Source organism: Pecten maximus, chromosome 7 (genome assembly GCF_902652985.1).
Source record: "Pecten maximus chromosome 7, xPecMax1.1, whole genome shotgun sequence".
Taxonomy (NCBI): Eukaryota; Metazoa; Mollusca; class Bivalvia; order Pectinida; family Pectinidae; genus Pecten; species Pecten maximus.
The window spans coordinates 1,478,784-1,585,363 of NC_047021.1; the positions used below are offsets into that span (position 1 = coordinate 1,478,784).

Consider the following 106,580-nt stretch of genomic DNA (forward strand, 5'->3'; position numbering starts at 1 on the left):
TATTATACTGGTATACTGCCTACCCGTCTCCAGCGGTGTTTTGTTATACTGGTACACCGCCTACCCGTCTCCAGTGGTGTTGTGTTATACTGGTTTACCACTTACCCGTCTCCAGTGGTGTTTTGTTATACTGGTATACCGCCTACCCGTCTCCAGTGGTGTTTTATTATACTGGTTTACCACCTACCCGTCTCCAGCGGTGTTTATTATACTGGTATACCGCCTACCCGTCTCCAGCTGTGTTTTGTTATACTGGTATACCGCCTACCCGTCTCCAGTGGTGTTTTATTATACTGGTATACCGCCTACCCGTCTCCAGCTGTGTTTTTTTATACTGGTATACCGCCTACCCATCTCCAGTGGTGTTTTGTTATACTGGTATACCGCCTACCCGTCTCCAGTGGTGTTTTATTATACTGGTATACCGCCTACCCGTCTCCAGTGGTGTTTTGTTGTATTGGTATACCACCTACCCATCTCCAGCGGTGTTTTGTTATACTGGTATACCCCCTACCCGTCTCCAGCGGTGTTTTATTATACTGGTATACCACCTAACCGTCTCCAGCGGGGTTTTATTATACTGGTGTACCACCTACCCCTCTCTAGCGGTGTTTTATTATACTGGTTTACCGCCTACCCCTCTCCAGCGGTGTTTTGTTATACTGGTAAACCGCCTACCCCTCTCCAGCGGTGTTTTGTTATACTGGTATACCGCCTACCCGTCTCCAGCGGTGTTTACCTAAACTGGTATACCGCCTACCCGTCTCCAGCGGTGTTTTATTATAGTTATACCACCTACCCGTCTCCAGCGGTGTTTTATTATACTGGTATACCACCTACCCGTCTCCAGCGGTGTTTTATTATACCGGTATATACCGCCTACCCATCTCCAGGGGTGTTTTATTATACTGGTATACCGCCTACCCGTCTCCAGCGGTGTTTTATTATACTGGTATACCGCCTACCCGTCTCCAGCGGTGTTTTGTTATACTGGTACACCGCCTACCCGTCTCCAGTGGTGTTTTATTATAATGGTATACCGCCTACCCGTCTCCAGTGGTGTTTTATTATACTGGTTTATCGCCTACCCGTCTCCAGCGGTGTTTTATTATACTGGTATACCGCCTACCCGTCTCCAGCGGTGTTTTGTTATACTGGTACACCGCCTACCCGTCTCCAGTGGTGTTTTATTATACTGGTTTATCGCCTACCCGTCTCCAGTGGTGTTTTATTATACTGGTTTATCGCCTACCCGTCTCCAGTGGTGTTTTTTTTATGCTGGTTTATCGCCTACCCGAATCGAGCAAACTTAGTTACTGGTTTGCCATATACCTGACTCCAGTGTAAAATTTAGAGAAGGGAATGGGAAAAATATCTTACCAATGGCGTAATACAGTGTAATAACACGTCTGTGTCCAATTAGAGACAGCTGACCAACCAATAGAACAACTGTTAACTACGGGAAAACTGCCGATCAAACCAACTAAACGATATACATGTTAACTAGGTGATTTTGCGCTGCAGGATATGGAACTGACAATTGACAGGATATTTAGCGGCATGACAAGAAGCTGGTCAATACAATGTCTGACAGGACATAGAACTGACAATAGAGGGGACATTGTCCGACAGGACATAGAACTGACAATAGAGGGGACATTGTCTGACAGGACATAGAACTGACAATAGAGGGGACATTGTCTGACAGGACATAGAACTGACAATAGAGGGGACATTGTCCGACAGGACATAGAACTGACAATAGGGGGACATTGTCTGACAGGACATAGAACTGACAATAGAAGGGTCATTGTCTGACAGGACATAGAACTGACAATAGAGGGGTCATTGTCTGACAGGACATAGAACTGACAATAGAGGGGACATTGTCTGACAGGACATAGAACTGACAATAGAGGGGTCATTGTCTGACAGGACATAGAACTGACAATATAGGGGACATTGTCTGACAGGATATAGAACTGACAATAGAGGGGATATTTTCTGACAGGACATAGAACTGACAATAGAGGGGACATTGTCTGACAGGACATAGAACTGACAATAGAGGGGATATTTTCTGACAGGACATAGAACTGACAATAGAGGGGACATTGTCTGACAGGACATAGAACTGACAATAGAGGGGACATTGTCTGACAGGACATAGAACTGACAATAGAGGGGGCATTGTCTGACAGGACATAGAACTGACAATAGAGGGGACATTGTCTGACAGGACATAGAACTGACAATAGAGGGGACATTGTCTGACAGGACATAGAACTGACAATAGAGGGGACATTGTCTGACAGGATATAGAACTGACAATAGAGGGGACATTGTCTGACAGGACATAGAACTGACAATAGAGGGGACATTGACCGACAGGACATAGAACTGACAATAGAGGGGACATTGTCTGACATGACATAGAACTGACAATAGAGGGGACATTGACCGACAGGACATAGAACTGACAATAGAGGGACATTGTCTGACAGGACATAGAACTGACAATAGAGGGGACATTGTCTCACAGGACATAGAACTGACAATATAGGGGACATTGTCTCACAGGACATAGAACTGACAATAGAGCGGACATTGTCTGACAGGATATAGAACTGACAATAGAGGGGACATTGTCTGACAGGATATAGAACTGACAATACAGGGGACATTGTCTGACAGGACATAGAACTGACAATAGAGGGGGCATTGTCTGACAGGACATGGAACTGACAATAGAGAGGACATTGTCTGACAGGACATAGAACTGACAATAGAGGGGACATTGTCTGACAGGACATAGAACTGACAATAGAGGGGACATTGTCCGACAGGACATAGAACTGACAATAGAGGGGACATTGTCTGACAGGACATAGAACTGACAATAGAGGGGACATTGTCTGACAGGACATAGAACTGACAATATAGGGGACATTGTCGGACAGGACATAGAACTGACAATAGAGGGGACATTGTCTGACAGGACACAGAACTGACAATAGAGGGGTCATTGTCTGACAGGACATAGAACTGACAATAGAGGGGACATTGTCCGACAGGACATAGAACTGACAATAGAGGGGACATTGTCTGACAGGACATAGAACTGACAATAGAGGGGACATTGTCTGACAGGACATAGAACTGACAATATAGGGGACATTGTCGGACAGGACATAGAACTGACAATAGAGGGGACATTGTCTGACAGGATATAGAACTGAAAATAGAGGGACATTGTCTGACAGGACATATAACTGACAATAGAGGGGACATTGTCTGACAGGACATATAACTGACAATATAGGGACATTGTCTGACAGGACATATAACTGACAATAGAGGGACATTGACCGACAGGACATAGAACTGACAATAGAGGGGACATTGTCTGACAGGACATAGAACTGACAATAGAGGGGACATTGTCTGACAGGACATAGAACTGACAATAGAGGGGACATTGTCTGACAGGACATAGAACTGACAATAGAATGAAATGTGATCGTGATACGATATTTACTACTGGACAGACCCGGTCTTTCTCTCTGTTTGTGACCGATTATATAGTATTTGCTATATAACAAACACCGGGGATAAAATCAATTCTGTATTAGACTATACAGAAGAAGTGCTGGATAATTTAGACGTATATTGGAGCTCTTTATCACCGGCGCAATTACGTTAGACAACCAGCCAGCATATCGTTATAGTAGACAAAACATACGTCAACAGAAACGGGAAGATATTATCACCGGGGAATTGGCAAAGATAACAAACAAAACATTGTCATAAGGACATGTCGATCTCCACCAGAATCAGACGTGATGAAAACCAATACCGTTGTTTTGTCTGAAGTCCTTCAGAACTATGTATTAGATATACGTGTAAGTAATACTCGTGTACAAGTGGCAACGATCAGAAACAAAATCTAACAAAAATATACTCTAAAACCAACAAACACCGGCAACAAACATCCGTAGACTGATACTACAGAATATCGATTTTCAAATAAACCCCTAGAAACTCAAATCCTAGGGAACGAAATAAGAACGAGCGATACATTTACAACGAATACTTTGAAAAAAACTTCGTATGAAAAGATGATAACTTGTACCGAACTGTAAGTTCTGTTTTCTTCATCGGTGACCTTCAGCGTGAAAAGTCTAGGTTAAACCAGGTAATTTAATGTTCTCAAAATGAAATCTTAATTTCCAAAAGAAAGTTTTCAAATTTTCGAAAGAAATCACGCATACAACCATAAATATATCGAAACACAGTTTCACGGACATCTTATTGTGGAAACAAGTACTTTTGTATGGAATCAACCGTGGCATGTAAACACTGTAGGCTGGGGAAACTTGGATGTTACTGTCTAGAATGGAAAATTAACATTAAATTTGAGTCACTATCATGCTTATCACACAAATTGGACGGAAGTTGTCTCTATTGTTTAAGTCGGAATTCAAGATCGTAATAAGTGGTAGGTAGGCATTTCATTTGACCTATCACTAAACCTGACTTTGATAAAAAAAAACTTAAAAACCATTTAAAGACTTGATTTAGGTAAAGTTACTGTTATACAACTGACTTATATAAGCATATTCCAATGTTCCCTACACTTCTGAATCCACCAGAAGCAAAACAAATCTTCAAATAATTTGTTTTTAATTTGCTATTTTCAGGGGATAAAAAGACACTAGGTTTTAGTTACCCTATCTCCGTTTTTTTGGTTTTTGTTTTGTTTTTTTGTTTTATAGCATCTCCTGTATTTCTGTTTCGCCAATGTGCTACTTTATCCCTTTAGTGGCGAGTCCGGGGAATCTCAACCCAAGGGAGAGGATTCTTAATTTTCTAAACAGGAGGCTTAATCGCTTGTTCTGTTTACTCTAGCTCTTACGGATCTGATATCGACGTTACATCAATGTAATGTTGACTTGATTGACGTGATTACCTTGTCGACATGATGTCATTGTATCGTCATCATGGCGTCATACAATTGTTGAGAACGTGTGGCTTTACTCGGCCTAGGATCGATGAGATAAGATTAGGATCCCTGTCCAGGATAACAGAAATTGATATGCCTTTCCTTTGACCTCTTGTCCGCAAAACGTTCCTAGTGTCACCCTTGGTAACGTCCGGTTGGCTACATTATTCTTAGACCGTATCATTGTTCTCATCATTCTTGACCTCAAAACTTCACAATCGGATGTTCTTCGTTTGTGTATTCTGTCGCAACAAAAGGCCAATGGGGCTTAAACGCCATCTGGCTAAAAAGACGTGAATGTTTTCACAAAAAATAACAAAACACATGGTCAGATCTATCTTGGGATAATTCCTATTAGTTTTATCTAAATCTAATCAAATGGCCATCGTACTATATTCATGTTGTCCATCAAAACCTAAACTGAATTGGCACAACTTGGTATCAAGGGAAACTTAAACATGAAGTTTGATGAATATCTCTCAAACGTCTATCTTGAACTGGCATAACTAAGGACCAAAGGGAACCTACAAATGAAGTTTGAGCAATATCCCTCCAGGATTTTCCAAGAAATAGTGATAACAAACTCAAATTCTTAAAATCCAAGATGGCCACTTGTCTGCCATTTTGTTTTTCTGGTCATTTTTTTTTATTTAATTGGCACAACTAGGGACCTAGGGGAACCTGCAGGTGAAATTTGATTAATATCCCTCAAGCGTTTTTCAAGACATAGCGATAACAAACTTCAATTATCAAATTCCAAAATGGCCGCCTGTTGGCCATTTGGTTTTTCCATTCAAAAATCTAAACTGAATTTGTACATCAAGGGCCCAAGTGGAACCTACTCATAAGTTTGAGAAATATCCCTCCAGAACATTCAAGAAATAGCAATAACAAGGATAGATAATGGAGGGACGACAGACGGATGACAGATGAACAATGGACCACAAATTCAGGGCGATTTGAATAGTCCACCATCTGATGATGGTGGGCTAATAAAACCATCTGGTGACAGTGGGCTAATGAAACTTGGGCATGACTATCTCGGGGTCATTTCAGGCAAGTTTGAGGTGAATCGAAAACATTGAACTTTTGGATGGTTTAGATTTTCTTGATTAATAATTACAATTGCATGAACCACGACTTAAACTTGAATGCTTATGGAAATCTAGAAAACATCTATAGAAAACGATATCAGGGCTCATATCTATACATCAGACTTATCTATACATCAGAGCTTGTACGCAATGTATCTATACATCAGAGCTTGTACGTAATGTATCAATACATCAGAGCGTGTATGTAATTTATCTATACATCAGAGCGTGTATGTAATGTATCTATACATCGGGGCTTGTATATAATGTATCTATACATCAGAGCGTGTATGTAATGTATTTATACATCAGAGCTTGTACGTAATGTATCTATACATCGGAGCTTGTATGTAATGTATCAATACATCAGAGCGTGTATGTAACGTATCTATACATCAGAGCGTGTATGTAATGTATCTATACATCGGGGCTTGTATATAATGTATCTATACATCAGAACTTGCATGTAATGTATTTATACATCAGAGCTTGTACGTAATGTATCTATACATCGGAGCTTGTATGTAATGTATCTATACATCAGAGCTTGTATGTAATGTATCTATACATCAGAGCTTGTATGTAATGTATCTATACATCAGAGCTTGTACGTAATGTATCTATACATCAGAGCTTGTATGTAATGTATCTATACATCAGGGCTTGTATGTAATGTATCTATACATCAGAGCTTGTATGTAATGTATCTATACATCAGGGCTCATATCTATACATCAGAGCTTGTACGTAATGTATATATACATCAGAGCTTGTATGTAATGTATCTATACATCAGAGCTTGTACGTAATGTATCTATACATCAGGGCTCATATCTATACATCAGAGCTTGTACGTAATTTATCTATACATCAGAGCTTGTATGTAATGTATCTATACATCAGGGCTACTACATGTATCTATATATCAGGACTAATAAGGGTTCATATCTGTACATCAGGGCTTGTACGTAATGTATCTATACATCAGGGCTTGTACGTAATGTATCTATACATCAGGGCTCATATCTATACATCAGAGCTTGTACGTAATTTATCTATACATCAGAGCTTGTATGTAATGTATCTATACATCGGGGCTCATATCTGTACATCGGAGCTTGTATATAATGTATCTATACATCAGAGCTTGTACATAATGTATCTACATCAGGGCTACTACATGTATCTATATATCAGGACTAATAAGGGTTCATATCTGTACAAAAGGACTAATATTTACATTTTATACATGTACATCAGGCTCATATATGAAAACCAGAGTAAACTGGTTCTACTCCTATAATAATATGAGGGGCAGTGGTCAGCCTGAACTATCATCCTAAACTAACAGTAACTGGTTCTACTCCTATACAATATGAGGGGCAGTGGTCAGTCTGGACTATCATCCTACATTATCGTGCTGATGGTACCAGGTATATTCCCCTGCCATGTCAACTGTATAATCACCTAAACAGATACAGACAATGTAACTGTTCAAATGCAGGTACCATTTTATTAAAAACATATTCACACAAAAATATCATGTAAAAGGTCTTCTTATATTCACTCGACTTCGTTGATTAAGATCATAAAGAGAAGGTCCAGATTTTTCTATTCGAGCGCTGCCTATACACTCTTCACCTACGTAAAACACAAAGAATTGACCCGGGGTGAATGCCCGGAAGGGTTCAGATGTTGTCAATGTGAGAGTCTTGTTCACATTTAATGTCAGTTTACATTCGGAGAGAGGATGCACATGCTGATGCTTGAACATTACATCAACTGTTTGATTTTCATAAAGTCCCTCAGGTGGGTCACCAATCCAATAAGGGCGCTGAGTGATAGCTGAGTTACAGTACAAGGCAGGATGATCAGTGCCAAAAACCTACAAAGTAAAACAGTCAAATTTTACATCACTGTATAGTTCTACGAGTGTTGAATGGTATGTTGTGAGCTTCTTATTGAAGGAGGTACTCAAGGATGTTCTTTTGAAGTCCTACTATCATCTGACTATATAGGGCCGTGTACCCAAGGACCGGTCTCTTTTGGTTAGTTTATATCGACGAGGTAGCACTCTAAAGTAAATATCATTCCAATACTTCTCAAGAAATAGCGATGGATGGACCACGGACCTGCGGACATAGATGATTTGAACAGCCCACACCATCTGATTATGGTGGGCTAAAAAGGATAGAACCTCCCTTTTACCACATCTCCAGGGAGGGATTAAAATTTGGCAAACTTGACAGGGTTGGTATGTGTGAAGTATCATCAAAAATGAAAGAAATATGAAAGTATGAGATAAGGACCAAAATAATTTGATTGGAATAACAGAATAAACTTACCACCATAATGTTATTTGATGCCAAGTCCTTTGAAGCCACGAAGGCTTTCTCTCCTGCCTCAAGTCGAGCTCTCTGTCCTATAGTCCACTTGTGGATACCTGGAAAAGACCTCGGCTTTATCAGCAAAACTGTTATCCATCAATGACCCTGTTCAGCCAAACTAGGCCTTGTCATATGGCCATATATCCTCCAAAATTATCAAGAAGCATTTTGCCCATTTCACCGAGGCTAACATTTATCATAAAGAACTTTCAATAAGAAAACACTGTATAAATTTTGTGTTTGATTGGCCCACAGGAAACTCATGTTATTGCAAGGAAATTGATTTTCTATTCATAGTAACAGTGACCTTGATCTTTGACCTTTGAAACAGTAAATCTCTTCTAAGTAAATACTTTAAGTATGAAAGAACTGAAATTAGTTTGATTTAGATTGGCCAAAATAATCTCCAGATTTTGCATGGAAGGTGATTCGTTTATCTATATTTAGTAACAATGGCCATGATCGGACCAAACGAAACTCATGTTATTGCAAGGAAACTGATTTTCTATTTATAGTAACTGTAACCTTGACCTTTGATGCTAACACAGTATGATGAGCACACTGAAAAGCGCAAAGTAATAACTTAAACATAAAGAATATGAACTAGTATAACACCCACCAACAGATCTAAGACTTAGAGCTTCACACAGGTATATTTACATTTGCTCCACATTTCCCCATTGACACAATGCTAAGAGACAGTTGCCACCATACGCCTATAACAGCCAGTGCCTCAGGCTATAACCTAGTGGGTCATGTGACATTAAAAAAGGCAGAATTTTTTTGTTGTTGGTTTAGTTTTTTCAAAGTTGACGGAAATGGTAAGACAATGTAAATGTTAGTATTGAACAGTGGTTTTAATGTTGTTATAGTCGATATGGCAGCAAGATGTATGGTGGGCAAATGTAGCATGGAAACACTAATGGGTTCCCATGCCATTTGCCCACCATACATCTTGCTGCCATATCGACAATAACAACATTAAAACCGCTGTTCATTGCTTAATGTGTAAATAGAGGCATCATTTTACAATTACTTGTCCTTGTGATTTTAATCCTAGTCTCTCTCTGAAATATTTTCCGGTACTTGTATTATAATGTTTTGTATGGCACTTCAAATCAATTCTATTTCAATAGTTTAGTGTCTAACCATGATATTGACTGTCCAGAGTGATACCTTTACTAACATTGGCATATACTATTAACAAGTATTTCAAATTTAAAACAGTTGACAGGTCCATTATAATTTAGCACAACCACACAATATGTGTGCATGTGACAGTGACACGAGTATTGTCATCCTCATCAAACTATAAAATATGTGTGACATTAATATTGTCATCCTCATCAAAATATAAAATATGTGTGACACTAACACTGTCATCCTCATCAAACTATAAAATATGTGTGACACTAACACTGTCATCCTCATCAAACTATAAAATATGTGTGACATTAATATTGTCATCCTCATCAAACTGGTGTGACACTAACAAACCAAATGCAGTGTGAGCACCAACATTTCAAGAAAGATAATCCAATGTTTATCATCTCAACAATGAAACTATTTAATATTCATAATATGTCTATGTCAATTAGTATACTTAACAAAGGCTGACTCTAGACTAATTACAAATATATGGTACTTGTAATATAAAAATGCATTTACTAAATTTAATACTTGAACATTTTAAAAGTTACATCTTACATATATGTACCAAATCGGGCATTAATTATTTGGCTTATAGGTGAGACTACACCTCAGAAAATAATAATCACTTTGCATTAATGAAAGGGCTCCACATAATTTAATATTTAACCTGTCCAGGTTAGCATGACCTAACAACATAATTATAGTCAATGACATTACCATCGTGGATGCCTATTCTCTCATTTGTCTCCAGATCCACATAATATCCTGCATCTGGTTCAAGGTACTGAAAATAATTGCAAGTTTAATGCACCGGATACATAATATTTATAGATTATAAACTATATAACAGAGACCAATTACTATGCAATATTGCTGGTCAATTATACAAGAGTTGTCAAAGAAAGTGTAGGTAGCTAAGTAGGTTAATTGTGATTTAGAATTAAATTTTTAACAGAAGGTCAAAGGTCATGGTCAAGATCAGACAGTTTTCAAATGTAAAGCTGATGGATAGATCTTGTGACAAGGCACGCATCGAAAAGGAAAACCATATCTCCAATATAGTTAACACCTATCTCGTATGGTTAACATACTGTATCCGTTAGGTTACCTATCTCGTATGGTTAACACACTGTATCCGTTAGGTTACCTATCTCGTATGGTTAACACACTGTTAGGTTACCTATCTCGTATGGTTAACATACTGTATCCGTTCGGTTACCTATCTCGTATGGTTAACACACTGTATCCGTTAGGTTACCTATCTCGTATGGTTAACACACTGTATCCGTTAGGTTACCTATCTCGTATGGTTAACACACTGTATCCGTTAGGTTACCTATCTCGTATGGTTAACACACTGTATCCGTTAGGTTACCTATCTCGTATGGTTAACACACTGTATCCGTTAGGTTACCTATCTCGTATGGTTAACATACTGTATCCGTTAGGTTACCTATCTCGTATGGTTAACACACTGTATCCGTTAGGTTACCTATCTCGTATGGTTAACATACTGTATCCGTTAGGTTACCTATCTTGTATGGTTAACATACTGTATCTGTTAGGTTACCTATCTCGTATGGTTAACATACTGAATCCGTTAGGTTACCTATCTCGTATGGTTAACATACTGTATCTGTTAGGTTACCTATCTCGTATGGTTAACATACTGTATCCATTAGGTTACCTATCTCGTATGGTTAACATACTGTATCTGTTAGGTTACCTATCTCGTATGGTTAACATACTATATCTGTTAGGTTACCTATCTCGTATGGTTAACATACTGTATCCGTTAGGTTACCTATCTCGTATGGTTAACATAATGTATCCGTTAGGTTACCTATCTCGTATGGTTAACATACTGTATCCGTTAGGTTACCTATCTCGTATGGTTAACATACTGTATATGTTAGGTTACCTATCTCGTATGGTTAACATACTGTATCCATTAGGTTACCTATCTCGTATGGTTAACATACTGTATCAGTTAGGTTACCTATCTCGTATGGTTAACATACTGTATCTGTTAGGTTACCTATCTCCTATGGTTAACATACTGTATCTGTTAGGTTACCTATCTCGTATGGTTAACATACTGTATCTGTTATGTTACCTATCTCGTATGGTTAACATACTGTATCCGTTAGGTTACCTATCTCGTATGGTTAACATACTGTATCCGTTAGGTTACCTATCTCGTATGGTTAACATACTGTATCCGTTAGGTTACCTGTCTCGTATGGTTAACATATTGTATCCGTTAGGTTACCTATCTCGTACGGTTAACATTCTGTATCTGTTAGGTTACCTATCTCGTACGGTTAACATACTGTATCTGTTAGGTTACCTATCTCGTACGGTTAACACACTGTATCCGTTAGGTTACCTATCTCGTATGGTTAACATACTGTATCCGTTAGGTTACCTATCTCGTATGGTTAACATACTGTATCTGTTAGGTTACCTATCTCGTATGGTTAACATACTGTATCTGTTAGGTTACCTATCTCGTATGGTTAACATACTATATCTGTTAGGTTACCTATCTCGTATGGTTAACATACTATATCCGTTAGGTTACCTATCTCGTATGGTTAACATACTATATCCGTTAGGTTACCTATCTCGTATGGTTAACATACTATATCTGTTAGGTTACCTATCTCGTATGGTTAACATACTATATCCGTTAGGTTACCTATCTCGTATGGTTAACATACTATATCTGTTAGGTTACCTATCTCGTATGGTTAACATACTGTATCTGTTAGCTTACTTAAATGCCTGGGGCATGATTATGTGGTGAACCGGACTGTCCGTCTTTGTTTATTAGTCTTGATGTCAGGTAGACGTTTGTAAGTAATATACATCTAGGAGGTTTAGAAGCTTTCTTAAGATCCTGATTTTATAATAGGTGGCGCTAGCTTCCACTTTCCCGAGAGTATAAAAGGCGGCGGTCGAAGCTAGATAGGGTTCACTTCTTCGTCAGACACGGACGCGTTAAGGCCGTATAAAAAGGTAATAGTAAAGATATAGACGTGCCTGAACAAGGCTTCCCTATATCAAAGTACTGTATTGTGTATTTAATAACTTACGGTAGAGTACGGAGGAGGGTAGATGTGCCTGAGTAAGGCGTCCCTTCTCCGTGGGGACTCTAGTTAGTCTATGTGATCGGTACATCACATAAGTTGTAAGTTTATCAATATCAATAGCCTTGGGTCTGCTCGTGGTTTATAAGAAAGTGTCTGAGAGCACAGAGTTGTACGTACATGCCTAACGTTAAATATATCCTAGGGAGTGCTCAGTAAGAAGTGAGTACTCAGTGAGTGCTCGGTATTTTGAGTGCTCGGTAGCAGTGAGTACTCGGTGAAGTGAGCGCTCGGTAAAAGTGAGCACTCAGTAGCAGTGAGTGCTCACTCGGTCAATGAGTGTTGAAACTCTCTTACCCTTATAGTAGTTATAGTTGTATAATGTGATATTACCCTGAATAAATCCCAGATAGGGAAGATTTATTTTGGTCAGGGAGCACTCATTATTTCATGTAGGATATTATTCTGTTGTGTTAATATAAATAGCTCTCTGTTTAGGTATATTTGTAGTTATACTGTAGGATTACTCAGAGGAACTGAGCAATCATTGTGTTATATTTCAACTGTATAGCTAGTTGGTACTTGATATATATTACATAAACACAGTCAGGTCAGCTGTATATTTCTGTATATTTTTGCACTGAGGACTCGAGTAAAACTAATTATATGTTAGACAATATGGATCATCAGTAGTGACTGATACGGACCCTGTAAACGTCACAATTATTTAAAGATAAAAGAGCCTTCGATTTGGTCTATATTCAGTGTTGTGCTAACCTGATAAAATCTAAGATACTGACCTCATACTTTGCCTTCTGTTAATAATTTAATTCCAATAGGTAGTTATAACACCATAATGACCTCATGAAAGGTCCATAATTGACAAGTAGAATTTTCACTGTGGACACTAACAGATTGTGTAGAGTAGGACAATTACCTGGTAGTGTAACAATTAAGAAATATTAAAAGAACATTAAATTTAAATCAACCATTACAACTTTAGTCCTCAATAGTGACAAATAAGATTTGATTTTGTATACTCACATTTTCAAGGAATACTTGAAAATTAGTTTTCCCTATATGACATATACCCATACTCTGGAAAAAAAATAGGTCAATATTAAGAATATATTCAACGTTGAAGTTCATTGTACACAAAATCACAATTTGAACTTAATTCTGATATATTTTGTATATTCATCTATGATAAAATGTTACCATAAAAAGGCTAATATACTTCTCTCTTTTTCGCTATTCTTCCTAATCCTGCTTCATCTGCAATCTTCTTCACATCTGCTTTCATCATATTCCCTAAAGGAAATATCGTTCTTTGTAGTGCCTTCTGGGACACTTGTGAGAGGAAGAATGTCTGATCTTTTACAGGGTCCAGCCCTCGTAATAACTTGACACCTACAAAAGTATTTTAAATAATATGTTTTAATTAACAGGTATTTTATCATTATGTCAATTTTTCAGTGTACACGATACATTGTTTACCATTAACTTGTAAGATGTCTAAAATATTGTTCAAATAGTTTCATCACAGGGGCTTGACACGATTTTCCAAATGATGGTCCATATATATACATGTATGTATTATTATAAATATAATAGTGTCCTTGACACTACATGTATAATACTGTATACCTGATAATTTTCGCCCCAGGTTATTTTCGCCCTTGAGCAACACAAAACATATTGGCCCAGTTTTAAATTTGCCCTTAATGATTTCTCAAGAAATATCTTTTGTAAAATTGAAAAATTCCGTTCGGAATTATCAATACAGTTGCACTTGGAACACTCGGGACTTATTGAGTTCCCCAATTGTCTTAACAGTATGAGATGTGAAATGTAATCAGGTGTGAAATAACGTTCACCTGTGCTCAGATTGTGGTATCGGGTATACGTATGCATCGGTAATGTTAAGCAAACACGATCAATTGTAAGTGCACTGCACCATGACTAATGACTGACCAGTGTTTTCTCTTGTTCATATGTACGTAAATTTACATGAATGGAAGCCACAATTAAGCGACGGTGAACTCATAAAATTTGTCTTTTCCAGGGCAGGAATTTGATGCCACTCTGTATTTCATTTTTATCATGACTGGACTAATAATTTCAAAAATGACAGATTTTTTTTTAAAACAACCTAGTATGTATTGTTTTCTTAAATTGAAAATGCTAAGCCTAGTACGTGATTTTATAGTTGAAAAGTAAGAGCGCCTGTTTGTGATACTACACTTGGCCCATGTACTATGGTTTATAAATCCTTCAATTCAGCTTGAAATTTTCACCTTCATCTTAAATTCTCCCTATCTTCAAAGGGCAAAAATGGTGAAAATTAAACGGTGGTGAAAATTACCAGGTATACAGTACATATATATGGACCATCATTTGGAAAATCGTGCCAAGCCCCTGTGAGTTTCATCATGCAAACTATGCAGTCTTGAGACACTCTTACTAGTCTTTTTTACACTTTCACTTTACCAGTAATAAACATGTGCATAGCTTAAACATGTACAGCTATAATTATAGTTTTCATTTCTTCGCCCTGAAACATGATGCCATGGATATTTCACTAAATATATATTAGATGAATTATGATAATTACTGATATTACACTGAAGGGGGTAATTTAATTTATGTTGGCAAATATGTGCAGTATACTACCGAGGAAATAAAGAAAGGCAAATCTGGGTATTACATAGCTAACGATTCTATATATCACTACATAATTCAGCAGAACAAAGAGACTACCTACTTTTGGATAAGTCTGCATTCTCCAGGTCATGTTGTATACTTGTCCTGGCGTAGTGTCCAGTAGCTAGAACATCAGCCTTCAATTCATTCCTCGCCATATCAAATAATGCACCAAACTTGATGTAACGGTTACAGTAGATGTCAGGAACTGCACTCCAACCAAACTGGTGATCTGCCAGAAACTGACTGCAAACAGCATGTATTATCTTTATCAAAATTTACTGATTTCTAAAAACTCATTACAATAATCTGTAAATTAAAAAAGGAACAAATTTTGGAAGGAATACATTTATACTTTAAGATTGACTGACCCTCTCAGAATACAAGAAATTAATAGCTTCTTTTATTTCTTTGTATATTTCCACTATATGTCAAATCACTAGCATCAATCATTTTTAAACAAGCCATCAGCACGCTATATATAAATTATGTATATTCTTATCAAGCCAACAATGAAATAAACTACTGTACCAGAATACTTCATTCCAATATTCCTTGACAAAGTTGACCTTGTGAAGCGGCATATCTAGATGGTTACAAACATATTTAGCATCCTCAAAATCCTTGTCTGCCTGGCATTCACCGAGCTCATCTAATTTGTCCCAATTCACCATAAAAACTCCAATTACTTCATATCCTAGAATACAAGGAAATGCAATAGTCAATGGACAGTATGTAGTACGAAAAAGTTTCTCTCTGTTTCTGTAATACAGTATGGTTCATTAGTAAAAAATTACATTCAGACATTAAACATCACTAAATTGGGTCTAATTCACAATATGCTTTAGCACTTGAAGAAAACCAACTGGCAATTAACAGCAGAGAATAATGTACAAGCTATAAAGTTGCAGTTGAATTGAAAATATTGAACATTACAGTGATACTATCACTTTCTAGCTTAGCTAGCTGAGGGAATTGCCTTTAGCTCAGTCTGTAGAGTAGCAGACAGGCTGAAGTATTAACCCCAAGGGTCATGGGTTTGCATGATCCCCAGTACAGACACACTACTTGCTTTCTTGTTACTAATTGTTGTTATGACAGATTGGTTGCCTTCTACCTGTAGCTATATTGCTTTGTGCTACCAGAATTTCCCTTTAGCTCAGTCGGTAGGGCAGAAGAACAACAAGTCCAGAGTTGCAGTTAGATCCTAAGGTGCTTTCCTGTTACAAAGTTGTATATTGTTATATAGCATATGGTATATAATATGGCACTAAAATGATACAGAAACAGGCAAAACTGCATTTAGTCTGTGGACAAAATATTATAAGTGTAAAAGTTGAGGAAATGTTTAAGCTTTAATGAGAAGATTATGTGGTGACTATCTGCTTACCAATATATGTACCTTTAATTATTGTTCAATTCACCAGCAGTTTATACTATTCAAAACTCCATAGTCATCTAACAGCAAAAGTGTTTCGAGTACAGGTAATTTTGCATGAATATTGCATGTGCGGATCACCGTGGCTGTCTATTTAAGCGGGGCCGCGGTGGCCGAGTGGTTAAGGTGTCTCGACATTTTATCACTATCCCTCCACCTCTGGGTTGCGAGTTCGAAACCTACGTGGGGCAGTTGCCAGTAACTGACCGTAGGCCGGTGGTTTTTCTCCGGGTACTCCGGCTTTCCTCCACTTCCAAAACCTGGCACGTCCTTAAATGACCCTGGCTGTTAATAGGACGTTAAACAAAAACAAACAAACAAAGTTTATGTGCGGATCACCGTGGCTGTCTATTTAAGCCAGTAGTTCGCCAGTCAGATGGAAAGTCCGGACAGGACTGCCTGGCTCAGCTTTCGCTTCCCGACTCCTGTGGTCAGAATGAAAGTCTTTACAAGACTGGTTTGGTTTAACACTCATGATCACAGTCAGTAGGTATACTTGGGCCATGTAGCTGCTCAAGTTTACTAAACTACATGTACTGTCATGTTGTCATGTTGTCATATAGTATGTGTGTTGGAGTGAGTTGTATAATTTGTCCCAATGTCTCTATATTTTACATAGTAACTTAATAAATCTACAAGAACTTTGAGTTTATTTGTCAGACTTTCTTACAAATTATGACTCAGAATGTAAGACCCTAGATCAGTGAACATAGCATGGATATAAATATTGTACAGTGTTTGTTTGTGTGAAAATGCCACTCCTTTTACACAGGCGTAATAAAGTTATTTCTTGTATAATTCTTAAAAACGGACTTTGGGAGAAAATACGTATATAGATCAACGTGTATTTGTAATTCTTATATAACAGTATGAGTTTCCAACAACCAACCCCCCCCCCCCCCCCCCCCCCCCCAACAGAAGAAAACTAATCTACTTCAGTTAACTAAAGGTATATGGTTATTTTTTTATCAGACGCCAGAACACATGGGCATGCGTCAAGTCTTATATACCTATTTAAAGAAAAATAGCCAGAAATACTGGACATGCCCCTGAGGTTAGAGTAGAACAATTATAAAACATGGATTCAGTCAAACCGAAAGTAAAATTATGTCAAAAATAAACCTTTCTTCTTTAGGAGAATAGCTGAGACAGCACTGTCAACTCCACCAGACATGCCACAGACAACACGTCTGATATTTCGGAACATATTGATCCGCAATTAGTCCACTACCACTTTATGTTCTCTCGTTTCGTCTGCTTCTCATCGGAGGGCTGCCATGCTAAGGATTGTCTGATCGAGTTCTGTTACAATAACAATGATTGGATCTTTATGAAAATTCTGACCAATCGAAAATGGCGTGACAAATGACATAAATTTCATTTCGGGTCTCCTTTGGACCTACTCTTAGAATGGTGATAAAACACGAGAGACCTTTAAACATGGATGCCGTACTCAAATAATTTCCGTATTGAAAAGAAGTTTTCTGTTTTCTTAGAAAGACTCGGAGTGATCTTGCCAGAATGAATGAAGCAACAGAGGAAACAGAAACGATAAAACCAGAAGATATACATTCTTTGTTGGAACACTGTAATAAGACCACGCACAAAGTGAAAGATGGCGACATACAGGTTGTTTGTTGATCAAATTAAACGATTGCGGATTGGGTGATAAAAGCGAAACTATCCCCTTTCGAATATATCATATATATGTAAATTACACTCTTCGAACAATCTAGCATACACTTTTAACGAAATATGGGCGATTATTTAAACGGAATACGTTAATTCTAATATGTTACAATAAAAATTTTAAAAAAACCCAAACAAAACAAAACAACAACAGTAATCGGTAAAAGCTAAGTATATATCTACATTACATGCAAGTAGCCCTATCCTGAGCGTAGGTATATTACTTAACTATATCATCATGGCAGGGCTTAGGTGTCATTAGTTTTGTAAGACTGGATTGGAAGATGGATGGAAAATATTTGAAATGTTACTTCAATGAGAGTATTTTGCCATTATTACTAAAATATCCATGTGAGTGATGCAAGCCCTCTGGGCCTCTTGTTTCCTACATGGATTCAAATCCTAACACATTTGTACATACAATATTCGAAACATTATGTTCACCAGTCTATTGGTGAACATTTCAGTTCCAACTACTCTATGATATTATATGTACTGCAGCACTGCTGAGACTAATACATGTCAACATACATAATTCATGTACTGCTTTAATATATATATTAGAGATAAAATAAAGAAAAAAAAAAACAACATTTGTCTGCAATGTGACTGTACAAATTAAGTTAATAATTATATCCTTGCATTTTTCAGGGTGAATTTATCATGGAAAGATGTCTTATGCTTTTGGCAAGGGATTACAGATATTCTGTAAGTACAATGCAGTTCAAAACAACCATGCCAATGTGTTTGTTACACGTAAATTAAATTAATTGCAATGAGTATTTCAATTTTCTATGCTTTCTTCTGACAGAAATTTCATTAATGAAGTCTCATTTATATGCACTCGTGGAGCCATATGAACGTAGAGGATTTAATCCAATCAGTCATGCTAGTTAGAAGTTAATAATTTCCGCTTTAAGTTTTATTTATTTAGAATGATGTCCATATTTGTTTCAATTAAAACTCTTTACAATATCCAGGTGATAACAAATTTTAATGGAGAACTATGTAGCCACTATCCCAGTAAATTGGTGATGCTGGAATACCAGCTGACAGACGCAGAGAAACAGACAAGGAAACAGGAGGAGTAAGTTTATTTAGTCACCTTCAAAACCAAAGTGTTGAATTACCTCTTCACAGTGATAAGATTGTATACGTACTGTCAATGATTTACAGTAATGCATTGTAACTCCTTTATTGATAAGTAGTAGAATAGGATACGTCGTACATTATAATTTATATGACCACTAGCTGTATATAGCTACATGTATATATCTACCAATAATTAGCCAATATATGTTGATAAGCCACCCATGTCTATTGCAGCTCAATAAAATATCAACAAATACTATTCCACTGTCCTATATATAAGCCCTAAACATTAAGTTGATGTTTATATGTTAGCTTTCTCTGCATATAACTGGTTAGATATGGTATAAAGTTTTAATTACACCACACTGTGACTTGTACAGTTGAGTGTAGACTAAAGGTTACACAAAGTGCACTCCGAGTGCACTCCGTTTGGACTTGGAGTGCACTCCGTTTGGACTCCAGGTAAACTTGGAGTGCACTCGGAGTGCACTCCAAGTTTACCTGGAGTCCTATCAGGCCCCAATCCTACCTGGGTCCACATGTATCACATGTACCTGTAACCAAGTACATATATACATAATGTTTATAGATAGATGTATACTCTTATACATTTAGACTCCTTAAACATGTAACAATAAGATATGTGTTACTGTTTTATCTTTGTATATATATCATCTTATTATTTTGTTGGTTCATTTTTCGTTGGTTAACTAACAGCATCTTATATAATTGATTTTTTCTATTAGTTAACCCTATATAAAATGAATAGATCTGGCACTTCGTTGAAAAATGTATGATAGCATTCCTTTGATTTGAAGAGTTTTAACAAGCCACGTCAATATTAGTAGAAAATTGGCAGTTTGTGGTCTCTCAAAATGTAGAGTTTGATTGTGTACTGGACATAACTTGTACTCGAAGTACTAAGTACTGTTTTATATATATTTCAAATACTTTTCTTCCAACAGTTTATATTTATCTTAACATACAATAAAAAAGAAAGTTGTTGGGTTTTTTTATCACCTTGATAGCATATTCCGGATCTAATGTCTAATTTTGATTTTCAGTTTAACATCAGATTGACTTACATTTCTATTTGGTAAACCAACTTTTTTTTGTTTTGATTATACCAGCCTCATTAAATCCAGGTCATACATGGAGTTCTTTCAACAGTTATATAAGATATATACAATCCCCCCTAAGTTGTTTGTGGTCATTAAAATGTAGAGTCTGAATGTGTACTGGAACTACCTTGTACTCAAAGTACTACTGTTTTTAATATATCAAATACTTTACTTCCAACAGTTTATATTTTTATCACCTTGATAGCATATTCCGGATCCAATGTCTAATATTGATTAACAGTTTAACATCAGACTTAAATTTCCATTTGGTAAACCAACTTTGTTTTGTTATACCTGCCTCATAAATCCTGGTCATAAATGGAGTTTTTTTAACAGTTATATAAGATACAATCCTCCCCCCCCCCCCCCCCCCCCCCAACTTCCAGGTAAATATTTACCTGTATATCAAGCATGATTACAGGGGTGTGGAGAAAAGACAGACTTACACTGACCCCAATAATGACCCCTTCCTCCAAGTTTACCTCATAAGGTGTGAAGATCTGGACAGGTGTACACACGGTCATCTAACTAGATAAAGACCCCCTTAATTGTTAGATGGAAACTGGTCATCACACCTTACCTTTACCTAGCCCGAGTTTCCAAGGTCATATAGAATATAGGTACAGACTTGTGACGGTCGATATCTGACACTTTTGAAATAATATGATTGTCCATTCCTATTACAGTATTATTTAAACAGTTATAAGTCATTATTATAAAAAAAAATGTTTGAAAAAAAAAAAATTCAAACTGGTATTTACTTTATGTCTTTGATATTATAATGGAAGTATGTATAGAGTATAAGAGGTCAATATGTAAATCAACATAGATTAATATAATTTTCATGTTTGAGTTAAGTAAATACTTATCAAACATTCCATACACCAACTGCAGCTGGCCTTATGTCATTTTTTTTTTAAGTTTGAACATTTAACTTTATGATTTTATAATTGCTTGAACAACCGTTGTACATTCATGAACTGTATCTGTTACATATAATGAATGAGTTACAGTCAATATCATGATAGATATTGACTGAATGGGAATAGAAAACGATGTAGTTCCAACAGGTCAGTTTTACAGGTAAATGGTACATAAGTTGCCGTGTCCAACTACCCTTAGGCAAATTTTACCTCAGCCTCTATAATCCTATTTCCTGCATGAGAACAATGTGTACTAATTACGGGTATAAGTCTATAGGTTGGTTTGGGAAAAGGTGAATTTACATTCATTATACCATTTGGAATTACACTGAAATTATTATTTTTTTACTTTAATCTCTTTCTTTACAATTAATTTTTTTAAAGCAATGTCTTTATATTTTTGAATATAACAAGATAAGAACTGCATCATTTCTTAATTTGATTTGCATTAATTTTTTTTTGAACTTATATCATTCAACATTGTACCTCTACATACCGGACACCTGCATAAACCAGCCAATACGTTTGGTCTCAATGACTTACGGTTTAGACAGATTACAATGTAATAAATATAAGAAACAGCTTATTTTTACTTTCTAATTTCAGTATAGAATGACTTCATTTCAATAGAGTTGGTCTTCTTAAACCTGTTAACCAATTTGTTAATGGTTTTACTACTTATCTTGACATTTCCACCTTAATTACACTGGTATTTCGTTTATACATGTAATTTTGGTCTGATTAAGGCCTCTCAAATGGAGAGCTACAATCCTTTCCTTCAAGTCAGGAGATAATCTTACTGTTCTGTTAATTGGCCTGAGGTTATAACACTGTGACCCTGCTTTGCACAGCTTCATCATTTGAAGCCATACAGTGACAAAATTGACACAGGTATTTCTGTGAACCCAGGACAGTACCTGTAGCTGGCTCCTAAAACTCACCTGGCACAGTTATCAGGGGTGTCAGGCCAGAGTCAGTCATGCATGACCAATACTAATAGCAATTAAACAGATACTGTCATTCATTATGGGTAGTCCAGAACTACATACTTGTGTGAACGTTATGTCAGAACATTAATTTAACTAGGTAATGCTCGTAAATATGTACAGTTGTAAATGTATATTTTTCTAATGAAACTAAAATGATTGTTTATTTTATAATTACTTGCCGGAATTGAGTACATGTATGTAGAGAATGTCTTATTAAAAAACACATAATTCATTAAATACTGTAAACTTTCAATAACATAATATATATATATTATCTAAACTTCCTTTACAGTCATGATATATGTACAGTAATAAATATTCTAATTGAAATAATTTTCAATTCCTTAATAAAATGAAATACAATTTACTTACATCTTAATGAAATATGAAATAATAAGCAATTAACTTTCATAGAAACCTGATTATAGCATAAATTGTATAACTGTCTTTGGATCTTAATAAATATAAATTTAACATGAAGGCATTATTACCATGTATTAACAATAAAAGAAATATTCCTAGTAGACTAAACAAATGTTAATAGTAATATTGACAGAACAAAAGTAATTTGTAAAAATCTATTTATTTATATGTAAATTATATTAAAAGCATCAAAGTATTAATATATATATATATAGTCTGATCATAGAACTGGGGTAGGCATGGTGTCTTATAGGACTCCAGGTAGACTCGGAGCCCACTTGGAGTGCACTCCAAGTTTACCTGGAGTCCAAACGGAGTGCACTCGGAGTGCACTTGGGTGTAACCTTTAGTCTACACTCAACTGTATCTACCACTGTGACTTGTACCTACCACTGCGACTTGTATCTACCACTGTGACTTGTACCTACCACTGTGACTTGTATCTACCACTGTGACTTGTGCCTACCACTGTGACTTGTATCTACCACTACGACTTGTACCTACCACTGCGACTTGTACCTACCACTACGACTTGTATCTACCACTGTGACTTGTACCTACCACTGTGACTTGTATCTACCACTACGACTTGTATCTACCACTGTGACTTGTACCTACCACTGCGACTTGTACTTACCACTGTGACTTGTACCTACCACTACGACTTGTATCTACCACTGTGACTTGTACCTACCACTGTGACTTGTACCTACCACTGTGACTTGTACCTACCACTGTGACTTGTACCTACCACTGTGACTTGTACCTACCACTGTGACTTGTATCTACCACTGTGACTTGTACCTACCACTGTGACTTGTATCTACCACTGCTAATACCGGAATCTATTAATTATGCATAATGCTCCAGGAAATCGCAAAATGCTTCAAAATGTTGCCAAATGCTGGCTGTGAGATCTGTTAGATTAAGATACTTTTATAATTACAGTGTGCAGAGCATCTATGACATAGAAAAACTTAGAGACCTTGTGAAACAGGCACGGTATGCTAGATGTCGGTCAAGATTTGCAGTGCCAGTCATTCTTTGCGAAGGAAAGGTATACTTTATTATTTTACTTTTATCATACATGTTGGAAAACAAAATTCCTACAGTGATGAGTTCCTGGTCAACAGGAATTAAAGATGATTGTATGTAGGTCACCAGACCAGATAGGTCTGCCATATGCCATACACCTTGCGTAACTTTTTCACATTTCAAACTTCTTCTCAAGTTCCACCTGTGGAACTTAGCTGTAGCTTACCTGAAATGATCCTGAGATGGTTAAGGATGTTAAGGAAGAGAAGTGTTGTTATTTTTCACTCTCATAAACTTTGACATTGCAACCACAGTGGCCATTTTGTAACTTGATTGTGCAATCATGGTTTTCCTGAACAACTCTGATCTTAGCTTAAACTTCTTCTTAAGTTCCAACAGTGGCATTCATCTCTAACTTTCCTGAAATGATCCTCAGATGGTCCTGACCAAGTGTTGTTATTTTTCTGGTTGGTCTAAAATTAAAGATTGTCACCAACTTGAAAAATGCATTTTAAACTTCTTCACTAGTTCCACTGGTTCCACTGAACAGAAAATCTGTGTGGATAAGGAAAGGAAGCCAACTGAGTGGTGTTATTTTTCCAGTTGGTTAAAACTTTGACACTGCAGCTACAGCAACTGTTTTTTCACAGTGGAACTTGCAATCTCGGTTTTCCTGAATAACACTTATTTAAAATTTCCATCAGTGAGATTCAGCTCAAACATTCTTGAAATGATTCTACCATGGTCCTGACCAAATGGTATTATTTTTCGGTTCGGTCTGAAAATCAAAGATGACCACGTACGATCTTGAAAAACACATTTTAAACAGCTTCTCCAGTTCCACAGGTGGTATTGAGATGGAAATTTGTGGAGGTGTTAATGAAGGGAAGCTGCCAATATGTATTCTTTTGGCTTGTTTAAGATCTTTCGACTTGTTTGAGATCTTTCGGCTTGTTTGAGATCTTTCAGCTTGTTTAAGATTTTGACACTTCAGATACAGCTGCCATTTGTAACATGATTGCGTAATTATATGGTTTTCCTGAGCGACACCTGTACCTATTTTGAACTTTTTAAGTTCCACTTGTGGGATTCAGCTCTGACTTTCCTGAATTGACCCTGAGATGATCTTAGCCAGGTGTTGTTATTTTTCAGTTTGGACTAAAATCCAATTTATGCCTGCAATTAACGTCATTTCGAAAAAGAAAACAAAACCCACATATTTCAAACTTCTTCTTAAACTCCACCAGTTGGATTCCAAACTTGCCTAAATTGATGCTAAGATGGTTCTGACCAGGTGTTTTTTTTTCTGGTTGCTCAGTAATCCCAAGCTGGCCCCCATGGCCATCATACAGTATTGCACAATTCCAGTTGTTGTCAGTACAACTATACTGCCACTTAGTATGTATGTTACAATATTGTACTTAGGTCAGACAACATAGCACTTAAAAAGGGCCTGTTGAAGTCAGATGACAGTTCAGGCCCTTGGGCCTCTTGTTGTTGGTGTGCTGGAGGTCTCCATAGTAATTATAAATACTACTCTCTGCCTGCGGTTTATGTTATATGGACTCCAGAATCATGTATATTTAATAATGATACACTAGGCAAATGATGGAAGGCCTTATCGTAATGTAATCTATCATTGATTATAAATATTCCATTATTAACTTGTATTAATATTATTGTGAGAGATGTATCTAAGCAATCTATACCTGTCAACTGATGCACTTCCAGATTTGGAATGATTCACATTTACCACTTGGAGGAATATAGATTTTGAGAAAAGTATCAAATTAAAATATTCTTTTCACAATTCATGTATGTCTGTTTTGAAAAGTGAATATGCCCACTCCCATATATATATATATTGATGTCATCTGTCATCTGTGTATCAACTTATACTAAGATCACTGTATGATGTGTTTCAGCATGTATGTAGGTCAGCCACCCTGTCCAGTGGAGCGGAGATGTATGGTCGACAGGGGCTGGACTTTCTGTTTTCTGGTCCTCCAGGTAATACCATACTGTTACTGTGTAGTTACCTTTCTTTATTGTGTCGTTTTGTCTTCCCTTTCTAACCCAGATAAGTACCTTGAGTCGTAGTACGTACTACAACACTGCTGATTACTTTATTATTTTATAAATTGACAAAGAATACAAGATTATTGATGTGTGATCTGACAATGAAAACAAACAACGAAACACATCTTGTATCATTATTTTCTTCTTTGGTAATATTTAACCTGTAAATAAAAATAATCAATTCATTATATTTGTATAATATTTGTTTAAAACATTATTGCAAAAATTGAGATCAACTTAAAAAAAAAAAATTTGTCTGAAGTACCGATTTCATACCCTTCTCGGAGACGTCTCTGGCGTCCTGGACATCAGATTTAAAAAAAAATGTGGTTGCGCAAAAATATACTGGTAGAAGTATTATTCAGCATTTTTACCGAAAAAAGTATCTGCGTAAATTATACTGGTGCACAATTTACACAAGTTTTTACGGTACTTAATGTAACAGTCCCACATATACAATCGATCCCATACATATATAAATAAAATGGGGGCAGATATGTTAATGAACATAATTGATTAGCTAAAAATGTGTACTTTTAATTTGTTAGTGGTGGATGATGGTAAATGATACCTTAACATTGACCCTGACATTGACCCTGACATTGACCTTGACATTGACTAGGAGCTCGAGGTTCCCTATACCGCCGTGACATTGACTGGGAGTTCGAGGTTCCCTATACTGCTGTGACATTGACTAGGAGCTCGAGGTTCCCTATACCGCTGTGACATTGACTAGGAGCTCGAGGTTCCCTATACCGCTGTGACATTGACTAGGAGCTCGATGTTTCCTATACCGCCGTGACATTGACTAGGAGCTCGAGGTTTCCTATACCGCCGTGACATTGACTAGGAGCTCGAGGTTTCCTATACTGCTGTGACATTGACTAGGAGCTCGAGGTTCCCTATACCGCTGTGACATTGACTAGGAGCTCGAGGTTCCCTATACCGCCGTGACATTGACTAGGAGCTCGAGGTTTCCTATACCGCCGTGACATTAACTAGGAGCTCGAAGTTCCCTATACCGCCGTGACATTGACTAGGAGCTTGAGGTTTCCTATACTGCTGTGACATTGACTAGGAGCTCGAGGTTTCCTATACTGCTGTGACATTGACTAGGAGCTCGAGGTTCCCTATACTGCCGTGACATTGACTAGGAGCTCGAGGTTTCCTATACTGCTGTGACATTGACTAGGAGCTGGAGGTTCCCTATACCACCGTGACATTGACTAGGAGCTTGAGGTTTCCTATACTGCTGTGACATTGACTAGGAGCTCGAGGTTTCCTATACTGCTGTGACATTGACTAGGAGCTCGAGGTTCCCTATACTGCCGTGACATTGACTAGGAGCTCGAGGTTTCCTATACTGCTGTGACATTGACTAGGAGCTCGAGGTTCCCTATACCACCGTGACATTGACTAGGAGCTCGAGGTTTCCTATACTGCTGTGACATTGACTAGGAGCTCGAGGTTCCCTATACTGCTGTGACATTGACTAGGAGCTCGAGGTTCCCTATACTGCTGTGACATTGACTAGGAGCTCGAGGTTCCCTATACTGCTGTGACATTGACTAGGAGCTCGAGGTTCCCTATACTGCTGTGACATTGGCTAGGAGCTCGAGGTTCCCTACACCGCTGTGACATTGACTAGGAGCTCGAGGTTCCCTATACCGCTGTGACATTGGCTAGGAGCTCGAGGTTCCCTATACTGCTGTGACATTGACTAGGAGCTCGAGGTTCCCTATACTGCTGTGACATTGACTAGGAGCTCGAGGTTTCCTATACCGCCGTGACATTGACTAGGAGCTCGAGGTTCCCTATACCGCTGTGACATTGACTAGGAGCTCGAGGTTTCCTATACTGCTGTGACATTGACTAGGAGCTCGAGGTTTCCTATACCGCCGTGACATTGACTAGGAGCTCGAGGTTTCCTATACTGCTGTGACATTGACTAGGAGCTCGAGGTTCCCTATACCGCCGTGACATTGACTAGGAGCTCGAGGTTCCCTATACCGCCGTGACATTGACTAGGAGCTCGAGGTTCCCTATACCGCCGTGACATTGATTAGGAGCTCGAGGTTCCCTATACTGCTGTGACATTGACTAGGAGCTCGAGGTTCCCTATACCGCCGTGACATTGACTAGGAGCTCGAGGTTTCCTATACTGCTGTGACATTGACTAGGAGCTCGAGGTTCCCTATACTGCTGTGACATTGACTAGGAGCTCGAGGTTCCCTATACCGCCGTAACATTGACTAGGAGCTCGAGGTTTCCTATACCGCTGTGACATTGACTAGGAGCTCGAGGTTTCCTATACCGCCGTGACATTGACTAGGAGCTCGAGGTTTCCTATACCGCCGTGACATTGACTAGGAGCTCGAGGTTCCCTATACCGCCGTGACATTGACTAGGAGCTCAAGGTTCCCTATACTACTGTGACATTGACTAGGAGCTCGAGGTTCCCTATACCGCCGTGACATTGACTAGGAGCTCAAGGTTCCCTATACCGCCGTGACATTGACTAGGAGCTCGAGGTTCCCTATACCGCCGTGACATTGACTAGGAGCTCGAGGTTCCCTATACCGCCGTGACATTGACTAGGAGCTCGAGGTTCCCTATACTGCTGTGACATTGACTAGGAGCTCGAGGTTCCCTATACCGCTGTGACATTGACTAGGAGCTCGAGGTTTACTATACTGCTGTGACATTGACTAGGAGCTCGAGGTTCCCTATACTGCTGTGACATTGACTAGGAGCTCGAGGTTTCCTATACTGTGACTAGGAGCTCGAGGTTCCCTATACCGCTGAATAATTCTCTCTTTACTGTAACAGGAAGTGAGGCCTCACCCAACATGCCGACTCCGGGGCCCACGCCCAGCTCGGGTGAGATGCAGATGATTGACCGCTATAGAGGACAGGACATCAAACTTCTCAAAGAGTTCTCAGTCGGCTACATATGTGACCTCATGGTTGAGAAGAAAAAAGTCAAATTTGGTTTAAAGTGAGACCTTTTTTTCAATTTGGTTTATGCATGTACTTTTGTCACAAATATATAATTAAGAAATTATTTTGATTATAGGTATTTTCAACAGATTTGCTGAAAACAAGTTAATTTGGCCTTAAATTCATATTCTACAATTATAGCAATTGATTATTATGATAATCTTAATGCCATATAAAAATGTGTTGTTTTAGTTGTAAGGAAGGGAGGGCTGTTTCATAATTATTTGTGTGGGAGAATTGGGAGGCCCTACCAACAATCAAATAATAAAACGTACACTTGGTAATATTTTAGGAAATCTAAAAAATGGTGATTTACCCTGCCCTCCCACACCCCTCCTACGCAGATAATTATGGAATAGCCCACGCATTGTTTACATAATTCATCAGGACTAATTTAATTTATTTACAGCATCACATCTTCTGAAAAAGTAGATAAAGAAAACAGATATGCAGATTTTTGTATATTGTCAATTCCATATCCAGGTTTGTATCTGTTACATTTAATCTTATACTCAGTTATATAATAGGGTGTCTGAGTAGACACCTACCTGAGTAGATACCTACCTGAGTAGACGCCTACCCAAGTAGACACCTACCCAAGTAGACACCTACCCAAGTAGACACCTACCCGAGTAGTCACTCACCTGAGTAAACACCTACCCAAGTAGACACCTACCAAAGTAGACACCTAACAAGTAGACACCTACCTGAGTAGACACCTACCCAAGTAGACACCTACATGAGTAGACACCTGCCTGAGTAGACACCTGCCTAAGTAGACACCTACCTGAGTAAACACCTACCCAAGTAGACACCTACCTGAGTAGACACCTACCCGAGTAGACACCTACATGAGTAGACACCTGCCTGAGTAGACACCTACCTGAGTAGACACCTACCTGAGTAGACACCTACCCAAGTAGACACCTACCCAAGTAGTCACCTAACAAGTAGACACCTACCCGAGTAGACACCTACCTGAGTAGACACCTGCCTGAGTAGACACCTACCTGAGTAGACACCTACCCAAGTAGAGACCTACCCAAGTAGATACCTACCCAAGTAGACACCTACCCAAGTAGACACCTACCCGAGTAGACACCTACCCGAGTAGACACCTGCCTGAGTAGACACCTACCTGAGTAGACACCTACCCAAGTAGACACCTAACCAAGTAGACACCTACCCAAGTAGACACCTAACCAAGTAGTCACCTAACAAGTAGACACCTGCCTGAGTAGACACCTACTCAAGAAAACACCTACCCAAGTAGACACCTACCTGAGAAGACACCTACCCAAGTAAACACCTACCAGAGTAGACACCTACTCAAGTAGACACCTAACAAGTAGACACCTAACAAGTAGACACCTACCCAAGTAGACACCTACCCAAGTAGACACCTAACAAGTAAACACCTACCCGAATAGACACCTACCTGAGTAGACACCTGCCTGAGTAGACACCTACCTGAGTAAACACCTACCCAAGTAGACACCTACTCAAGTAGACACCTACTCAAGTAGACACCTACTAATGTAGACACCTACTCAAGTAGACACCTACCCAAGTAGACACCTACTAATGTAGACACCTACTCAAGTAGACACATACCCAAGTAGACACCTACCCGAATAGACACCTGCCTGAGTAGACACCTACCTGAGTAAACACCTACCCAAGTAGACACCTACTCAAGTAGACACCTACTCAAGTAGACACCTACCCGAATAGACACCTGCCTGAGTAGACACCTACCTGAGTAAACACCTACCCAAGTAGACACCTACCCAAGTAGACACCTACTCAAGTAGACACCTACTAATGTAGACACCTACTCAAGTAGACACCTACTCAAGTAGACACCTACTAATGTAGACACCTACTCAAGTAGACACCTACTCAAGTAGACACCTACCCAAGTAGACACCTGCCCGAGTAGACACCTACCTGAATAGATACCTACAAGATAGATATCATGCATGTTGTTGGAAGAACTAGCTATTATTATTTATTGTTATTTTTTGATAAAATATGCAAAATGGTTTTAAGTACTGTAATTACACTAATGTCATTCATATACACATGCTGGTTATCAATTCAACTATACAAATGTCAGGTTTAGTGTCAAAAGTTTAATTAAAAAACCCCATAAAACTGAAAAATATAATTAACTCATACTATCTTGTTACTGGGAAATACTTAATATCTTATAGGTTGTGAATTCTTCAAGGAATGGAAAGATAACTCTTACCTGGGAGAGACAATGACATTCGACTGGAGTCAGGTATGGCAGTTAATAGGTAGAGTTGGGAGTCATTGACGTCACTTGATCAATTAGAATTTTTATTAATTAGTAGAAAACTATTATTTAGTATAAAGATAGGAAAGTTTAGATGGCAGTTGTAGAGATCACTAAATATAAACTATTGTTTGATAAATTATAATCTATTCACTTCAACTAGATATTTTTGTTGTTCTTATTTGTTGAATTTGATATTTTCTTTTTCATTCTTTTTTTTATACAATAACTGACTGTACTTAGAATATAATTCAGTCAGAGGTCATATTTATATTCAGTCATAGGTCATATTTGATAGCTTGCCTCTATCTAATTTACATCCATTTAAATAATGAGAATAACAAAATTGAGATGATAAATAGATAACCTGTTCTATAATGTTGGTGTTGACAGAACTATGTGGACGCCGTGCTGGACATCCCTGATGACCCTCTGTTATCACAGGTGGGGATAGACTGGAGAAAGTACCGGGTAGGTCACCAATACAATACCATCACCTCATTACAGTTTGTATCTACAGGGTAGGTCACCAATACAATACCATCACCTCATTACAGTTTGTATCTACAGGGTAGGTCACCAATACAATACCATCACCTCATTACAGTTTGTATCTACAGGGTAGGTCACCAATACAATACCATCACCTCATTACAGTTTGTATCTACAGTGTTACAATACCATCACCTCATTACAGTTTGTATCTACAGGGTAGGTCACCAATACAATACCATCACCTCATTACAGTTTGTATCTACAGGGTAGGTCACCAATACAATACCATCACCTCATTACAGTTTGTATCTACAGGGTAGGTCACCAATACAATACCATCACCTCATTACAGTTTGTACGTACAGGGTAGGTCACCAATACAATACCATCACCTCATTACAGTTTGTATCTACAGGGTAGGTCACCAATACAATACCATCACCTCATTACAGTTTGTATCTACAGGGTAGGTCACCAATACAATACCATCACCTCATTACAGTTTGTACGTACAGGGTAGGTCACCAATACAATACCATCACCTCATTACAGTTTGTATCTACAGGGTAGGCCACCAATACAATACCATCACCTCATTACAGTTTGTATCTACAGGGTAGGTCACCAATACAATACCATCACCTCATTACAGTTTGTATCTACAGGGTAGGTCACCAATACAATACCATCACCTCATTAGGGCCCCGCATCGAGAGATGCGGGTGCCCTATAGTAATCAGGTTGTCTGTCTGTCCGTCTGTCCGTCCGTCCGTCTGTCTGTCCGTCCGTCTGTCCGTTTTTTTTCTTATGCACAAAAATGATTGAAGGAGATGAAGGATTTGTATCAAATTGGAACTGATGATTCCTCATGCATCCTAGATCAGATGTGTAGTATTTCATGCAAATCGGATTCAAAATGGCTGTTAGGCGGCCATATTGGATTTTAACATTAACATGAAAATACTGGATCTTTGTTGTTTTTAACTGTTCACTATTCGATTATGCAAAGTTGTCAAGAAATAAACCAAGAGTTAACTGACAGAATGATCAAACTCATAGTTCAAGGTCACAAGTTCAAAGGTCAACGGTCAAGGTCATCCTGGGTCGGCTTCAAAATGCCAGGTAATCGACCCTTTTGGATTTTAGCAGTCAAAACAATTTTGACATTTTCTTATCAATGAATGATCTTGTTCTCAATTGGAAACTTTGATTGCTTCAACAATTTAAATTCGTTTGAAGGATTTAAAAGGTCTAAAATTGTCATTTACTTTTTTTTTTAGAAAAGGAATGTAATCCTATCATTATTCAAAAGGCTTTATTCAGCACAAATCATCTAATAATATGAAATGTTTGTGCTTACTTAGTTTTCCGACGTGATATCACCATCAACTGCTCCTATACTAATAACCTAAGTTGAATATAATATTATATAACTTATTGTAGTTTGTACTAATAACCTGGTTAATTATATAAATTTCCCATTGAAGTTTGTACTTATAACCTGGTTAATCTTATAACCTGATTGATTTTAATTTGTAGCAATAACCAGGTTAACTGTAATTTTGTTTAATAAATAACCTGGTTTATTAGGGCCCCGCATCGAAGATGTGGTGCCCTATAGTAATCAGGTTGTCTGTCTGTCTGTCCGTCCGTCTGTCCGTTTTTTTCTTTTGCGTCAAATTATTGACAAGAGTTGAAGGATTTCGGTGAAAATTGGTACCACTTACAAAACCGTCTGTTGCCATGGTAACAAATGGAGGTTTCTGATTGGTTGAAATTTCTATATTGTTCGATTTCGGTGAAAATTGGTACATAGTGGTTTTAGGGAAGCCAAACACAATGGTACCACTTATGAAACCATCTGTTGCCATGGTAACAAATGGAGGTTTCTGATTGGTTGAAATTATTGGGAATTTTCGAGTTGATTTTGGGAAAAAATCAGGCTAAAACGCATTGAGAATGGGGTCGTTTGGCGCACCCATTTATATAGGCAGGCAAAACACTGACAATAATTATTACATTTACCCTGAAGGGTCAGACACATAGCGGGGCCCTTTCTGACGTGTCAGTGTTCTAGTTACAGTTTGTATCTACAGGGTAGGTCACCAATACAATACCATCACTTCATTACAGTTTGTATCTACAGGGTATAGGTCACCAATACAATACCATCACCTCATTACAGTTTGTATCTACAGTGTTACAATACCATCACCTCCTTACAGTTTGTATCTACAGGGTAGGTCACCAATACAATACCATCACCTCATTACAGTTTGTATATACAGGGTAGGTCACCAATACAATACCATCACCTCCTTACAGTTTGTATCTACAGTGTTACCATACCATGACCTCATTACAGTTTGTATCTACAGGGTAGGTCACCAATACAATACCATGACCTCATTACAGTTTGTATCTACAGGGTAGGTCACCAATACAATACTGTCACCTCATTACAGTTTGTATCTACAGGGTAGGTCACCAATACAATACCATCACCTCATTACAGTTTGTATCTACAGGGTAGGTCACCAATACAATACCATCACCTCATTACAGTTTGTATCTACAGTGTAGGTCACCAATACAATACCGTCACCTCATTACAGTTTGTATCTACAGGGTAGGTCACCAATACAATACCATCACCTCATTACAGTTTGTATGGCCAGGAGGGACACCCATGGGAGACAACTCTATTTCTACCACAACATACTGTGTTATTCTGCTCTAGGTCTTTGATTGGCTGTGATTTATGTCCTCAGGAATCACATCAATGTCATCAATACCGTTGTGTTCAGATCATGGCTTACATAAACAAAATGCAACTGAAACTGAATCTGTCATGATGTCCGAAACTGCTTTGTTCTCCCCAACTGTTCTGAGACTTATTGAAACAATATATGTTACACAGAATACATTTCTGTTACTATAAACAATATGTGTTACACGGAATACATTTCTGTTACTATAAACAATACCTGTTACACAGAATACATTTCTGTTACTATAAACAATACCTGTTACACAGAATACATTTCTGTTACTATAAACAATATCTGTTACACAGAATACATTTCTGTTGCTATAAACAATATCTGTTACACATAATACATTTCTGACTATAAACAATATATGTTACTATAAACAATATCTGTTACTATAAACAATATCTGTTACACAGAATACATTTCTGTTACTATAAACAATATCTGTTACACAGAATACATTTCTGTTACTATAAACAATACCTGTTACTATAAACAATACCTGTTACACATAATACATTTCTGACTATAAACAATATCTGTTACACAGAATACATTTCTGTTACTATAAACAATATCTGTTACACAGAATACATTTCTGTTACTATAAACAATACCTGTTACTATAAACAATACCTGTTACACAGAATACAATTCTGTTGCTATAAACAATATCTGTTATACAGAATACAATTCTGTTACTATAAACAATATCTGTTACACAGAATACATTTCTGACTATAAACAATATCTGTTACTATAAACAATATCTGTTACACAGAATACAATTCTGTTACTATAAACAATATCTGTTACACATAATACATTTCTGACTATAAACAATATCTGTTACACAGAATACATTTCTGACTATAAACAATATCTGTTACACAGAATACATTTCTGTTACTATAAACAATATCTGTTACACAGAATACATTTCTGTTACTATAAACAATACCTGTTACTATAAACAATACCTGTTACACAGAATACATTTCTGTTGCTATAAACAATATCTGTTACTATAAACAATATCTGTTACTATAAACAATATCTGTTACTATAAACAATATCTGTTACTATAAACAATATCTGTTACACAGAATACATTTCTGTTGCTATAAACAATATCTGTTACTATAAACAATATCTGTTACTATAAACAATATCTGTTACTATAAACAATATCTGTTACACAGAATACATTTCTGTTACTATAAACAATATCTGTTTCACAGAATACATTTTTGTTACTATAAACAATATATGTTACACAGAATACAATTCTGTTACTATAAACAATATCTGTTACACAGAATACAATTCTGTTACTATAAACAATATCTGTTACACAGAATACAATTCTGTTACTATAAACAATATCTGTTACACAGAATACAATTCTGTTACTATAAACAATATCTGTTACTATAAACAATATCTGTTACACAGAATACATTTCTGTTACTATAACTAATATCTGTTACACAGAATACAATTCTGTTACTATAAACAATATCTGTTACACAGAATACATTTCTGTTACTATAAACAATACCTGTTACACAGAATACAATTCTGTTACTATAAACAATATCTGTTACACAGAATACAATTCTGTTACTATAAACAATATCTGTTACACAGAATACATTTCTGTTACTATAAACAATACCTGTTACACAGAATACATTTCTGTTGCTATAAACAATATCTGTTACACAGAATACAATATCTGTTACTATAAACAATATCTGTTACTATAAACAATATCTGTTACACAGAATACATTTCTTTTACTATAAACAATATCTGTTACACATAATACATTTCTGTTACTATAAACAATATCTGTTACACAGAATACAATTCTGTTACTATAAACAATACCTGTTACACAGTATACAATTCTGTTACTATAAACAATATCTGTTACACAGAATACAATTCTGTTACTATAAACAATACCTGTTACACAGAATACAATTCTGTTACTATAAACAATACCTGTTACACAGAATACAATTCTATTACTATAAACAATATCTGTTACACAGAATACAATTCTGTTACTATAAATAATATCTGTGACACAGAATACAATTCTGTTACTATAAACAATATCTGTTACACAGAATACATTTCTGTTACTATAAACAATATCTGTTACACAGAATACAATTCTGTTACTATAAACAATATCTGTTACACAGAATACATTTCTGTTACTATAAACAATACCTGTTACTATAAACAATATATGTTACACAGAATACATTTCTGACTATAAACAATATCTGTTACACAGAATGCATTTCTGTTACTATAAACAAGATGTGTTACACAGAATACATTTCTGTTACTATAAACAAGATGTGTTACACAGAATACATTTCTGTTACTATAAACAATATCTGTTACACAGAATACATTTCTGTTACTATAAACAATATCTGTTACACAGAATACATTTCTGTTACTATAAACAATATCTGTTACACAGAATACATTTCTGTTACTATAAACAAGATGTGTTACACAGAATACATTTTTTTATTATTTAGAAGTCCCCTTAACAGTGACACATTTAACATAACACTGATAACAGGCCAGCCTCACAGAAACATCCCAGACCTTGGGTCTTGATCTCTGACAGTGACAATGATTATAGGTGACTTTTTTGGAGGAAAGCAGATGGCACTGAGCCACTTAGACACATTATAGTATATGACTTTTATTTGATGGATGAGGTAATTAAAATTTCAACAATATATAATTATATTTACCACAAGTTTTCCATATACCACATGCTGTTCCTGACTAAATATATTTTAAAATGATATGAAAATATTTATTAAAACCTAACTTTTGACTATAAGTTAGTATTAGTTTTACATGTAATATCACTGCTATAATAAAATTCTTAGTTATTTGAATATGTCTTCAAGCATGTGTATTGAAATCATGTTAATCTCACTGTTTGTGACACATATAAATTAAAATTATTATTGAATTGAGAATTGTCCAATTTAGGTAAATATCTTTACCTAGCATCAAAAAGGCGTAATTGAAAACTATTGATCATATACGTATTATATATATATAGATATTATCTTGGTTATTATCCTCTATATCTTGATAAGCATGATATATAAAACCATTTTGAAAGATACATGTATATTTTTTTTTTTCGAATTATCGTTTCATGTAAAATGTAAAATGAATTTATGAAATTACATGTCATTGCACCATAATATGATATTATGTTGGTCACTCTCCTTTTTACTTGTATAATTTATTAATTGATATGTTATCACATGTTGTCATTTTCACCTATGGGCCGAAAGGCCTACGGAATAAAATGAACTGAACTGAACTGAACTATTGTGGTAAAACAAGTCATACTACTCGTGTTTGTTGGATATAGCATGAACTTGTCAATTAATTTTCAGAAATTTCAAACTTGTGATAAAACACTCACTGAAATTTAGGTCTTTTGTAGCTAAAATTAATTTAACGAACTTGAGTTGTGTAACCATTCATCATTATATGGTCCATAGACTGTAGGTGGAGGGATCTCCAGCTTTAGAACTACTTAAAACTTTGTACTTAATTGTCTTGTAAAATTCTAACTTCAAAGTAAAATCAATTTGTTTAAATTTAAAAGTGTGCAACAATTTTTAATTATGCCTTAATGAAAGATAAAAATGAAATATTTCAAAGTTACATGTCCATTTTATAACAATGTTGTTTTGAGATGTAATTTTGTGTTTCAGAGTTGGGACTTAGTCCGTCTTACACAGAACTACCTAAAACTGCTGCTTCATATCTTGATTGAAGGTAACTACCTAATATGTAATTACATTAACTACCAAGTATGTACTAATTACATAGCTAGCACTTCATTGTATTTAATCAGAAGTAAGAACTGATTTATCAGGTCATGTCACACGATGTAGAATACTTTTTACTGGTGAGTTTGCACGAACATTCAGTGTTGGAATGAAAGTATTTGTAACAACCCACCGACTTTTAGGTTTGGATAAGTGTACTTGTCTGTAAGTGTGACAAGCACGTTCTCACCTATCCAGCTGTTTATTTGTACATAAGTTATACAGTTCATAATGTTACAATACCTGTTTACTTCCGTGTTTTGCTACAACCTTGGTTTCAATAATAAGCTTGCAGCATGGCGTGATTAGCGCGCATACCATTCAAACATTGTAGAGACAGAGATATGGTATCGGGAAGTTCCGGCGGGAACATAGACAGTGCTGCCTTCGGTTTTCAGAGGGTATATATATATATACGTATAAAGGCATCTGCTAGCATGTCAGTTGGACCAGATTTTGACTACTGACCAGGCAACAGCGTAGGTTATGTACGGTATATACTACGAAATGAAGTGAATGAGCAGACTGTAGACGTAGCTGACATAGTGCTTTCCCTCAATCAGGCTCTCCTCAGTATAGAGATATACAGGCCCTGCTGTAGTGAGCAGACGCTGTTACTTTCTAGCTGGTGCTTTTCTAGCTGTTGTGCGTGTGTTGGCCGATGTTGTGCGAGTTATGTCCCTTTGAGCGGGCAGGCGTACATGCATAGTAGTCCGGTGTTGAGTACTCAGAGTACTGGGTCCCAAAGAAAGCTGGACATTATATGCTCCTATATACTTTATATATTGATAGTTAATATTTAGTGTTGCTTAATAAATAAGTAGTGAGTAGATTTAGGTAGAGACGTTTTGTCCTTTCTCTACACTAGTTTTTATCTGTAATCATTGTTAGTCAGTTCTGCTCAGTAAGGGTGTGTGTATATATTTAGTACGACCATTCCTAGGCAAGGCATGCTCAAGTTACTCGACGCGACACGTTATATAAGCTGAGTGCAAACTGAAATGTCATGATCAGCCCATCCTTAGATACGATGACCATAACATGCAGTCATCATAAGGGAGGTTTCCTTTACTGTTAGAATGTAATAATTCTCTGAGATCAGTAATATCAAAGGAATGTCAATCAGTATATCAATGTATTGTGTATGTTACAGGGGACACAGGGGTACTGGTACACTGTATATCAGGCTGGGACCGAACGCCTATGTTTATCTCCCTTCTACGGATCTCCCTCTGGGCGGACGGTGTTGCTCACGCCTCTCTCAACCCCACAGAGATACTCTACCTCACTCTGGCCTATGATTGGTACCTCTTCGGGTAAATTAACTTTCTTTCTTATTAAATCTCTGTTTTTATTGTTTGGGTTTAGTATATAGGGACCTCTTTACCTAGCTTTTTCTTTTCATCTTCTTTGAAAAACATTTCACCCTTACTAGTGAACATTAATAACATCACTAATGTTGTGTAGAATATATTGTGGTTTATTGAATATCAAGCAGATTTTAATGTATTAAATTATATGCAGGAACAAATTTGAAAACAAATATTTGAGACAAAAAATGAAATGTTACACAACAGAATTGAATAAATGGATATATCATGATATTTTTGGTACTATTTTCAGTGATTATATGTTACACAGTAACAGTTAAAAATTTGATGTCGGATTGTCATTCAATAGACATATAACTATGAATTTTGATTTTTTCAGTCATAGCTTACAAGATAGAGTGAACAAAGGAGAGGAGGTAAACTGATAATTTCATGAATATTCTTAATAACAGGTGTCCTTACTCTGAAAATTACTCTTAAGGCTAATCTTACAATGTAATTACAGTAATAAACTTGTCAATGATATAAATCTATATTTTGTGAAAATTTCCATCATGGTAAACTATGTAAGATCATGTATACTGTTGAAAAAGTTAAGAAATTAGCAGACAGATCAGATTCAACAAACTGACAAACACATTTATAAAATTTCTTCTTCAGATTTTATTCTTCTGCTTTAACTTCCTGACTAATATATCATCAGAAGAATTCTCCGTTTCCAACAAAAGGTAAATGCTACATTTACAAAATTCATGACATATAACTCTATATTCTTCTTTCCTGTAACACAAAATTTATACTGTTACGAAGAAAAAAATCCTCACAAATAATTTGTTTAAAAAAGGATAAATGATTGAACTTTTAAATAAGAATTAAGTGATGGATATAATCAATATGTTGAATTAGATATTCTAATCTGAATTTCCTTGAATGAGCTTTGAGTTTAAAGTGGATTGAAATATTTCAGAGATCTAATTGCAATGTACCAGACTGAGTATATTAATTTAAATCTGATAGAAAAGAGACTAGTGCAGAGAAATATATTTTGACATCTGATTAGAGTATACAGACCTCTTTCCAATGAGAGATTAGCTAATATGATTGATATAATGCTATTATAATAATACTAGTCTAAGAGAAAACATCTTACATACCAGGCTAAAAGTGATCTTTATCTTTCCATTAATTAAAAGTATATTGTACTTGGTCATATTATTTATTGACAAAGTAAAATGTTATAAATGTTCACCTAATCTGTAATATCTGTGTTATCTGTTCCTGTAGTAACATTAGGAAGCCAAGCAGAACAGACTCCGAGTGCAATATGGAGGGTGTTTTACTAGGTAGGTCAGATCACCAGTACTAACAGGTACTCTCTAGCCTGTATCAAATAGGCAGAGAAAAATCTGAATTGAAGCGATGGTAGTGAAAAATGATTATAGAACTGTATTCGAAAATAATCATAGAACTGTATTGGAAAATAATTATAGAACTGTAGTGGAATATGGTCATAAAATTGTAGTGGAAAATAGCCATAGAACAGTACAAACCTTTTCCAGGTAAAAATGTCATCCATTTTTTTCTGGTACTGGTCAGATATGTTACCTTTGGCTGGATAAGTACACATTTATGACCATAGTGATGATGGCTTTAAACTGGGTCACTCATCTGTAAAATTTCTACCTGCAGGTTGCTTCCATTGTCTTGTATCTTTTTAAAAAGGAAAATTATCAGATGATGATTATTATCAGTAATTGGAAGTCAAAGTCATTTTCACCATTTTCAGAAAACTATTATTATATTATTACAGAAACTGACCCTCGTCGCCATAGTTACCGTGGCAGCAACACCAGTATTAGTAGTGTAGGCAGTTCTAGTCAGGACCATGCACTGGCGACCTTTAACCTTAACCCTGAGGAGGACACGTTTACACCGGGCATGGCGTAAGTAGTACAGTTATATATATAGCTAGGTAATGTTCCACTAAGTATCAAGTGTTCCCAAGTTAAGATTGACATGATGGAAATTAACAGGAATTTAACCAGAGTGTAAACAAAGATATTTCACAGTATTGGTAGTATGATATATAAATCTTCAGAGTGTTAAGGAAATTTAAACTCATTATAACTAGTTCTTAAATGTAGAATAAAATTAATATATAGAATAAATCAAATTGTAACATCTCTGACTAAGATATCAGATAAGTTGTATCTTCTAATATACTACAAAGGTATTAGATCTAAATAAATTTGACATCCCTAGTTGTCTGCCCTTGTTTGACAGGAGTCCGACTGTAGTGATGCCTCCACACCACAGATCGGCACCCTTAAGGTCCGGTGTAGAGGGGGCCGTCCACTTCCACGTGTCACACCCCTCTGGTTCCTCGTCTAGTCCCGTGGCCGTCCCTAGTAGTGTCCGGAATCTGACCGACTCTGGTAGAGCCAGCTCTCCGGCGTGTGGCAGGTCTGTGTTTTTAGTTTGATAAAGATTTAAACATTCTTTTTCCCCTTAATGCTCGTAATATTTATATAGATTGTGAAATCTTAAAAAAAAAAAAGAAATTACAAAGTTCATTCTACTTTTGAAATGAGAAATCATTTTTTCTTTGGTTTTGTTTAAGAAATGCCTTAATAGATTATCATAGATTTTTTTTAATATTCATGAATCATATTCTGATTCTGAGTTCAGCGTCATCATGTAACAGCTGATATTAATTATAAGTGAGAGATGTGTAGTGGTGAGATTATTTTCCTCTCCATCAGTTGGCAGGTGATCTCCAGTACAGGAAGTCTGAGAGGCTATGCCACCTCCAGTGACTCTCCTCACTCCTTCGGTTCACTCACAGATAGTTCTGCTTCCAGTAGTAGACTAAGCTCGTAAGTACTTTCCTCAGACTTAGGAACAATATGATGTGTTCTTAAATGGTTTGTCACTGACATTAAAGAAAGTCAACCATAAAGAAGGCGGAAGCTTTTTCTCATGATGACTGAAAAAGAAATTCTAAAATATTCAGACTTTAGGGCAGGTCTTAGCTTAATGACACGTGACACAAGACTTTCTCTTCATAACAGAGTTAATAAATCTTGTGATCAACGTTTTAAAAGTCCCTACAACGAACAAATAGCTACTTTGATATTATACACAAGACTGAAACAGATGCATCCAACTAATTACTCTAAACAATACCAGTGTGTACCCAACTAATTACTATATATATACAACACCAGTGTGTACCCAACTAATTACTATATATATACAACACCAGTGTGTACCCAACTAATTACTGTATACAACACCAGTGTGTACCCAACTAATTACTATATACAACACCAGTGTGTACCCAACTAATTACTTTATACAACACCAGTGTGTACCCAACTAATTACTATATACAACACCAGTGTGTATCCAACTAATTACTATATACAACACCAGTGTGTACCCAACTAATTACTATATACAACACCAGTGTGTACCCAACTAATTACTGTATACAACACCAGTGTGTACCCAACTAATTACTATATACAACACCAGTGTGTACCCAACTAATTACTGTATACAACACCAGTGTGTACCCAACTAATAACTATAAACAACACAATTGTGTACCCAACTATTTACTATATACAACACCAGTGTGTATCCAAATAATTACTATATACAACACCAGTGTGTACCCAACTAATTACTATATACAACACCAGTGTTTACCAAACTAATTACTATATACAACACCAGTGTGTACCCAACTAATTACTATATACAACACCAGTGTGTACTGCACTAATTACTATATACAACACCAGTGTGTACTGCACTAATTACTATATACAAATGTACAACACCAGTGTGTACCCAACTAATTACACTATACAACACCAGTGTGTACCCAACTAATTACTATATACAACACCAGTGTGTACTCAACTAATTACTATATACAACACCAGTGTGTACCCAACTAATTACTATATACAACACAAGTGTGTACCCAACTAATTACTATACACAACACCAGTGTGTACCCAACTAATTACACTATACAACACCAGTGTGTACCCAACTAATTACACTATACAACACCAGTGTGTACCCAACTAATTTCTATATACAACACCAGCGTGTACTCAACTAATTACTATATACAACACCAGTGTGTACCCAACTAATTACTATATACAACACAAGTGTGTACCCAACTAATTACTATATACAACACAAGTGTGTACCCAACTAATTTCTATATACAACACCAGTGTGTACCCAACTAATTACTATATACAACACCAGTGTGTACCCAACTAATTACTATATACAACACAAGTGTGTACCCAACTAATTACTATACACAACACCAGTGTGTACCCAACTAATTACACTATACAACACCAGTGTGTACCCAACTAATTACACTATACAACACCAGTGTGTACCCAACTAATTTCTATATACAACACCAGTGTGTACCCAACTAATTACACTATACAACACCAGTGTGTACCCAACTAATTACTATATACAACACCAGTGTGTACCCAACTAATTACTATATACAACACCAGTGTGTACCCAACTAATTACTATATACAACACCAGTGTGTACCCAACTAATTACTATATACAACACCAGTGTGTACCCAACTAATTACTATATACAACACCAGTGTGTACCCAACTAATTACTATATACAACACCAGTGTGTACCCAACTAATTACACTATACAACACCAGTGTGTACCCAACTAATTACTATATACAACACCAGTGTGTACCCAACTAATTACTATATACAACACCAGTGTGTTTGGTATTAAATATCTGTTGGCAAGATGTCATAATTTGGTAAATGTTTGGTATTTAATATATGTTGGTAAGATGTCATTCTTTGGTAAATGTTTGGTATTTAATATATGTTGGCAAGATGTCATTCTTTGGTAAATGTTTGGTATTTAATATATGTTGGCAAGATGTCATAATTTGGTAAATGTTTGGTATTTAATATCTGTTGTGTCCTACATTTATACTAATATTACTTTCTGACTGTAGATGCTGTGAAGCAACAGAACTCCAGGAAACCACCCGATGGAAAAAGTTGGACTCTGTTAGAAAAATATTCCATAATGCATATGCTAACAAAATCGTGTGTAAGCATGGTCGTGATGCTGGTGGAATAGGGATGCTGCTGGATCAATTTGCTGAAAAAGTCGGTATCCGTGGGAACAGAAATACTTTTGTTTAAAGTGTTTAAAAAAGTGCTATTTGTGATATTAACTTTGATAGACTTTGTTTTTAATGCATATGTCTGGGGAACAGTGTTTTTGGATAGGATATCTTCGTGTTGGTGTACGAGGGACATCCTTGTGTTGGTGTATGAGGGACATCCTTGTGTTGGTGTATGAGGGGACGTCCTTGTGTTGGTGTATGAGGTACATCCTTGTGTTGGTGTATAAGGGACATCCTTGTGTTGGAGTATGAGGGGACATCCTTGTGTTGGTGTATAAGGGACGTCCTTGTGTTAGTGTATGAGGGGACATCCTTCTGTTGGTGTATGAGGGGACGTCCTTGTGTTGGTATATGAGGGGACATCCTTGTGTTGGTGTATAAGGGACGTCCTTTTGTTGGTGTATAAGGGGACATCCTTGTGTTGGTGTATGAGGGGACGTCCTTGTGTTGGTGTATAAGGGACGTCCTTGTGTTGGAGTATGAGGGACATCCTTGTGTTGGTGTATAAGGGACATCCTTGTGTTGGTGTACGAGGGACATCCTTGTGTTGGTGTATAAGGGACGTCCTTGTGTTGGTGTACAAGGGATATCCTTGTGTTGGTGTATAAGGGACATCCTTGTGTTGGTGTATAAGGGACGTCCTTGTGTTGGTGTATGAGGGACATTCTTGTGTTGGTGTATAAGGGACATCCTTGTGTTGGAGTATGAGGGACATCCTTGTGTTGGAGTATGAGGGACATCCTTGTGTTGGTGTATAAGGGACGTCCTTGTGTTGGAGTATGAGGGACATTCTTGTGTTGGTGTATGAGGGACATCCTTGTGTTGGAGTATGAGGGACATCCTTGTGTTGGTGTATGAGGGACATTCTTGTGTTGGTGTATAAGGGACGTCCTTGTGTTGGTGTATAAGGGACGTCCTTGTGTTGGTATATGAGGGACATCCTTGTGTTGGTGTATGAGGGACATCCTTGTGTTGGTGTACGAGGGACATCCTCGTGTTGGTGTATAAGGGACGTCCTTGTGTTGGTGTATGAGGGACATCCTTGTGTTGGTGTATAAGGGACATCCTTGTGTTGGTGTATGAGGGACATCCTTGTGTTGGTGTATAAGGGACATCCTTGTGTTGGTGTATGAGGGACATCCTTGTGTTGGTGTATAAGGGACATCCTTGTGTTGGTGTATGAGGGACGTCCTTGTGTTGGTGTATAAGGGACATCCTTGTGTTGGTGTATGAGGGGACATCCTTGTGTTGGTGTATGAGGGACATCCTTGTGTTGGTGTATAAGGGACATCCTTGTGTTGGTGTATAAGGGACATCCTTGTGTAAGTGTATGAGGGACATCCTTGTGTTGGTGTATGAGGGGACATCCTTGTGTTGGTGTATAAGGGACATCCTTGTGTTGGTGTATGAGGGACGTCCTTGTGTTGGAGTATGAGGGACATCCTTGTGTTGGTGTATGAGGGACATCCTTGTGTTGGTGTATAAGGGACGTCCTTGTGTTGGAGTATGAGGGACATCCTTGTGTTGGTGTATGAGGGGACATCCTTGTGTTGGTGTATGAGGGACATCCTTGTGTTGGTGTATAAGGGACGTCCTTGTGTTGGAGTATGAGGGACATCCTTGTGTTGGTGTATGAGGGGACATCCTTGTGTTGGTGTATGAGGGACATCCTTGTGTTGGTGTATAAGGGACGTCCTTGTGTTGGAGTATGAGGGACGTCCTTGTGTTGGTGTATGAGGGACATCCTTGTGTTGGTGTATAAGGGACGTCCTTGTGTTGGTGTATGAGTGACATCCTTGTGTTGGTGTATAAGGGACGTCCTTGTGTTGGTGTACGAGGGACGTCCTTGTGTTGGTGTATGAGGGACATCCTTGTGTTGGTGTATGAGGGGACGTCCTTGTGTTGGTGTATAAGGGACATCCTTGTGTTGGAGTATGAGGGACATCCTTGTGTTGGAGTATAAGGGACATCCTTGTGTTGGTGTATAAGGGACATCCTTGTGTTGGAGTATGAGGGACATCCTTGTGTTGGAGTATGAGGGACATCCTTGTGTTAGTGTATAAGGGACATCCTTGTGTTGGTGTATAAGGGACATCCTTGTGTTGGAGTATGAGGGACATCCTTGTGTTGGAGTATGAGGGGACATCCTTGTGTTGGTGTATGAGGGACATCCTTGTGTTGGTGTATGAGGGACGTCCTTGTGTTGGAGTATGAGGGGACATCCTTGTGTTGGTGTATAAGGGACATCCTTGTGTTGGTGTATAAGGGACGTCCTTGTGTTGCTGTATGAGGGACGTCCTTTTGTTGGTATATGAGCATGAGGGACATCTTGTTTTGGTGAATGAGGGGACATCCTTGTGTTGGTGTATGAGTGAATGCCAGTACATATTTATGCTGTGTCGCTGTAATTAATTCATTTATTAGTGCACTGTCTGTGAACTGTCGTACTGACATTTTGGTTAGAATATTCCTGTCTGATAAATTGAGGAATATGTTGTTATTTTTAGCCCATGACCATCTTTTCAAATCACCCTTTGTCCGTGATTCCTCATGCCCGTCTGTCTCTTCGTCCATCCGTAAACAATCATAGTTACATAAGAGAGTAGATCATTATGTTGTGAGCCTCGTATTGAAGGAGGTACTCAAGGATGTTCTTTCTAAGTCCTGCTATTCTCTGACTAAATAGGGCCGTGTACCAAGGACTGGTCTCATTCATAATAAGTTGGTTTAAGACTGCTCCAAACTGATCAGATGTATCTTGTCCAGACTGCTCCAAACTGATGAGACGTACAGTACATTGTACATTGTTTCTTGTCAAGACTAAATATGTATTATATATCATGTGGTATTGGCTAGTCATTGGCATTCATTCTTTTTCTCAAACTTGTCATGTGTCTTTCTCAGATTTTATATGAAGTTCCCTTTTTGATCCCTACACGTGCATGCTCAATTTTGATTGAGAATAATCAGGGGAAAAGGGAAAAAAAACAATGGCCGACATGCAGCCATCTTGGATTTTAACAGTTGAAATTTGATGATTTATTATGTAAATGCTATTTCTCAGAAAGTTCTTAAAACTTTCTTAGATTTCTTTCATAGATTCCCAGCCATCCGGCAGCAACTTTTCCTTTATACAACTTCTTCTCAATATCAACGAGGCACAAAGAGCTGATATTGGTCCTGTAGCATGCTGGGGTGAAGGGCTACCAAGTTTGTTCAAATGAGTGATACATTCATGGTCACAGGGGTCAAAAAGCCTAAAATGTTTCAACCACTTCTTCTCAATAACCAAAATGCCCAGGGACTTGATATTGGGCCTGTAGTATGCTGGGATAAGGTCACAAGGGTCAAACAGCCTAAAATGTTTCATTGGCTTCTTCTCAATAACCAAGAGGCCCAGGGTCTTGATATTTGGCCTATAGCATGCTGAGGTGAAGGGCTACAAGTTTGTTCAAATGAAAGACATTGACCTACAATCAAGGTCACAGTGGTCAAATAGGCTAATATCTTCAAATGACTTCTTCTCAATAACCAAGAAGCTCAGGGACTTGATATTGGGCCTGTGGCATGCTGGGGTGAAGGGCTACAAAGTTTGTTCAAATGAAAGACCTGGACCTACATTCAAGGTCACATGGGTCAAATAGGCTTCAATCTTTAAACTGATTTTTCCATAGCCAAGATCCCTGATATTGGGCAAATACCATGCTGGAATGACAGACTAAAAAATGCATTGACATGAATAAACCTAGCCTAACTGATATTTGAATAAAGTAGTAATCAGCATAGTTTCTGCAAAAATGACCTAGATCAACTTCAAAATTGCTGTAGAACCAGGTGAACGGTACAGGCCCATTAGGCCTCTTATTGAATGATAAAAGGACAGGGAAAGAAAAGAAAGTAGAGAGAAGATCAATCTGACATAGAACCAATAAAGATCATTCAATGGTAGGCGCCAAGATCCCTTTGGGATCTCTTGTTGGTATTAGGTATTCTTCACTGTATATATTTAGGTCAAATACTGGTATGTTTTGAACTGAGGATAAATAGCAGTTTGGGATCAACAACAACAAAAAAATTGTAGATTTCTGTTACACAGTGCACACATGTCAAATATATGGTTGGTTTTACAGATCTCCATAAGAAACTTGTGTACGATTTTAATACAAATGTCTTTTCATAAGAGCCCTCTAAACATATAACTCATCATTCTAAATCATCATTGAAAAGGCAGTTAAAACCATATAGGTTTGATTAGGTAGAACACTGACTGTACATGAAGAGTGACGTCAATGTTTTATCATAGAGAGGTTTGTATGTTACGGGATCAATTTGTGTGTGCACTTTTTAAGATATATGCATGACTCTTGACAAAGTCCTTTTAACAAAATTTTAGCTTTATTACATTTGTTTGTATCTGTGATCAAAGTGTTGCATTTTAAAATGATAAACATCTTATAGTGAGAATATATTATTGTGAAGACTGAGTTTGTTTGATATGTGTTAAAAGTTCTGAAAGTCATAAACAAAACCATTTGACAGATATTCTTTATTCTAAAAAGATCTCTGTATTTTCTTTGTATCTTGTTAAAATTCTGACTGATGTGTCTAAATTCATGCTTTGGACACTACATCAATATGTGTATGCTACATTTACAGTACTCCTATACGTATACGAGGTCTAATTCCACCTGATTACATGCCTGTCAAAAGTTTCCTGTCGTGTTAACATAATTATTGGAATACATTTATAGGAATATCACTACACATATAATGTACATTTACCAATAAAATGACTGATCGTACCTTAATCCAGCCTGTATGTAGAGGGTGACCCCTAACCTTCAGGTCATTGCTTGTCCCCATTCTCGGCCCCAATCGGCCGTCAAGCTATACCACTACTGCCTGAACCAAGGGAAGTAACTCTGATCAGAATGGTTTGTTTCCAGACCCGGAATTGACCAATGAACAGCTGTAACAGCAACTGTAAACAGAACAAACCAATACCCCTGTCTATAGCAGTCTTTCCTAAATTGTTTGTTTCTGTTATATGGTTTAATGGTTGTAAGAATGAAGGTTGTAGAAACAATGTAACAAATGGTCAAGGACCACTTAACAAATGTATTAATATTTTGTTGAAAAGTGTGTGCATTGCAAGAGCAACATATATCTTGACTTTTTCCATTTTAATGTTCAAAACATGTGCCAAATATTTGTGTACTGGAGGAAGAAAGCAGATTGAAAGTAGGTTTTCCAATTGATTTTCTTATCAATGCTAAACAAACTTCTACCTTATTTCTCAGTTGTTTAAGTATTTCCAGTTGTTACTTGTATACCTGTAAAACTCCTTTGACAGTGCATTGGTTTCAATGTGAAATATAACGCCTATAAAACAATAACAACAAAATTAATCACCCTTAACTTGTTTGGTCTTTCAAAAAAATTTTGAAGAGCGAGATAAAAATGGAATCGAGATTAAATTTGTTGACCGTTTTTGTCAGTTTTGCTGGTGTATTTTTTTCTGAAATAAAAATTATGATGTATAGCTCTTACTAGATCATTTAAATGAGTCAATGTGGAATTGCGAAAATCAGTTGCATATTTCTTTCACACAATTGTCATGCACATAGATTTTATGTAAGAAATGCTTTGACAAATTAATTTAAATGGTCACAATATCTTATTACATGTATATGTAAAAAAACATATCTCCAGCTTTTCAAACTTTTTAACAATTTGTCTGTGTTCTGTCAAGTGTCCGAGAATTTTGTACATGTATGTAAGATAAATAAACATATGTACCATACATGGCTTAATGTTTGGGTTTAAACTGCTTTTATAATTTCAGTTTCATCATGACATATCATTTTCATCCTTGATTTTCATGTTAGTATTTGAAATATTTGATAATTTATTCATATGTACCATTGATATATAATATATTTATTTTTCCTCATCTTATGATTATTCCTGATTAAGTCTCACAGAATTTGTATAGTTTCAAATGTTGTCTGTGATGTATTGGAAGCTTTACTTAGGAGAAATTTTAGAGGACACCAGTCATCTACCAGATGACAGATGACTTACTGTTCTTGAATGGCCACAATATATCGTGGAATTTAGAAAAATGTCCTGGTATTTCCAAAATTAACTTAATTGATGTGCAATCACAGATAAAGATTTTTTTTCTTTTCTGTTTATTTTTTCTTTCTGCGAGATATATATATAACCTTAACCAAATTATCCTGTAGTGTTTTGTGAAAATGGATATGAAAATTATATAATGTCCTTATATTTGACACAAAATAGCTGATGGATGATAGGAGTCACATTTTCCTTTTGAATTGACACCCCTGGGGATCAAGGTATGATTGTTTATTTTTGATCAAAACTGTAACATCATTGAATTTTACCTTATTACAATATTCTGACAATTTCTCAGCGCTACATGAATTATAATATAATTGTATTCCTACAGAAATTATTAAACATCATCAGTTTCTAAAGAGCAAAACCTCCTGTCATTTGGATACAGGTAGTCAGTGTACTTTTCACTGACATTATTTTGGAGTGCTACTCTGTAAGTCAGATTGAATACTGGATCAGTTTGAGCTCTAACCGTGCTACTCCATAATAGATTGACATCTGGTACAATTTTTAGCTCTAACTGTTGAAGTACTTCTCCATCAAAATCTACATCTTGATGAATATTGAGCTATAACTTTTGAAAGTACTTCTCTAAAAAATTGACATCAGATCAATTTTGAGCTATAACTTTTGAGAGTACTACTTGTACTGTTATAATTAAGAGCGCTACGCTGTAACAAATTGAGATCACATCAATTTTGAGTTATAACTTTGAAGTCCTGAGTACTACTCTGAAACAGATTGATGTCAGATCTATTTTGATCTGTTGTATCATTTAAATGACAAATTACATTAAGGAATCATGTTGAAGTTCCTGGTTGAAAATAGCTTAAAACAGAGTGAAGAAGAATAATTATAAAGATGAAATGTTTCAACTACCCCAGGGACCTCTTGAGATATCCATACTTGAAGATTAAGAAAAAAATTTATGTAGTAGACATTTAATAAGTATAAAAAATGTACCATTGTCTACTAAACACGTTATGGAATTTATAAAAACAAAAAGGTCGCAGTTATTAATTAAATAATTGAAAAACATTTAAATTGAAGTCACCTGGGGTGTCAAGTTAAAGTGAAATACTGAGGAATATAACTGTTGTTATTAGATACATGTATATAATACATATTATGTACATATTTCAGAAATATTAAATATCATTATCGACGACTTATAAAAGTGTATTGTTTTATGTCCTTGAACAAGAGGCCCTTGTTGGGCCTTATCAATCACCCAAGTTCTGATGTATAGTGATTTAGACTAAGATTTAACCTAAGTGAACTTAGATTCTGTTTCTTTGAACATTAACACCAATTAGACACAGAGACAGCCCAGTAGCACTTCATATCAACTTCCAATCACACTTCAAACTGGACCCGATCAGAATACTACTGTAGACACACCAACTCTTTACCATGACACCACTAGGGAGCAATGTCCAAGGGTAACTGTTGTATCCTACTAGATACACCAACTCTTTACCATGACACCACTAGGGAGTAATGTCCAAGGGTAACTGTTGTATCCTACTAGTTACACCAACTCTTTACCATGACACCACTAGGGAGCAATGTCCAAGGGTAATTGTTGTATCCTACCAGATACACCAACTCTTTACCATGACACCACTAGGGAGCAATGTCCAAGGGTAATTGTTGTATCCTACCAGATACACCAACTCTTTACCATGACACCACTAGGGAGCAATGTCCAAGGGTAATTGTTGTATCCTACCAGACACACCAACTCTTTACCATGACACCACTAGGGAGCAATGTCCAAGGGTAACTGTTGTATCCTACTAGATACACCAACTCTTTACCATGACACCACTAGGGAGTAATGTCCAAGGGTAACTGTTGTATCCTACTAGTTACACCAACTCTTTACCATGACACCACTAGGGAGCAATGTCCAAGGGTAATTGTTGTATCCTACCAGATACACCAACTCTTTACCATGACACCACTAGGGAGTAATGTCCAAGGGTAACTGTTGTATCCTACTAGTTACACCAACTCTTTACCATGACACCACTAGGGAGCAATGTCCAAGGGTAATTGTTGTATCCTACCAGATACACCAACTCTTTACCATGACACCACTAGGGAGTAATGTCCAAGGGTAATTGTTGTATCCTACTAGATACACCAACTCTTTACCATGTCACCACTTAGGGAGTAATGTCCAAGGGTAACTGTTGTATCCTACTAGATACACCAACTCTTTACCATGACACCACTAGGGAGTAATGTCCAAGGGTAACTGTTGTATCCTACTAGATACACCAACTCTTTACCATGACACCACTAGGGAGCAATGTCCAAGGGTAACTGTTGTATCCTACTAGATACACCAACTCTTTACCATGACACCACTAGGGAGTAATGTCCAAGGGTAATTGTTGTATCCTACTAGATACACCAACTCTTTACCATGTCACCACTTAGGGAGTAATGTCCAAGGGTAACTGTTGCATCCTCAGTCAGTCATATTAAGATTTAACCTATTTGACCCCTGTGACCTTGAAAGTATTCCAGGGTAATTAATTAGAACCCAGCATGCTACTTGCCCAATATCATGATCCTAGACCTACAAGTAAACTGCAAAGGGCCATAACTATTACAATCAGATTTGTCCCAATGAGGAAATCATTCTAGATCTTAATTGATATAAGGCTCACAGCATTCCAAATTTCATCAAAATCTATTCATATTTATCCTGAAGTTATTGCTCACAGGTTCAATGATAATAAAACTGCAAATAGCCAATGTTAGTTGCACCAAATCAGTCCCAGTGTCAAACTCATCCAAGATTTTATTGATGTATATATAAGACTGCAAGTTTATGAAAATCTGTTCATATTTACTAAACTGATCATGTTCACAAGGTCCAATGGCAATACAACTACAAAGGACCATGTAACTGGGAATTTATAAGATCCAGTACTCGTCTAGAAAGAATATTTACAAGGAAATTAATCTAACATCACTTCTATAAATAACAATTAAATAGAAACTATACTTTTATCCAAGAGATATACATGTATGTACTGCATACACAACTTGATGATTAGTGACACTTAAAATAATGTCAGTAACCTTGTATATGTATATCTGTGAGATACTCCACCGTAAGACGTCCTTACATGCAAGTTTTTTGCCATTAATGACATCTAGTCCTAAAACAAAGCAATACACTTGATCGGTTTGCAAACCTAGAATTCCCTTGCATTTGTAGCGGGACTGGACTGGGTCGATCATCGGTGACCAGGTAGCTCAATTGGTAGAGCATCCGGCTAGTGTTCGGAGGTCCCGGGTTCAAACCGCGGTCTGGCCGCTAAATTTTCTCCTCTCCTGTTACACATTTATATTAAATAAGGAGTTCAAATTATTTTCTTTTGGCACAGTTTATTGAATGATGTCTGCATCTTTTATACACAGTAATTAACAAATTATTTGACTTAAATGGCTAGAATATAAAGTAACAAATACATAAAAAGTCCATTGTAATAAACAACATGTAGCACAACATCTGAGCCTATATCTCCTTGTACAGATGGATCCACAATACTAATTACTGATATACTATATACAAAATCATATTTCCTGTATACATTGTATGTAAAAATATGTCAAACTGATAGAAAAAAGCTGAAATTGCAATTTTATACAGGAGCAGACAAAAACATGTATGGCACAATTACAGAAATATACAATATTATAAATAATTATATTAATAAGACGATTTTATTATTATATTCTGAAAAAACTAAATGCACAAAACAATTAATATTATATAAATAATTTTACTAAATAATGTTAATGAGGTCATAATTATCGGAACAATTTAGTAGGAAACAGCTCATTACATAAAATTACAGAACAGCTAGATAACAGTTAAATTATTGAAGAAAATATACAAGTTAATATGAGTATTCTTGTGATTATAAACTGAAGGATTGTCTGTTATCCCCTCGTGAATGAGTTCTCATTAAGGAGTCGACGAGAGGATATAGGGGTCAACATGCACGTACAGAATCTGATGTAGATACCAAACAATGTCCTGGCTCTACCAACATCACTAATTATCATACTGTGCTGAAACTTCGAACACTCACAACCATCCTCTCCTGTACGAAGTCATGTTTCAACCAACTAGGGTAAAACTTGAGGTCATTGTTACTATAAATAGATTTTCTGCCAACATCATTAATTATCATACTGTGCTGAAACTTCAAACACTCACAACCATCCTCTCCTGTACGAAGTCATGTTTCAACCAACTAGGGTAAAAGTTGAGGTCATTGTTACTATAAATAGATTTTCTGCCAACACCATTAATTATCATACTGTGCTAAAACTTAAAACACTCACAACCATCGATCCTCTCCTGTACGAAGTCATGTTTCAACCACCTAGGTTAAAAACATGAGGTCACTGTTACTATAAATAGATTTTCGACATCTTTGCTACACCCGTATCAGTATTGTAACATATTGTCCCGAAATTTCAAACACTCACAACCATCATCTCTTGTACGGATTAATTCCCACTTCAGCAATCTTGGGTCTGAAGTTGTCCTGTCTACTTCCTCTGTACTTATATCTATACATGTTTATCTGGAACATATTCTGAATTTTCTGTATTACACTATAAATTGGATTTTGTTGATTATTGTAAAATGTTAATGTTTTGGGTTTAGCTGGGGTTGGAGTAGATAACAAGTATGATCATGCCTCATGTTTATAACAGTGCCTGTGATTAGCTAAAACGTATCGTGTGGAGGGGAAATAAAAAATCATATCTCCCGGAAGCGCGTGCCTCCAGCAACCCTCATATTCTCAGCTCTCATATTTCCCTCGGGAAATATGATACATTTGGGTAAACAAAGCTTCATATTACCCTGCATCCAGGGCCATAACTGCATACTACATGTATTAATTGGGATTGGAGTTATAATAATAAGTACAGAATATCATAGATTATGATGTCGTAATTAATACTTGTATCTGTGCATTAATTAGTTTTTCTCTTTTTTAAATCTTGTTCCATACAAAATACATAGAAAATATGGAAAAGGATTTAAAATATGAAAGATCTCAAGAACATTGTTAATACTGTTGTCAAGGAAACTTGATTTACAGGGAAAAAATTATCTGATCTAGCCACTCTATAAATACATAAAAATTATAGAACACACAAAAAACATCTATTCATAAGATAATTGTGCTCTTAAAAACTAACATCAAATAACTGTGTAGATCTTAAAGCCACATACTCCCAAACAACCTAAAATTCTAGTTGAACACATGTACATGTATTAATGGCAATCCAAGATGCTCATTCACGCTCTCCTCACCGCTCCTAACATTAAAATGACCACTGGCCAGGACGCTTGACCGGGGGAGTCCTTGAGACATCCCTTCAGTGTATAAAAATATCTCGCCGCATTTATATTTATCGCGAGATTTGCCACGGAGCCGAGAACGAGGCTATAACAGGGTGCACTGCACATAAACTACACAAATGGCCGTTGTTTACATATCAAGCATACATGAACTTTGCCTAATAATGCTTTCATTTAAACATATTAACAGAATATTCGCATAATACCCAGGTAAAGTAACTAAACAAAATAAACAAACATAGTTTACATTTGAATACTTAAATTTAAAATGTAGCAATATACAACAAAACATTGATAAAATTTTAGATCAGTGAAGTTGACAATGTTCAAAAGCTAACCAGCAATCCAATAGACGTCAGGCAAAATCGGAATTCGAGTTTATTCCCTTTTTTTCTCTTGCTAAGTTCCAACGAATCATATCCATTTCTAAGGAAATACTTTGGTTTTGCCGATTCCACTCACGTTTGCGTCTTTTTTTTGGCAGAATCTAATTTTCAGAGAAACTTGGTCCGGCAGCCACAGTTATTATTTTTGGGAATTCTCCGTATACTGTCATAAATACACATTTTCTTTCAGTTTCTGATTCACGATAATCTGTTAGGTATGTATCAAATCCGAAAACTGTAAAAAGCTCAAAATGTAAACATTGATATATGTAAACATTGATATATGTTTCTTCGGGAGTGTGTGGCTTTAAAGCTATAAGCATATCATTTTCAAAAATCAAAACAACCTGAATCAAAAAGTCAACAAATTTATAATTGTAAAAGCAATCACCAGATAAAGTACGATGATTAATGATTTATAACACCTATCACGGTTAACGTTTCCTTTTTTAATTATTTCCTTTTTGGAGAGGATAAACAATATTTGTGACAGTACTAAACCAATAAAAATCATCTTTCTAATTAGGGCCATTTAATAACAATTAAAGTCTTAAACAAGACCAACACATAAAATCAACACTCAACATTAACTAAAAACATTACACAAGTTATGTATGTAAAAAAATAATAATAATAAATTCTTTGGTTTTTAATTTTATGACTATATTTATCATGATTTGCATTGATATAAGAAAGACAACACCTGTCCAGTACATACATGTATCCTCCCTCATTTGTTTCATTTTTGAAAATCATTTTGTTCTGATGATATAATTTTAAAATCACTGACAATACATAGTATTACATATTAATTGTAATTGTAAAATTGTAAAAGATTAAATGAATAATCACTAACATTTCATAATAAACTAACAATCATCGATATAAAATTTAGGAATGTTCTACATGTGTCTCATCAGGGACACATGATATTTATGACGATTTTTTGTATCATTTAATCACTGGTTTATACACTAACTAATAAAGGGAGCTTCCTTGGTTTAACCTTGGTAACCTGTTTGATATCATTCAAACTACGTTATTTGATTAGTTTCCTTGGCTTTGCAAAAACTTTGATGCCATTGGCAGAACGCATCACGATGCCAATCTTCTTCGACACTTCATGTTCAGGGTCTAACTCCAGGGTGAACCTGATGGGAGAAATATATCAACAAATTAAAAATCACATCACACAAAAAGAAACTTACTATTAAAGAAATAACCTAGGAGATATTATAACCCAGACTTATAGTTTTATAATTATATACCAGGAGATATTATAACACAGACTTATAGTTTTATAATTATATACCAGGAGATATTATAACACAGACTTATAGTTTTATAATTATATATCGGGAGATATTATAACCCAGACTTATAGTTTTATAATTATATACCAGGAGATATTATAACACAGACTTATAGTTTTATAATTATATACCAGTGTATATTATAACCCAGACTTATAGTTTTATAATTATATACCAGGAGATATTATAACACAGACTTATAGTTTTATAATTATATATTAGAGATATTATAACAGACTTATAGTTTTATAATTATATACCAGGAGATATTATAACACAGACTTATAGTTTTATAATTATATATCAGGAGATATTATAACACAGACTTATAGTTTTATAATTATATATCAGGAGATATTATAACACAGACTTATAGTTTTATAATTATATAACAGGAGATATTATAACACAGACTTATAGTTTTATAATTATATACCAGGAGATATTATAACACAGACTTATAGTTTTATAATTATATACCAGGAGATATTATAACACAGACTTATAGTTTTATAATAATTATATACCAGGAGATATTATAACACAGACTTATAGTTTTATAATTATATACCAGGAGATATTATAACACAGACTTATAGTTTTATAATTACATAACAGGAGATATTATAACACAGACTTATAGTTTTATAATTATATACCAGCAGATATTATAACACAGACTTATAGTTTTATAATTATATATCGGGAGATATTATAACACAGACTTATAGTTTTATAATTATATACCAGGAGATATTATAACACAGACTTATAGTTTTATAATTATATTCCAGGAGATATTATAACACAGACTTATAGTTTTATAATTATATTCCAGGAGATATTATAACACAGACTTATAGTTTTATAATTATATACCAGGAGATATTATAACACAGACTTATAGTTTTATAATTATATATTGGGATATATTATAACACAAACTTATAGTTTTATAATTATATATTGGGATATATTATATTAACACAGACTTATAGTTTTATAATTATATATCAGGAGATATTATAACACAGACTTATAGTTTTATAATTATATATCAGGAGATATTATAACACAGACTTATAGTTTTATAATTATATACCAGGAGATATTACAACACAGACTTATAGTTTTATAATTATATACCAGGAGATATTATAACACAGACTTATAGTTTGATAATTATATATTGGGAGATATTATAACACAAACTTATAGTTTTATAATTATATACCAGGAGATATTATAACCCAGACTTATAGTTTTATAATTATATATCAGGAGATATTATAACACAGACTTATAGTTTTATAATTATATACCAGGAGATATTATAACACAGACTTATAGTTTTATAATTATATACCAGGAGATATTATAACACAGACTTATAGTTTTATAATTATATATCAGAGACATTATAACACAGACTTATAGTTTTATAATTATATATCAGGAGACATTATAACACAGACTTATAGTTTTATAATTATATACCAGGAGATATTATAACACAGACTTATAGTTTTATAATTATATACCAGGAGATATTATAACACAGACTTATAGTTTTATAATTATATATCAGAGACATTATAACACAGACTTATAGTTTTATAATTATATATCAGGAGACATTATAACACAGACTTATAGTTTTATAATTATATACCAGGAGATATTATAACACAGACTTATAGTTTTATAATTATATACCAGGAGATGTTATAACACAGACTTATAGTTTTATAATTATATATCAGAGACATTATAACACAGACTTATAGTTTTATAATTATATATTGGGAGATATTATAACACAGACTTATAGTTTTATAATTATATACCAGGAGATATTATAACACAGACTTATAGTTTTATAATTATGTATTGGGAGATATTATAACACAGACTTATAGTTTTATAATTATATACCAGGAGATATTATAATAACATAGACTTATAGTTTTATAATTATATACCAGGAGATATTATAACACAGACTTATAGTTTTATAATTATATATTGGGATATATTATAACACAGACTTATAGTTTTATAATTATATACCAGGAGATATTATAGCACAGACTAATAGTTTTATAAGTTGTATGACTACATTGTATAATCTAAATTTTGGAAATCAATGTAAATCTCCTCCATTAGAAGCCTCTCTGACCGGTGAAGACTTTAGATGGAGGCTATCAGAAATGTACACAGACATCATAATTAGTCTCAAAAATTTACTGATCGTTTCAAAAACAAGTTACAGTATTTAATCCGTTTCAGATCAAAACATGTTTATATCAACACCAACACAATCAAATACATTATGTAGGTATAATTTACTTACCAAACACAGAAAGAAATTTAATGCTTTATGGTGCAACACTATATATATTTGAATGACGGGCCTCCATATTTTGAAATGTCATATAATTGGGAACTTAAGATCTCTGGTCATTGGTGTATATAACAAGATTGATGACCAGGTGTATATAACAATAACAAGATTGTAACAGTAAGGAGAACGTGTTATTATAATATATAAATATCAAAATTTGTGAATGTATAACAAGATTGAGCAATCAAAATACAGGTGGTTCCTTTGGGGTTTCCTTTCCTAAATTTTCAAATTTCACCATGCTTATTGCCTGGACAATTTTTTTTTATAAAAATAACAATTTTATGTTACCTTCTCAGAAGCCGAGCAAGTGTGACCTTTTGTTCATTCATGGCAAAATGTTGACCTATGCAGTTTCTGAAATAAAATTAACATTCTATTAAAAGATCAAGGTAATTAACTTGCAGTGAGCTGATTGGGTCAGTAAGAACCAGCTGGTATTTTTCAAGGTTACAGGGCAGAAACTTAATTCTACTGATTAAGAAATCCTGTGTTGAACACCAAACATCAGATGTCCTTTGAAGAAATAAAACTCTGGACAAGTGGATATGACACTTTACAGGGGTACAAATGAAGGAAACATTCTATAGACGAGATTTGAATATTTGGTATATTAACAAAACAAAAATCTACCTAGGCCCAGCTGAGAATGGAACAAACGCATAAGAATCGCGACCGACTGAGTTTTCTGGAAGGAAGCGTTCCGGTCGGAATTCCATGGGATCCTCCCACACATCTGGGTTATGATGTAGGTTGTAGATCTGAATAGCTACTGAGGTCCCCACAGGTATATGGTATCCCTCGACCACAAATGGCTGTGTGGTGTTTCGTTGTATAAAAGATACAGGTGAATGTAGTCTCAGACCTTCCTTTATACACAACGTCAGATTTTCCAACTTTCCTAAGTCGCTCCTGAAAATATACATTCAAATTCAATTGATTTCTTTCTTTGCAATTACTGTAAAGACCAAAATTGAACAGCTGATTCCCCCTCACCGCCAACTACAACCTACCATTCTATATAGTCCCAGTCCCTCCCCTCCAACTACAACCTACCATTCTATATAGTCCCAGTCCCACCCCTCCAGCTACAACCTACCATTCTATATAGTCCCAGTCCCACCCCTCCAGCTACAACCTACCATTCTATATAGTCCCAGTCCCACCCCTCCAACTACAACCTACCATTCTATATAGTCCCAGTCCCACCCCTCCAGCTACAACCTACCATTCTATATAGTCCCAGTCCCTCCCCTCCAACTACAACCTACCATTCTATATAGTCCCAGTCCCACCCCTCCAACTACAACCTACCATTCTATATAGTCAGAGTCCCACCCCTCCAACTACAACCTACCATTCTATATAGTCCCAGTCCCACCCCTCCAGCTACAACCTACCATTCTATATAGTCAGAGTCCCTCCCCTCCAGCTACAACCTATCATTCTATATAGTCCCAGTCCCACCCCTCCAACTACAACCTATCATTCTATATAGTCCCAGTCCCACCCCTCCAGCTACAACCTATCATTCTATATGGTCCCAGTCCCTCCCCTCCAGCTACAAACTAACATTCTATATAGTCAGAGTCCCACCCCTCCAACTACAACCTACCATTCTATATAGTCCCAGTCCCACCCCTCCAACTACAACCTACCATTCTATATAGTCAGAGTCCCTCCCCTCCAACTACAACCTACCATTCTATATAGTCCCAGTCCCACCCCTCCAGCTACAACCTACCATTCTATATAGTCCCAGTCCCGCCCCTCCAACTACAACCTACCATTCTATATAGTCCCAGTCCAACCCCTCCAACTACAACCTACCATTCTATATAGTCCCAGTCCCACCCCTCCAACTACAACCTACCATTCTATATAGTCCCAGTCCCACCCCTCCAACTACAACCTATCATTCTATATAGTCAGAGTCCCACCCCTCCAGCTACAACCTACCATTCTATATAGTCAGAGTCCCACCCCTCCAACTACAACCTACCATTCTATATAGTCCCAGTCCCACCCCTCCAACTACAACCTACCATTCTATATAGTCCCAGTCCCACCCCTCCAACTACAACCTACCATTCTATATAGTCCCAGTCCCACCCCTCAAGTTACAACCTACCATTCTATATAGTCCCAGTCCCACCCCTCCAACTACAACCTACCATTCTATATAGTCCCAGTCCCACCCCTCCAACTACAACCTACCATTCTATATAGTCAGAGTCCCTCCCCTCAAGGATACTGTCCACCTCAGCCTGGATCTTTTGCTGCCACTCCGGGTGCTGGGCTAGCGAGTACAGCGTCCAGCACATGGCACTTGTTGTAGTATCATGGCCTACAAAGACACAAGTTTATCATTTCCAATCCATCATTAACACAGGGCATAAATAAAGTATTTTGCCAAACTTAACATGAATATTTCATGAAAGAACAGGAAAACACATTCCTGCCAAGCTTCCCAACTGAAACAACAGCAGAAGAAGCATGCTCCACCAGCTGCGTTAAGACATCACATTTAGCACTATGACCACTATGGACACTATGTACACTATGTACACAATGTACACTATGTACACCATTGACACTATGTACACAATGTACACTATGTACACTATGTACACCATGGACACTATGTACACCATGGACACTATGTACACTATGTACACCATGGACACTATGTACACTATGGACACTTATATGTACACTATGTACACCATTGACACTATGTACACAATGTACACTATGTACACCATGGACACTATGTACACCATGGACACTATGTACACTATGTACACCATGGACACTTATATGTACACTATGTACACTTATATGTACACTATGTACACCATTGACACTATGTACACAATGTACACTATGTACACCATGGACACTATGTACACTATGGACACTATGTATACTATGGACACTATGTACACTATGGACACTATGTACACCATGGACACTATGTATACTATGTACACCATGGACACTATGTACACTATGGACACTATGTATACTATGTACACTATGTATACTATGGACACTATGTACACTATGTACACCATGGACACTATGTACACTATGGACACTATGTACACTATGTGCACCATGGACACTATGTACACTATGTACACTATGGACACTATGGACACTATGGACACTATGTACACCATGGACACTATGGACACTATGTACACTATGTACACCATGGACACTATGTACACTATGGACACTATGGACACTATGTACACTATGTACACCATGGACACTATGTACACTATGGACACTATGTATACTATGGACACTATGGACACTATGTACACCATGGACACTATGTACACTATGTACACCATGGACACCATGGGCACTATGGACACTATGGGCACTATGGACACCATGGACACCATGTACACTATGTACACTATGAACACTATGGACACTATGGACACTATGGACACTATGGACACTATGCCAGGCCAAGTCACTGGTCCTCTTTTGTTATTTAGATTTGGAAAATTCTCTCAATAACATGCACCACTGTGAGATTTTGTTGGGCAAGGATGTGGAAAAACAGCAAAAACATTCCTGTAGAGTGCCGCGACAAGAATTTGAATTCAGCTCTACTGTCAGCTAAATCATTGTATACACAAGCTACACTGACTATCACCTTGTACAATACAAAGTACCCATAACCTAGGTCGAGATTAATGGACCAATGTAATTCATTGGGCTTCCTGTCATACCATGACCATAGAATCTATAGTTTTTATCAAATAAGATGTTTATAAATAAAGAAGAACAAAGGAAAAGAAACAAAACAGTGAGTTGTGCTCAAACACAATTTTTCACCAGGTAGGCTAAAACAAAGAGACAGCGACAATCATGTAACAAAAACATTAAATTTTACCTTCGAAAAGAAAAGTGTCCACTTCGTTACGAATTTCTAATGGTGTCATTCCTACGTTGTTTTCATCTTTTGCTGTTAACAATATATCAAGGAAGTCGAGATATCGTGATTTACGTCCATTTGTTTGAGTTGGTAGACCTTCATTTTCCTGTAAGTAGGAACAATTTGTATAACACCACACCTGGTAAATATAGCAATGGTGATTATTATTGTGTACATACTACACAGCTGCTGTTGAAAGCAAGTTTTGTAAAACAAAAATATGATGCCACATACCCTAATTAACATCTTAGGGAATGATCACCACAAAACAACATTTCATAGGTACATTGTGTACTGGCTGTAACTTCATTACAACAAGAGGCCCATGGGCCTTAACGGTCACCTGAGATTTGAAATATTTCAGTAAATTTAATTGACACTTTTTGGCCTGACCCAATATAATATATCAGTCTAAGGGATCACACAGTCAGGGCCAACATGTGCATACCATTAAGCAGTCATCCCATGCTGATAATTATATATATATATAATGTTAACAAATTAAGAATGAATTTAAAAAAAAAACAAAAAAAACAAATGATAGTCAAAAATGTGATTTCCATATAACTATAGTAAAGTTTATCCCCTCCCATGGGGGCAAACATGAGACTGCAAGGCTAGGAAATTCACAATTATAGTAAAGCACCTTAAGACCCTTCCATCTATTAATTAATTTAATTCTGCCTTTTTTGGGTTGTGAGAAGAAGATTTTTTAAATTTCAGTTAATTTGACCCTTTTTGGCCCCACCCATCAGCCCCTGGGGGTCAGTCAGTTCCAACATGTACATACCATCAAACTGTCATCCCAAGCTGATAATTTAAACCAAGTTAGAATGAATTCCAATAGAAATCCAACAAACAATAGTCAAAAATGTGATTTCCCAATATAAACTATAGTAAAGTTTACCCCCTCCCCAGGGGCAAACGTGAGACCCCAGCTGGGTCATGAAATTCAAAATTTTGGTAAAACGCCTAAAGACCCTTCCATCTATGAAGAGTGTTTGATTCCAACTTATCTGAGAGTAGAGAAGAAGATTTTTGAAGTTTTAATCAATTTGACCCTTTTTGGCCCCAGGACCCACACCCACATGACATGTCATGATGTACACAGGACACACACCCACACAACATGTCATGATGTACACAGGTCACACACCCACACAACATGTCATGATGTACACAGGTCACACACCCACACGACATGTCATGATGAGACTTTGTCTCAGGTGACCTAAAAATTGAATGAAGCTGAATCAAAGTTCCAGAATCAAACTGAGAATTAGAAACCATCAACATGTCATGATGTACACAGGACACACACCCACACGACATGTCATGATGTACACAGGACACACACACACATGACATGTCATGATGTATACAGGACCCACACCCTGACGACATGTCATGATGTACACAGGTCACACACACACATGACATGTCATGATGTATACAGGACCCACACCCACATGACATGTCATAATGTACACAGGTCACACACCCACACGACATGTCATGATGTATACAGGACCCACACCCACATGACATGTCATGATGTACACAGGACACACACCCACACGACATGTCATGATGTACACAGGACACACACCCACACAACATGTCATGATGTATACAGGACCCACACCCACACGACATGTCATAATGTACACAGGTCACACACCCTGACGACATGTCATGATGTACACAGGTCACACACCCACAGGACATGTCATAATGTACACAGGACACACACCCACACGACATGTCATGATGTACACAGGTCACACACCCACACGACATGTCATGATGTACACAGGACACACACCCACACGACACATCAGGATGTACACAGGACACACACCCACACGACATGTCATGATGTACACAGGACACACACCCACACGACATGTCATGATGTACACAGGTCACACACCCACACGACATGTCATGATGTACACAGGACACACACCCACACAACATGTCATGATGTACACAGGACACACACCCACACAACATGTCATGATGTACACAGGTCACACACCCACACGACATGTCATGATGTACACAGGACACACACCCACACGACACATCAGGATGTACACAGGACACACACCCACACGACATGTCATAATGTACACAGGACACACACCCACACGACACGTCAGGATGTACACAGGACACACACCCACACGACATGTCATGATGTACACAGGACACACACCCACACGACATGTCATGATGTACACAGGTCACACAACCACACAACATGTTGTTTAGTTACTTACAAGTGTCTGCTGTCTTTTCTGGATAATGTCCTCCGCTACAGAATGAACATAATCAGTGTACTTTTTGAATTGACGGCCGCTTCCAGACAGGAAATAGATAAAGTCGAAGAAGTGAAATATATTCCTGTGAATATAATAAATGATCGTACTCAAAATTTATATTATTGCATAATTTTTCATGAATGACTAAAAATTAAACAATTTGAATAACTTGTGTATTCTAAATGAAATAGGTTGTATAAAATGTAAGACGAAATTGTAAACAATTTGTTACAGTAATATCATAATACTCACTACACTGTAAACACGTTTATTTTCGCGGGGGATTAATTTCGCGATTTCGATATGTAAACTATATGCGTTGGGGTAATTTTTGCGATCAATCCACATTTATTTGCATTTCGAGATTTCGCAAATTGATATCAAAGTAATACGCAATCAAAAGGACTCAGTGTAATTAGCGTAAGTTTCCCCCTCACGTAAATTTCCACATTTACAGTACGTATATTGTAGATAATAAATTCCTATTTCTTGCATATAATATGCGATTAATTAAGTCTGAACTTATACAAAAACAGGACAAATGGTAAAGACAGAAATTGACATCAGTTGATGGTTCACATAATGTACATGCTATAATATAACATGCTATATAAACAATGTACATACCATAGAAAACAATGATAAATGTGATCCGAGACTATTAATTTTAAAAGTCACATACAAATGATTGAAAGTTTATACATATTTACACTGTATGAGATTTGAAATTGTCAATCCAACTTTTTACATTATCTTAAAATCATTACTTATTTAATCCAACATAAAATTGATTATCAATCATTTTTTTATTGTTTAATTGAATAAACAGTATATGTCTACTTACAGTGACCTTGAGACCCAGAGGTCACTGAGTTCATTTACGGCCTTTACATAAGGATGGCTGTCTCTGTTGATGTAAGGAAATTAAATCACTGTTGGTCTGTAATGATTATTAACAGTTAATTCATGAAGCAAAGTTAGGTTGAGGTCAGCAATTACAAGTCTACATATTAATGGGTCTATCTTTTTTTATATTGATTCCAATGGCACTCATAAATATTTAATGTGAACTAATTAATTAATTAAATATTTTACTGACTGAGGTTTAAATATAAACGCTGTAACACTGCCTTTAAAAAATCAATTTCAAATGCAAAGCATTTTCATATAGAAACTGTCTACAATGTCTATTTCAGAGAGTTAAATTGTCCACAATATCATTTATAAAGAGGTAAACTGTCTACAATATCATTTTCAAAGAGGTAGACCAACTACAATGTTTTCTGTACTTACCCTAAAACCTGACACCAGTATTACTTACCCTAGAACCTGACACCAGTATTACTTACCCTAAAACCTGACACCAGTATTACTTACCCTAAAACCTGACACCAGTATTACTTACCCTAGAACCTGACACCAGTATTACTTACCCTAAAACCTGACACCAGTATTACTTACCCTAAAACCTGACACCAGTATTACTTACCCTAAAACCTGACACCAGTATTACTTACCCTAGAACCTGACACCAGTATTACTTACCCTAAAACCTGACACCAGTATTACTTACCCTAAAACCTGACACCAGTATTACTTACCCTAAAACCTGACACCAGTATTACTTACCCTAAAACCTGACACCAGTATTACTTACCCTAAAACCTGACACCAGTATTACTTACCCTAGAACCTGACAATCACTTTTGTAAGAAAATGCACATCTAAGGATATTGTCCAGGGAAGCCATACCAATATTGTTAAACAGTTCAAAAGACTGGCCTTTCTTACAGCAGTCCTCCACTTTTCTCTACAAACAAAAACATTCTTAACATGATGGAGAAATTCATACAGGACATGCAATTATTGACTCAGACTTAGAACTAATATCATACAAAATGTACTTTGAATTAATCATTAATCAGTATTTTGACCATGGATATCTTCACACAAATGTCTACTTCAATGTTTGAGACCTCATTGTAGACAGTCCTATACCATTTGTTAACCTATATCTTACCTAGATGTTTTACTCACCTGTAAAGTGTCCGAGACCTCGTTATGGACAGTCCTATACCATTTGTTAATTAACCTATATCTTACCTAGATGTTTACTCACCTGTAAAGTGTCCGAGACCTCGTTGTAGACAGTCCTATACCATTTGTTAACCTATATCTTACCTAGATGTTTACTCACCTGTAAAGTGTCTGAGACCTCGTTATAGACAATCCTATACCATCTGTTAACCTATATCTTACCTAGATGTTTTACTCACCTGTAAAGTGTCCGAGACCTCATTGTAGACAGACATGTAAGGTTGTAAAATATCAAAATGGAAAGCTGGAGTCAGTAGTCGTCTATTTCTAGCCCATCTTTTACCGTTTGCCAGAAGTAGGCCATTCCCCAGCCATCTTTTACCCAACACATAGGATGTACCAGGCTCAGTAGGTTTGGGTTCTGTACCAACAAAGCCATCTTATAATGCAGCTTAAACTGTATTTCATCATTAACCAAACAGCTGTGTATCTACAAAGTAAAACTATTGATTCATTGGTGATTAGAGCCTACCTTGCTACGTTCTGTCCTACAGGTAGGATTGGAGCCTACCTTACTACTTTCTGTCCTTAATTTAAGATTGGAGCCTACCTTGTTACTTTCTGTCCTAAAGGTAGGATTGGAGCCTACCTTGCTACTTTCTGTCCTTAATTTAAGATTGGAGCCTACCTTGTTACTTTCTGTCCTAAAGGTAGGATTGGAGCCTACTTTGCTACTTTCTGTCCTTAAGGTAGGATTGGAGCCTAATTTGCTACTTTCTGTCCTAAAGGTAGGATTGGAGCCTACCTTGCTACTTTCTGTCCTTAATTTAGGATTGGAGCCAACCTTGTTACTTTCTGTCCTAAATGTAGGATTGGAGCCTACCTTGCTACTTTCTGTCCTAAAGGTAGGATTGGAGCCTACCTTGCTACTTTCTGTCCTTAATTTAGGATAGGAACCTACCTTGTTACTTTCTGTCCTAAAGGTAGGATTGGAGCCTACCTTGCTACTTTCTGTCCTAAAGGTAGGATTGGATCCTACCTTGCTACTTTCTGTCCTACAGGGAGGATTGGATCCTACCTTGCTACTTTCTGTCCTTAATTTAGGATTGGAGCCTAACTTGCTACTCTCTGTCCTACAGGTAGGATTGGAGCCTACCTTGCTACTTTCTGTCCTACAGGTAGGATTGGAGCCTACCTTGCTACTATCTGGCCTACAGGTAGGATTGGAGCCTACCTTACTACTCTCTGTCCTACATGTAGGATTGGAGCCTACCTTGCTACTTTCTGTCCTTAATTTAGGATTGGAGCCTAACTTGCTACTTTCTGTCCTACAGGTAGGATTGGAGCATACCTTGCTACTTTCTGTCCTAAATGTAGGATTGGAGCCTACCTTACTACTCTCTGTCCTACAGGTAGGATTGGAGCCTACCTTACTACTTTCTGTCCTACAGGTAGTATTGGAGCCTACCTTGCTACTTTCTGTCCTACAGGTAGGATTGGAGTCTACCTTAATTACTACTCTCTGTCCTACAGGTAGGATTGGAGCCTACCTTACTACTTTCTGTCCTACAGGTAGTATTGGAGCCTACCTTGCTACTTTCTGTCCTACAGGTAGGATTGGAGTCTACCTTAATTACTACTCTCTGTCCTACAGGTAGGATTGGAGCCTACCTTGCTACTTTCTGTCCTACAGGTAGGATTTGAGCCTACCTTACTACTATCTGTTCTACAGGTAGGATTGGAGCCTACCTTGCTACTTTCTGTCCTACAGGTAGGAGTAGAGCCTACCTTGCTACTTTATGTCATACAGGTAGGATTGGAGCCTACCTTGCTACTTTCTGTCCTAAAGGTAGGATTGTAGCCTACCTTGCTACTTTCTGTCCTACAGGTAGGATTGGAGCCTACCTTACTACTATCTGTCCTACAGGTAGGATTGGAGCCTACCTTGCTACTTTCTGTCCTACAGGTAGGAGTAGAGCCTACCTTGCTACTTTATGTCATACAGGTAGGATTGAAGCCTACCTTGCTACTTTCTGTCCTACAGGTAGGATTGGAGCCTACCTTGCTACTTTCCATCCTACAGGTAGGATTGGAGCCTACCTTGCTACTTTCTGTCCTTAAGTTAGGATTGGAGCCTACCTTGTTGACTCTCTGTCCTATAGGTAGGATTGGAGCCTTACTTGCTACTTTCTGTCCTACAGGTAGGATTAGAGCCTACCTTGCTACTCTCTGTCCTACAGGTAGGGTTGGAGCCTACCTTGCTACTTTCTGTCCTACAGGTAGGATTGGAGCCTACCATGCTACTCTCTGTCCTACAGGTAGGATTGGGACTTACCATGCTACTCTCTGTCCTACAGGTAGGATTGGGACTTACCATGCTACTCTCTGTCGTACAGGTAGGATTGGGACTTACCATGCTACTCTCTGTCCTACAGGTAGGATTGGGACTTACCATGCTACTCTCTGTCCTACAGGTAGGATTGGGACTTACCATGCTACTGTCTGTCCTACAGGTAGGATTGGGACTTACCATGCTACTCTCTGTCCTACAGGTAGGATTGGGACTTACCATGCTACTCTCTGTCGTACAGGTAGGATTGGGACTTACCATGCTACTCTCTGTCCTACAGGTAGGATTGGGACTTACCATGCTACTCTCTGTCCTACAGGTACAATGTAGGACATAAGAATTGCTCCCGCTGTACATGTCCCCATTGTATGAGCATATGAGGTGACTAAATTTGGGATCTTATCTTGTCTCTTCTTTCTGGCAACTTTTATACTTCCTAATTTCTCCCTTAATAACTGCATCATTTTTGGCCTTTAGTTGAGCGTTCGCCCCTGTGAGGAAGGCTTTGGGTTCTGTTCCCCTTGCAGAGACATACCAGAGTCTATCAAAATGGTTGTTGCTGTTCCTGCTTAGCACTCAGCATTTTAGGGGCGAGACGACTGGTTTGCCCATTGTCAGTATAATGTGACCAAGTGAGGTGTCCTGCTGGGTGTCTTCTGCAGTAGGCTTCAGTGAGGTAGCACTGAAGCCAGCACTAAAAAGTTGGTATCATTTCCAAGCCAGGAGACGAACACAAACATATTGCAGCCTCCCAAAACATATTCACCACATATGATTGCATTTTGCAAAAAAGGGGACAATGTCTTTAAATTAATTTAGCTGTTAATATGATCTTAAACAATACTAAACCAAACCTTAAAGATGTTTATATATATCACATTTATACCTGAAGTCTTCAGTATAACCTTCACAGATTTTGGATGGTGGCAGATTAATACACAACGAAAGAAGCTGATCCAAATCCGATGGAAGAGTGGAAACTGACGTGTACGCAATCTTTGGAATGCCAACCCCTTTTCATTTGGTCCAGGATACTGTCCAAACATAAAATATCATATTGAATTTAATGTCTTTTTGGTTTGAATTCCTGGAGGATAATTACAACTGATAACAAAATCTAGACAATTCTGTGTATGTTTAAACACATCTCAGATTAATTATTCAAAAGGTAAACAAAGTTTTCTTTCAATTAAACAGATCAAAGTCAAATGATTGGATTGAATTCTGATTGTTAATGAAGTCCTAAGTAATTACTGAATGTTGTCAAGAGTTTTGGATTATTAACATGCAGTTTGAATATAATAATCTTTAAGAGAAACCTGGGGTAACCTGTATTTTTAATTATTGCAAGATCAAATAAACACCATCTACTATCTACTAACGATAAAGTAAAACTGTCAGGTTTAATAAACAAAAAGAAATTTTGATGTTTCCTCTGACCCCAACATCAGGTACAGTCTAACAGATGTATGGAGGTATGTTCAAAATGTCTGGTGTTGGGGCCAGAGAAAACTTGGGCTATTTAGTATTACTGTTGTATTTTCAGTATATTACTGTTGTATTTTTAGTATTACTGTTGTATTTTCAGTATTACTGTTGTATTTTCAGTATTACTGCTGTATTTTCAGTATTACTGTTGTATACTGTTGTATTACTGTTGTATTTTCAGTATTACTGTTGTATACTGTTGTATTACTGTTGTATTTTCAGTATTACTGTTGTATTTTCAGTATTACTGTTGTATACTGTTGTATTACTGTTGTATTTTCAGTATTACTGTTGTATTTTCAGTATTACTGTTGTATTACTGTTGTATTTTCAGTATTACTGTTGTATTTTCAGTATTACTGTTGTATTTTCACTATTATTGTTGTATTTTCAGTAATACTGTTGTATTTTCAGTATTACTGTTGTATTACTGTTGTATTTTCAGTATTACTGTTGTATTTTCAGTATGTACTGAATTGATATCTGTTAAGGATATCTCACAGCAATGATTCCTGAAGTGAGAGATAAGGCTTGAATTTGTATAGTATTTTTATAACTGATTACTGCATGTAACACATAACCACAATGTGTGCTTAATCCCATGGCAAATAATGAAATATTTTGTTGTGTTGTGATTGCATTCATGATATCAGATCAGGTAAAGTTCTGTAAGGCCTAATAATTACCAAGTGCATGTGACCCCAGAACCAGTGTGTTTCCCGACTTCCAGGAAGGAGATCATACTCCTTTACCCAGCGAGTATACCGGAGGTAGCTGTGGACCAGCTTACCCACAAGGACTACACTCAAGGACACCAACACAACTACATTGAAATCTGGGACACTGGACAGCAGATCCATGATATACTGAAATGATAAACACAAAGACGTTAACAAGAAGCAAATTCATGAGATTTTATATTCCCTGGCTTTTCTGACATGTCACAAATAAACATTTTGGAGATAATGATAACAGATCATGAGTAGACATGGCATTACATATAGCTCAATTGAATGAATTATGGCTAACTTGTACCCTTTCCAGCCAGTATCCAAACAAACTTGTACCAAAAATTGGCAAACTCGTACCCAACGATGTCGAAGTCGTACCTAAAAGTGGCAGACTCGTACCCAAAGAAATTGGCGAACTCATATGCATCTTACAAAAATAATTGAAATGAAATAGACGTCCTTGTAATGAAAAATTATATATGGGTGTACCTAATGAGTGACCAGGGAGTGTCCAGGGACATTTTGCACGCCCAGGAATTAATTAATATTTTTTGATAATTTGTTTTGTAACATACATGTACTTATGACACCTTTATCTGACCATGCAAAATTTCACTTCGATCGAATGATTGTATAATACCGAAATGCACCACTGAAGTCCCACAAATGTAACACATTGAAACCCGAAATAAAATACAAATAACAACTTATTATTTCATCAGTTACGATTACTTCTTAGAACTTGAGATAATATCGGAAACTTTGTATTCTAAAATGAATATGAAAATTATATGTATTCCAAAATAAATAGAGGATATTGAATGGGTTCTCGTTTAATAAAACATATATTTCACGAATATGACAGAATATTGATATTGATACTCGGAGCACGAGTGAAAAATAACGAAATATTCTGTCATACAAGTACATTTAATTGGAAACCATTCAATTATCTTTTTATTGCATTTCAAAAAGTGCGGGAATCAGTAATGACGTCATCTCTTTGTGACGTTACTCCACGTCAACTTGACGGTGCCATTTTGAAAGGACTGATCAATGCAATTTAAGAGTTTTCTGCTGTTATCGGAGAATATGTGCATGAATAGCTAACGTCAAGTGAGTATTTTGTCAAAAACTAGTCAGAATATTTCAGAAATACAGCAAACTAACCACTTTATCTATCTCCGCTTCGACTGGAAAAATCAGCAAATTTCAACGAGGTGAATACAAAGGTTAGCTCTGATTGGTTAAAAACGGAAAACTTATATTTTCACTGCAAAACTTTTTTTTTGATAGAATTTTGGCCGTATTATTCCTAAAAAATTACATGACGCAAAAACATGTAACAATACATGTTGTCCCACACTGAACAACATTACAATAAATCATTGTACAATCTAAACATTATACCAAATAATTGTAGGTGAGGTGCAAAAAAACCGCCACCGCAGGTTATAATAGAATATCAATAGAAGTTATATAACTACTATTTCCTCTCTCAAGCCAACTTAATAGGCGGAGTCGAGGGGATGGTGGAGGGTTTAAAAAATGAATAGGGCTTCTTACCTTTGACCTGATCTCTTTGTAAAAGTAGTAGTGACGCTTTCGCTGGTCACGTGATATGTATTCTTACTTAAAAGGAGTAATCTGGCTCGTTGTCTATACAATGTATACCAAAAGTAAGAAGCCCTCCACCTCAAAATAAAGTGCTTAAAAACTTACTGAATCCTCATCATAAATGTAATTAAATTGACTTTGTATTTAATTATAATTTTTTCACACTGCAAAATCTTATATTTCCACTGCAAAATGTTATATTTTCACTGCTCATAGCTGCAGTGAAAATATAAGTGTCATTATTTTGATAAATTTCTATATTTGAGTGGCAAAAATGCAATAAATAGTTTTAATGAGTGACCAGGGGAGCCCTTAGAACAGAGAACTGCATATAATATGCTGTTTTATGTACTCTAGTACAATTATCAATCAATTATTATTACGGGTTCGCCACACTTGAGTACCAGTTTGCCTGTTTTGCAGGTACGACTTCGCCAAAATTTTGGTATGTGTTTGTGGGTATGACTTTGAATGGGTACAAGTTAACTTTGAATCTCCCAATTGAATGATAAAATTTTCGTTCATCAAGGGTCAATAATTGTCATAAGCGGCTGAGCTCTTAAGACATCAAGTTTGAAGAAAATCTGTTCACAACTGTTGTTTCACAGAAATGGCAGAAAACAATGTTTTTAGTTAATTGGCCATAACTCCCTTGAACAATATCAGGCAAAACTGACAATTGGACTCTGCCAACCCCTTAAGGCATTTAACCTTGTTATCAAGTTTGAAGAAAATCTGTTGACATTTGTTGGAGTAACTGCACAAAAACGAAGCCAATAAGAGACACACACTTTATTTGGTTATAAAATAAACCTTCCAAGTTTGCAATATATACGTGTAGATGTACATATATAAATGTGGATCTAACGTTATAGTTGTATTGGGGGATGTTATCGTATATGTATTGACAGGTTAAGCTGACAGGGTTAAGCTTAACGATAACTATATATCATGTCTATATGTTGTGTCTGTACTACATTTGTATTTGTACCTGTGTCACCTTGACCTTTGCTAGTCCTCTGTTCACGTGTGCTGTCTCTGGTCGCTGTTTTTGTCGTGCATTGTTCGTAGTCGCTTGCTTTTTCGTCAGTGTCTGTCGTGCCTGTGTATCCTCTGTTGTGATTGGTCCTTATAGTTTTGTATTGTTAAAAGTGGGATACATTCAGGGTGGTGTATCGTATACTGGGCAGTCTGATGGATTAGTTTCCTGTGTACTGTTACGTCTTCCTTGCCAGTACTAATGTTGTGTTCGCGTGGATATGCAGGGTCTTGGGTGGGTAGTATTAGTCGGGATGTTGGGTTTAGTGAGGTCGTACAGGTATGGGGGTTGGTTTTAGGTTAGGATGTTAGATATAGCTAGGCCTATGCTGTTGTCTGTTTCCATGTAATTTCATGTTGTAAATGTTTATGTCATCATTAATAAATGGTTAATTGTAGTTCAAGACGTTTGTTCTCACTCTATACGACAGATACAAGTTACCCATCGAACCTGGGTTGTTGGTCCACAAGGGCGAGTCGGGTGCAGTTTGATGTACGCAAACTGGACCCGACATGCTCCTGTTACAAAGTGAACACAGACAATAAGACACTTCAAATAATTCTTTGAAAAACACAAGCTGGGTTTCCGCGCATAAGATTAAAATTAAAATGAGAGGATGTTCCACGTCTATTTGACAATCTTAGAGGATTAAACGGTGATAAACTTACCAAACAGTACTTATTTATACATGTATGGTAGTATAGAAAAATACATAGGTAAAATTTCAATTTTATTGCCGGTGTAACGTTGAAAATGGACCCCCCGTGGAAAATGGAACCCGGTTCCATTTTCAATGTTGAAAATGGAAACAGGATGCCGTGGAAAACTGACCCTCCTGTTGAAAATGGACCCCATCAGGTCTCTCTTTTCCACGTGTAGCCTGTTGAAAACGGAACCCGTTGAAAAGTGAGCCACATGTACATGTTTCTCTGAATAATAGCATTGTTATAAGATACAAGTCTGTGTATACAATTAAACAAGCATACAATTTTGATCGATATTGATTAACAATTTGATCTTTGGTGACCCATATAATGACCTTTGATATATCTTCAAACTGTAGTATAATATGCATATAAAATGTATACAATATTGATCAACATTGGTAAAACATTTGACTTTTGACCTTTGGTGACCCATATTATGACCTTTCGTATAACTTATCACCATGAAAAATTATTCATCTAACATGCACACGATATTGATCGACACAGATTGAAAACTTGACCTGTGACCTTTGGTGACCAATATAATGACCTTTGGTATAACTTATCACTGTTATCAGATATGCATATGACATGTACACGATATTGATCGACATTGGTTGATAATTTGACCTTTGACCTTTGGTGACCCATATAATGACCTTTGGTATATCTTCAAACTGTAGTATAATATGCATATAAAATGTATACAATATTGATCAATATTGGTAAAACATTTGACCTTTGACCTTTGGTGACCATATTATGACCTTTGGTATAAGTTATCACTATGATAAGATATTCATCTAACACGTACACGATATTGCTCGACACTGATTGACAATTTGACCTGTGAACTTTGGTGACCCATATAATGACCTTTGGTATTACTTATCACTGTTATCAGATATGCATATGACATGTACACCATAATGATTGACATTGGTTGATAATTTGACCTTTGACCTTTGTCGACCCATATAATGGCCTTTGGTATATCTTTAAACTGTAGTATATAATATGCATATAAAATGTATACAATATTGATCAACATTGATAAACAATTTGACCTTCGACCTTTGGTGACCCATATACTGACTTTGGTATATCTTTAAACTGTAGTATAAGATGCATATAAAATATATACGATATTGATCAACAATGGTAAACAATTCGATCTTTGACCTTTGGTGACCCATATTATGACCTTTGGTATAACTTATCGCTGTTATCAGATATGCATATGACATGTACACGATATTGATCGACATTGATTGACAATTAGACTGTTACCTTCGGTGATCCATATAATGACCTTTGGTATGACTTATCACTGTTATCAGATATGCATATGACATGTAAACGATATTGATCGACATTGGTTGATTATTTGACCTTTGGTGACCCATATAATGACCTTTGGTATATCTAAAACGTATGATATGATCGACACGGATAAACAATTTGTCGTATTAAACGTTCTGTTATTTATTCGTAAACTGAGATCCGCTGTTACATTTAAATATGGAACCGGTGTAATTTTAAACATATAATATGGAAATGGGTCAGTATGTTGTGGGGTCCATTTTCAACGTTGAATATGGAACTGTGTCATTTTAAACATATATGGAAATGGATCAGTATATTGTCGGTTCCATATTCAACGTTGAAAATGGACCCCATGACATACTGACCCATTTCCATATTATTTACTGAAAATGACCCCAGGTCCATATTCAATGTTGAAAATGGACCCCACAATATACTGACCCATTTCCATATCATTAGTTTAAAATGACCCCGGTTCCACTGACCAACTTCCATATTATTTGCTGAACATTACCCCGGTTATTAGATTTTCAAAGTGACACCAGTTCCATATTCAAACGTTACAGTGGATCTTGGTTAATGAATAAATTACCGAAAACATAATTGGACAAATCTATGTCGATCAATATCGTATACATGTTTTATGTAGCTTATGATAGTTAATATTTATACAATATGTCATTATATGTGTCACCAAACTTCAAAGGTCAATGTCGATTAACATCGTATGTACGTAAGAGTATGTATATCAAATAACAGTTTGAAGTTTATACCAAAGGTCATTAAAATTGACACCAAAGATCACAAGTCAGGTTCTTCAAAAGTATGGACCAATGTCGTGAACATGCCATATGGGTATATAGTTGAAAAGTTACACAAAAGGTCATTATATGGGTCACCAAAGATCATAGGTCAAAATGTTTATCAATGTTGATCTATATCGTTTTCATGCTATGTGATTATATAGCAGTACTAAGTTATACCAAAGTTTATTAAATGGCTTACCGAAGGTCAAAGGTCAAATTGTGTTTCAATGTTGATCAATATCATATACATTTCATATGCATAACCTATTACAGATTGAATATATACCAAAGGTCATTATCTGGGTCACCAAAGGTCAAAGGTTAAATTGCTTATCAATGTCGATCAATATCGTGTACATGCCATATGAATATCTAATAACAGTGATAAGTTTTACCAAAGGTCATTATATGGGTCACCAAAGGTCACAGGTCAAATTGTTAATCAATGTCGATCAATGTCGTATACATTTTATATGCATATTTTAAAACAGTGTAAAGTTATACGAAAGGTCATTATCAGGTTCAATTAAGGTCACGGGTCAAAATATCAATAAATGTGTTGAGTTAAAGTGTTAATCAATGTACATAATTATTATATACATTTTATATACACTTTTCATAACAGCCTAATGTGATATCAAAGGTCACCTAAGGTCATGGGCCATTTTATTTTACCATTGTCCTTCAATATCGTTTATACATTGTAGCATGTAAGCATATCTTATTGCAACGTCTATGCACAGGCGCCTGACTCGTTTTATAAAATAATAACATATAGGAGTACATATAAATCTCATTTATATGTACTCCTACATGTTATTATTTTATAAAACGAATCAGGCACCTGTGGTCTATGACAATATAAACAGGTACCGAGATCCAATACTTTTATGTGGTTCAATATTCAACAGGGTCCATTTTCAACGAGTAAGCTTATGTAAAGAAAATTTAATATTTGGTTCCATTTTCCACGGGGTCCATTTTCAACGTTACACCGGTATTGTAACAACCAAGCACATGGATCATGCACCTACAAACCATAACTCTCGCTTTTTATCAGGTATGCCTTTTCTGGCAGAAATGCTTCAATTTGCTAATGTTTATATAGCTCTTATAGATTATAACGTTAGTAATCAAAGACTTCTCCCGACCTGTACTGTAATTTGTATAATCATAATGATCGTGACCCCCAAAACACGAGTTCAGTCAGTTCACTGTGTGTGTCACTCTACGTTGTAAGTGTCACGGAGATGAATATAGATAAAGTGTTTAATACTCTTAAAATGACCGCACAAAATCAGTTATTAAAGCGTGTATAATACCTGCAGCTTTGACAGCCTGGCGGTTCCTTCGCCCCAATGCCTTGATCTAGTTGGAGTTATCGTTCCTTCCATACACACTTCCTGTCACTTTCAAGATCGCCTCCACCGGTACCGTTTTTGTGTAACCCGTCCATACCTCCAGTGTAAGCCTTTCATGTGGTAAGTCATGGTTTAATCAATGAAAATACATGGGGAACATCTTATACAAAGCCTATTGAACATTTGAAGAGGACCAGAGGGAGAGTATAAAACTTCGCAGAACTTAGAGGGATCATGACACTTAAAAAAGTTAATAGTAGCTTGTAGGTCTACTCCTATACAGCATAGATAGTCAATGTCATCAAATATAATAACGGAATGCTGAAAGGGTATAAAATTATCATATTTATGTCGCCCAGTTGATATCAATAAATGTCTGGTGTTGATCAGTAATTGGCCAAAAACTGTTGTATGAAACTTTGAGAAAAGTTGACAATGCTAATGCAAAAAAAAACCACTTGCTTCTAAAACAGTCACTCCTACGCTAATGTACATTTGTATGCTCATTTTTTTTTGTAAAAGAGACATTTCCTATACACTCATCATCCCCTACGTATACACTCATCAATCTGCATACTTCAGTGAAGGAGGTTTCAGTTTTGATATTTGTTTGGCTGAGGACCTACAGTTGAGTGTAAGCTAATTTTCACACCCTAGTGCACTACGTTTAAACTAGTAGTGCACTATATTTAAGCTACAGGTAAACTAGTGCACTACGTCCAGTCAGGTGTGACCACAAATCCCTGTATACAGGTAGCCTAATGGACAGTGCCACTGGACACCTGTGTTAGATACCTGTAGTTATTACATATACAGACCTGTGTAGATTGACAGCCTTATATCTGTCATCCTGACTTTACCAGGTATACATGTATTTAAATGTTGATAAAATTTTATCATATATTAACTCAAAATAAAATTGGCTGCGGTTCATATATGATATATTGCACAAGAGGAATTAAAACTCTATCAATTAGATTTGTAGTGGTATTTTTATCATTTTTTTTTAAAATTCATTATAGTGTAAAATTAAGGTTTATCTTCCTGATTTCAAAATTTTGATGCTTTTCATTTATTTTTTTTAGATGTAATTAACATACAATTTATATTAATGATTAATTTTACCTTAGGCCTTGATGATTGTAGATTTTTTTTCTCAAGTACACTGTATTTTATTTTATCAGTCGTGAGACAAAAATATTTTTAAATTCAATTAATGTATTGTTACTTATATAATAACTAATAAATGTTCATTCAACAACAAAATCATTTCATAGTACATAAATCAAGAATCAGAAGTTTTGTATATTCTCATTTATGTTCTGTACAACAAGTTATATTCCTGTACCTGTATGTATAATTGGTACTCTCAGGACATGTCTGTTGTCATGGCCACCTGGGCCCCATGGCCCAAACCCCACCTTACCATCACCTTATGGACCTCCATAACACCTTACCTATATACATATGTATCAGATTAGGATCAGTCTTAATTAAGGTTTTAACACCTGGCTATAGTTTTGTCAAGTCCCCAATTTCCCCCCAGGGGTCCATTTATAGCATGCTGTGCCAGGCTCCTCTGTCATCATCTCTCTTACCTACCAGTAATTAGCATCTAACACTACCCATATACAAATGTATAATATCTACCTGTGGATGTTTTCCAAAAATTTATTGGTTTTTCTGTTACGCATCATCAAAACAATTTTTTTTTTATATATATATTTTTCTTCACAATAAAGATGTTCAATAAATATAGTTTATATAGTTATTATATGCTAATCAAAATGTATCCCAAAATTTTGTTTTTAAACAATATTGCAAAAACATGTAAGTGTGAACTGTAAAAAAAAAACTTATAAGGTCCACATGCATGATCCACATGTGTATATAATATATTTGTTAGCAGGAAACTTTATAGAAGAAAATAATGACATTACAAATACATAGTAAAGTAAAGTATTAGATACCTACACACAGGTAAAAATGTACATGTACAGAAATTTCAAATATTTTAGTAAAGGAAGATGGAAGGTGTACAAGTAACTTATACCTTTTATAAACTTAAAATTTTGAAATATAGAACTGTTATGATCACTTAATTACCAGTACATTCAAGGAATCTCTTTCTTTACATGTTAAATCAAGGTTTAATTAATTTCTTTATGTGTTCAGGTTTCTGACTATAAGTATTGGATGTATACACATAGAATGTACAACATACATGTATTTTATGGGCTGAATTAGGTTTTGATAAGCATAATATCACATCAAAAATTAAATTATGAATATGCTGCTTAATTTAATCTGAAATTAAACTATAATATCAATTAAATGTATCAAATTGAAAATGTTCAAGTAACGGTAATTGTTTTCAAATGTTTTATTATATACTTTCATGTAATGAAAACAAAATTACTGGATTGAACATGTGAAATATATAACTGATTAATCAATACAAAATATAAAGTTTAGTATATAGGTCTCTGGCTTGAACAATTAAACTTAGTTAAAGGATTTATAAAGTAAATATGTCTTAACTTAGTTACACTGTATAATTAACAAGATTAGAAAGGTTGAAATATAACATCAAACTGAACTTCCAAAACTTTTTTAATAACTTTGAATATACTGTCATATAACTGCTAGATAGATACAAATGTATACACAGTACAGGTAAAAATCACAGGTAGCCGTGGGTAATGCCCAGTACCTGTATGGGGGTTTTGCTGTTCATCACCTCTAAGGGTGTAGTGCCCTTCTAGTTTACCTGTAGTTTAAATGTAGTGCCCTTCTAGTTTACCTGTAGTTTAAATGTAGCGCACTACTAGTTTACCAGTAGTTTAAATGTAGTGCACTACTAGTTTACCAGTAGTTTAAATGTAGTGCACTACTAGGTTAAACGGGGCCGCGGTGGCCGAGTGGTTAAGGTGTCCCGACACTTTACCACTAGCCCTCCACCTCTGGGTTGCGAGTTCGAAACCTACGTGGGGCAGTTGCCAGGTACTGACTGTAGGCCGGTGGTTTTTCTCCGGGTACTCCGGCTTTCCTCCACCTCCAAAACCTGGCACGTCCTTAAATGACCCTGGCTGTTAATAGGACGTTAAACAAAAACAAACCAAACCAAACTAGGTTAAACGCAGTGCACTACTAGTGCACTAGGTGTAAAGGTTAGCTTACACTCAACTGTATAACCATGGAAACAGATGGCCACATCATACAGGTATCTCCAGAATGGTTTTAAAACTTCATCAAACTGTATACACACCAGTTGATTGAACTGTGCACTCAAAGTGTTGATTAGACATTGGTCACCATGTTCTGTCCCATCCTTCATAACCACTTAACATCTGATTGAATATATCAGCATATCATGCCTGTAACTGGGCTCCCAGGTGATTGAACTATTCCTTTTATTCTAATAAACACCGGGTACCTGTACTATACAGTGTTGATTATAGAAATTACCTTCTAATTTTTTGTAGGAGCAGGCCTGGTTAATAACCTAACAGATAACTGTATAGAGTAATCTTGATGGCCAAAGAGGAGTCATCACTGCTGGTCGGCGGGTGATCTGACATATACTGGCAAACACCTTGGAGTACATATAGGTGGGTTATCCAAGCATCTTATTGTTTTGATTCCAACCTGTCTTTGCAGAATTATCTTTAGTAGCCATCCTGGCAAAAGTTCTATTTGTTCTATTTGTGATTGGAGATTCAAAATTTCCACCCTTAAGCTTTATGCATGAAGATTTCAACCAATCAAAATGAGCATTGCCGGATGTACTTCATCAGTGATGTTAACAAACACATGGAGACTTTTGTCATTTTGATGAAATATGTGATTAATAACTTCTATCAATTGATCGAGCACTGTGAATGTTTCCGTAAATATTGTACGTCTCTGTTATAATTTAGATAAAATGCCATGACATAGTTGACAAGGTAGTTCTGTTCAGGCCGGGCGCCACAATTTTTGTTAACTGCAAAACCAAGTCTGAATGTAAAATGTGATTTGATTGGATGGTTTGAACATGACTATATCTGCCAAGGATTCGTGGAGTGTAACACGATTAGAATCCTTAATTGTCTAGTGAAGGTCGAATGCATGCTATGCAGTTCATAATCGTGTTCACTCACAGATACATTCATGCAGATTCATTTTGTATTGCACTATAAAAACATCAACCGTGCATGGACACTGTCTCAAAATGACCTATATATAAATATATATGTAGTTGCGAAAGTACTAGGGAGACAGCAGATCTGTGTTTGGTTTTTTAGCTCCCCAGAGCCAAAGGCTCATGTGAGCTTTTGCTAGGGGTATTGTCCGGCGTCTGTCGTGCGGTGTGTGGCGTGCGTCGTCCATAAACTTTTTTTTAACCGAGTGTTAGAATTCGCATTGAATGATTAGTCAGAAGGTCCTGACTAGATATTTGTATTTATTAAGTGAAAATAAAATTCAAGATGGCTGCCATGATCGCCATCTTTGAAATTATGTTTTTCCTTATTACTCCAATATTATTTGCTCCGTAGTAAGAAGACTTTCTAGGAATGCTCTAGTGACATTTCTGAACAAGAGGTGTTGTTTCAAAAATTCATTGAATTTACAAGATGGCCACCACAGTAATTATCACCAGATGAGCTATGTAAAAGTACTTAAGTTTTTGTTTGTGGACAAGATAACTAATGACTGGTTCATTGTTTAGAGTTGATTTTCAATAACAAGGTCCAGATAGTGATGATAAAGAGGCAAGTTTAATTTGGGGTACCTATAATGAGTGGCTGATTTTTAATTGATTTAATTGTATGGTTTGTACCTGTCTGTATACATCTTCAGTGTGAACATTGCTGGTAGGGGTCCCAAATGGGGGAACGGGCAGCTGACTAGCTTGGCTGTTACAATCGCATAAAGTGTAGTACACAATCAAGGTGATGAGACATTCTGGAATTTTGATTTTAAAGAAAAGGACCAGGATAAGGTTCAATATATAAATCAGTTTATTGAAGATTTTGAGCAAAAGTAATCTTTATTGTTTTGATTTTGTATAAAACTATGTATCCTTCTTGATAATGGATAACTATACAATGTATACATGTATATACGCATCAATTATACCAGGTGTTGCCTCAATGCTGTGCAGTAATAGGTGTCTTTACTTGAATGATATAGTACTCAGTTCTGTAGAACATTTTGTTGTGTAAGATAACCATGCTTTTGGATTATCCACTATCTGTTACCAGTTAGTTTTGATGTCAAAACCTGTAAGCTTAATCTCTGGATGAAACCATGGTATTGCTGGTTTAGGGTCACACAGAAAAACAATAAAATTAATTAGATAAGGGGCAGCAGAGGTCTGGGAATGGAGCCCTATCTCCAGAGCTATTACTTAGTAATGAAATCTGTCCCGTTACCCAGTGTTCAGCTTTAAATCACTGATAAAAAGCTGTTGACAAATGTGTTTTGGGTATTAAGTGTACCTTGTGTAAATACAGTAAATTTAAATCAAATTTGTAGAGAGTCTATAGGTTTCTTATTGATTAGTCATATTCATATATATATTATGTAGTGATAATGTGCAAGTGGAAAGCATGTCACATTGATACTATTGATGACCAATTCAACCTGTGACCTTTGGTGACTTATATATCACTCTTCCCATTGTTCTATGTTGTGACTTGTGAAAAGTAAGACAACATCTAGGATGAATACCATATGCTCATCCTCGATTTTGCAAATTAGGTCATTGACCTACTTTTTAAATACTAATAATAGAACAATATCCATTGACATCATCCTGAATTTTTCAACGTTAGGTCAGTGACCTACTTTTTCAATAATTATATTAGGGCAACAGAAATGGACATCTAGGATGAGAAAGGCATGCCGATAACAAATATCGCAAAATTAGGTCACTGTGACCTACTTTTCAATAATTATATTAAGGCAACAGAAATAGACATCTAGGATGAGAAAGGCATGCCAATAACAAATATTGCAAAATTAGGTCACTGTGACCTACTTTTTCAATAATTATATTAGGGCAACAGAAATGGACATCTAGGATGAGAAATATGGGGCTATAATTACATCAGGTGAGCATTTAGGCCTATAGACCTCTTGTTATTTCATTATTATTTACCGTCACATGGACATTTTAACTTTATTCTATAGATGCAGCTTTTATGAGGATGTAAAAGTACCCTATACGACAGTATATTAAGGCTCATGGTGATCCATCATGCATCAACTTTTCTTGTGGACACAATAACCTGATTAGATATAAATAGACTTTTGGGGAAATTTGATATATATATATTCATAAAAACATGACTGAGTTTGACAAAGGGATTGATTCAATTTTTAACTTCAGTAAGAGGTATTGCCCTTTGTAATTTTATCACTATTTGACCTTGTGAACATAACTTGATTAAATACAAGTACATTATAAATGAATGAATTTTAATGAAACTTGGTATGCAAATATCAATAAGATCTCAGAATAACAATGAAGTGGCTGCAGTGGTCGAGTGGTTTAGGTGTCCAGACACATTATCACTAGCCCTCCACTGCCTGGTTGCATGTGGCAGTTGCCTGGTACCATAGATCAGCATTTTGTTCTCCAGGTACTCTGGCTTTCCTCCACCTCCAAATTCAGGCACGTCCTTAAATGACCCTGGGTGTTAATTATAGGACATTAAACAAAATAAAATAAAATTCTGTGGGGTTTTTGTTTTTTTATTTGGGGGTTTTTTTTATTTTTTTGTTCTTGTTGTTTTTAAAAATGGGTTTTTTTTTTGTTGTTTTTTTGTTTTTCCCCTTTTTTTTTAAGCATTCAAAAATAAATACAGATGGGAAATTTTTATTTTTAATTATAATATTTTGGCCCTCCCCTTTTGGGGGGGGACCTCATTAAGGGCCGAGGAAAACGGGCGGAAAAACCCTGAAATAAAGGTTTTATTTTGGGGGGTTTGCTTTTTTCCAGTTTAAAATAGGGGTGCATGTTGGTTTGTCCTTTTTAAGGGGCCCCCAGTACCTCGTAACTCCTGGGGGAAAGGAAACCTTTTCCCGGGGCCCCGGAAAAACCCGGTTTTGGGGGATTTCCCGGTAAAAAATTGTTTTTAAAAATTTAAAAATTGTTTGATGTTTTAGGGGAAAAAAAGGAAAAATTAGGGTGTAAGTGTGTGATTGCCTTTTTCGGTACAGAATACCAATGAAGAACATTTCCTTAGTTAAAAAAAAATTTTTGGACTGATTAGTTTTTTTTTTTGAAGAACCATTTCATTAAATCGATTTTCCCGTTCAGAATAAAGTTCAAAAAGGAAATTTTAATACTATGTTTAAAAAATAATTCACATTTTTAAACCCCCCAACCATTTTTTGGGGGTTCCAGGTACTACAGCGTGCTCGGTACTCCGGCTTTCCTCCACCTCCAAAACCTTGCACGTCCTTTAAATGACCCTGGCTGTTAATAGGACGTTAAGCAAAAACAAAAACAAACTTTGTAAATAGGTGTCTACTTTGTAAATAGGTGTCTACTTTGTAAATAGGTGTCTACTATGTGAATAGAAAATACAAACACTGATAGCCTAAAAAAAATACAGTTAATTCAACATTCAAGATAAATACACAATTACTCTAAAAAAATTTTTTTTCTTTTAATCATTATAATTGATAATAATTACTTAAATTGCAGTCACTTATCAATTATGAATTACAATTACACAGTATAGTTGGATGTTCATTAAAATATCAGTGTTCCTTTAATTGTATTATAAATTATATTACTTCCTTCATGAAATATGGATTGTGTAACTCTTCATATTGAAGCATCCATACATCAAAGTTGAAGCTACAGCAAACCAAAGAAAAAATTCCTTTCTTAAGATATTTGCCTGGAATCCCATCTGTAATTTTTATGTCATGATCATTCACCATCATAATCAAAGTGTTATGTGAATAGATACATTGTAATATAATATACAGGTGGATATTATTGAGATTTTATTGGTACAGAACCCAAACCTACTGAGCCTGGGACAGTCTACGTGTTGGGTAAAAGATGGCTGGGGAATGGTCTCCTTTTGGCAAACGGTAAAAGATGGGCTAGAAACAGACGACTACTGACACCAGCTTTCCATTTTGATATTTTACAACCTTACATGACTGTCTACAACGAGGTCTCGGACACTTTACAGGTAAGTAAAAATCTAGGTAAGATACAGGTTAACAAATGGTATAGGACTGTCTACAACGAGGTCTCGGACACTTTACAGGTGAGTAAAACATCTAGGTAAGATACAGGTTAACAAATGATATGGGACTGTCTATAACGAGGTCTCGGACACTTTACAGGTGAGTAAAACATCTAGGTAAGATACAGGTTAACAAATGATATGGGACTGTCTATAACGAGGTCTCGGACACTTTACAGGTGAGTAAAACATCTAGGTAAGATACAGGTTAACAAATGATATAGGACTGTCTATAACGAGGTCTCGGACACTTTACAGGTGTGTAAAACTTCTAGGTAAGATATAGGTTAACAAATGGTATAGGACTGTCTATAACGAGGTCTCGGACACTTTACAGGTGTGTAAAACTTCTAGGTAAGATATAGGTTAACAAATGATATAGGACTGTCTATAACGAGGTCTCGGACACTTTACAGGTGAGTAAAACATCTAGGTAAGATATAGGTTAACATATGGTATAGGACTGTCTACAATGAGGTCTCGGACACTTTACAGGTGAGTAAAACATCTAGGTAAGATATAGGTTAACAGATGGTATAGGACTGTCTATAACGAGGTCTCGGACACTTTACAGGTGAGTAAACATCTAGGTAAGATATAGGTTAACATATGGTATAGGACTGTCTCTAACGAGGTCTCGGACACTTTACAGGTGAGTAAAACATCTAGGTAAGATATAGGTTAACATATGGTATAGGACTGTCTATAACGAGGTCTCGGACACTTTACAGGTGAGTAAAACATCTAGGTAAGATATAGGTTAACAGATGGTATAGGACTGTCTACAACGAGGTCTCGGACACTTTACAGGTGAGTAAAACATCTAGGTAAGATATAGGTTAACATATGGTATAGGACTGTCTACAACGAGGTCTCGGACACTTTACAGGTGAGTAAAACATCTAGGTAAGATATAGGTTAACAAATGGTATAGGACTGTCTACAACGAGGTCTCAAACATTGAAGTAGACATTTGTGTGAAGATATCCATGGTCAAAATACTGATTAATGATTAATTCAAAGTACATTTTGTATGATATTAGTTCTAAGTCTGAGTCAATAATTGCATGTCCTGTATGAATTTCTCCATCATGTTAAGAATGTTTTTGTTTGTAGGGAAAAGTGGAGGACTGCTGTAAGAAAGGCCAGTCTTTTGAACTGTTTAACATTATTGGTATGGCTTCCCTGGATAATATCCTTAGATGTGCATTTTCTTACAAAAGTGATTGTCAGGTTCTAGGGTAAGTAATACTGGTGTCAGGTTCTAGGGTAAGTAATACTGGTGTCAGGTTCTAGGGTAAGTAATACTGGTGTCAGGTTCTAGGGTAAGTAATACTGGTGTCAGGTTCTAGGGTAAGTAATACTGGTGTCAGGTTCTAGGGTAAGTAATACTGGTGTCAGGTTCTAGGGTAAGTAATACTGGTGTCAGGTTCTAGGGTAAGTAATACTGATGTTGTGTGTAGTCTGAGGATGTTTTATTTTTACAATTTTTCTAGATCTGTTATTGAGATACAATTTACATAATATATAAAATCAAGACCTCTATCAATTGACAATGTTCCCACTTTTTAATTAAAAGATAATATATTTCAGACACACTTTACTTCAGATTTCAGTCATAGCATTAATAGCTCATTATGTGATAAGGTTATGTCATTTTATTAACACATCACTATGATGTTCATGACTCTAGAATGTAACTCTGTGATGATATGTGATACTAGTAGTGGTGATAGACTAAAGAGTCCAGTGTAGTGGTGATAGACTAAAGAGTCCAATGTAGACTGAGGTGACTGTAAAACACATACACGAGATAGACTAATACACGAGATAGACTAATACACACGATATAGACTAATACACGAGATAGACTAATACACACGATATAGACTAATACACGAGATAGACTAATACACGAGATAGACTAATACACGAGATAGACTAATACACACGATATAGACTAATACACAAGATAGACTATAATACACAAGATATAGACTAATACACACGATATAGACTAATACACGATATAGACTAATACACAAGATAGACTAATACACAAGATAGACTAATACACGAGATAGACTAATTAAATACACAAGATAGACTAATACACAAGATAGACTAATACACAAGATAGACTAATACACGAGATAGACTAATACACAAGACAGACTAATACACGAGATAGACTAATACACGAGATAGACTAATACACAAGATAGACTAATACACGAGATAGACTAATACACAAGACAGACTAATACATGAGATAGACTAATACACACGATAGACTAATACACAAGATATAGACTAATACACACGATATAGACTAATACACGAGATAGACTAATACACACGATAGACTAATACACGAGATAGACTAATATACACGATAGACTAATACACATGCTATAGACTAATAAACACGATATAGACTAATACACACGATATAGACTAATAAACAAGATAGACTAATACACAATATAGACTAATACACAAAATATAGACGAATACACACGAGATCAACTTGAAGATATAGCCTGGATATAGTCTTATATCTTAACTGTATACAGCCTGTATTTATAGCTATAGCCAGGACATAGCTATATAGATATAACCTGTATTTAAAGCCTGGATAAAGTCTGTATATAGTCTGTATGGAGCCTTAAATAGTCTGTATATAGTCTGTATATAGTCTGTATGGAGCCTGTATAGTCTGTATGGGGCCTTATATAGTCTGTATATAGTCTGTATATGGTCTGTATGTAGCCTGTATATACCGGTAGTCTGTATGGAGCCTGCATGTATAGAGTAAGTATGGAGCCTGTTTATAGTCTGTATGGAGCCTGTATATAGTCTGTATGGAGCCTGTATATAGTCTGTATGGAGTCTGTATATAGTCTGTATGGAGTCTGTATGGAGCCTGTATAGTCTGTATGGAGTCTGTATATAGTCTGTATGGAGTCTGTATATTGTCTGTATGCAGTCTATATATAGTCTGTATATAGTCTGTATGGAGCCTGTATATAGTCTGTATATAGTCTGTATGGAGCCTGTATATAGTCTGTATGGAGCCTGTATATAGTCTGTATATAGTCTGTATGGAGTCTGTATATAGTCTGTATGGAGCCTGTATATAGTCTGTATGGAGCCTGTATATAGTCTGTATGGAGCCTGTATATAGTCTGTATGGAGTCTGTATATAGTCTGTATGGAGCCTGTATATAGTCTGTATGGAGCCTGTATAGAGCCTGTATATAGTCTGTATGGAGCCTGTATATAGTCTGTATGGAGCCTGTATATAGTCTGTATGGAGCCTGTATATAGTCTGTATGGAGCCTGTATATAGTCTGTATGGAGCCTGTATATATAACCTGTATGGAGCCTGTATATAGTCTGTATGGAGCCTGTGTAAATAGTCTGTATGGAGCCCTTGTAAATAGTCTGTATGGAGCCTGTATATAGTCTGTATATATAACCTGTATGGAGCCTGTATATAGTCTGTATATATAACCTGTATGGAGCCTGTATATAGTCTGTATGTAGCCTGTGTATAGTCTGTATGGAGCCCGTGTAAATAGTCTGTATGGAGCCTGTATATAGTCTGTATATATAACCTGTATGGAGCCTGTATATAGTCTGTATGGAGCCTGTGTATAGTCTGTATGGAGCCCGTGTAAATAGTCTATATGGAGCCTGTATAAAGTCTGTATGGAGCCTGTATATAGTCTGTATATAGTCTGTATGGAGTCTGTATATAGTCTGTAGGGAGTCTGTATATAGTCTGTATGGAGCCTATATATAGTCTGTATGGAGCCTGTATATAGTCTGTAGGGAGTCTGTATATAGTCTGTATGGAGCCTGTATATAGTCTGTATATAGTCTGTATGGAGCCTGTATATAGTCTTTAGGGAGTCTGTATATAGTCTGTATGGAGCCTGTGTATAGTCTGTATGGAGCCTGTATATAGTCTGTGTATAGTCTGTATATAGTCTGTATATAGTCTGTATGGAGCCCGTGTAAATAGTCTATATGGAGCCTGTATATAGTCTGTATATAGTTTGTATATAGTCTGTATATAGCCTGTCGTCAGATGTCACTCACATTTATTGGAACCATATAATAATGATTATCATCTTTGAATAAAATCACATTTGTACTGCATCATGTGATAATGCATATAATTGTATAGATATAAAACATTAGTGTAGATTTTCTTAATAGTACACCTGTAATATGATAGTTTCTGAATTAGGACAAGAATACCATCACATACTTGGAGTTTACTACATGTATGTACAATGTTACTCTGTGTGTGAGGTGTTTTACCATTTTCTGTTACAGAGACAGCCATCCTTACGTGAAGGCAGTCGATGAACTCAGTGACCTCTGGGTCACAAGGTCACTGTAAGTTTATTAAAAATTATGTAAGTTGTCATCTTTTTGATGATATGTTAGATGCTATTTTGATACCTGAATATGTACAAATTAGACCATTTCTTTTTGTGGGAACCTTTCCCTCACTTGTGAAAGTTCCCCATATCAAGAATGTAGGTGTATCACAATGTCAGTTCATGGTGTTCAGATTAAAATCAAACTGGTTTCAACTGATTCTGGGGTCTGCTAACTGTATGTCCCTTTTTCGCTTCTTTAAATTTTTGTTCAAATTATTTCTGAGGCAGAAGTTGAATGTGACTGAGATTGAGTATCATATATCATGATTTTGGAATCTCTCTTTACCATCAGTTTAATTGAAATAGTAAGTAGAGAAGAATTTCTCGTACATATTTTTAGCCCACCATCATCAGATGGTGGGCTATTCAAATCGCCCTGCGTCCGTGGTCCGTGGTCCGTCCGTCCGTAAACAATTCTTGTTATCGCTAATCCTCAGAAAGTACTGAAGGGATCTTTCTCAAATTTCATATGTGGGTTCCCCTTGGTGCCTAGTTATGCATATTGCATTTTGAGACCAATCGGAAAACAACATGACCGACAGGCAGCCATCTTGGATTTTGATAATTGAAGTTTGTTATCGCTATTTCTGAGAAAGTACTGAAGGGATCTTTCTCAAATTTCATATGTAGGCTCCTCTTGGTGCCTAGTTATGCATATTGCATTTTGAGACCAATCGGAAAACAACATGGCCGGTCAGCCATCTTGGATTTTGACAATTGAAGTTTGTTATCGCTATTTCTGAGAAAGTACTGAAGGGATCTTTCTCAAATTTCATATGTAGAATCCCCTTGGTGCCTAGTTATGCATATTGCATTTTGAGACCAATCGGGAAAACAACATGGCCGACAGGCAGCCATCTTGGATTTTGACAATTGAAGTTTGTTATCGCTATTTCTGAGAAAGTACTGAAGGGATCTTTCTCAAATTTCATATGTAGGTTCCCCTTGGTGCCTAGTTATGCATATTGCGTTTTGAGAACAATCGGAAAACAACATGGCCGACAGGCAGCCATCTTGGATTTTGACAATTGAAGTTTGTTATCGCTATTTCTGAGAAAGTACTGAAGGAATCTTTCTCAAATTTCATATGTAGGTTTCCCTTGGTGCCTAGTTATGCATATTGCATTTTGAGACTAATCAGAAAACAACATGGCGGACAGGCAGCCATCTTGGATTTTGACAATTGAAGTTTGTTATCGCTATTTCTGAGAAAGTACTGAAGGGATCTTTCTCAAATTTCACATGAAGGTTCCCCTTGGTGCCTAGTTATGTATATTGCGTTTTGAGACCAATCGGATATCAACATGGCCGACAGGCAGCCATCTTGGATTTTGACAATTGAAGTTTGTTATCGCTATTTCTGAAAAAGTACTGAAGGGATCTTTCTCAAATTTCATATGTAGGTTCCCCTTGGTGCCTAGTTATGCATTTTGCGATTTGAGACCAATCGAAAAACAACATGGCCGACAGGCAGCCATCTTGGATTTTGACAATTGAAGTTTGATATATCTATTTCTCAAAGTACTGAATGGATCTTTCTCAAATTTCATAAGTAGGTTCCCCTTGGTCCCTTGTATTGCATTTTTGGACCAGTCTGTCCTGAAAACAACCTGGCAAACAAACAGCCATTATCGTTAAATCTCAAATTTCTTATATAGCTAGGATTCCCTTGTTTGAAAAGTACTGGAGGGATGTCTCAATTTGCACAGATTAATAAAATGAAGGGAAAAGTAGAGAAAAGATCAATCTGACATGGCACCTATGAAGATCATTCAATGGTGGGCGCCAAGATCCCTCTGGGATCTCTTGTTTAATATGTAGATTGTAATGCCTCATGTAAATTGTGATAATTTATTTATTTTTGTGTTTGATATTTCCAGGAATATATTTCACTTCTTCGACTTTATCTATTTCCTTTCTGAAAACGGCCGTCAGTTCAAAAAATACACTGATTATGTTCATTCTGTAGCAGAGGACATTATCCAGAAACGACAGCAGACACTTGTAAGTAAAAATAAAAGTCTTATGGGTATGTGTTGTCTATATAAGTTTGTGTTACAGTGAACACACAAAATTGTCAATTTTAAGTTGACCAGAGATACACATGCACATATAGACACAAATATTTGTTTTAGTCAAAGTCATAAAATGTTTCTTCAGAAGTCTCCCTGAATGTCGGATGTTATTTTCACTCTGTCTTTACTGTTAAGTACTTCATCGATTCAGTTTTCACTTTCTTAATGAGATGATTAAGACCAGTTTCACTCCATCAATTTAAGATTATTTATTTTCAATTAATATGTAATATTAAAAATGAAGTAACAGCCAGCACTTTTATTGTTTTGTGGTCTTTCCAAGAGATTTTAATAAGGATACATGATTTTTTATTTTTTTTCAGGAAAATGAAGGTCTACCAACTCAAACAAATGGACGTAAATCACGATATCTCGACTTCCTTGATATATTGTTAACAGCAAAAGATGAAAACAATGTAGGAATGACACCATTAGAAATTCGTAACGAAGTGGACACTTTTCTTTTTGAAGGTAATGCTTTTGTTACTGTGTCATTCTCTTTGTGTTAGTCTACCTGGTGTAAAATCTCTTTGTTTTAGTCTACCTGGTGTTAAATCTCTTTGTTTTAGTCTACCTGGTGTTAAATCTCTTTGTTTTAGTCTACCTAGTGTAAAATCTCTTTGTTTTAGTCTACCTGGTGTTAACTCTTTGTTTTAGTCTACCTGGTGTAAAATCTCTTTGTTTTAGTCTACCTGGTGTAAAATCTCTTTGTTTTAGTCTACCTGGTGTTAAATCATTAACGTTTGTCAGCCCGACTAGGGACACTTTCAGTTTTGTCATCAGTTCTTTATAAGCATTTTTTTAAAAACCATATTTAAAAGTTCTTTGTTCATGATATGGCAGATTGTCTAGTACATAAAAGACCTATCAAGTTACTTGAAGTTCACAAATAATTTGATTTACACCCAAACTGAGTTAGTCTCAGACCTGTAAAATGTGTTAATTACAAATACAGTTAGTGTTAGATATAGTCTCTGTCACAATCAGCTGACGGAATATATGTCTTTGTCTCGGCTGGTAGAGCTGGGTATTATCAGGAGGATTGATTTGAACTCCTGGCTGGGAGCTCAAGAAGGAGTCCTTTCCATGTTACTATTTATGTCCTGGCCATGAAATTGTCATTAGCTATTCTCAGGAACTATTGATGCGATCCTCACCAAACTTTTTTGCAGAATGTCAAGTGACAGCGGGGACATTTATATCTTACATTTTCTAAAAAAAAAAATCAAATTTGGCGCCCAACAAAATTCCATGGTGGTGCAGGTATAGAGAGTTATGACTGAGGCAGGGGAACAGGGGTTCAGTGTATTAAAAAGGAAAGGGCTGGCATGGCTTGTTTAGTGCTAAATATAATCCTTGTCACTCAGTTTGCTTATACTGTGTGTGTGTGTGGGGGGGGGGGGCTTTGTTCAGTAGGAGACACATTAACTTACCTGTAGTATTAAAGATAACTTACCTGTAGTATTAAAGATAACTTACCTGTAGTATTAATGATAACTTACCTGTAGTATTAAAGATGGATTAGAAATGATAAACTTGTGTCTTTGTAGGCCATGATACTACAACAAGTGCCATGTGCTGGACGCTGTACTCGCTAGCCCAGCACCCGGAGTGGCAGCAAAAGATCCAGGCTGAGGTGGACAGTATCCTTGAGGGGAGGGACTCTGACTATATAGAATGGTAGGTTGTAGCTGGAGGGGTGGGACTGGGACTATATAGAATGGTAGGTTGTAGCTGGAGGGGTAGGACTGAGACTATATAGAATGGTAGGTTGTAGCTGGAGGGGTGGGACTCTGACTATATAGAATGGTAGGTTGTAGCTGGAGGGGAGGGACTCTGACTATATAGAATGGTAGGTTGTAGTTGGAGGGGTGGGACTCTGACTATATAGAATGGTAGGTTGTAGTTGGAGGGGTGGGACTGGGACTATATAGAATGGTAGGTTGTAGTTAGAGGGGTGGGACTGGGACTATATAGAATGGTAGGTTGTAGCTGGAGAGGTGGGACTGGGACTATATAGAATGATAGGTTGTAGCTGGAGGGGTGGGACTGGGACTATATAGAATGGTAGGTTGTAGCTGGAGGGGATGGACTTGGACTATATAGAATGGTAGGTTGTAGTTGGAGGGGTGGGACTCTGACTATATAGAATGGTAGGTTGTAGCTGGAGGGGAGGGACTCTGACTATATAGAATGGTAGGTTGTAGTTGGAGGGGAGGGACTGGGACTATATAGAATGGTAGGTTGTAGCTGGAGGGGTGGGACTCTGACTATATAGAATGGTAGGTTGTAGTTGGAGGGGTGGGACTGCGACTATATAGAATGGTAGGTTGTAGCTGGAGGGGTGGGACTCTGACTATATAGAATGGTAGGTTGTAGTTGGAGGGGAGGGACTGGGACTATATAGAATGGTAGGTTGTAGTTAGAGGGGTGGGACTGGGACTATATAGAATGGTAGGTTGTAGTTGGAGGGGTGGGACTGGGACTATATAGAATGGTAGGTTGTAGTTAGAGGGGTGGGACTGGGACTATATAGAATGGTAGGTTGTAGCTGGAGGGGTGGGACTCTTACTATATAGAATGGTAGGTTGTAGCTGGAGGGGTGGGACTGGGACTATATAGAATGATAGGTTGTAGCTGGAGGGGAGGGACTGGGACTATATAGAATGGTAGGTTGTAGTTAGAGGGGTGGGACTGGGACTATATAGAATGGTAGGTTGTAGCTGGAGGGGTGGGACTGGGACTATATAGAATGATAGGTTGTAGCTGGAGGGGTGGGACTGGGACTATATAGAATGGTAGGTTGTAGTTAGAGGGGTGGGACTGGGACTATATAGAATGGTAGGTTGTAGCTGGAGGGGTGGGACTGGGACTATATAGAATGGTAGGTTGTAGCTGGAGGGGTGGGACTGGGACTATATAGAATGGTAGGTTGTAGTTGGAGGGGTGGGACTCTGACTATATAGAATGGTAGGTTGTAGCTGGAGGGGTGGGACTGGGACCATATAGAATGATAGGTTGTAGCTGGAGGGGTGGGACTGGGACTATATAGAATGGTAGGTTGTAGCTGGAGGGGAGGGACTCTGACTATATAGAATGGTAGGTTGTAGCTGGAGGGGTGGGACTGGGACTATATAGAATGGTAGGTTGTAGTTAGAGGGGTGGGACTGGGACTATATAGAATGGTAGGTTGTAGCTGGAGGGGTGGGACTCTTACTATATAGAATGGTAGGTTGTAGCTGGAGGGGTGGGACTGGGACCATATAGAATGATAGGTTGTAGCTGGAGGGGTGGGACTGGGACTATATAGAATGGTAGGTTGTAGCTGGAGGGGAGGGACTCTGACTATATAGAATGGTAGGTTGTAGCTGGAGGGGTGGGACTGGGACTATATAGAATGATAGGTTGTAGCTTGAGGGGAGGGACTGGGACTATATAGAATGGTAGGTTGTAGTTAGAGGGGTGGGACTGGGACTATATAGAATGGTAGGTTGTAGCTGGAGGGGTGGGACTCTTACTATATAGAATGGTAGGTTGTAGTTGGAGGGGTGGGACTCTGACTATATAGAATGGTAGGTTGTAGCTGGAGGGGTGGGACTGGGACTATATAGAATGGTAGGTTGTAGCTGGAGGGGTGGGACTGGGACTATATAGAATGGTAGGTTGTAGTTGGAGGGGTGGGACTGGGACCATATAGAATGATAGGTTGTAGCTGGAGGGGTGGGACTGGGACTATATAGAATGGTAGGTTGTAGCTGGAGGGGAGGGACTCTGACTATATAGAATGGTAGGTTGTAGCTGGAGGGGTGGGACTGGGACTATATAGAATGGTAGGTTGTAGTTGGAGGGGTGGGACTGGGACTATATAGAATGGTAGGTTGTAGCTGGAGGGGTGGGACTGGGACTATATAGAATGGTAGGTTGTAGTTGGAGGGGTGGGACTGGGACTATATAGAATGGTAGGTTGTAGCTGGAGGGGTGGGACTGGGACTATATAGAATGGTAGATTGTAGCTGGAGGGGTGGGACTGGGACTATATAGAATGGTAGGTTGTAGCTGGAGGGGTGGGACTGGGACTATATAGAATGGTAGGTTGTAGCTGGAGGGGAGGGACTCTGACTATATAGAATGGTAGGTTGTAGCTGGAGGGGTGGGACTGGGACTATATAGAATGGTATGTTGTAGCTGGAGGGATGGGACTGGGACTATGTAGAATGGTAGGTTTTATATTCTGAACCATACCTCACTGTGCAAATAAATAAAAGTGTGCCATTCAGGTTTTGGTAATTAATCCTCAGGGACTACCAGGTAAATTAGATATATCTATCAGTTGTAATCTCAAATTAGAAACTCAAAGTTAGAGATGCAGCAGAGATAGCAGGACTTGTCTTTGATGTTAAATCATAAAGGTTTATTACCTATAGGAGGTTAAAGGATTAATGATAGCATGTTACCCCTGTCTGTCTTTCCTGGTGATTCCTGTCTCGTTCTGAGTCAATGCCATAACTTGAGAAGCCCTCATATTTCACCATTTAGACTAGTACATCAAGTTATATACTTTATTTATTCTGGTGGTCATTGGTCAGAGTTAATGGGTTGAAGGTCACCTTTGATCCCTTCTAAATATCGATGGAACATAATGTGCCCTGTCTTGTTTCAAATCAATGTCATACAATGTCAACTCAGCAGATTTGGTTCATATTTACACCATAGTAATATAAGACCAAGTTCTTTATATAGAAGGTCTTTCAGGACTTACATACATTCTCTAGTTTTATTTAATGACTTTTTTCGACCTAAAACACCTATAGACATTGAACATTCTCTAGTTTTATTTAATGACTTTTTTCGACCTAAAACACCTATAGACATTGATGGGTGAGATATTTCATTTTAGCAAAAATACTTGTTTAATTTTAGTCTTAATTGTAGGGTGTACATTTAGTGATAAGTTAAAAAAAGTGCAAATGTTGCAAACTTTAATACTTTTACCTGTTTTCAGGAGTGACTTAGGAAAGTTGGAAAATCTGACGTTGTGTATAAAGGAAGGTCTGAGACTACATTCACCTGTATCTTTTATACAACGAAACACCACACAGCCATTTGTGGTGGAGGGATACCACATACCTGTGGGGACGGCTGTAGCCATTCAGATCTACAACCTACATCATAACCCAGATGTGTGGGAGGATCCCATGGAATTCCGACCGGAACGCTTCCTTCCAGAAAACTCAGTTGATCGTGATTTTTATGCATTTGTTCCATTCTCAGCTGGGCCTAGGTAGAGATTTTTTCTTTGTGTATGTAATTCAAAATTTAAATGTCAAAATTTACATAATGTGGAAGGTGCCACAATGAATAGTGTCAACAATTTTTTAACAATTGTCAGGTTGTAATTAGCTCACCTGGTCCAAAGAACCAAGGTGAGCTTATGCCATACATGGCGTCCATCTGTCCATCCATCAACAACACAATGTGAACATGATAACTTGGGTAAATATCGACCAAGTTTGATGAAACTTTTTTAACAATCGTATATCAACCAGATCTCAGAAGGGTTTGAAAATAGTAATTATTCAACCGCAGGTTACAGAATTATTGCCCTTTGTAAGAATATTAGTATTAACAATATTTTTGCTCACCACACCTGTCAATCTTTCCTTTAAATCCCTAGTTACCTGAATGCCTAATATATTTGATGAAATTTGGAGAAGAAAATCTAACATATAAACAGATGGTGTGGCTCCTCAGGAAAAGCATTATTGGGCAAATGAGATCTAATGTATAAATGAAGGATGTGGGGCAGGAGAAAAGGGGCCTAATAGGGGAAACAAAGCAAACAATTTTAAAATACTAATATTTTTTTCTAGAATGAAAGGATTTAGTCCTAAATTTTGAACTATTGCTGGGAAAGGCAGTTCAAAAGTAGGGTAAAAAAAGAATATTTTGTCATAATTACTGATATATACAGGTGAGCTAAACAAGCCCTCTTGACGTGTTGTTTAAATACTGGAAACTGAAACTAAAATACAATAATGAACAATGTTTATGGTGTTACATGTACTTGATTAATACATAGTGATTCCCCTTCCTTCCTAAATGGTTCAATAGCAGTAATTAATACCATATACAATGTACTTGTTTGTTGTAAATTATTAATTTTCTATTAGCTTTGAAAAAAATAATTGTAACAATGCATATTATTTTAGTGTTAATGTTTTGGTTGATACACAAATTTTACATTCTGTTTCAGAAACTGTATAGGTCAACATTTTGCCATGAATGAACAAAAGGTCACACTTGCTCGACTTCTGAGAAGGTATTATCATATGATGTAAAAAAAAATGTGATTTTATTTATTTTACAACAATTACGAAACAAGTTTTCTACCACAATACCCTGTGTTATTCAACTCTCAGACCATCAGTTAATCATTACAGCTGTTGATTAACAATCTGTTTATAAACTCTGTACGCATTTTGATTGGCTAACACAGTGAACTTTGACCCAAGCTGCAATTGTTATTGACGTCATCAATAATCTAATGACGTCACATCACCGGGTCCCGGACGTCACCGGTACACTTTATTTGCATACGCGAAATTATACTTGGCCACGTTTCCCTTTGATTCAAGCCGATATTATTGTGGTAGAAACAGGTCACACGACTTGAAATTGTTGGATATGGAATTTATTTCACACTCGTAAGTTATTTTATAAAAGTTGCAAAAAACACTCGCTAAAGCTTGTGTCTTTTGTAACTTTTAAAAAATAACTTACTCGTGTGAAATAAATTCCATATCCAACAATCACTCGTAGTGTAATCTCTATATATCAACTTTATCAAACACGCTTGTTGGCCCGGGTGGAAGTGCGCGAGAGGTCTTAGTGTGGGAGGAAACCGGAGTATCCGGGGAAAACCCACGTGGTCAAGCAGGTGACATTGGTATCATACCTTATCACGTCTGATCAGGGAATCAAACCCCGGCTGCCTAGGTGAAAGGCATGTGTGTGACCACTGCGCCACCTAACCACCCATATGATAATGTATGATCTTAGCTTTGCAAAAGTTGTTACTGTTGATAGGTATTGCTCATTCCTCATATTAAGTGATTTGTATTTTAATATTTTTCTCCCATCAGGTTCACCCTGGAGTTAGACCCTGAACATGAAGTGTCGAAGAAGATTGGCATCGTGATGCGTTCTGCCAATGGCATCAAAGTTTTTGCTAAGCCAAGGAAACTATGATTAAGTTTTAATAATAATCCACATCAACATTCAAAAGTTGTGTTTATCTCAGTTTCCCAGAACATGAGAAGGGACACTAAGTACTAGTTGGAGTAACCAAGTTTGACCAATGGTGAGATTTTGAGATGTACCTTTCCAGAAGTTCCATCTCAAATCAGGACAGAAAGATTTCGACACTTGAAAACATGACAGAAAGATTTCGACACTTGAAAACATGACAATTATGTAGATTCTTATATGATTGTTGAATTTCACTCTTGATTTTTAATACGAGTATTTATAAGAATGTCTATGTTAATCATAGGAAAAACAGCTCTAAAACTTAAGTTCACCTGTAGCTCATTTTAATAAAAAGAGAAATTCATTCTCAATTCCCGACAAATGTTTATTTTTAATATTAACTAAATGTTTGAGTTTCACATGGTGCTTATATACCCCGGGTAATAACTGTTAGAAGTATGGTGTGTATTGTTTTTTGACCTATCAACAGTTAGAGCCATTTAGGGCCAACCAAAGACATGAATAAATACTCAAGGTGTTGAGTGACATATTTGTAACCACAATTTAAAGTACATGTATCTATTTGTTGTTGCATTGGTAACTCTTTAATGTGTTATCAAATAATTATTAATCAGTAATGAAAAAAAGTGCCACTTTGTTTTTAGTATTATTATATACATGTATTATTATTTTATATGTGAGAGAGAAAAAAAATAGCTTTTAAGTTAAAACCCCAATCATATGAATGTGATATCCTGTAACATCTGACATTGATTTCTTGGGCTTCCTTGTACACTTGTTACAAAAGACTACCTCTTACTGAGGTAGATTGTTGTTAATGATCATCTACATGTCATTAACAGATGATTTACATGATATTATCAGGATGGTATTGAGTGTTGTGTCACAATCAGGGCATGTGTTCTACATACACGTACAACTTACTAATAAATGATGTATATGATATTATCAGGATGGTATTAAGTGTTGTGTCACAATCGGGACATGTATTCTACAAACATGTACAAATTATTAATAGAGGATTTACATGATACTATCAATGTGATATTAAATGTAGTGTGTCAATCAGGACTTTATTAAAAGTATAAGATTATTTTAAGAAATTGTGTGACCAGGTTTACAATTTGTCTATTAAAGTACGTTATTTGTAGCAAGTCTTTGTTTTACCTTTGTTGGATAGTGTGTTTGCTATCAGTTCTAAATACATGTATCATTTATTAGGTCTTCAGTTTGAGAGAGCTCTGCCATGGTCCGTCATCCAGTGTCTGTCATCCATTTGATAGAGCTCTGCCATGATCCGTCATCGGGTGTCTGTCATCCATTTGATAGAGCCCTGCCATGATCTGTCATCCATTTGATAGAGCTCTGCCATGATCTGTCATCCATTTGATAGAGCTCTGCCCTGATCCGTTATCCAGTGTCCGTCATCCATTTGATAGAGCTCTGCCATGATCTGTCATCCATTTGATAGAGCCCTGCCATGATCTGTCATCCATTTGATAGAGCTCTGCCATGATCTGTCATCCATTTGATAGAGCTCTGCCCTGATCCGTTATCCAGTGTCCGTCATCCATTTGATAGAGCTCTGCCATGATCCGTCATCCATTTGATAGAGCTCTGCCATGATCTGTCATCCATTTGATGGAGCTCTGCCATGATCTGTCATCCATTTGATAGAGCTCTGCCATGATCTGTCATCAATTTGATAGAGCTCTGCCATGATCCGTCCTCCATTTGATAGAGCTCTGCCATGATCCATCATCCATTTGATAGAGCTCTGCCATGATCCATCATCCATTTGATAGAGCTCTACCATGATCCATCATCCATTTGATAGAGCTCTGCCATGATCCGTCATCCATTTGATAGAGCTCTGCCATGATCCGTCATCCGGTGTCTGTAATCCATTTAATAGAGCTCTGCCATGATTCGTCATCCGGTGTCTGTCATCCATTTAATAGAGCCCTGCCATGATTTGTCATCCGGTGTCTGTCATCCATTTAATAGAGCCCTGCCATGATCCGTCATCCAGAGTACGACATCTAGATAACTGGAGAATATCACTGACGATTAGGTAATATCACTACAACAAATAGAGAATCGATGGCGGATCCAATATTTTTTGCTTGGAGGGGGTTAGAGACAGAAACAATATAGTGAGGGGTCTGCTGGTCCTTTACTCGGAGACTGTCGCCATATTAATTACGCTTGACTTGTTCGCCTTTATGTGAATAATTGAGAAAACAATACAAAGATGGTATATTAAGATTTCTTCGTATCCACACAGAAGTTCTCAAAAATGACAGAGAACAGATAAATATATAAATCCGCTGTGAAAAGACGGGATTGGAAATTGACATGTAACAGTGCTTTAGGCAACAATTAATTTATTCTCACAAACACATCAGATCATGTACCAATCTTCATCAACTTCTTGCCAATCACCAGCTCCAGGATAGAACCATAACAACATCGGGTACAGTTAAGATCTAACTGGCACAAATTTACCATGGACTTGTATACGGGAATCACTGGACGTGTATCGGGAATCACTGGACGTGTATCGGGAATCACTGGCTACTGACCTCAAAGAGATAACTGCAGTCACTCAGGAAAACAGCCTTAAATCTGGAAAAGACACTACATAAAGCTGGAGAGCTCTTCCTACCAAAATACACATAACACTGAGAAAGGTGGGAGAGGCAATCATCAATGACGACATAGCCAAAGCAATGCAAGATTACAAAAGTACAAGTAGATCGTAAACAAAAAAATTAAAAATGAGGTTGGATCTCTTGCGCTTCGTCAAAAATGTTACGACGCTTAAAAGAGAATAAGAGACCTTCAACGAAGAGCCTATATTCTCTATTCTGAACTTCTGGAAATCCTGGAACAATGGCACAAACATTTTCAAAAGCTAGCCACACCGCCAGTGGCCAAATATGACGATTTAACTAGAGAGCATTTATCGAAAATACAAAATGAGACCATCTCAAACGGCACTACGATCCAAACTCTTTCGGAGAAAGAAGTGGACATAACCCAACCGATAAAAAAGGGATACTAACACCTATACTCAAAAAAGGAAAGGATAGAACAATACCATCCAATTATAGAGGTATCACAGTCACAAACGTGTTCTCCAAAGTCTTGGAGGCCATCATGAAGTCCAGACTGGGGTAAATTATTAATCTCAAACAAAATCCACTACAGAGAGGGTTTACGTCAGGAGTCTCACCCCTCGGGGCTGCCCTTATGGTCCCTGAGGCAATCATAAATACAAAAACAAAAAAATAAACAAGGAAGACCTGCTTCTGGTAACGCTAGAGACACACACAAAGCACCTGACACTGTTTACCATGAAATACTTTCCAACAAACTTTACCATGCAGGAGTCACGGGACCTCTTTGCATCCTACTGTAAAACATGTACAAGAACTCCAATATCAAAATCCAATAAGAAAACAATCTCTCAGACGATGTACAACTTAAACAGGGAATCAGAGCCAAACTCTCAACCACGCTCTACAAGGTCTTTATTACATGTAACACCATACTGGACATCATTACAAGCACCGCCATGGGAATCCACATTGGATACATCAATGTAGCCTGCCCTACCTGTAAAGACGACATTGTTCTTACCAACGATCACAATAATATGCAAGCAATGTTAGAGCTAGTTGACTACCACACCACACTGGACCAGGTCATCATATATCAACGTTAACTCGGATCTAATTATATATGGTAACAGCAACAGGAAACACCTACATGTACAAGCATTGGGCAATCCAAAATTAAACCAACTGCTGAAACAATGTATCTGGGCATAACACGTTCCAAGACTAATAAAACAAATGCCAATGAAAG

At 36.7% G+C, this 106,580-nt stretch overlaps 4 protein-coding genes across 5 annotated transcripts; 2 read left to right on the plus strand and 2 right to left on the minus strand.

Annotated features, from left to right (window-relative positions):
* Positions 1-7,589: 7,589 nt before the first annotated feature.
* LOC117331287 (mitochondrial tRNA-specific 2-thiouridylase 1-like) lies at positions 7,590-18,171 on the minus strand. Its single transcript, XM_033889898.1, has 8 exons — positions 17,991-18,171; positions 15,962-16,127; positions 15,492-15,676; positions 13,965-14,137; positions 13,772-13,825; positions 10,353-10,419; positions 8,442-8,539; positions 7,590-7,981 (listed from the first exon to the last, which is right to left on the minus strand). The coding sequence occupies exons 1-8, from the start codon at positions 18,073-18,075 to the stop codon at positions 7,637-7,639; spliced, it is 1,173 nt and encodes a 390-aa protein (XP_033745789.1). The 5' UTR covers positions 18,076-18,171; the 3' UTR covers positions 7,590-7,636.
* An 87-nt stretch (positions 18,172-18,258) lies between these two features.
* Positions 18,259-52,560, plus strand: LOC117331285 (myotubularin-related protein 14-like). Of its 2 annotated transcripts, XR_004533456.1 has the most exons (19): positions 18,259-18,497; positions 19,209-19,265; positions 19,538-19,644; positions 24,054-24,162; positions 26,066-26,150; positions 29,049-29,217; positions 29,629-29,702; positions 31,436-31,506; positions 31,915-31,992; positions 38,570-38,633; positions 39,840-40,002; positions 40,397-40,433; positions 40,678-40,745; positions 41,302-41,360; positions 41,828-41,960; positions 42,301-42,480; positions 42,780-42,893; positions 45,068-47,949; positions 48,038-52,560. XR_004533456.1 is itself a non-coding variant. In XM_033889897.1 (18 exons), exons 1-18 carry the CDS (start codon positions 18,390-18,392, stop codon positions 45,258-45,260), a joined length of 1,869 nt encoding a protein of 622 aa, XP_033745788.1. In that variant the 5' UTR covers positions 18,259-18,389; the 3' UTR covers positions 45,261-52,560. The 2 variants fall into 2 exon arrangements, 1 of the variants encoding a protein (XP_033745788.1); XM_033889897.1 differs by having other exon boundaries at positions 45,068-52,560.
* A 4,804-nt stretch (positions 52,561-57,364) lies between these two features.
* Positions 57,365-80,653, minus strand: LOC117331288 (cytochrome P450 4F6-like). Its single transcript, XM_033889899.1, has 12 exons — positions 80,610-80,653; positions 73,748-73,927; positions 72,460-72,607; positions 69,463-69,644; positions 68,872-68,996; positions 68,031-68,093; positions 67,145-67,268; positions 64,818-64,965; positions 63,116-63,245; positions 61,532-61,810; positions 61,190-61,255; positions 57,365-58,332 (listed from the first exon to the last, which is right to left on the minus strand). The coding sequence occupies exons 2-12, from the start codon at positions 73,919-73,921 to the stop codon at positions 58,221-58,223; spliced, it is 1,551 nt and encodes a 516-aa protein (XP_033745790.1). The 5' UTR covers positions 73,922-73,927; positions 80,610-80,653; the 3' UTR covers positions 57,365-58,220.
* A 6,327-nt stretch (positions 80,654-86,980) lies between these two features.
* Positions 86,981-103,857, plus strand: LOC117331004 (cytochrome P450 4F6-like). Its single transcript, XM_033889597.1, has 10 exons — positions 86,981-87,023; positions 88,668-88,849; positions 90,023-90,147; positions 93,254-93,316; positions 95,244-95,367; positions 95,762-95,909; positions 96,989-97,118; positions 100,441-100,719; positions 101,692-101,757; positions 102,581-103,857. Exons 1-10 carry the CDS (start codon positions 86,981-86,983, stop codon positions 102,684-102,686), a joined length of 1,266 nt encoding a protein of 421 aa, XP_033745488.1. The 3' UTR covers positions 102,687-103,857.
* The last annotated feature ends 2,723 nt before the right edge of the window (positions 103,858-106,580 follow it).

Excerpts from the sequence above, each read along its gene's own strand:
- LOC117331285 (XM_033889897.1), top strand. The coding sequence starts at position 18,390 with ATGAATGAAGCAACAGAGGAAACAGAAACGATAAAACCAGAAGATATA. Across the intron at positions 26,151-29,048 it reads TCTGTTTTCTGGTCCTCCAG|GAAGTGAGGCCTCACCCAAC; the intron begins GTAATACCATAC and ends TTACTGTAACAG. Across the intron at positions 40,003-40,396 it reads TATGATTGGTACCTCTTCGG|TCATAGCTTACAAGATAGAG; the intron begins GTAAATTAACTT and ends TGATTTTTTCAG.
- LOC117331288 (XM_033889899.1), bottom strand. The coding sequence starts at position 73,921 with ATGGATCTGCTGTCCAGTGTCCCAGATTTCAATGTAGTTGTGTTGGTG. Across the intron at positions 64,966-67,144 it reads AGAAAAGACAGCAGACACTT|GAAAATGAAGGTCTACCAAC; the intron begins GTAAGTAACTAA and ends TCCTACTTACAG. Across the intron at positions 61,256-61,531 it reads CCATTCTCAGCTGGGCCTAG|AAACTGCATAGGTCAACATT; the intron begins GTAGATTTTTGT and ends ATTTTATTTCAG.
- LOC117331287 (XM_033889898.1), bottom strand. The coding sequence starts at position 18,075 with ATGTTCCGAAATATCAGACGTGTTGTCTGTGGCATGTCTGGTGGAGTT. Across the intron at positions 16,128-17,990 it reads TATTCTCCTAAAGAAGAAAG|GATATGAAGTAATTGGAGTT; the intron begins GTTTATTTTTGA and ends CTTGTATTCTAG. Across the intron at positions 7,982-8,441 it reads CATCAAATAACATTATGGTG|GTTTTTGGCACTGATCATCC; the intron begins GTAAGTTTATTC and ends TTTACTTTGTAG.
- LOC117331004 (XM_033889597.1), top strand. The coding sequence starts at position 86,981 with ATGACTGAGTTTGACAAAGGGATTGATTCAATTTTTAACTTCA. Across the intron at positions 88,850-90,022 it reads AGGTCTCGGACACTTTACAG|GGAAAAGTGGAGGACTGCTG; the intron begins GTAAGTAAAAAT and ends TTTTGTTTGTAG. Across the intron at positions 95,910-96,988 it reads GGACACTTTTCTTTTTGAAG|GCCATGATACTACAACAAGT; the intron begins GTAATGCTTTTG and ends GTGTCTTTGTAG.